Source organism: Ahaetulla prasina, chromosome 1, assembly GCF_028640845.1.
Source record: "Ahaetulla prasina isolate Xishuangbanna chromosome 1, ASM2864084v1, whole genome shotgun sequence".
Taxonomy (NCBI): domain Eukaryota; kingdom Metazoa; phylum Chordata; class Lepidosauria; order Squamata; family Colubridae; genus Ahaetulla; species Ahaetulla prasina.
Window position 1 is genome coordinate 140,711,909 of NC_080539.1, and position 109,363 is coordinate 140,821,271.

General features: G+C 38.3%; 1 protein-coding gene across 1 annotated transcript; it reads right to left on the bottom strand.

Moving 5' to 3' along the window:
- Positions 1-6,214: 6,214 nt before the first annotated feature.
- Positions 6,215-102,094, bottom strand: PRIM2 (DNA primase subunit 2). Its single transcript, XM_058176669.1, has 15 exons — positions 101,884-102,094; positions 99,807-99,972; positions 99,407-99,510; positions 98,611-98,690; positions 94,556-94,819; positions 92,889-93,009; positions 81,884-81,979; positions 78,061-78,198; positions 51,271-51,338; positions 49,894-49,966; positions 47,419-47,604; positions 23,226-23,352; positions 21,444-21,526; positions 14,464-14,532; positions 6,215-8,263 (listed from the first exon to the last, which is right to left on the bottom strand). Exons 2-15 carry the CDS (start codon positions 99,955-99,957, stop codon positions 8,039-8,041), a joined length of 1,785 nt encoding a protein of 594 aa, XP_058032652.1. The 5' UTR covers positions 99,958-99,972; positions 101,884-102,094; the 3' UTR covers positions 6,215-8,038.
- Positions 102,095-109,363: the final 7,269 nt, after the last annotated feature.

Genomic DNA, 109,363 nt, shown 5'->3' on the forward strand with positions numbered 1-109,363 from the left:
CAATAAAACTTAATAATGTAGTAAAAGAATTGCAGTCTAATGTATAAATGTAGATATTACAGTGCTTTGTTTACAGCTGTAACAGCAGCAGGCAGAAAGTCTATTGAGATCTACTAGTAAATTGTCTAAAAACAGCAGCTGTAATATGATTCTGTCTCCAAATTACAGTCCTGAAATGAAAAAGGTATGAGAACCATTAATTAGTTTTGGGATTAGAAACAAAACTCCTGGCTTCAAAATTCTCTAATTCTAAATTGGATCTTAGGTGTACAGGGAACAAAAGTATATAAGTCCTAGAAATATGGCGATACTTACCTGAATAAAAATATATTATTAAAAAATAGTATGATATTTTATAACCCACCAAAAGTATTATTAATGCAGGAACTAAGCAGCTACACAGCATCACTAGGCTGACCTTGGGTGATCTTGAAAAGTGAAGCAGGATCGGAACTGATTATAATTTAGATGGGGACAGCCAGGGTGGAATCCTGGAAATTGAAAAGATACTGAAGAACAGGGGTGTCAGACTGGATTTCTTCAAGGGATGGATCAGCATAGTAGTTCTCCTCCGCGGACCAGGGAGGTGTGGAGGAGGGCGTTTTTGGCCGACAGTGTTGTAGGAGGCCATGGAGGGTGAAAACAAGGCATGGGGGGCTGCATGCAGCCCGTTTTAGCTGCCAAAGGCACCGCAGGCCAGTCCTTTGATATTTCCAGGCCAGTCCTGAGTGTCGGATTTAAGCACCCCGCAGTCCAAATCTGGCCCGCAGGCCTTGAGTTTGACACCCATGCTATAAAAGAAGATCGAGATACAGTGAATACTTACATATGGTTGCCATGATAAATTCATGAACATACCTGTGAAGCCACCAGGAGCTGAACTCAGCCCTATGTTAAGAGATTATATATGATAGTCACTTCACTCTGCCTGTCTGAGTGAGAATTAAAATAAAATTTTAGTATAGATCCGTGATGGCAAACCTATGGCATGCATACCAGAGGTGGCACGCAGCACCCTCTCTGATGGCATGTGAGCTGTCACCCCAGTTCAGCTCCGCTGCGCATGTGCGCACACCTCCTGCCGGCCAGCTGGTCTTCAGGTGTCTGTCACCCATGCACGGGGGGGTGGGGCACGTGCAGGGGACGCATTGCATGTGGGGGTGGGGTGCATGCAGGGGTGGGGAGTATATGCGGGGGTGGGGCACATGCAGGGGGCCACATGCATGCAGGTGCATTGCATTTTGGGGGTTCGCGTGCACGCACACTTTGGGCACTCAGTCTGGAAAACGTTAGCCATCGTTGGTATAGCTAGTTCTCGACTTATCACCACAATTGAGCCCAAAATTTCCATTGCTAAGCAAGAGTTACTAAGTGAGTTTTGCCCCATTTTACAATCTTTCTTGCCACAGCTCTTAAGTGGATTCACAGCAGCTGTTAAGTGACATTCAGTCATTAACTGAGCCTAGCTTTCCCCATTGTCTTTGCTTGTCGGAAGCCGGCTGGGAAGGTTATAAATGATGATCACATTATCCCGGGACAGTTCAACTGTCATAAATACATGCCAGTTGTTAAGTATCTGAATTTTGATCATGTGACCCTGGGGATGCTGCTGTAGTCGTGAAGTATGAAAAAACTGGTCAAAAGTCATTATGATCAGTAAAAGAATCATCATAAGTCGGACTAGAAAATAATTCTATTATTTTCAGTTTCTAAAATCTCTCTGCTATAAATCCCAGCAGTGTTCTCATTATCAGATCGAGGGAATAGCTACATGAGTGGTAACACCAAAATTAGTGGAACACGTGCATCAAAAGCTACTTCAGGTCCCATTGCAAAAAGAGTATTTTTTTTCCTGATTTAACCGTTTGATCTAATTGCTTTATCCCTTTACATTTCAGGTTGTTCTTTTACAGCATAGTTGTTTTTCTACGTTGTCTGTAAGATTTAACTTTTTTTTTTCCCCAAAAAAATTTGTTTTTACATGACAGGCACTTGCTTAAAGGGCAAGAATGACATTTCTGTAATGGATCGATCGATTCTTGTTTTGAAATTATTGGCATTTTCAAAATGTTGAATCAATGAAAATAGCAAACACGACTATTAATGTCCTGACCATCTTTTTCTTTCTTTTTTTAATCTGGTGTCATAGCAGCTAGGAATTTATTCCAGACAGTATTTTACCTTGGGCCAGAGTGAGGCACACAAGCATTATTTCTTTGTTCCAAATTTGTCCCGAAGCAGCCTAGCATTACTCACCAACCACTCCATATTTGTTGTAAGAAAGATGTGTCAAACTTGTCTGCTCTTGAGAGCAATAGATCCTGGGCTGTCCTGTTCTAGGACGTCACCTTCAGGTAAAAGTGCACAGGCATGAAATATTAAGAGCCCCAATAAAAGGTTACACCGATTCCATTAGCAGCAGCTTTCCTATTGAGATGCTTATGAGGGGCACAGCCAATGCCAAAAGGTTTTTCTAAACCGAGGCAATTTGCCAACAGCAAAGCTGAAAATATGACAGCCTTTATCATTTCACCTCTTTCCATTCCCGTTCAGTAGTTCAAGCAACAAGCCTTTCTAAGAAATGGTCAGCCATCAGGAACCTTAAAAAAAAAATCTTTAAAAGGAAGGCTTTTTGTTTCACTCGGGGCGGAATAAGTGGAGAGAACCAGAAATAAAAAGTGATGTTTTGGAGAATTGGACTTTAATGGGGCACTGAGGTTTAGCAGGAACAAATGCAACATGAATTTTGTGCTGCAAAAAAAAAGAGTTTCTATGAAAAACTGAAATGGTAGAATTATGATATAATCTAGACCTGGGGTCTGCAACCTTAAACATTCGAAGAGCCATTTAGACCCATTTCCCACAGAAAACACCGGAAGCCAGAAAACCCTTCCTGTACCTGACTATTTCTTGAGCGGCCACAAAACTAGCACATGTAGTTGAATTAAATGTTCTGTTTTCTTCTGAAACTTTTCTTTTCTTGGATTTATCCATGGTTGGCCTATCAGGGGTTAGAAAGCTCAATAAATTGTGTGCCGACGGGTGTCACATATTGGCGGTTGTGACACATAGTTTGAGTGACAGGGAGCCACAGCAGAGGGGTGAAAGAGTCACATGTGGCTCCAGAGCCGCAGATTGCCGACTCCTGATCTAGACAAATGAAACAAAATTAATGCAGACATCAGGTGTTGCTATGCATATAATACAATCAGAGTTTATGCAAGAATAGAATAGAATAGAATAGAATAGAATAGAATAGAATAGAATAGAATAGGACTATTGACCAATTGTGATTGGACACACAAGGAAATGGATACTAAAGAATCATGTTCTTTAACAGCACTGTTGTTTTTCTACATTAAATCTGTAAGATTTAATTTAATGGCTCAACTGCCAACTACAGCTGCATTTGGTTCCATCTGTAACCACCCAATAATCTTCAAGGACATCCCTATGTATAATAAATTTCCTTAGTCCGAATATGAGAGGTTAAAGTCAGGAGTTATTGATGCTAGAATCCATTGCTCCAGTAAAGACTGCAGTTGTCCAGATTTTCCTGGTCAAGGCACCCAATTTAGAATTTTAGTTATTTATTTATATTCGACCTTTATTATTTTTATAAATAACTCAAAGTAATGAAGCACTGGTGGAACTAAATTGTACAGATTTAACAGCATTCAAACCCAGACAATCAATCTGGAGCCAGTTGCCCTCAGAAGAAGCACTTTCTGAGTGTCAGTGCCTAGATGCTCCAAAGAATTCAGTTCCTCATGGCCTTTAGGCACTGCATCAAGACTTGATCTGAGAAGGAGATTTACAACTGTGCAGTATCTGAATCCTAACTAATGTTGTTCCAAACTAACTGATGACTCCTCCTAGCCGTTTCTTAAAGAGAATAAGGAGGAATGCCAGCCTTATGATAAGATTCCAAAATTTGCTGATCTCGTGCAAGGGCTCAGCCTCTTCTGTTAGACAAGCAACTGGAATTGACAACTCAGGAAAATCTGGACATATAGTGCAAAACAGGGCCAGGACATTAATCTTTCTAGGTAGTCCAGATTACCTTAGTCAAAGGAAGTGAATGCTGTTGATTCAGCAGTCCTAGGACCAGAATCCCTCCCATGTATCACAAGACATCCACAAGAGAATTCTGTTTCATGCCCAGGTCCAAATGCAAACCAAAAGGGATCTGAATAATCTATGGTACATAAAAGTTACTATCCTACACCATCTCTACAGCACACCTCCCAGAAAAGGGTTGGAAATGGGGTAGAGATATTTTTTTTTGATGGCTAAACTGAGGAAGTCTTAAGGCACATTATCCCATCATTCAAAAAAGCATTATTAATTCATGAGCCCTGCATCTCTTCCCCTCCCAGGAAGCATAAACTGGACCGGTTTGGCTGAACCGGTAGGGATGGCAGCCAGTGATTTGGTGACCCAGTAGCGATGGCGACGCAAGACTCTGCCCACCCACCCGGTTGTGCAGAAGGGTTTGCGCATGCGCAGAGGGTCCAAGTGTGAATGCGATGTGCACATGTGAGTGAAGCGAGCGAGCATGCAGCATCTGCACTTCCAAACTGGTTGGGAAGGTAAGTAGATTTCACCCCGGCTCAAATCATTATTCTGCAAGAGGAGTACTGCTGGATGATAATTCCATCAACACAATAATGGCAAATAAGACGGAGTGGTAGGGTGTGAACCAAGGCTGTATTTGTTCTTTTTCTTTTTTTTGCCAGAATTGCTCTGGTTGTTTCTTCTATCATTTAATCTCCTGGAATTATGAAGCCATGGAGAAATTGTGAATTAACAGATGAGGCCATTCAGAAGCAACTTCATCCAAAACACTTTTTCCTCTTATATACTGTAATTCTGTTGAGCGGTTGAAAGAATAAGAAATGCAACTGTAACAGAAAGGGGGACCTCATTAAGCACCATGGCAGTTGCCTTTTGGGTGAACAACCCCAGTATCTCCTCCCCTGAAAACTTATTTCCTATCATGTGTATTTAAGATGAAAATGTTGATAAGAGAGAAATTTGCATTGAAGCAAGAGCAGAGGACAACAGCCACCTACTTTAACGCAACTTCCTTTCTCTTTCAATATGCAACTATAAAAGCACAACCTTGCTATTTAACCAGCACTATTCCTCCCATTATAATGGACACTTCATGCTTTTATTAGTCCTAGAAAACTCAGTGCTGTAGTTTTTGCTGCAATTTTTCAAAAGTGCTGCTCTATTATCTGAATTTTGGAAGGCACTCCAGTTTCCAAAGAAAAGGTATATGGCCCCTGCTTGGAAAAGGTTCCTTACAATGAAGGTTTCAGTGCTGCAAAGGAACATTTTATATTGCTTTAAATCTCTCCCAATTTATTCTGCATCTGGATATAGCTGCTCAATTATGTAGTAAGTTTCAGGGTGTAGTCATTTTAAATTTTATGAATGATATTAATGAGAGGGAGGGAGGGAGGGAGAGGGGGGGAGAGAGAGAGGGTGGGGGGGACACGGAGTTTTAATGTAGCGATTAAGGCACCAGGCTAGAAAGTGGGAGATGGCGAGTTCTGGTCCCGGTTTAGGTATGAAAGCCTCTGGGTGATAGGTATGCCAGGTGGAATGAATCTTGGATATGTTCACCGCCTTCACCATTGTTTGTAAAAATAATAAAGGCGGAATACAAACAAATAAATAAAAATAATACCAGAAGGTATAAAATTTTCTTTTTCCCTTTTTAAATAATATTACGTTTTGAGAAGCTGTAAGAAGCTCAACACATTACCAAACAAGATTCCCTAGGTTAAGCTTAGATCTCTAAACCAAACCTTGTAGGGAAGGCCCAAAAGAGACAGCATGCATCCATCACGGTCACACCATGTCCAGAGAAATCTTATTGATGGGGTTGGTAAAACCCACTAACTACAGACTATTTTGGTCTGTCTGGTTCACAGATGGCTACTTAGAAACCTAAAGAATATTTGTAGTGATGGTGGTATCATTTTTTTTTATACTCCTGTTGAGTTTTGATGCTCGGTTAAATAATTGGAACCATTAAACTCCATAAACCAAAATAAGGGAATTCTTTAAAGAAGCTAAAAATGATAGAAGCCCACAATTATGAAAGACATACCTGTGTAGCAGCCAGTGATTTGGAAGACAAAACTTTATAACTTCATATTCAATTGAGAATTCACTGCTTTCAAATTCTTAAAATGCCATGAATTGTGAAGAATATCAAATATATTGCTTTCTACAGCTTCTGAATATGTAACAAGGGCATAACCATTTCAGCATATAGGAGCCTGCACTAATGGCAATTCATTGAAGCATTACCTGAAAAGTAATAGGATTACAACTTATACAGCAATTGAGATAATATAATTACTGTAAATGCTAGAGCATCTCATTAATGGCTACAAGTCTACTGCATATATATATCAGTAGCAAAGATTTTTAAGTTCTTGCACACACAAAAAGAGCCCACCACCTAAGAAAGTTGCATACCTGAAATCTTACAGCTATCACAGACATACCTAATAAAAAAATTAATTCCATCAAGTTAATGCTGTTTCCTCCAATGTAAGTGGTTACAAGATTGAACCTTAGGCGGCATTTACTACTTTCCTTCAAGGTAATTTTAATGGGATTTCATTCATTCATTCATTTACTCTTGATTATGTAAAACTAATTTCATTTATTTGATTTGGTACTCTAATGTAAAATGCCAAAATTGATCAATCTTGAAATGGGAATTTGCATCGTAAATATGTAGTCTTTCACAGAGATGTAAAATACATTTTTAAAATGTCTGATTTTCATAATTATACCAGGTTTCCCAAACACCCTTAACACGCTCTATTTCTAATGTGTCCAGTTCATTGATGTTTTTGTCTTCATGTTTCACATAGACAACTTTCTTACAAAGAGGGATCATAAAGTTACTCTTTTTTAATTGTACAAACTTTATTACGTAAGTTTATGCCTTTAAATGCCTTTAAAATCTTGTTTCCTTTTGCAACAGGTTTTTTACCACTTGAAATCACAGCAAGAAGGTTTTGCATTTTAGGAGGAATTCATAAAAGTAATCATGAATTGTTTATGATACAATAGATCTTGCAGGAATGACCTAAACTGCAGAAAATATCTGCATTTTCTCTATATTTCAAAATCAGTTCTATCAAGGAATAAGACTTGGAGTGAAAAGAGAATGAAATAGAGCAGTGTTGGCAAACTTTTTTGGCATCAAGTGCCGAAATGGGAGCATGTGCACATGCACGCGCATGCCAGAAACCGGAACAGCAGCCCCCCAGTACACATGCATGCAGTGGGAAGATGGTCTTCCGGTTTCCAATGCACACATGCGCACTGGCCACCTGGTCTTCCGGTTTCTGGCATGCATGTGCACACGAAGACCAGCTGGCTGGTGCATTTGTTCACACTTGAAACTGGAAGAGCAGCCGCCTGGCATGCATGTGTTGCCGGGAAAATGATCTTCCGGTTTTCAGCACCGGCCATCTGGTCTTTCGGTTTCTGGCACATATGAGCATACACACAGACAACCTGGCGGGGCGCATGTGTGCGCCGGCAACCAGAAGATCATCTTCCCAGTGCGCATATGAGCATCGGGCGGCTGCTCTTCTGGTTTCCAGAGGTCCTGCACCAGCACACTGGAACCCGAAGAGCAACGGGCAACACCCTGCATGCCAGGAGAAATAGCTCTATACGCCACTTCTGGCCCGCGTGCCCTAGGTTTGCCATCACGGAAATAGGGCAACACTGTATAATAGAAAGTCTACAACTCTAGCATTTGCCCATGGAAACAGAAATGCGACTTGCACCATTTTATTGCTCAATCTTCCAACTGATTTTTGTGCTTACAAGAAAATGTCTGTTTTTCAAAACTTTTTATATCACAGTACTGTTTCACACTTTCTACGTAGAACACAACTTTGCATATTTACAATGTCTTTATACATCATTCACACAGCACCACTTTGCAATATAGGAAGATAACAGGAAGTAAACGGAAAAGTGATGGAATTGTTTAATCTTCAGCAAAGTAATCCTCAAGCCCCTCCAGTTCCATTTCTTCTGTTGTACTTAAAGAGGAAGTTGTAGGTATATCTGCCCTTGTCCGGCCGCTGGGTTTCAGCTGGGCGCTTTCAAGCTGCTTTTCATCTTTTTTTATTTCTTTGGTGCTGCCAAGTAGCTGCTGACTTTCTATAAAGTACTGATTGGGGTGGCTCAGAGAAAAACCAATTTCTTTGATCTGTACAGAAAAAGTGTGGGGGGTGGGGTGAGAGAAGCATGTTCAGTTATTATATTCTGTAAAGTTTTAGGGTAAAATTAAATTAGCTTGAATGAAAGAACAAAATTTTCAGCATCTTCTTTTCCTTGTGTCCTCCCTATAAATATTCTTTTTTTAAAAAAAGATAGCTAGAATCTAAAAACCCACTTATACACAGGTGCTACGAAAATCTAGGTGAAATTATTTCTTCTATTATTTTTAATGGTAATTTTTGCCAAACATCTATTTGTGAAAACCGTACTGCATGTAAGTTTTCTTGATAATGCACATTGACTTTACAACGTTGTTGAAATGTTGCGACAATTCCATTTCAAAGGATAGTTTGGCTAAATACTATAATTGGATTTAACCATGTCTTTCTACCAGTGGTATGGATGTAGTAGTAGACCAATCTGCGGTTTTAGGATTTTCCAAAGCTGTACTGGGGTACATATCAGGCAAAAAGAGAGAAAGAGTAAATTTTACTGCATTCATAAACTATTGTTTTTCTGGCCTCCTTGAAATAGTTATTTCTTAAAAAGTCACTATTTAAGAGAGGCTACTTAAGAGTCAAAGCATATTTTGAGACATGATTACCCGTGTTTTACTGCAGATCGGAACAAAACTAAAGATTAAAATGGCAGACAAACATATGAGCTGCACTGCAAAGGCAATTCATTTCTTGCTTTTCTGTTTTTATAGATTATTTGATCAGGTATGCAAGTAGCGGCAGCAACAAAGCTAAACCATATTCCCTGGTTGTATATTCAGTTTCTTGTGACTCTTGTTAAGAGACTTGTTTGCTGGTTCTTAATTTACAGTCCTGTATGATTTGGAGTGGGGGGTGGGAATGCCTTCTTTCTCCCTAGAAGAAACAGATGAAAAACAAGGTTCCTATAGCTGGTAAAAAGGATTTGAAAGGAGCAAATCCCTTGACTACTAAACAAATTGAAGATTTTTGTCAGTTCTTTTCCTGGTATTGCTCTTGGCAACTTTGTAAATTGTTGTGTATCGACTTTTTCCCCACTTTGGGACAAACCAAATCCTTTGGATTTATAATTTCCAGCTGATTCTGAATCCAACATAACAGGCAACCCACCGCATGGATGCACAATTAAATCCAAGATGCCCTCTCTGCTGCCTTAATGTCCAGCTGCCAATCTTTTACTTCTAGAGAGAAACAAGCAACTAGACTGGTCTTAGCTTAGAGCCTTCAAAGTCAGAGTCTGTTACTACCAAATCCTTACTGTATTGTTCACCATAAAGAAAACCTTAGATGTTTTAATTCAAGGACATGATTTTCAAAAATAAATCTAGCTATTACATGCTTGTAAATGAGAAGCAATTTTTAAATGGAAGAGAATGATCAGTCCAAGACTCATCTTAGTTCAGAATTGTGTTTTTCATAGTAGCTGACCAGATGCCTCTTGGTTATTCAGTTATCTTCAGTTTTTACCTGCCTTTATTTTTTATCAACTTAAGGCATCATATTGGTACATACCTAGTGCTCCTGCCTCCTTTCCCTTCTCCACTTGCTCCTTCAAGTTGAAAAAAAACTTGATGGTACATAATCAATCACTCAAACATGATTTTATATATCTTGTTCATATCTCCTCTCATTCACTCATTTTTTAAGCGAAGAGTCCCAAAGTTCTAACCTTTCTTTTATGAAAAGGGATTCAGGTCTTCTGATCATTTAGATAACCCCTTTCTGCATTTTTTTCCAATTCTTTTTTCAAATTTAGCAACCAAAATTACCAAGATGTAGATGTACAAGAGCTTTGTATAATGGCATTGGACTTGGTTTCCTAAACCTTTTCTAATAATCCCTAGCACAGACTCTGACTTTTTTGTGGCACCGTGAATAGAGGTTTTTCCATGGACCGGAGGGGGCGTGGTTTCGTATGCTGCCTGCATCCTGCGAATGGGGCTTTGCTTGTTTGTGCGGCCCAGTTTCTGGCATGCTGCGGATCAGTGCCGGTCCACAGACCGGGGGTTGGGGACCCCTGATTTATGGGATAGGCATATGTATATGAGATTTTTTAAAATTGCATTCTAAAAAAATCAACATTTATAGTACGTATGTCTGTTGGGGGGGGTGGGGTTGTAAAAAATCTAACTGTAATTCTTCTTTTTGGTTGAAATGGTAATTTATGCCTAAAGAGTCACTTAAATATAAATTAATCTTCTATTTCGGCCACAAAGTTCTGTTGCACAAGGAAACTAAAACCAAGCTCATTTATTGTCTATACTTAAAAAACAGAAAAAGCAAAGTAACCCCTCTCCCCCAAACCTTCTCATACAGACTGACACAGAAATAAAAGGACATTAGATTAAAAGCAGCTTCCTTTACCTCGCACACCTTTTCATCTTCTAAAGCTAAACATTTTTAAAGATTCTGTTCAATCTGAACTGTACCCTTCATGTAAAATTTGGCATTCTTTTGGTGTTATACCACAGGGCTTTAAAAAAAAAGAAAAGAAACCCATGATGAATCCATGATGTTGGACCTTTGTGATCTTACGTCTTTAATCAAGAAGCTGCAGAATGGCAGGTGATAATGAGACAAGCTGTTATTACACAAAGGCCGAATGGAATGATTTCTTATTCATACACTTTCTCAAGCTTATTATTTGATCCACCAAGAAGCTGAGGTTTGGCCACCAGAAAAACTGAAAAGCAAATCAGTCTTTCTTCTTTATAAATCATTAGAAAGGCAATAGTTAGCACAATATCAAATGCATTATGCTTGTGAAAGCTACATTACAACTGGCAGTTTCCTTATAATCATGAATATGTGCGTTGCCAAGTTTAATGGCAACTGCTCTAATTGTTACGGTTTATAACCTAATGGCTCTGACAGCTAACTAACATATTTCGACACACATTATATTTACTAAGAATATTGGCTCAGCCAAATCATTCATGATAGCAAAGCGTTTAAGAGGCATTCAAGCACAAGACTCCATTAGTGTGAGTGTAAAATGCACAGTTAAGGCAAACAAATAATTGAGACAAGAAAGAAGTGAAAACGTATCCATATCATACCTGAGGAAAACAATTATTTGTCTCAACTTGCAACACAGTCATCAGGCATTCAGTCTTCACCTTATGTTCTAACAGTAGTCTAGTCTTACAGGACTCCATATTTGATTCTTTCCTTTTTTAGCCTACTAGAATTAATGGCTCTGAGGAAGACAGGACACCACAGAGCTATAGAGCAGCCTTTCTCAAGCTTTTTACTCCAGAAGAAACTTTAAAATAATTTTCAGATGTCAGTCAATCACTGCATAAAAATTATCTCGTCTCCAACTAGCTTGGCACTATGTATGAAGGTTAAAAAAAAGATTGATTTGTAAGTATCTTTTGTGAAAATCCTAGCAAAAATGGGGACCAGCAGCTGAGCTAAAGCACATGAAAATACTAACTTTCCAAGTGCTAGAATTTTACAGAACGCAAAGGTTTTTAAAAAACAACAACACAACAATCTCTTGGGGAACCCCAGGGCTCCATACAAACTCATTTGGGAAATAATGCTCAGAGCCAACAATCATGATTAGGTCTCTACTGTAAATAAGCTGTTTAAGCTGCAATCCTTCATGTGCTGCTCGGGGAGGAAGTCTGACTGAATTCCACAGGAATTACATAGAAACACATTATTGAAAAATGCATGCCTTTCTGTTTTAATATTATTTTTTAATGTAATCAGCTATTCTGTGATCTCTGAAGGTCAAAAAGCACATTAGGTCAATAACCAATGACAAAGAACCCACACTGAAACTCCCCACTTACCGTATATACTCGAATATAAGCCGATCCGAGTATAAGCCGAGGTCCCCAATTTTACCCCAAAAACTGGGGTAAACTGGGGACTCGAGTATAAGCCGAGGGTGGGAAATGAGGCACCTACCGGTTGGGGAAACCCTCCCTCCCTCAGCTGAGAAGGCTGGCGGCTCCCCCGCCCCGCCCTCTCACTGCACCGGCAGGGCTTCAGTCCGGTAAAATGTGAAAAAAAGAAAAAAAAAAAAAACTCGAGTATAAGCCGTATATACTCGAGTATAAGCCGAGGGGCTTAAAAAAAAAAAACTCGAGTATAAGCCGTATAGACCCGAGTATAAGCCGAGGGGACGTTTTTCAGCACAAAAAATGTGCTGAAAAACTCGGCTTATACTCGAGTATATACGGTAACTAGAACTTTTTTCACTGATCTTGTTGCAACTGTGAATGTGTCTATGCTATAAGCAGATTATATCTTTATGTCATTGTTTTATCTCATTTTAATAATGTTGGGCTGTTATAATACCAATGGGAACACACACACACACACACACAATTACTGTTTCAAGCTTTTTTGCTTATAGTTTCATTGTTTTTGCATCTAAAACTGAATTTGAAGTTTGACACCTAAAAATAAATCCAATTTGAAGCTCATGCGTCTATAATCACTTCTCCTTCCTCAATATATTTTCAAATACTGTACCAATTTGCATTTTTAAAAAGAATACACATGCTTTATTCTTTTAATGCTTTGTTTAGAATTTAGCCTATTTTCAAAAATATTTTCATTCAACGTTGTTGGAAGAGAACTTTCATTTACTCCTATGAATAAGAATCAACCAAAGTTCAAATCCAGATGCAAATACCAGAATCAACAAGATGCTGACAATAGTCAAGAACAAGGCTAATACCGTAATACCCAAAAATGCTCATTACAAATAAGCAATGCAAAATATCAAGAGGGTGATTGTGTGAATAATAGCCATCTCCTTTTTTTCAGACAGGATCAAGCAGTTCAGGGCTACAATTCCTTTGCCCTGCTTGTGGTCTTCCCAATAAGCAAAATACTGAACTTTAGAATTTTTGCAACTGGATTCAGCACAGTTTTTAAGTTCTTATCATGTAGAACTTCCAAAAAGTAAAAATACCCGGCTGATCCTCTGTGCTCAAAAGGCCCCTTAATACATCTTGTGTACTATTGTTTGTGTTCATACTTTGAGAAGCAGAGTCCTAGGAAGGTCAAGCAAGCCTTCCTGTTACAATATTTTCCCTTTGTATGTGAGATTCTGGCACTATAATGCCCCAGGCCAAATGCCTATCCATTAGTAGCTGCTGACATGACTCCATCAGTGTTCTTCCCATAACTTGGCATTTTAGTACGCTAAAAGAATATTTCAATACAAGACAAGATTCTGAAGAAGGCTACAGAACAGTATTCCATAGGAGATGTGTCCAAACCATGAAAACAAAGCAATAATAACTAGAGTTAATCCTATGCAACAAAACTAAAGAGAAAACTAAAAACTGAAGGTTAGAATTCAAATTTAGATAATATATAGAATGTAAACAATTTGGCAATTAAAAATGCCCTTTGAAAATAATAAACTTGGCCTTTTGCATTATATATTCTAGGTATGTGATTGTATTAAAGTACTGTAATACAAATCAAAAGGTGAAATTTGCCTTCTAACGTGTTTGTGGAATAGAGTGAAAAGCAACATTTGAAGTACATCAAAGCATTATAAACTACTACCCAGAGAGTGGTTTTCTGTCTTCCGCTGCCATCTTTTATAGCTCCTTAGTATGATGGCAACGAGGCTATATTATGCACATGATGATTTGCTTTTATCCTGATTTAAAAGATGGATAAATTGTACACGAGGCACGAAGCATAGCAGTAGCTTTCCACTGGCCTAGAAGACATAATTTTATCATTGCCTTGGGTTGAATGCAAAGCTGCATTTGCTGGCTACATCATTCATCCAGGGTTCCCGTCCTTGTAAATTCTCAAATGACTAGGAAATTCTGGAAGTTGAAATCCACACCTCTTAAAATTGCTGAAGTTAAGAAACACTGGTCTAAGAGACTGTAGAACACAATCAGAGATTGGAGCGGAGATTAGATCTCTTTCAGATTTCAGTCTCCGAGCTTCAAAAACACTAGGATCCACACATCCATAGGATCCATACACCTTTCTCTAGGAGGAGAAAAGCAGGGAAGCTATAATAGTTTATAATTAACAAGTGTTAATTGTTACATGGAATCAAAGATATCTGCTATTTAAACATTTGTTCAGCGTAACTAATAACGGGTGGCACTGGCAATGACCGTGAACAGAATAGTTTCCTGGTTTTTCTAGAGGCTGTGGTGTGATTCCCAAACACAACAGTGAAATAAGTACTTACATCATGAGTCAGTTCGAAGTATTTTTGGCAGGCCAGCTGATAATGCATACCTTTCACCAAGTCCAAAATCTAAAAAAGAAATTGAACCGATTAAAATACACACACATACACACACGCTTACCCCAATTCCAGTCCGTAAAGAGAACACATCTTTAGAAAGCATGACAGAATTGACATATGTGCTTCAGTGCTTCTACAAAAGTTTCAAACTCAAACTCAAATCAAAATGTAGAAAAATTGTGGCTATTATATTTGGAATAATTATTTCCAGGATATCTATTTCAAAAATATTTCTATGGTTGCAAATAAATGTTTGCATTTGAGAAACTGAAACACAAATTACTCAACATGTGTGGTCACTCCTCACACATAGCTTTTTCATGCATGGGTAGCAAAATGGGACTGTGATACCAACTAAGAAATTGTAGTAATTTAGAAAAGAAGTAGCAGAAAGCCCCTTGAAAACATCAAAACATCAAAGTAAGTTGTTTATAAGCAGCAGTTCCCCGAACAAGAAAAGAAACTGTCAGTTTTGAACTCCTACTAGAAACATTTTTCTATCTCTTGTAAATACAATTTGCTTCCCAGTTCTACCTTGTAATCGCTTCTGTCCAGCAAAAGCACTCATTCTTATCAGCAAAATGCAATGGCATTTAAAAATTTAAGTTGCATGTCATTTTTTTTCCTCTGCTGATCTATAATTATTCTTTTTATATGTGCTGCTTATCAGCTATAGAAAACTGCTGTAACTGAGAGATAGCTTCAGTAGAAAGAACATTTTTGAGGAATGCAAATTTCTAACCCTTTTTCTGAGAGGCTGACCTTTTAAAGTCAAGAGTAGCAATAAACTCCAGCACAAATCCCTGCTGTCCTCATTATGGAGACTGCCTTATAGTTATTGACAGATGTACAAATAATATTTGCTGAATATATCAAACCACACTGCTGCCAAAGAAGTGCTTACTGGGTCTGTTTTGCTGTTACAAGCAAAACTGATTAAATATCTGCCTTTGCTGTCACCGCCTGTTAAGTACAATGTGAAAAACAAGTCAACCAGCCAAAAGAATCTCAAGCTTGGCAGGGTCTCTTTGATTTTGAACTGAAGCAGGTAGCAGTTTTGAAAAAAATATATAGTTACACATACTGCAAATAGAACCTCAAATTAATTTGCAATGATACCCAACCAAGAAGATATTATAATATTGTATCATAGAACTAACATATATAGAAAACTTCCTTGGCTTACAGTAAAAGATGGACAGTATTCTGGCAACTTTTTGGGTAGCCTACAGGCAGTTAAATCTGAATCACAGGACCCGGGGCGAATAGTAACAGAATGTTCTGATATTTACTAAAACACTTGATTTTTCTCTTGGAACTCTGCCTGTTTTCTCATTTTTTTCTAGAATGTACCAATTCTGAGGGTACTTTGTGTTCTAGAAATGAGCATTCCAGATCCTTTCGAGCACAAATATTCATATTTTTCTGTGTGGATCTTAGCAGAACTCAAATGAACCATAAATCTGGTATGGTGCTTATGGTGTAGACTGGGATTCATTCCAATGCCCTTGATGCTTATTTATTTTTTCACACAAACATGGTTTCATGTGATCTCTAAATCTTTACTAAAATCCATATAGAAAAATATGGATACTTCCGCTTTAAAAGGTCCCACTTTGTTGAAACTGCAGTGATGAACCTGGGAATTCTATAAAGTGTGCAGGTATTTATGCTGTTACGTTAAATGAACTAATCCTGTAATCGATGGAAAGATTTGGCAAATGACCTGTGAAAACAACATTTCAAGAAGCACTTTCTGGATCACGCTTTTACTCAATCACTGTGTGCAGCCACTCTCATATAAAGCTGCTGCATCTCTGAGGGCAAACATAGTTTCTACCCGATAGCTAAGTTAAAAACTTTGCAGACTAATTTTACTTTAATCTCCATATTGCCTTGGCTTCTGGAAGAAATATAATCAGCAAGGGAAGCCAAGAACTCTATATATCTTTAACAGCAATATAAAACAGGTTTTGTCAAATAAAAGGTGAGAAAAAAATAAGGGTAATCTAGTGGCCACAATTAGAACCAGCAACTCAGTTGTTAAGCAAAGTAATTGCTAGGTGGAAAATCATACCAGGCAACGGTGCTTATGATTTTACTTCAGTTTTCCTTTCTGCCCTACTCCCCTATATTTTGGAATACTTACCCTGGCACTGGGATAATTAACAAAGGAATTAATGTTTGCATTTGCATTCATTGGCGAGGAAAGGATTACAAGGGAGTAAGCAAGCATACAAAGGGGAATTAAAAGTAACATGCTGGAGCTAGCAGCTCTGAGTATGAAGTGCAAGTTGCTGGTGTTTTCTCCATTGTGTGCCTGCTTACTCTCTTGTAATCCCTTTCTCTCCAATCTACAAGAGGAGAAAAAAAAAATTAGTCAGGCATAGGACAATATGTATTGACACTGTGCGCATGTGTGGATACATTCGTGTGGCATTCCTTAACAATACAGCTGTATGGATTTTGACCCAAAAGATATTACACACACTTCCACTTTAGAAGCCCACTACTACCTGTTACTGAAAATGCTCTGACCTGAAGGACTGCTTTAGCCAGGCAATGGGTGTATGAGGCAGAAACACTTATTACTGATGGTGTATGAGGCAGGACGCTTATTACAGTTTATTGCTCACTCTTCTCTGGATCGTATCAATGAAATCAGATGATAGGCTATTCTGCTACATATAAGCTTAGCACGGTTAGCTTCCTTTAGCTTTACAATCACTGATCTCTTCATTTACTCAAGGTCAGTATGGAGCATTTTTCAAATAAAATAGTTACTTTTATTCCTAAAGTCTCAATCTTTCAATAAAGGCTTGCTGCATTTTATCTACTTCTAACCTTCATTTTTATTTGAAAGGTGACTTAAAATGTGATTGAAGTGCAGCAACTGTAACATATTTAGAGACATTTTTGTAGTTCCAGGTCAGTTTCTCACTACCCCAGTGTAACTCAGCTTGTTCTTTAAGGATTTTACAAAGACATTTATTTCTTTGCCTAGCCAAATCTGCCATCTGCTTTCTCTAGGCATTTTATTTTTAACATCCAACGCTGAAAATCATAGAAATATCTCTATTTATATCATTGAGGGATTTTACTTTATTTTTAAAGATTCTAATTTTTCATTTGGAAAGAAACCAAACAAAAACAATGCATTTCTGCCTTCACATTCTCAAGGTAATTAGAGGAAATGCCACAAAAGGTTAGAACTTCTCTTGCCCATTATCATAAAAAAATATATTATTCTATACTATAGAGAAGTTAACTATTAATAAATAAGTACATTCTCTCAACCTTCTTTACCATATAACACTGCAACTGATATGTTCAAAATAAGACAATAGAAATTAACTTTGTAAATGGAATTATTTAACACCATCCAGTTGGTGGGTTCAGGGGGTGCGCACTCGCTGTTTAAGAGCAATTGCGCGCTCCGGCCCCTCAGACTTCTCCCGTTCCCCGAGTGGTCAGCATCCCCAGGGCTTGGACCTGAGGCTGATGCTATGTAATGGAAGGTCTGTGGTGAACAAAGCCCCCCTGATTTATGATCTTATACGGGGGGAGGGGGGGCGCGGACCTTATGGGCATTTCGGAGACCTGGTTGGGCACTGAAGTGGGGGGTTCCCCTTGTAGATATGTGCCCACCAGGTTTCCGAGCATTTCATCAGCCGAGGGCCCAAGGTAGGGGTGGGGGGGTGGCAGTTGTTATTAGGGAGAGTCTAGAGCCGAGGGAGACCACTGTACCTCAGATAGCCGGCTGTGAATCCCTTTTCGTGAAGTGGGGGCGTAGGATGCAGGTGGGCTTGCTGATCACGTACCTGGCTCCTTGCTGCATGACAACAGCCCTGCCGAGCTGCTTGAGGTGATAGCCGGGGTGGCGGTTGATACCCCTAGGCTTATGGTCATGGGGGATCTCAACTTGCCATCGGCCGGCGTAGCATCAACGGCAGCCTGGGAGTTCATGGCCTCCATGACGGCCATGGACCTGACCCAATTATTTTAACGACCCCACGCACGTCGGGGGAAGCACGCTGGATCTGATTTTTGTCTCTGGACAGTGGTTGAATGATCTGGAATTAGGGGAATTAACCATTGAACCTTTGTCATGGTCAGATCATTCTCTTCTTCGCCTGGACTTTTGGACCGCCACTCACCACCGCAGGGAGACGGGGCCAATGCGTTGGTTCCGTCCCAGGCGCCTGATGGACCCGGAGAGGTTCCTGACGGAGCTTGGGCCGTTCCCTGGTGATCTGGCCCACAGTTTGGCCGAGGAGCTTGTTGCGGCCTGGGAACGGGCCGTGGCTGGTGCTTTGGACCGTGTCGTGCCTTTGCGGCCTCTGACCCGGCGTAAATCTCAATCGGCTCCTTGGTTCTCCGAGGAGCTGAGGGAGATGAAACGCCGGAAAAGACGCCTAGAGCGGGTCTGGAGGTCCAGCTGTTCAGAAGCTGACCGGACACTTGTTAGGTCTTATATTCAGACCTACCTAGTGGCACTGAGGGAGGCTAAGCGGGTTTACGTTGCCACCCTCATTGCGTCGGCAGATAACCGCCCGGCCTCCCTGTTTAGGGTGACCCGCTCTCTTCTACATCAGGAGGTGCGGGATGATTCCTTACAGGGGTGTGCTGAGGATTTTAGTAGGTATCTGTACGATAAAATCGCTCAGCTTTGGGACAGTTTGGACCAAAATTGGGTAGATTCAGGTGAGAGGACGGAGGCTAGTCTTGTTGAGACCATCTGGGATGAGTTCGATACTGTGACTCCTGAGGACATGGACAGGCTGATGAGACGGCTGAATGCCACCACATGTTTATTGGACCCGTGTCCCTCCTGGTTGGTGCTGGCCACACAGGAGGTTACACGAGGCTGGTTCCAGGGAATTGTTATCGCTTCCTTGATGGAGGGTGTTGTTCCCACCGCCTTGAAAGAGGCGGTCGTGAGACCCCTCCTCAAGAAGCCCTCCCTGGACCCAGCTGTTTTGGGAAACTATCGTCCAGTCTCCAACCTTCGCTTTGTAGCGAAGGTTGTTGAGAGTGTGGTGGCACATCAGTTACCCCAGTACCTGGATAAAACTGTCTATCTAGACCCGTTCCAGTCCGGTTTTCGGCCCAGGTACAGCATGGAGACAGCTTTGGTCGCATTGGTGGATGATCTCTGGAGGGCTCGGGACAGGGGTTATTCCTCTGCCCTGGTCCTCTTAGATCTCTCAGCGGCTTTTGATACCATCGACCATGGTATCCTGCTGCGACGGTTGGGAAGTTTAGGAGTGGGGGGCACCATTCTTCGGTGGTTCTCGTCCCATCTCTCCGACCGATCGCAGACGGTGTTGGCAGGGGGGCAGAGATTGACTGCAAGGCGCCTCATGTGTGGGGTGCCACAGGGGTCGGTTCTCTCGCCTCTCCTGTTCAACATCTATATGAAGCCGCTGGGCGAGGTCATCAGTGGTTTTGGGGTGAGATATCAGCTGTACGCTGATGACACTCAGCTGTATATTTCCACTCCTGACCACCCCAACGAAGCTGTCGAAGTGTTGTCCTGGTGTCTGGAGGCTGTGCGGGTCTGGATGGGGAGAAACAGGCTCAAACTCAACCCCTCCAAGACGGAGTGGCTGTGGATGCCGGCATCCCGGTACAGTCAGCTGCAACCGCTGCTGACTGTTGGGGGCGAGTCATTGGTCCCAATGGAGAGGGTGCGCAATTTAGACGTTCTCCTGGATGAGCGGTTGTCTTTTGAGGAACACCTGACGACCGTCTCCAGGAGAGCTTTTTACCAGGTACGCCTGGTTCGCCAGTTGCGCCCCTTCCTAGACCGGGATTCCCTATGCACAGTCACTCATGCCCTCATCACTTCTCGCCTGGACTACTGCTCTACATGGGGCTTCCATTGAAGAGCACCCGGAGGCTCCAGTTAGTCCAGAATGCGGCTGCGCGGGTGACAGAGGCTGCCTGTAGTCTTCCGGGTGCACTTCAAGGTGTTGGTTACCACCTTTAAAGCGCTCCATAGCTTAGGACCAGGATACTTACGGGACCGTCTTCTGCTACCACTTGCCTCCCACCGACCGGTGCGCTCCCATAGAGAGGGTCTCCTCAGGGTACCGTCAGCCAAACAATGTCGGCTGGCGACCCCCAGTGCGACAGCCTTCTCTGTGGGGGCACCTGCCCTCTGGAATGAGCTTCCCCCAGGACTTCGTCAACTTCCTGACCTCCGGACCTTCCGCCGCAAGCTGAAGACTTATTTATTCTTCCGCGCAGGACTGGCATAAAATGGGTTTTATTAGGATTTTAATGGGTTTTTTATGATGCTATGTATTTTATATTTGAATTATCAGCCAAATTGAATAAGTTTTTATAATTCTGATTTTATTGTATTGTATTTATGATTGTTATTTTTATCTGGCTGTAAACCGCCCTGAGTCCTTTGGGAGAAGGGCGGGATAGAAATTAAATTATTATTATTATTAAATTACAGCCTTTTGTTCAGTGACCATTCAAAGTTATGGTAGTGTTGAAAAAAAGGACATACAACCCATCCTCAAAGTTCCAGACATCACAGCATCCCTGCAGTCATGTGATCACGATCCACATACATCGGTATCCAGTTCGCTATTGTAAGTTGTAGGGAGCCACAGTCATGTGATTGTTATTGGCAACCTTCCCTGCTGACTTCCCCAAGTCAATGGGGGAGCCGGCAGGGAAGGTTGCAATTGGTTAGAGCAAATCACTCTCACTTTTTCTCCCACCTACAGCCGCCCCGACTGCATGCAGCCTCCCCTGAGCTTCCCAGTAGGTGAGAACATCGAAACAAGTTGTATGCTATGATTAAAAAGACAGTTGCATTTATTGTCCATAATTATGAAACAAAACTGAAAAGATATTTCTGATGCCTCTTTACCAAAGTATCAGAAGAATAGATTCTGTACCTGACCGATTCCAGAAGGAGATATTTTATACGACTGAAGCTTCTGCTTCAGCAGCTCTGGGTCACTGTGGCGAAAAGGGCATCCTAACAAAAAGAAAAAGGGGAATAAAAATTATTCATAAATTGGCATAGCAAAGCACCTGAGGATCTAGAAAACAGTGCTTATTATCTACCAGGTTATAAAATACAGAAAAATAACTACCCCCGTGTGCAAACTTTTCAACAAGATCTGTTTAACTTGAGTATTGTGGTTCTTTAGTAATCTTGGCTTATAACCTGACACAATTCTCAACCAATATGCTGGCACTGATATTTGAAAGTAGTTCTGGCCAAACTGAAGATGGTAAACATGTCCAAGGTTGATATGATTAACACCTTCATATTCCTTCTTTTACTTTCCTCACAACCACCACGTGAGATGGATTGGGCTGAGAGAAAGTGACTGGCCAAGGTCACCCAGCTGACTTTCATGGCTAAGGCGGAACTAGAATTCACAGTCTCCTAGTATCTAGTCTGGTGCTTTAATTACTAGACCAAAGTGGCTCTCCTTTAATAATTTAATATTATTAATTCCTGATGATTGCCTGGAAAGTCCCTGCAGTTTTCTTGGTAAGATTTTTCAGAAGTGGTTTACCATTGCTTGCTTCCTAAGACTGACAGAGAATGACTGGTGCAAAATCAACCCGCTGGTTCCATATCAAATGTGGGACTAGAACTCATGGTTTCCTAGTTTCTAATTTGGTACCTTAAGCATAAACTGGCTCTCTGTCTCTTTAGTCCTATAAATATATATCCTAAAAAGTATTAGTAGCATTCTAATTCTACAATCAAGCCTGAATGATTTCTGTGAGGAACATAGAAAAAATGAGGAATAAACTATATTATTGTTATTTACCCATTTTATAAAAGAAAAAAATACATTTATCAATATATCTTCTTCTTAATACAATTTTCTAACCATCTAGGTCTATACTCTAGGGCAGGGGTGTCAAACTCACAGCGTCACAGTGACGTCACATAATGTATCCAGACTTTTTTCCCCTTTGCTAAACTGGGCAGGGGCGGGGCCAGCACGTGATGCATCTGGCCCGCGAGCTTGACACTCCTGCTCTAGGGTATTGGATTTAAATGACTGGGAGGAAATAAAGGACAAAGTAAACAATTCCCTATAATTCCCTATAATTGGCAAGTGACTTCCCAGTGTTCAGAGGAAAAGGAGTCTCTGAAAGGAAAAACTAAACATTTAGAAGAAAACCTGATTGTATGTAATTTGTGGAAATGTTATTACAGTACTCCCCGTTTCATTCCAGAGTGTCTGGTTTCCGGGGGGGGGGGGATCAAATTATTTATATCAGGGGTCTCCAACCTTGGTCCCTTTAAGACTTATGGACTTCAACTCCCAGAGTCCCTCAGCCAGCAAAGCAAAGCTGGCTGAGGAACTCTGGGAATTGAAGTCCACAAGTCTTAAAGGGACCAAGGTTGGAGACCTCTGATTTATATAGCTCTTTGACAGTTTGCTGGCAAAGAAAAGGCACTTGTTGCTTTGAACATTATGGGGATGAAAACAAGCAAAAGAAGAAACACAGCAAGGCTCAACAGAGCACAGACCGAAAAAACCTCTTTTGTCTGACCTGGTTCAATAATAAGACAAATTGTCAGAAGAGAAACCGCACACTCGACTTGACAGTGAAGGTTGCCTTAAGCCACAAATCCAACTTCTGCCACTAATACAGCCAACCAATCCATTGGTTTCTAAAGCTGCCTGTCAGGAAGAAGCACTCACCGTGATGATCCCCTTGGCCTGGGAGATTGGACAGGATAATTTTCATGCAGCTATATGGAGTATAATCTGTTCTCTTGCCTTCTTTTCCATAGTTATGCCGGATGCTGTAAGCATATCCTTTATCAAACTGAAGAGTGAAAACAAACAATAAAAATAGCAGATGGTTTACAACTGAGAGAGGGTGTACAGTGTATGCGATTTTAGTTATCATGAACGATGAAATATTGATGCTTTGAGTCGTCATAACTGTTAAAAGTTTTACAAGTAGAAGAATTGGAAAGTACAACAAATATGAATCTATGTTATCGAGCACTTGGCAGAAAGGGAGTTTCACCGGATAATTTCTATAGGACTTTGCTTACAAAAAAAATAGAATTACAGGGTATTTCTCCCCCCCTCAATACTGTCTTTAAATGGAGTTATTAAAAAGAATCAAAGGAAACAGAAGGAAACCAGTTTAGTTGAAAACAGCTTTTCAAACTCTAAAAAGAAGCTCTTGTTATGAGTAACAAATGGCATATTTTTTTCAATTAGCTCATTTTGTAACTGTGGTGATTAAGATAAGTTCCTACATAATATAAAAAGCTTGTATTTATTTCAAAGTATTTTCTAGTAGATATTTATTGTTATAATTATGTTTAAGGCTTCCAATTCCAAAAGATTCTGAGTGGTTTACAACAACAAAATACGCAACTAAAAAATTACACAACAAAGCACAGATTAAAAAGCAACTAAAGCAATAAAAAACATGACAGAGGTTTTGCAAACGCACTACCCCCACGCCTAGGAAGAGCCATCTAGTAAGAAACTTCTGGAAGCCCCGGAGAGTGGACATTATATTCATGGGATCAAGAATAGAATAGAATAGAATAGAATAGAATAGAATAGAATAGAATAGAATAGAATAGAATAGAATAGTATAGTATAGTATAGTATAGTATAGTATAGTATAGTATAGTATAGTATAGTATAGTATAGTATAGTATAGTATAGAATAGAACAGTTTTTTTATTGGCCAAGTGTGACACATAAGGAATCTGTCTTGGTGCATATGCTCTCAGTGTACATAAAAGAAAAGAGACGTTCATCAAGAATCATAAGGTACAACACTTAATGATAGTCATAGGGTACAAATAAGCAATCAAGTAACAATCAATATCAATATACCTCGTAAGGATACAAACAACAAAGTTACAGTCATACAGTCAAAAGTGGAAGTAGATAGGTGATGGGAACGATAAGAAAATTAATAGTAGTGCAGACTTAATAAAGTTTGACGGTGTTGAGGGAATTATTTGTTTAGCAGAGTGATAGTGTTCGGAAAAAACTGTTCTTGTGTCTAGTTGTTCTGGTGTGCAGTGCTTTATAGCGTCATTTTAAGGGTAGAAGTTGAAACAGTTTATGTCCAGGATATGAGGGTTCTGTAAATATTTTCACAGCCCTCTTTTTGACTCGTGCAGTATATAGGTCCTCAATGGAAGGCAGGTTGGTAGTAATTGTTTTTTCTGCAGTTCTAATTATCCTCTGAAGTCTGTATTTGTCTTGTTGTGCTGCAGAACCAAACCAGACAGTTATAGAGGTGCAGATGACAGACTCAATAATTCCGCTGTAGAACTGGATCAGCAGCTCCTTGAGCAATTTACGCTTTCTGAGTTCGCGCAAAAAGAACATTCTTTGTTGTGCTTTTTTGATGACCTTTTTGATGTTAGGTGTCCATTTTAGGTCTTGAGAGATGGTAGAACCTAGAAATTTGAAGGTCTCTACTGTTGATACTGTGTTGTCTAGTATTGTAAGAGGTGGTAGTATGGGAGGGCTTCTCTTAAAGTCCACCACCATTTCTATGGTTTTGAGTGTGTTCAGTTCCAGATTGTTCCGGTCGCACCACAAGGCTAGTTGTTCAACCTCCCATCTGTATGCGATTTCATCATTGTCTCGAATGAGACCAATCACTGTTGTGTCATCTGCGAACTTCAGAAGTTTTAACAGATGGATTATTAGAGATGCAATCATTGGTATACAGAGAGAAGTGGGAAGAGCACATAGCCTGGGGGGGGGGGCTGTGTTAATTGTACAGGTATCTGATGTGATTCTGCTTAGCTTCACCTGCTGCTTCCTGTTTGTTAGGAAGCTTATGATCCACTTACAAGTGTGTTCAGGTACCTGTAGCTGATTTAGCTTAGTTAGAAGAGTGTCTGGAATGATGGTATAGAATGCTGAACTAAAGCCTATAAAAAGGAAATCGCATACAGATGGGAGGTTGAACAACCAGGTCTTTGGAGATGCAAGATGTTGTAGGATGTAGAGCAGAGCCATATTAATAGCATCATCTGTTGATCTATTTGCTTGGTATGCAAATTGCAAGGGGTCTAACAGCAGATCTGTGATGGTTTTCAAGTGGGACAGCAATAGCCTTTCAAAGGTTTTCATGACTACAGATGTTAGAGCAACTGACTTGTAGTCATTCAGTTCCTTGATGGTGGGCTTCTTCGGCACTGGAATGATAGTAGATCCTTAGAAAAGCATTAATGGCAGAGAAGATATCTTGGCCTTCCTCTCTTATTACAAAATTTAAGCACCTATGACTTTTTTTTAATTAAAAAGTTTTACAAAGTTTTTGCAAATTCTCCCTCCACCCCTCCCCCCTCTCCCCAATCCCCCCACCCCACCCCACCGGACTTCCCGGAGCAAAATACAGGGTATAACATTTAACAATCATAAGTTAGACTACACTAACTATCCATAGACTCTCCTCCCTCCCTTGGAACCTTAACTCCCTTTTTATATATAAAAAAAGAATACAAGGACAATTCTTACATTCTATTCATTCATAAGCTATTTGATACTTCTTAGTCTGATACTTATTTTGAATATAATCAATCCATCTTCTCCATTCCGATATGTATCTTTCTTGTGAATAGTCTTTCAAGTACGCTGAAATTTTTGCCATCTCTGCTAAGTTTGCTACTTTTAATGTCTATTCTTCAATAGTAAGCAATTGTTCCTTCTTCCAGTATTGCGCTACCAATAGTCTAGCTGCTGATATTAAATTTAAAATCAGTTTACTCTCTATTACTGTACAATCCGTAATTATACCCAGTAAAAACAACTGCGGAGTAAATTTTATCTTCTTTTTCAAAATATTTTGCATAATCCACCAAATTTTTATCTAAAATGATTTGATTTTTTTACAAGCACCTATGACTTTTAAAGACTCTTGTTCCATTAGGATTTAAACCAGGTGTGTCCAACTGTGGTCTGTGAACCACATGTGGCCCTGGACAGACAGTAATGTGGCCCATAAAACTGTACACTTTTAACATTGTTATGTAATTTATATACATTAACTATATTACATCTTTTCTATATGGCCCAAGACTATTCCTCTTCACTCCAGGTGACCCAGGCAAGCCAAAAGGCTCGAAAAACCTGGTTTAAAGCAACACTAGGAAGATTTCAGTCTTACAGTCTATTCTGATTTATGTTTTCCCAACAAGCACCTGATGCAAAAGGCACACATATTTAAATAAATACATTTAAAACCAAAACTGTACAAAAAGTCTGTTTCTGCCTGCCATTTCTCCCCACATCCATCTTTCAATCAAGTCAAAATCATTTCCATCATTTTTTCACTATTGGCTGAAAGAAAGTGGAAAAAGTTCTTTATAATGCTACTACTGCAATAACTAGAAAAGAGCTTAAATGGAAGGTAGGAGCTCTATTCAGTTGCATACACACTGAGGAGGGAGGGGACTCCAACCCAGGTCTCAGCAATGGACTATTTCCAAATGATTCTTTGCACATAGACAGGCCTCTGTGTCAATACACAGAGACTAAAAAAAACAAAACCCAATGAGGTGTGGCAATAATAATAATAATAATAATAATAATAATAATAATAATAATAATAATAATAATAATAATAATAATAATAATAATAATAATAATAATATTTTAATTTGTATACCGCCCTTCTCCTGAAGGACTCAGGGCGGTGAACAGGCAGATAAAATATACATACACACAATAATTAAAAACATCCCTTAAAAAACTAATTTAAATGCCCAAAATATAAAAAATTTTACGTACTTCCCCGTAAAATCACAGAATTTTAAAAACCCATCCAATAAAAATAAGAATCAGGCTAGTCCAGCCATACGGAATAAATAAGTTTTAAGTTCGCGGCGAAAGGTCCTAAGGTCAGGTAATTGTCGAAGTCCGAGGGGAAGTTCGTTCCACAGGGTCGGAGCCCCCACAGAGAAGGCCCTCCCCCTGGGGGCCGCCAGTCGACACTGTTTGGCTGACGGCACCCTGAGGAGTCCCTCTCTGTGGGAACGTACCGGACGATGGGAGATAGAAGCCGGCAGTAGACGGTCCCGTAGATAGCCCGGTCCTAAACCATGGAGCGCTTTAAAGGTGGTAACCAATACCTTGAAGCGCACCCGGAAAACAACAGGTAGCCAGTGCAGTCTGCGCAGGATAGGTGTTATATGGGAGCTCCGAGACGCTCCCTCAATAACCCGCGCAGCCGCATTCTGAACTAGCTGAAGTCTCCGGGTGCTCTTCAAGGGGAGCCCCATGTAGAGAGCATTGCAGTAGTCCAGGCGAGAGGTAACGAGAGCATGAGTGACTGTGCATAAGGCATCCCGGTCCAGGAAGGGACGCAACTGGCGGATCAGGCGAACCTGGTAAAATGCTCTCCTGGAGACGGTCGCCAAATGATCTTCAAAGGACAACCGACCATCCAGGAGCACGCCCAAGTTGCGTACCTTCTCCATCGGGGCCAATGATTCACCCCCGACAGACAGCCGCATCTGCAGCTGACTGTACCGAGGTGCCGGCATCCACAGCCACTCCGTCTTGGAGGGATTAAGTTTGAGCCTGTTCCTCCCCATCCAGACCCGTATGGCCTCCAGACACCGGGACAGCACTTCGACAGCTTCACTGGGGTGGCCCGGGGTGGAAAAGTACAGCTGGGTATCATCAGCGTACAGTTGGTATCTCACCCCAAAGCCACTGATGATCTCACCCAGCGGCTTCATATAGATGTTGAACAGGAGGGGTGAGAGAATCGACCCCTGTGGCACCCACACATGAGGCACCTTGAGTCGACCTCTGCCCCCCTGTCAACACCGTCTGCGTCCGATCAGAGAGGTAGGAGGAGAACCACCGATAAACGGTGCCTCCCACTCCCAACCACTCCAACCGGCGCAGCAGGATACCATGGTCGATGGTATCAAAAGCCGCTGAGAGGTCTAATAGGACCAGGGCAGAGGAATAACCCCTATCCCTGGCCCTCCAGAGATCATCCACCAGTGCGACCAAAGCTGTCTCCGTACTGTATCCGGGCCGAAGCCGGACTGGAACGGGTCTAGATAGACAGCTTCATCCAGGTACTGGGGTAGCTGACATGCCACCACACTCTCAACAACCTTCGCCCTGAAGCGAAGATTGGAGACTGGCCGGTTGTTCCCTAAAACAGCTGGGTCCAGGGAAGGCTTGAGGTGGGGTCTCACCACTGCCTCTTTCAAGGCCGCGGGAAAGACCCCCTCCCGCAAAGAAGCATTTGTAATCCCCTGGAGCCAGCCTCGCGTCACCTCCTGAGTAGCCAGTACTAACCAGGAGGGACACGGATCCAGTAAACATGTGGTGGCGTTCAGCCTACCCAGCAACCTGTCCATGTCCTCGGGAGTCACAGGATCAAAGTCATCCCAAACCACCTCAACAAGACGGGCCTCAGAACCCTCGCCTGGATCTACCCAATTTTGATCCAATCCGTCCAAGCTGAACGATTTTGTCGATAGATAATCAAGAACTCCTCGGCACGCCTTGTAGGTCCTCCCGCCTCCTGTGGAAGAAGAGGGCGGGCCACCCGAAACAGGGCGTCCGGGTGGTTATATGCCGACGCAATGAGGGAGGAACGAGGAACGCCAAGAACCCTCATTGCCACTAGGTAGGTCCTACTATAGGACCTAACTAGTGTCCGGTCAGCTTCAGAGCGGCTGGACCTCCAGGCACTCTCTAGGCGCCTTCTCCGGCGCTTCATCTCCCTCAGCTCCTTGGAGAACCAAGGAGCTGGTTGAGACCGACGCCGGGTCAGAGGCCGCAAAGGCACGACGCGGTCCAAAGCTCCCGCCGCGGCCGCTCCCAGGCCGCAACTAGCTCTTCAGTCGAGTCGTGGGCCAGGTGCTCGGAAATGGCCCAAGCCCCGCCAGGAACCTCTCCGGGTCCATCAGGCGCCTGGGACGGAACCAGCGCATTGGTTCCGTCTCCCTGCGGTGGTGGGTAGCGGTCAGAAAGTCTAGACGAAGGAGAAAATGATCTGACCATGACAAAGGTTCAACAACTAAATCATTTAAAACCAGATCATTAGACCACTGGCCAGAGATAAAAATCAGATCTAGGGTACCTCCCCCGACGTGGGTAGGGCCGTCAATTAACTGAATCAGGTCCATGGGCGTCATGGAAGTTATGAACTCCTGAGCTGCGGAAGATGCTACGCCGGCTGATGGCAAATTGAAATCCCCCATGACCAACAGTCTGGGGGTTTCAACTGCCAACCCGGCCAGCAACTCCAACAGCTCAGGCAGGGCTGTAGTCACGCAGCAAGGAGCCAGGTACGTGATCAACAAGCCCACCTGAGTTCTACGACCCCACTTCACGAAGAGGGATTCACACCCAGCTATCTGAGGCACAGTGGTTTCCCTCGGCTCGAGACTCTCCTTAATGATAACCGCCACCCCTCCACCCCTACCCTGGGCCCTCGGCTGATGGAATGCTCGGAAGCTTGGTGGGCACATCTCCACTAGGGGACCCCTTCGTGCCCAACCAGGTCTCCGTAATGCCCATAACGTCCGCGGTCCCTTCCTGAATAAGATCTGCAATCAGGGGGGCTTTATTAACCGCGGACCTGGCATTACATAACATCAGCCGGAGGCCCAGGTCCCGATTACTCTGGCCACTCGGGTCACGGGAAATTTCTGGGGGGCCGGAGCACGCAATCGTCAGAACAGCGAGGGCGAGCCCCCGAGACCTGATGTGGCCCCCCCCTTCTGTCATATCTGCCTCTCCCACTTACCGTAGTAATAACTCGACCCTGACAAACTGGAACGACACCCCTCGCCATAACCCCAGGACCTATTAAGTTACCGCCGCGAACACATGGTGGACCTAGACCCCTCCCTGACGGGTTTTCCCCCCCACCCATCCACCCCCCCCATTAAAATTCCCATTAAAACTCCCCTTAAAAAACGATTAAAACAATTAATTAAAAATCCCCTAAGTCTCCTGCAAGAAAAAAGTATTAGCATCTTGAATGTATCTTCCAACTTTTTTCTCAATTATTTTAGGAACTCCAAACAACTCTGAAAGGTAAAAATTCTCCATATATGGGCAAGAGAATTCGGACAACCAGGTTACTCAGGCTGAAAGCAGTTAACTTCTACCTCCAATTCTGGAAAGTATGATGGTCTTCAGAGATTCCATGTCTCTTGTAGCACAATCCTGAGAATGTTTACTCAGAAGCATACACACCAAACATACAACTTATTTCCAACAAGTATGCTTTTAACTATACTTTTGAATACAATTCAGCATAGTACTCTGATTTGATTCTTTCTTCATAGAGAGTGAGGAATCTTGAGGTGTAGTGCTGTAGCAATGGCCACACTGGTGAAGATCATCCCGCATCTTATGAGCCAATGTTAAATAATTCAGAGACTTTCACCAGATTTTAAAGAACAGTCTTCCCCCCAAAACAAAACAAAACAAAACAAAACAGGTTAACAGAGTTTGTCAGAGGAGTTCCATAAGAGAAAGAGAGGAGAGCAACCAAAGAAGCTGTGAGTTCTGAGGGGTTCTGTGCCGCGCTGTGAGAAAAAGACCACTACTGTTGATTATCCAGCGGAGTAAGGGCAGAAAGTCTGAATAGCGCTTCTCCATTAGCAGAGACTGAAACAGGGATATATAAAGCAAGTGGGTTCTAGATAGAAGCCAATAAGGTCAATCAATCAGAATAGAGCTGGAAGGGAGTTGGAGTTCTTCTAGTCCAATGCACACACACACCCGCCTCAAGCAGGAGACTGTATACCATTTTGGACAGGTGACTGTCCAGTCTTTTCTTAAAAATCTTCAGTGATGAAACACTCAAAACTTCTGACAGCAAGCTGTTCCACTGCTTAATTGTCCTCATTGTTAGGCAGTTAACAGAACTGAATTAGGAATGCTAATAGAATTGAAATGCCCTTAAGGGTGTCCTGCTTTCCCATCCAGCAAGTCAACCATGACATCAAACTGGCTCTAAGTGCGTACAAGTACAGGATTAAATGACTAATGCTCCAAAAACTACAATTAATTATACTATCACATTATAAAAAGGATATCCTAAATGAAAAGGCCTATGGCATGTAATAGGATAAACACCTGTACATTCACATTAATAGGCAAGAATATATTAAACAACTTCTCATATTCAAAGTGGCATGTGGTGATAAGGGACAGCAAAATGTAGTTACTTCTTTGCTCTTATCTTATTTCCCAACTGTTGTTCAGCAGCCCTATTTAGAATGATTTGCTAGGGAGAAACAAGCACAGGATCATCTGCAGGGAATATCATCTGCTCCAAGGAATATTTTAACTACTAGCCAGATAGTCATTCAGATCTGCTCAGAGCTGGACAGAAGTTAGTACAAACAGAAGAATCAAGTGAAGGCTCTTTCCACAAAGGACATAAATAAGCATGTTTCTAAGGGGTGAGGAGAATCAAAGGAGAAAGGCAATTATCTACCATCCCTGTAGCAAAGGGGTGGGAAAAAGTGAAGAGAGATGAATAAAGGAATGAGAGTAAAGGATCAGAAGGAAAGATAAAATCTCAGTAATTATTTTGCTACCACCTCTTATAAAACTGGAGAAAGAGAATGTTGGTACTATTTAATACAGTACAATTGGAACTATTGAATGAAGTAGCCTAGTGCTACTAATAAAACTTGAATCAACCAGTTGTTATTACAATTACCAAAATCACTAGTTATGACAAAAGTACAGGCTTCAGCAGCTATTGAGTTATCAAATTAGAAGTGATTGAAAAGCAACAAACAATTACTGAGGAAATTTCAGGTGCAGAGATATTATATTTTGAAAGTAACTCTATTTTGCCTGCTACAATAAACTAAAAATACTCCAAAAGTTTCCATTAGATTGTCACTTATCAGAAGAGTGTTTCCTGTAATCCCTCTCTAAATTATAGATTTAAATCCAAATCTTAGACATCTCTGGAGTTAAATAGAAATGCAGATTTCTTCTAGGAACAACTTTTTCTACTACTAGAGTTAAGAGATCTAATGATGTTCAAGTAGCCAAATGATAAGCTATTATCAATATCTCTGCAAAAAAAATTGTAAACTCATTGCCACCCGATTTTAACTTTCAGAAAAGTTGGACATTTGTTTGGCAGCTCATAATTTAAGAATCCTAGAGTGTAAATTTTTAAGATTGAAAATCGTGCCATGATTTAAATGTTTTGTAGAATTGGATTTTTGTTTCTATTAACACTAATCAATTCAACATCTAAAATATAACTCCCATCACAGTTCCTAGTAATTATTCAGAAGAGATGTGCCTCTGACTTTCACAAGCTGGAAGAATTCTACATGCACATGTAATTGATTCTGATAGAAAGGCTTTCTTTTTTAAATAACAGTTTCCATATGGTGCATTAGAAGACACATTTTGATATAGCATTTATTAGCAACAGATATTACTTAGTTTCATTATTCAAGTTAAGGAAAACTGATGGGTTTTAAATTTTCATACCAGACTCTTTCTTTAACATAATTAGAATAAAATTGCACCATTACAAGCTTGAAAAACATACATTAATAAAATTTCAAAGAAAATATGACTTTAGTCACTGGATAGCAATGAAATTTGGTACTATAATTTAGAATACACAAATATTTCACTTCAGGAAATTATGAATAACTTTCAACACATACAGTATACAAAGAATAGGGAAATTGTTTTCTTGTCATTAGATACCATTTCTTTGCTACTGAGTTTTCTGGTTGAGTTTTTTTTCAGAAGAAGCAGTTGGTGGAAACTTGACTTATTCTAATTCAGGAAGGGTATTAAAACTTGTCAAATGTTTAAATACTTCTCAGAGTAAATAGTTAAGCAATAACCTGGTGTTAAGGAAGTCTTAAAAAAAGATGGCAGAGAGTTAAATATAGTCAGCAGAAACAGACTACAGATGGTGTCACTAAAGAGGATTTGGATCAAATGAAAATGGCTTACACTTCATAAAGGACTCCTGGGAAGAGCTGGGCTACATCTTATAATGACGAGGAAGTTTCAGGCAGGCAGTACCCAGTCTCATCAGTAGAACCTCACAAGAGAACAAAAGAGCCAAGGTAGCAAAAACTCAGAGGGGAACATGCAACCAAGGATTAAATTCAGGTAATTCAAACATAAAGAGAGAACCTGGAAGTCAAGAGTTTCTCAGGAAATTACAACAGAAAAGTTTGTAGGTACTGCCACTCAAAGCCTCAAATAAATAAATAAATAAATAAATAAATAAATAAATAAATAAATAAATAAATAAATAAATAAATAAATAAATAAATAAATAAATAAATAAATAAATAAATAAATAAATAAATAAAAATATAAATAAATAAATAAATAAATAATATATATATATATATATATATATATATATATATATATATATATATATATATATATATATATATATATATATATATATAAATATATATATATAGGTCTTTGGTTGTTCGGGTTTTCTCCCGTGTAAAATTGGAAGTGTCTTGGCGACGTTTCGACGAAGTTCCAAAGGATTCAACTTTGCAGTCACTCCCAAATACATCCCCACCGAAACCATTATATGCGGAGTTGAAACCAGCCTGACCAAAATCAACCCCGATGACGCTAACAAAATCAGACTCGAGATCTCCAACATCCTCTGCACCAGCAAGCCACCCAAAAGCAACTTACCCAAAGAGGAACAGACAGCACTACTTAACCTGAAAAAAGATACCAGCATAATAATCCTACCAGCAGACAAGGGCAACGCCACGGTGGTTATGAACACATCTGACTACCAAACCAAATTAACCAACCTACTCCAAGACCCTGCATACAAGCCCCAAACACAGACCCCACCACCTACCTAGAAAAACCACTAGATCCAAAATAAAAGCCTCCCCATCAGCGAAGAAATCCAACAAAGAATCATTCCCAGAGAAATCATCCAGATGCCCTAAGCTCTATGGCCTCCCAAGATACACAAAGAAGGAACCCCCACTCAGACCCATAGTCAGCTCCATAGGCTCACCTCTACAAAACCTAGCCAAATTTCTCGCCAAACAACTACAGCCCTATGCAGAATCCATCACCTCACACGTAAAAACTCATTCCAGTTCATAGAGATCATAAAGAAACAAAACTTACAGCCCAGCGACCTACTCGTGAGCTTTGATGTCATATCCCTCTTCACCCAAGTGCCAATCAAAGAAGCCTTGACAGCTATCCAAAACAAATATAACCCCCCCAAGCACATCCTAGATCTGACCAACCACTGCCTATCCAACACATACTTCATCTATAATGGACAAAAATACAAACAAGAAGAAGGAGCACCCATGGGATCACCCCTCTCACCTGTCATTGCCAATCTCTACATGGAACACTTTGAAACCCAAGCTCTAGAAAAATCTGATCACAAACCCAAACTCTGGCTCAGATATGTAGACGACACCTTCATAATCTGGCCACACGGGAAAGAAAAACTTGACAACTTCCTCACACACCTCAATAGCCTACACCCCAAAATACAGTTCACCATGGAAACAGAAGTTAATAACCAACTTCCCTTCCTGGATGTCTTAGTCTACAGAAAACCCAATGGCTCCCTAGGACACACCATCTACCAGAAGAAAACACACACAAACCGCTATCTGCACGCACTCTCACACCACCACCCAGCACAGATCAACTCCGTAGCCAAGACACTCATCTCCAGAACAAAATGCTTAGCTGATGAACAACACCTAAAACCCGAACTAGACACTCTCACTAACGTACTAACATCCAATGGATTCCAAAACAAATAAGATTACCAAGCTAATCCAAAAGAACCCCCACTAACATCCAAGACAGAGAACAAGAAAACGGCACAGCCCTCCTCCCATATATAAAAGGCACCACAGACAGAATCAGCAAGATCCTCCACAAACACAACATCAAGACAGCATTCTGCACAAACAGAAAAATATCCACCATCCTAAGAAACCCCAAAGACAAAATTGAGTTAGAAAATCAAGGAGTATATGAAATCCCATGCACCGCCTGCCCCACCACATACATTGGACAAACCAACAGAAGAATAAGTGCACGATTGAAGAACACAAGAACTCATTCAAAAAGAGGAACCAACTTCTTCCTGGTCCAACACTTTAAAGTCACAGGACATGATATTGACTTTAAAAGACCAGAACTATCGCCAAAACTGAACACTTTAACAACAGAATAATCAGAGAAGCCATTGAGATAGAAAACGCCCACACAGCATGAACAAACGAGATGACACCTCCGCCTACCAGCCATTTGGAAACCCGCCCTTATTGACAAACGAGTCCCTAACACGAGGAATGACACCAGACCCACACTCACGAGGTCCACACAGGATGTCACCACCGCACATCCACCCAGAAAGCAGACCCAAACCCACACTGATCATGAAGCACGACCAAGGACCAGAAGCCAGACCGCAGCTGCAACATTAGCCATTTCAAACCCCTCCAATCCATACATGCAGCAGACTGACACCCACTATGAAGATGTAGCACGACCACAAAGCCAAACAACAGCTATGCAGCTCACCAGCTCAAATCCCCCTGCAACACAGACTAAACTGAGCACAACCAAGCCCCCACCAACACAGGACACACCCCCAGCCAATCAGAGCACAAAAACCCCATCCAATCAGAGCACAGCCAAGCTCCCACCCAATCAGTTCAAACCCCACAAGCAGTTAAAAGGAAGAAACAGCTGCGATCACACATTGCTCCCAGAAGCACGAAGCTGAAGCCTGAAGATGACGAATGAGACTTCGTCGAAACGTCGCCAAGACACTTCCAATTTTACACGGGAGAAAACCCGAACAACCAAAGACCTATATATATATATATATATATATATATATATATATAAATATAAATATAAATATAAATATAAATATAAATATAAATATAAATATAAATATATATAAAGTATTGGAAATAAGCAGGAAGAATGAGAGATTCTACGTCAGGAAGACCAATACAATTTGATAGCCATCCTTGAAATGGTAGGATAATATCTGTGATTGACTACAACTTGTACAACTTGTAAGCTACATGTTCCTTAAAAAACAGTCCCACTATAATAGTATGTGAGAATGACTTTGGGAGTCCAGAAGAAGAAGAGTCCGACATGCAAGTTTTTATTACTGTAACCTTACAATAATGGTAGGATTATTACTCATGGTTTGTATTTCTCGTGTAGACTATCTTGAAGGGCCAACAGCAGCCTTCCAAATCTGGAAGCACCTCTCCCCTCCTCTATTTTTATTTTCCAGAAAATTAGAGAAGTTCCTTTCCAAGATGCTTCCCATATCCCATTTTCCTCTGTGGGCCGAGATGCCTTTTGCATGACTATTATCTAGGCTAGAGTCCTTCCTCCTGTCTCCCAAGGTCATCTCCACATACCATTACAGCAGGGGTGTCAAACTAGATTTCTTCGCTGGCCGGATCAGTATTGTAGTTTTCCGTGGGCTGGCTGGGGGGGAGAGGGGGAGACGGGACGGACACCTCCTGCAGCACTTTGCCAGCCAAAACGGGCCACGGGGGCCACAAGTGGCTCATTTTTGTTTTAGACAGCCTCCTGCAACACTTTGGTGGCCAAAATGGGGTGTAGGGGAGCAGTGCCCTATTTTGGCCAGCAAAGTGTTGCAGGAGGCCATCCAGACCTAAAACAGGCTGCGTGGGGGCCGTGCATGGTCCCCCATGCCCCATTTTGGCTGCCAGAGGCATCATAGGCCAGTCCTTTGCTATTTCCAGGCCGGCTCCACAAGCCAGATTTAACCACCCTGTGGGTCAGATCTGGCCCGCGGGCCATGAATTTGACATCCCTGCTTTACAGCAACAGAAGACTGAAAATGTTTTACCATATAAAAAGAAAAATACGTACTTGCATAAACACCTAGGGCCAGGCTAGGGAAACCCCTTGAAAGTGTATGGGAAAGAATAAAAGGAAAGAAACAAAAGTGATATCATCATAGGAGTTTATTACGGACTACCTGGGCAGGCAGAAGACACAGATGAGGCTTTTCTATGTCAGACAACCAGTCTTTCAAAGAGGCACGCAATCCCGATAATTATTTCAATTATTCTGACATCTGAAGGGAATCCAATTCTGCCAAGTTAACTTTGTTAACTCCAAGAAATTCTTGTCCACTCTTGCTGTCAGTTTCAGTTGTCAGAAGATAGAAGAAAGAACAAGTCTGCTATCTGTGCCTAATTCTCACCAACAGGGAGCATTTCAAAGAAACAAAACCGACTGGTATGATAGAGGAAGGTGATTGTGTTATCCTTGAATTTATAATACCCATGGAGGAGAAACTGAGAAAAGTCAGATCTGCATATTGCATTTCAAAAGAGCAAATGTTGATAAACTTCAAGGGAAGATAGGCCAGATTCAATGGCTTGAAGTTCTTAAAGGAGAAAAATGTCTAGGAAGATTGGAAAATCCTACAAAGTGGTAGAGTAAGAGCATAATTATAAACAACTTTTACGAGAAGTTAACAGGACTCCAATACAACCAAAGCAGATACACTTGGAGCTCTCAAAGATGTCAGACAGAAAAAAGAAAGATCTGAATAGATAATAGAACCCTAACACAAAGCCGTCTCAGGAAACTACAGGAATCATATCAGAAAGGTTAAAACTCAGAAGGCGATGAAGTTTCTGATTGATAGCAAAAATATCAACAAAAATATTCTATGTTTATCTATCTTCTTCTCAATTTCGTTAATCACCACATCATAATTAAGTTTTTTCAATTCTTTAACCTTAAGTGAAAGCACTATACCCAAATATTTCAATGTGTTTTTAATCCTTATCCCAAATTGCTCTTGCATATTCTCAGACTCATTACCATTACTATCCATCAATAATTCTGACTTTGACCAATTTACTTTCAATCCTGTCATTTCTTCGAATTCTATCAAATGCTTATATATCTTTTTCAAATCTTTCTCTACATTTTTCAAAATAATTAAAGTATCATCCGCATACAAATTTATCTTATACCCCTTATATCCTTCTAATTCTTCATCTTTTTCTATCATTTTTGTCAATATTTCCATAGCCAATAAAAATAATGTTGGGGACAGGGGACATCCTTGTCTCGTACCAGCTTCTAATTTTATCTCTTCAGTTAATATTCCATTCACCTTCACTCTTGCACTGCTCTTTTGGTATAATTTTGAAATAACATGTATAAACTTATTGCCAAAGCCTAAAGCCTCCACAATTACTTTAATTGTTTCCCACTGTACAGAATCAAAAGCTTTAAAAATATCCAATGATACTATACCAATTTTATCACCATTATATTCAGCTACATCTATAATATTTAATACTCGTCTAACAATATCACTCATGTATCTACCCTTCACAAAGCCTACTTGATTATAACTTATATATCTATCTATAAATCTATTTAATCTATTACTTATAATAGCAGTAAATATCTTTGCATCCTGATTAATTAAAGAAATGGGCCGATAGGACTCAATCCTTTCTAAATCTTTATCTGGTTTAGGAATTAGGGATATCACCGTTCTATTCCATGACGAAGGTACTTCCCCACCATGTAATATTCCATTAAATAATTTTTGCAATCTTGGTATTATTAATTCTTTAAATTCTTTATAAAACTCAATAGGTAATCCATCCTCACCTGGAGCTTTCCCTAATTTTAATTTTTGTATTATTCCATTAATCTCATCTTGTGTTATATCTTCTTCCATCAATTCCTTATATGTTTGATCAATTTTCACCACATACTTTTCTAAATAGCTTTGCAATTTTCCCGATTAATTGGTTTCTTTGAATATAGTTTCTGAAAAAATTTCTAACCACTTCACATTTCTCTAATTTTTTATAACATCTTATACCTCTATCATCTATCAAAACTCCAATTTCTCTCTTCTCTCTTTTATCTTTCGCCATCTTTGCCAATAATTTAGAATTTCTATTACTAAATTCAAAAAAATTCCTATTTAAAAATCTCAAATTTCTTTTTACTAACTCTGTATCTTCTTCTATCATTTTATTTCTTAACATATTAAGCTCCTGAAGAATTTTTTTTTCTTTAGTAAGCAAAAATTGATTTTCCAATTCTTTAATCTGATTTTTATCTCTTTCCATTTTAATTTTATAATTTTTATATTTCCTACTTGATAATTTAATACTCTCCCCTCTAAACACCGCTTTCATCGCATCCCAAACAATTTCAAATTTAACCTCCCCGTTATCATTTAATCTCCAACTTTCCTCCAGTTTTTTAAATATCCATTTTTTATCCTTTTCATTTTTATACAATTTCTCGTCATATCTCCAATAGCTTCTTTTTTTCTCAAAATTAAAATCTAAGTCCACCATAACTTCTGCATGATCAGAATCTTTAAAAATTCCCACATCTACCTTATCCACATTATTCAACAAATCTTTAGAAAGAAAAATATAATCAATTCTAGAATATGTATTATATATCTTAGAAAAAAAAGTGTATACTCTCTCAATTCCTTTAACCTCTCTCCACACATCAACCACGCCATTTCGAAGCATCCACATATTTAAAATCCCCATTTTATTTGCTCCTCCACAGCGGGTGGGATTAGTACTATCTATTTTATCTCTGATTAATTAAAATCCCCAGCCACAATTACTTTCCTACACTTTCATTCTCCAAAATTTTGTTATTTTTCAAGAAATTCTCTTTGTTTTCATTCGGTAAATATAAATTAACAAGTGTCACTTTTTCCTCATTAAGATTTCCAACAATTATTACATATCTTCCATCTTCATCCAAAATTACCTTATATTTTTCAAAGTACACCCTATCTGATATCAGTGTTGCAACTCCTCTAGCTTTTGAAGTTCCAAATGCTTTTTCATATATTTGCATACCTTTTATATACATTCTATTTGAATCTTCAGATTTCTGATGGGTTTCTTGTAAAAATAAAATGTCTGGCAAATCCCTTTTAATCTTAAGCTCCAATCTTCTTCTTTTAATCTGGTTCCCTGTACCCTTCACATTCCATGACATTATTTTTATAACTCCCATTTAAAATATAAATTTTTTAATCCTATCCCCGCATCTTCCTTTCTGTGCCCACCACCCAACATTAAACTACCATATTTAACATATAAACAACAATAAGAAAACAGAAAAAAAACAAAAAACAAAACAGACAATAAAGTACAAACAATCTTCTTCCCCCACATCCTCATCGATTTCGCCTCTATAAAGAGAATGGGGAGAGGGGACGTGCCAATGCCCGGGCCACTTCTTTCGGGCTGTCTATTTAAATTCGTATGGTATCCGGATAGTGGTAAAAATACTTAAAGGTGAAGATAATAATTATTGGAGAGATTTAGAGTTAAGGGATATAGAGAAATTTGGATCAAGGTGGTTTTTAGATAAAGCAAATTTAAAATGTGTAAGTAGAAGTTATTGGTTAAAGGGATTAAGTAAAATGTGGAACAAATTTGTTAAAATTTTAATTCCGGATATAATCTTTTTGGGGGAGACAACTGGAATTTGGCCAATTAAAAATAATATAAAACGTAATGAAGTGATTAAAGAGGAAAATATAGAAATTATTAGAGATTGGATAAAAGTTATGGGAAATGAAAGGAGGAATAAAGAAATTATTGAAAAATTAGGGTTAAGTTGGTTTGAAAAAATACAGATAGAAAAATGGACAAAAAAACTAAAGGAAAGTTATTCAATAAATAGATGTGAAACTGAATTTGAATATTTAGTATCTCGGATTATGAAAGATGAAATTGGGCTAAAGAGACTCGTTAGTAGGGTTTATAAGATTATAAATTCTGATGAAAAATTACAAAGAGTGATGAGGACAAATTGGGAAAAAGATCTTAATATTGAAATATCAGAATCAGATTGGAATGTGAATTGGAAGAGTAGAATTATGAGAACTTTATCTATAAGGATTAAAGAGCACAATTATAAAGTTGTTTGGAAATGGTATTTGACTCCAGTAAGATTGTCACAAATGGATAAAAAACCTAGTAAAAAATGTTGGAGATGTGAGATGGAATTGGGGACTTATGAACATATGTGGTATAATTGTGATAAGGTTAAAAAGTTTTGGCAACAATTGGAGAAAATGATATTTGAAATGATGGGGAAAGTAATAACATTGAGAGTGGAAACTATATTATTGTTGGTAATTAAGGAAATAGAATTAACAAAATATGAAAAAGAATTGATTAGAATTATGATTATAATAGGTAGAATTATAATAGCTAGATATTGGAAACTAGATGTGATTTTTAGAATAGAAGAGTGGAATTCTGAAATGTGGAAATTAGCTTTAAATGATAAAATGACATGTGATATTAAAATTAGAAGTGGTGTGTATAAAGAAGATATTTTCTGGAAGACTTGGAAACCATTTGTGGACTTTGCGCTTGGAACATTGGACGCTTCAGTACCTGTACCTCGAGAACGTGGATTTTGGCAATCATGAGGATATATCCGAAGACCCAAATCTTCCTTTTATGTATAGCACAAGGGTGTAATAATGTATTTTTTTTGTTTGTTTGTTGTAAAAAAAGTAATAAAAAAAAAAAATATTCTATGAATATCTTGGAAATGAAGGTCAAAGAGAACACAGATTCACTGCAAAGACAAAATGGTAAATTGTTAATGGGAGCAGAGTTAATGTTATCCTCAAAATGGCATGAAAAAATAAAAAAACTGCATGAAGGGCTATATTGGCCTAGTTAAACTAAATTGTTTTAAAAAATGTATATGTGAATGGTATTAGTCTAATCTCTTTTAGCTATGTTAGTGTAAAACTTTTAATGTTTTCTTTTTCTCCTCTCATACTTTTACTTTGATTGGCTTACTAATTTTACTTCATTTCTGCTCTCTGTATAACAGTTCTTATTCCGGCAGACAATAGCTTAGCACGTGGTTTTGTAACAAAATCACATCAGAAATCAACACAACATGCACCCCAAATTTACATTTATTACTTCTGTTATTAATTTACAGTTTTAAGTATCTATTCATATAGACTCTAGCTGGTTTACAAAATCAAAACAGCAACGTAAAATAAAAGCAGTCCTAAAGTATAAGTCTGACCTCCTATTTAAATAACAACAAAACAATTCTAATGGACACCTAATCATCAGTGGATCAATAACTGAATGCCCTCTGAAAAAGAAGTGCTCTTTTTCAGCACCTTTCAGAATGTCAAGAGCTAAACGTTATTTCTACAACAGATAGATTTCTTTACAATGAAAACTAAACTGACTGGATATTTAAATAGAACTGGATTAAATATCATCTGGCAGTTTCCTTGTGGTTTATTTAACCATGAGGTTAAGTAACCACATCGATTACGTGCAAAAAAAATGTTTTTGTGGGGGGGGAGGAAGCCAGGTATAATTTAACATGAATCCACATTAGCTACTGGGCTTAATTAAAAGTACATCACTCTTTTAAATCCACATAATTATAGTCTTCTGACAGCCAGGTTGGTGTAGTAGTTAAGGCATCAGGCTGGAAACCTGGATACAAGTTTCTATAATAAAATACAATATAATAGAAATCTAGAATAGATTTTCTATAATAACCCTGATCTAAATGCACCACTGAGAGCTAGTATATAGGGTAAAGTGATCAAGGTACCAGACTAGAGACTGAGAGACCGTGAGTTCTAGTCCTGCCTTGAGCACAAAGCCAGTTGGGCCAGTCACTCTCTCTTAGCCCTAGGAAGGAGGCAAGGGCAAAGCACTTCTGAAAAAAACTTGCCAAGAAAAATGCAGGGACTCATTCAGGCAGTCTTCAGAAGTCAAGACAAACTGAAAGGCAAACCCTGATAAAGCATAGCACAAAAGGCATTCTTATTAATGTATTTTACTCTTTAGCCATAACAGAAGTCTTTTAAGGGCCACAGTGTCGGCTTTCTTCAAGAACATGTGTACATACATTTATGCATACAGTATGCATATTTGTGTGCATGTATATGCAGAAATTAAAATAGCAGGATTTATATGAATTGTCCTGAAGACTTAAGCACTCATTAAAATTTACCAAAGATCCTCAAAAGTAACCTTTTAAAAATCTATCAATCACAGATTAACAGCACTAATACGGGAAAAAATGACATGCATTAATCTCTGGCAAGAGGACTAGAAGAATATTCAAAATAATGTTTTTCAAATAGCAATTTGGCTCATAGTTCAGTTAACAGATGAAATGTAGTTCTTTCAAGAGCACCTGACAGCCCTTCCTGTTAATTACTGCATTACTGGAAGCAGAAGTTCAAAGAGAAATTTGGAGAAACTAGACAGAGAGAAATCTCGTTTAAAGAATCTGTTGTGGGCGGGGAGATGTGTGGCATTCTATGATCTGGAAAAAACAGAGTTCTCCCATATTATCCATATCTCCAGAATCTTGACCGCAGAATAATGAAAAACCTCATAGCTGGCTGAACCAAGCCTGGAATCATTTGAAATTCCTTATGTGAAACATTTTATTTTGCTCACTTGAACAGTCATAACGTTCTCCAGATGTATAGTTGGGATCAATACAGGTAGTTCTCGATTTACAACCATATGTTTAGTTACAATGGCACTGAAAAAAGTGACATGACTTTTCACACTTATGACCGTTGCAGCATCCCCATGATCACATGATCAAAATTCAGAGGCTTGGCAACTGGGATGTATTTATGATAGTTGCAGAATCCTAGGATCATGTGATCGCCTTCTGCAACCTTCTGACAAGCAAAGTCAATGGGGAATCCAGATTCACTTTACAACCATGTTTCTGACTTGACCACTGCAGTGGTTCAATTGACAACTGTGGCAAGAAAGGTCCCAAAATGAAGCAAAACTCACTTAACAATTGTCTCGCTTAGCAACAGAAATTTGGGGCTAAATTTGGTTGTAAGTTGAGGACTACCTGTATTATTTTGTACAGTATTCTCAATTTTTAATTGTTCACTTAATGTTTATAACCTACATTGGATAAAGAATCCTTTTGAATAGAGGGAAGATAATCTGATTCATGAAGTACAGTATGTGAACCTTAAGGCACACAGGAACTCTTTATAGAAGAATGTATCTGGAAGACAATATGCCTTGTGTGAAATACTTATTTCAGAATAATGGTAATGCCTGAAAAAGGTGCTGGGCCATGTATCGAGCAGTATTAAGTATATATTTAACTGATGGCTACTAACAGCTGAACAAACAAACAAAACATTATTTTGATTAGAGTTATACATTGCTTCAGATTAAAGGGCAAAATAAGGCAACGTGAATAGTCCACAACATAAAGCAATTATATCATTTTCTAGAATTATCTGATTGCCTACTCTGATTTTAATTGTTCATTATTTTATGGATACTGGCTTTACAGGTATGTTTTATGTTTTGTATATTTTTTTATTAAAAAAGTCCTACATTTGTATTATACCAATAGGAAGGTGGGGTATAACTTCAAGAAAATTTAAGTTAATCTGGAGCTGAAAGCTTGCAAATGCTTCATGCCAACCGAGGAACTAAAAGAATACTTGAATTGAGAATGTTCTCTCTTGGTTTGCCATGTATGAAATTCCTGGCAGATGTGGCACCCTAAGGAAGACATTTCCACTAGATTTTAAATGACAATCAGAAACATGCGGGAGCAAGTACTTTGCTAGACAGCGATGACTTAAGTTAAAAAGAACTCTGTATGTCATCACAACTGAATTTATTTGGGCAGTAAACCTGCAGCCAGGGCACTGCTTTTGAAAAAGGTCTAACTATTCATTGTAAGATGTTCCTTTTAGCATTTTATACTAATTAGAACTTCTAAGCCTGGAGATTATTTGAGTTTACTTGTCAAATGTTACCTCAAAGACTTGATTTTTTAAAATTTCAAATCTTTTAACCACTGAACAGCTTGAAATCGTAGTTTACTAGAGAAGCCTGAAATTGCTAAGCTTCAAACATATTGTATTCTCCAAAACTGGCAAACAATTCTTATCTCCTGTAAAGTTAGAGAACCGAAGACAGTGTGTGATGATAACAATCAAATCCAACCATATTTATCTGCCAGCAGAGTGGACAGCTTTAGCAGGACAGATTCTCCATCAGGACTCCCCTGCAGTCCATCTAAGGCAGGGGTGTCAAACTCAAGGCCCAGGGGCCGGATCTGGCCCGTGGGGTATTTAGATCTGGGGACGCCCTGGAAACAACAAATGACTTTCCTGCAGTGCTTCTGCCAGCGAAAACGCGCTCTCTAGCTCCATTTTGGGCTGCCATGGCCTCCTGCCACCCTCTGCCAGTGAAAATGGAGCTCAGGAGCCCGTTTTCGCTGGCAGAGCACTCGGGCCTCCACAGGCGCCCCTGACAGGAGTGAAGTTGAGCTGGCCACTCCCACCCTGGTCCCTCCATCTCAGTCCCCCAAGGTCAAACACAACCCTGATGCAGCCCTCAATGAAACCGACTTTGACACCCCTAATCTAAAGTTTCTTAAAAACTGTTTTGAAAAACCATCACATAGGATGAAATGTTCTTTCTTTGTTGTAGCATTTCCAATTTTTAGAAAGAATAATTATTTTTAATTGTGTTACCGGAATGTTTGAGTCCAGTATGGTTGGTTTATAATGAATAATTTCAGTTTTACTGAAATATATTTATTTTAACCCAAATTAGACTTGGGGAATTTGTATGTAAGAATCAATTCATTAGTGTGGCCTATAAACTCTGTAAATAGGAGGGAGGGAGGGAGGGAGGGAGGGAGGTCAGAGACTTGCTTGTTGAAGATTTCTTCTCTGGGGGACTATCACCTACACCAGGGGTATGAAACTCATGGTCAGCAGGCCGGATGCGTCACATGCTGGCCATGCCCATGCCCGGTTTAGTGAAGGGGGGAAAAGTTGTGGTATGTCACGTGATGATGCCGTGACAACGCGAGTTTGAAAACCCTGACCTACACAGATGCCAGCAAAAGAACCTTCTTGACAATTATTATCTTTGAAATAGATGACTCCTTGATATCCAGTCATCTTCCAGCTTATTTGTCTTTTAAAGGGACCTGAAAGGACTTGCCACAAAGAGGGGGTCAACCTGTTTTCCAAAGCACCTGAGGGCAGGACAAGAAGCAATGGATGGAAACTAGTCAAGGAGAGAACCAACCTAGAACTAAGGAGAATTTTCTTGACAGTAAGAACTATTAACCAATGGAACAGCTTGCCTCCAAAAGCTGTGGATGCTCCATCACTGGATATTTTTAAGAGATACTGGATAGCCATTTGTCCCGAACGGTATAGGCTCTCCTACTTGTGCATAGGGTTGGACTAAGGTCCCTTCCAACTCTGTTATTCTGTATTCTAAAGACTCAGCTGCTTAAGAAGCCATTTGAGGATATAGACATTTGGCCCAACACAACCAAAGGGTTCTGCCCTGTTATGGTTTGTGGAAAGTCAATGTTTTAGATTTTTTTTTATTTTAATATTTACTGTAGCGTTCTGTAAGCCACTTAGAGTCTCTGGATATCAAGCAGTCCACAAGCATTAGTAAATAAATAAAATAAATATTGGCATCACTACATCATTGCTTTTCAACATGATAAATAATTCCTATTTTCTTTTTGTAATCTTTGTAAACATAAAGTAAACTAACCATACCAACTTATAATGAGAAAAGAATCCTGATGAGATCCAACTGTGCAGAGAGGATGTGAAAGCAACTGCTGCTTTTGTCTTTAGTGTTTATGTAAACTAAACAGATGTTTTAGTGTGCACGGACATTGCTTGTGGACGCTAGAAGTGTTCCAAAGAGAACTGTTAAGAACTGAGCATTGTTCTCACCAACCCATTTACCTTGTCTGCGTCTACTTTTCCTCTGATGAATTCAGACTTCCAGAACTGCAGAGCTTGCTCTAGTGTTAAGCCAATGCCCTTGAGAAATAAGCCATATTGCATACGGCCTCCATGACGGAGATGATGGTTATCACGCAGAGCTTTGTGGAGCTGGCGCATGCAGAGAGGAAATGATTTAACTGAAAGCTGTAACAAGAAAACTTGGATTAATGATCTGCTGACTACATTAACTTAAAGGCTGTATTTTGATCACCAATCAGAAAGGTGAAGCATTAGAGAAGAGAATATTTGCATACAGTAGACTACGGGGACATAGGAAAAACTCTATTTCACAATTTCAATATACTGTCAACATTTAGTTCTAATTTTTTGGGGCAAACGCAAGAATAAATGGAAAACAGATGTTAAAACATATTAAAATTGTATTAATTACAGTAAAAGGCATACATCAATAGAAGTAATTAATCTAGAGTCTCATTCTATTTTGATAGCATCTTTACTATCCCTCCCTCTAATATATTCTAAATTAATGTCACAGATGTCAGTTATCTGGAACTATTTTTCTGTTCATTTAAAGCTGTTTACCATATTTATTTAAAAGGAAGACAAGGCTAAATTTGATTGCCTACCATTAATACTAGGAAGCACTCATAGGAAAAAAAAAAGATCAATACAGATAAACATTTCTGTGTACTTCTATGTCTGGCTTTCCTACTTTGTAAACTTTGATATCACCGTCAGCCAAACCAACTCCTGGCCTTCAGATCAGGGGAGAAATGCTCCCGGTTCGGACCGGATCACGCAATCCGGTAGGGATGGGGGTGGGTAGTTCGCAGAACCGGGTGCACAAATCCCTTCCCCCCCCCCGGCCATGCCCATCCAATCACCCTTTCCCCACTTGCCTACTTGGCAGCTTGCTGCTTCTTTCGGGCTCGCTCTGCCTTGCTTCGGCTGCTGCAATCAATTGCATCAGCTAGCAACTCAATCTGCCTGCCTGTAATCCATCTCATCGGTGAGCAACTCAATCTGCCTGCCTTGTCCCTTGAATTGGGTAAGTAACTGGGAGGAGGGCTTTAAAAAAATAGTTAATTGGGGGTTTTTTAGGAGTTTTTTTTTTTAGACATAGCAATTTAAAGTTAAGGAAGTTTTAAATTTAGCTGCTTTAATCTAAAAATATAAATAAAATAAAATAAACTGAAATAAAATAATAAAATAAAATATTTGTGAGATTTGGTGTGTTTCTGTAGTTTTCTAACTACACAAACACACAAAATCTCACAAAGCTGTATGTGGCATTTTGTGTGTGTGTGTGTGTGTGTGTGTGAGTTGTGTTCTGTTGTGTTGTGTGTGTGTAAAGTGTGAAAGTTGGTTTTTGAGCTTTTTGTGGCTGTGTGAGGTTCCTGCTTGTTGCAGGGGCCATTTTGGGTGAGGTGCAGCTGCTTTTACATTGTGTGTGAGTCAGTTGTGTGCGTGTAAAGTGTGAAAGTTGGGTTTTATTACCTCTTACTGTTTTGTGTACTTTGTTTATTATTTTTATTATTTATTGTTATTGGCCATGCCCACCCGGTCACCTGACCACCAAGCCATGCCCATCAATTAAGCCATGCCCACAGAACCAGTAGGGAAAATTTTTAGATTTCACTCCTGCTCCACATATATATGCATACAACATACTTATATTTGTACATATATCCATTCCAGAAAAGGGAAGGGCCAACACAAAAATATACATTTTTCTTAACTGAACTAGCAACCGCTAAATAAAATTGATTTCTTGTAAAATAACACCCCATCACCTGCAAATACTAACCATTTTGTCCCATAGAAATGCATGCTACAATATACACACACACTCCTTCCTCCTTCCAGAAAAACAACAAGACAATAACAAATATTGGCTGATAAGAAATATAAAGTATTAGCTTTGAAACCAGATATAGTACGTCCAAGAGATAATTTTTTTCAGGCAGCCAATTAGGGCCAGGTCCTCTGGCTACTGTGGAAATTGCAGGAAATTGAACTGCAGGAAATTGAACAAGAGAGAGGAAGGGATGCTTGGGTGATTGAAGAGGCAAGTGGATAACTTTGCTGGTCTGTTACTATACAGCAGCAACTGAGGAAAGGTGCCCCAGTGATGATATTCTGGTTTCCTCTTATTAGCTGTTGCCAGGGATTAGGGTTCGATGCCTGAACTCGTCACAAATGGGCATGGGCTCATGTGAAAGGTTTGCTTTACTTATGCTCCTGAGTATTACTCATATTCTCTTCTTGTTTCATGTATTTTAAACCAACTTATGTTCATTTAACAATACATTGTTCTATGAGTTAGTTTTATTCTTCAATTCTTTATATATAGACCACTGAAATCTCTATATGAATGTTGCCATCAGTACGTTTGAGGTACCATGAATACACTGCAATGGATAAGCAAAATTATTCAGTTTAACTATAGTAAATTGGAGGCAATATACTTACAGCATCAATTTGTTCCAATGAAATTTTGCCTGTTGCTTTTTCAATATTATAATCTGGACCAACATATGCATGGCTATGATGTGGAAAAAGAAGAAAAGAAATAAATGTTATTTGTGGAATTAAAAAGGGCATTTTTATTGTTACCATGAGAACAAAAGGCCAAGTATTTTTGTTTACATACATTTTAAAAATAATTCAAAACTAGTGTTCAAGAAATAAATATAAATTTAAAATAATTATCTTACCTTCGAGAACTTAAGACTTTTTCTTTATATAAAACATTTCTGATTACCAGAATAATTTATTTAGAAATATTTCTACAGTTAGAAGATCATTACAGTTCAAGTAGAAGCAGATTATTTGAACTCTAATGAATCATATGAAAACAGTTGTTGAATACTTTTTTTGTAAAATTCAGGTATAACCTCTCAGATGTTTCTAATTAAGGGAGCCATAAAATAATAATACTTTGTTGAATTTTTTTTATTATTAAAAAGTTTTAGATGAAAATTTCCACAAATGCCTCCCCTCTCCCTCTCTCCCCCCACCCCCTCCCCCCCTTTCTTGAATTTTTAAATTGATTACATTACTTAGCAATGTGAGGAACTAAAACACAAAGATAAATAATATGCAGCTATAGTTCCATTATTATGTTTTTCAAAAGGTTTTGAGTAAAGGGGAACAGAACCCCCCTTTTTCAAGGGCAAAATATAATTTTACAAATGTGAGCCAACAATTACCTAAGGGAGAAGTCTGAAGTGTTGACTGGAAACAGATGTTGTATGTCAACAATATTGCTAATTATCTGCCATGGTGTGTTCATTATGTAAAAACACTCAAATTACTTCCTCATTATGGATACAAGTATTGAAATAGTATCTTTGAAGATAAAGTTGCAATGAATCCATTGCCAAGTTAACCATTCGTAAATAAAAAGCTTATTAATATCTGATTTATTCTTTTTTTCATTTAAAACACTTTTATTGCCTTCCCTTATAAATTCCATGGTTTGCATAGTCTAAAGAACAGGAGAGTGCTCTTCTGTATATGAGCTCCTCACGCACCGTGTCTCCAGGATTAGATTATTCTGCAGGCAGAGCAGATGGACCCAGTTATGGGAAGAAGTAAAACAATCCCATTCTGCCTTTGGGCCACAACACAGGACCGATCGATCCATTAGGCGCAACTCCTAGACCCTAAAAAAATTCACATTTTTTTCAATCCCAAAAAATAAAAATAAAATTCCCTCAGCTACTCAAACCAGACCTGATTTGTACAAATTTAACTCATTTAAAACTGAAGGCCAGACTGTGGGCCTTCAGCAGCAATAAGCCCTAAAAGGTCCACTAAATTGAGGTTCCATTGTGTTTTCATTACCTGAGGTGATTGAGCAGGGGTTGAAGTCTCTCGTCAGTTTGTACCATAGGCAGGGATCGTGCTGCTAGCTAAAAATGAACAAACACAAAAAGTCACAGAGGAGCAATAATGTGTCCGTGCATGCACACACACAGAACAGACACGTACAGTGTTATTCGTGAGACAGAGATCTTATTTCCTAACTCATCAACCTGATACAGAGCATCAGCTTTTCACTATGCCTTTTATCTTCACTGTCTTTCCTGCTGATCTTGCCCTCAAGAAACAATAGACAGTATTGCTTTTCTGTCATTGTTACCATAACTCCCTTGTGAAAGTCAGCCTGGGACTGGAATAAATAATTTGTCCATTACATCCCATATAAGCATCTTTGTTTACCATTGATGCAAACAACAATATACATTGTTATTACTCAATAATTTATGATGGACCATAAGGTAAAGGTAAAGGTTCCCCTCGCACATACGTGCTAGTCGTTGCTGATTCTAGGGGGCGGTGCTCATCTCCGTTTCAAAGCCGAAGAGCCAGCGCTGTCCAAAGACGTCTCCGTGGTCATGTGGCCGGCATGACTCAACGCCAAAGGCGCACAGAACGCTGTTACCTTCCCACTAAAGGTGGTCCCTATTTTTTCTACTTGCATTTTTACGTGCTTTCGAAACTGCTAGGTTGGCAGAAGCTGGGACAAGTAAAGGGACCTCACCCTGTTACACGGCAGCACTAGGGATTCGAACCGCTGAGCTGCCGACCTTTCGATCGACAAGCTCAACGTTCTATTTATTAATTTACTTTATTATTTTTTATTTACTTTATTATTATTATTTATATATAATAAATAATTAATATATTATATAAATATATATAAATATAATATATATTATATTATATATATAAAAATATAATATATAAATATATTAAATAAATAATAAATATATTATTTATTTAAATTATTATTATTATTATTATTTAATTTATTATTTAATTAATTTATTAAGCATGGACCATACCGATGCTTAATAAATTGGATTTGGACTACATATTAGTACAAATCCTTACCAGTCACATTAGTAAAGATAGATATAAGAGATGCATCTGGTTGATTGGTTTTCAATACAAGTATGTTGAGCTTTTCAGTGTTGATCGGGATTATCTGATTAATAACAAGACAAGCAAAGGACAAGCTTGACCATTAACCATTTTCTTCGATAACTGACAATCCCACATTTTATTATGCATTCAGTTCCAAAAAAGAACAAAAATGCAGTGTCCTGGAACAATATTCCTGCATTTCACACTGATCATGTCAATCTAATATAAGCACCACCATGACTGCTAAAAAGTCAGAGATTCACAAATCACAAGAGATACTACAATATCAGCACCAAATCCTGTTAAGCAGCAATTATGATAATGAGCTATCATGTTTCAGTGTGATAATTTCTTTTTTTGTTAAATGCAAAGAAAAAAATACATAAAAATGCAGTTGAATTATTTGCATTCAGTTATTTCAAATCTTTCTTCACTCGAGAGATAAGAAATGTATGATGCTAGTATTGGGAGAAATATCCATCTGGTTCAGTTCCAAGCCGGGAGAAAGACACTGGAAACATGGAGGCTGATTGGAAAGATAGTTTAACGATGAAGCAGAACCACATGAATGGTCCTGGGCATCTGACCACATGGAGTTGAAAGTGAAGGGTATATATACCTTCTCTTGGGCTTTGCACTTGAGCTTCCTGTTCCTGTGCAAGAACATGTATTCTATTGGCTGTTGTCAGACTCCCATGGTGTCATGTGGGGTCCTGTTTGTCTGAGTCAAGTTTGGTTGAAGTTTGCTGGGTGATGCAATGTCCTTAGGAGAATGTAGTGAGCTCTGCTGCTAGATAATCCTATTATGTCCTGGAGGGTCATGCCTTAATCCCATCACCCTGGAGTTGAAGGTCTTTTCTCTTGTAGATAGGCTGGCACAGTCCTGCTGGGGCTATTAAGAAAGACTCGGGGGCTGCTTTCTGTCTTTAAAAACATGCTTCTCCTTTAGGAAAATATAATATTCTGGCTTTTTAATATTTCCCAAAATATTTCATTCTTCTAGAAGAGGGGAGGGTGCTAACTTTGTACACTAGGAAATTGTGGATTTCCCCCATTCCTAAAAATATAAAGCATAGGGTTGGGGTGGGAGAAGTGGATTTTAAAGCATTTCCTCTTCTAGTTGTTCTTTCAGATTCTGTTGTTGTTCTTGTTGTTGAAATCATTTTTATTTCTGGCATCAGACACAGAATGAGAATGGTCTCAGAAATTTACCCTCAGATACTTTTAGATGTTTCATGTCACATACTTTCTTCTGCTTTATTCAAACTGGAGCAAAGAAGACTCTGCCAAACTCACACCCACCTACAAATCATGCTGGTTTGTAATGTTCAGCATTTTAGCTGGCACAAGTGGCTTGGGGCAATTGGAGTTGAGGTAAATCACATTTGCAAGATTCTATGCTGGAGCCAACTCATATCCAAGTATGTCTCACACAAGGGTTACTTCAGCATACACCACTCTTCAGCTTTCCGCTCTTGCAAAAAATTCCATTGCTGACTTTATCACATAGATTTCTTAAGTCAACAATATGTGATAAACTTTCTTTCTCACATGCATATTTTTTTAATGACCTGCTGGAGAACAAATATTTGGTTTGCACATTGCCTGCCTGGCAAAACCCCACATTGTACCTAATTTTTTCTTCTTATTTTCACTTCTCGTGCCCTTTCAATCAAAATGCTGCCAAATATTTCCCCAGGGATAGTAACTAAGCCTCTTGTAGTTTTTGCATTCCCTTGCTACCTTTTCTTTTGTATAAAAGAATAATGGCATTTTTTCTATCATTAGGCGTATAGTCTTCAAATATATATTTCTATATAGGTATATATTTAACAAGTCTTACAACCACCTCAGAAATATATTTAACATTTCTCTGGTTTCATCATCTATGCCTGCAGTCTTACTATTTATCTATCTTCTCACAACACTTATGATTTCTTTTCCTGCTTGTCAAGAACAGTTTAGCCTTTGGGCCAGTTGCTTTTTTTCTATAAAGTTTGCTATTACAATAAAATGTTAGGGCTGGGAAAATGCAAGCCCCTCTGAATTTTTGGGAAGGATGGTAGTATCTCCCAATCAGAAAGCATTAAAGAAAAAAAACCACAGATAAATTTAATTGTACAGAAAACCTAGAAAGAAATGCAGAATTTGTGATAGGAATATGTTACTCAAGTCTGTGTCTGTGTGTGAGTGTGTGAGAGAGAGCACATGTGCACAGACACATGCATAATTTATATATGTGATTGCACTGTTGAAACTAATTTGCCTGCATGTAATGTTTGATTTAAAAATATACAATTTTCTATCTGTGTTTACAAATTACATCTTCTTCACAATTCATGCTCCAGGCTTAAAATAAATTTAAAAAAAAAAACCATACAGTACTTTTGCCCAACAGTTAATACGCAATTTGAAATAGGTCACACTGAGTGATTGTTTGGCATGTAATACCAAAAAATGATTGATCAAGAAACAACTACTTTGTTAATGTTGAAGCCAAATGTCACAATGCAAATGTTATGTAACCAGGGAAATCAATATTAGACCACGGTTTTGAATGCTGGTGTGCTGCTACAACTAGATAGTTGACATTTCAATGCTGATCCATTTTTTTGAATTTGATTCCAACCTTTTAATACCTTTTTGTTTTTGACTGAAAATTAACCACTAGAAAAAACGCTATATTTAAGGCTGTGCATTTCTAATACTGTTGCTCAACTTCCAAACATACTAATAAAAGTAATATTGATTACTTTGGATTATTGTAATGCTCTCTACATGGGGCTCCCCTTGAGGTGCACCCGGAGGCTTCAGCTAGTCCAGAATGCAGTTGCGCGGGTGATAGAGGGAGCTCCACGTAGCTCCCATGTAACACCACTCCTGCGCAGACTGCACTGGCTGCCTGTGGTCTTTCGGGTGCACTTCAAGGTTCTGGTTACTACCTTTAAAGCGCTCCATGGCTTAGGGCCTGGGTACTTACGAGACCACCTGCTGTTACCTCATGCCTCCCACCGACCCGTACGCTCACACAGAGAGGGACTTCTCAGGGTGCCGTCCGCCAAACAATGTCGGCTGGCGGCCCCCAGGGGAAGATCCTTCTCTGTGGGGGCTCCTACCCTCTGGAACGAACTTCCCCCTGGTTTGCGCCAAATATCTGACCTTCGGACCTTCCGCCGCGAACTGAAAACACATTTATTTATTTGCGCGGGGCTGGCTTAAATTTTGTTGGTTTTTAAATTTATATTATAAATTTTATGGGTTTTTAGAATTTTAAACGTTTTTAAAGTCTTAGGCCAATTGTGTAATAAGTTTTTTTAATTCTTGTTTTAATTGTATATTGTATTGTTTGTTTTTATTTTGGCTGTACACCGCCCTGAGTCCTTCGGGAGAAGGGCAGTATAGAAATCTAATAAATAATAATAATAATAATAATAATAATAATAATAATAATAATAATAATAATAATAATAATAATAATAGTAGTAGTAGTAGTAGTAGTAGTAGTAGTAGTAGTAGTAGTAGTATTCACCTTTAAAGAATTGGCTTGGGTTTTCTTAAAGGAAAACCAGAACCTTTTATTATGAAGATAAATCGGATGGTTGAATAAGCAGCTTTAGTACAAAGTTAAGAAGTATTCAAGCTTTGGTTTCTGCTGTCAATTCACAAAAAATATCAGCTGTCTGCAGTGCATGAGTGTAATCTCAAAATCTCTCTTTAATACAGAGAGAATTTTCAGCAGCCTGGATCCCAAATCCAACTGCCTCCAATTGTGAGCCTGGTGTCAGTTTGTCATTCCCTCCCAATTCCCTTAATCTCCTGATGAGTGGCTGACTTCTCTATTAACAAAGAAAAGAAAATCAATGCATTCAAACTTTCTAAAAATGCAAATCAGAACAGAAGCATAAGTACTGAGACAGAATTACTAATAATATTCTTTACAAGATTATTACCATTTAGAATTTAATGACTGAGTATTTCAAAATAAAGGCTCAATTCCTAGTGGAGTTGATATTTGAGCCTAAGTAAATCAGCAAAAAGTTCCTCCTTGTCCTGCATTAATAGATTTGGAACACAATGATTACTTCACAGAGCCAATATAAACTTGCAATATCAGACCCACCCACAGAACAACCTACAGGAGAAATCTCATTATGAACAAAAATTGCATTCCATTATTATATTTCCGTGCCACTCTTTAACGTGCTGCAGAACAATTTACGAATTAACATTCTGGACTATACCTATTTTTTTAATCTTCCAATCTGAAAACACTTACAAAGTTTGCTGTTTTATAACTCTATTTAATCTTAATAAAATTATTCTTTTGGGTTTTTTATTTTAAAGTAGCTGTAAACACATCTCCTTAGAGCTTTAAAAAAAATCATTGCAAAATCTTTTTTTTCCTTTTATAACTGGGTATATGATTATTCTTGACCTGTTTTCATGACTGCAGGCTTGCTGTAGCTTACAGTTGCTAAAATTTCATTTCATTTCACAAACCACAGAGGGAGGGAAGGAGGGAGGAAGGATTAGCTATATACATGTAAGATTAATTGCAATTTTCTAAAAATTATATTAAATAAAGTAAATGTATGTAACTCAGCTCCAGATTATTTTTTTCTGATGAAGGATTTGGTAAGAGAAATTCTTAGAAATATTGTAAAAATATTTATAAACCATAAATTCACACAGTTTAGCCTTGAAATTCTATTAGTGGCACTGTCTCTGATTGTACTTGATTCATGGTTTTCGCCACATTCTCTGGGTAGCTGTCCCTTCATCCTATTAATTAATGTTGAGGCAACCTGTATTCTAAATCTGCAACAGAAGCCCAAGCTTAACTACATACTAAGCATATGGGTCATTCCATGTCAAGTGGTTTGGAGCTCCCAAGGTAACCATCACGGATTTTGATGAAATTTGGTGTGAACCTGCACACATGTCCCCAATGAACATTGGTAGTGTTATGTTTGCTGATGCAATACTTGCAGAGTATACTTGCGGTAAACAACAGTTTACCAATGTACATTGGGACATGTGTGCATGTTCGCACCAAATTTCATCAAAATCCATGATGGTCAACCTGGGCACTTTCCTGAAAGTAGACCACTTGACATGGAATGACCCCTACATTTTGGACTCATTCAGGTGGTTATATGAACACGTGGACAACTCATAAGTGAAGAGAGAAGGGTGCTCTCTACAATGATCAGTCTTTTTTATTTATTTATTTATTTACATTTATATCCCGCCCTTCTCTGAAGACTCAGGGCGGCTTACAGTTGTAAGGCAATTTATCCCTCACCCTCAATGTTTAGTTCAGGAGCTGACTAAAGGGAGCTGTACTTGAATTAGCTTGAACAAGTGCAGTTACCAGCAATGTAAGGTCCCTAATGAGGATGAAAATGGCAATCCACATTCAAGCATATAGAAGTATAGCTTTCCTTTTAAGGCAACCTGCCAGAGAGAGAGAGAGAGAGAGAGAGAGAGAGAGAGAGAGAGAGTGAGTGTATTTATAAAAATGGATGGAGGATGGAGAGTAGGAGCATATACAAAGCAAGACAGGCAAGACACAACAAAAAAATATTATAGAAGACCCAAAATGGACTAGAGTAAATTCACATAAAATATCAAATAAGCAACAGCAAAGTAAATCTTATATCTTAGATATTTTAAAAGCCAAAGAACACAAAAAAATGTGAAAAATAGCAAAACAAACAAACTAAAAACCCAATGCCATGAGTATCATGCAGAAAAATAAAGCAGGGAGGTCACCCGGAGAAAAACTCTGAAATAAACTCTAATTGTCAGGCTATGGGAATACATACGTTACACTCATGGCAAAAATATCTTTGTCTCCTGGTTTGGTAAGCCAAAATAGTCTCTATTTAAATATCAACCCAGTCTGAACCTGCTTTGTTTTCTTGAGACCATCTATGTGCTGTTGATGGAAACATATATATCTAAAATTCTGCAAGGGCAATATCATTTATTTGTTTTATTTTTGTTTCTTTTTTTAAAAAAAAAACCTTCAAATATTTGATAAGTAGAATTTTTAAGCCAAGAAAAAAGTTTTAAATGTTCAAAATACATTGATGCAAAACGTATTTTATTTTATTTTATTTTAAGAAGCAAGGATAAATGGGAAGATATTTGCTATGCCAAGATCACAAGTTGTCATTTCAAAGAAAGTAAATAGTTACTAATGCATATTGTCTTATTTTGAAATTTAACAATTTTGCCTGGTTGTTTCTAGCCAAGTACCAAAACTAATGATTATTTTAAGCATGACAGAATACATAGTTCATATGTATTCTTCATATGTAGTAAATGTAAGTAGGTTTAGAAAACTAAGCAATCTTTAGATACAGATTCAGTATGTTCTATTCCACAAATGTCTTTACCATAGTCTTTTTTTTTTAAAGCTTCCATCTAGAGAGCTGGAAATGGCAAGTATAATAATTAAAATAGGTTCAGGAATTTCTTGTATGCTGTTTGTCACAACGAACACATTTTGTTCTGAAACTGCCTGTGTAAATGCCTGGACAGTGAAATAACACAATTTGCATTTAATAGATTTAAATAAGGCTGAATAAATCTTCACCTTTATGTGACAAGCAGTCAAGACTGACAAGTAATGGTAGGCAGGTAAAAGTAAATGAATAGAAATTTGAATTGCCCTTGCCACTTATCTTGGTCTTGTATGTCGTGAATCCAGCTCAAGAAGGAGGCATCCTGAATTTCACTATTCAGCGACTAAATGAAAATGTCTCCCTCAAAATGATAGTTCCACTACAGCAGTGATACGTATCCTCATTTTAATTAACCTAATGGTCTATTCACCCACAATACTTGGAGGTCTTTTTCATTACCCTGAATTAACATTTTCTTTCCATTAAATATCAGATAAAAGATACCAATTGCATGCCTGGTTTATAATTCATTTAATCAGCACCATTTTCTAAAACTCAGCAATAGCAACATACTTAAAGAATTCAAGGACCGGAGTATATAATGGCCAGATTACTAATAAACCAAAAAGAACACAAAAGGAAAGAGACAGGCGCTGAATCTTATTACAGAATATTTTTTCATTAAACATGCTATAATTCTAAATCCATTGTCATTTTAAAGTATACAATGGTGGTGTTATTTTAGTAAATAAACTATTATTGCAGTAGATGTGACGTTCAAAAAAACTCTCAGTTTTTGAATACTTTTAATCATTTCCCCCTCAAAGGATATGGAATGAGTGTTTAGATTTTTCAAATATGATGTCAATCTCAGATTCATTATTATCTAAAAATAATACTGTATTTTTCATCTTTACCTCACTTGAGTTGTCATCCTGCTTTTCAACATTCCTTAGCATTATTTGCGCCATACTTTAAATATAAAGTAATATGTAACAATATATTTTAAATTTGGGCTCATATGATTCAGAAGAATCAAGACAGTGCATTGAAAAATACATTCGATACACCATATCTATCTTTTCCCTAACAGCATCTAATGCTCTTCTCCCAGAACTGATAGGTTCCCATGCAACAGAGTTTTCCAACCTGGGCAGATAACAGATCTATTAAATTAAAATCCCAGAATTCCAAAGCCAGAACAACCAGAAGGCTGGAAATTGCTCATCTTAGGAAACGTTGCTATGAAAATTTTCATTAGAGATGTGATCGATACGTATCAGACACATTTCTCTTTTAGATAGCTCAGACTTCCCAGGGATCCATCATAATTTGCCATATCTGATTATGGTCAAGGAAAGACACCAAACTTTATGAGTAACTTCATATTCACATTATTGTGCACATTATTATAAAAATATCTTGAGAGGCATAAAGGAGAAGGATTATGAAAAAAAAAAACCAATCAAGTTTTCTTTGCTGGAATACTCTGGTTCTGAGGAACCAAAAAGACCAAGTGGCACAAAGATGAAATCGTTGCTTCAAATTTTTGAAAAGCTAGTTGAATTCCTTACTCAGGAACTTCAGTGAAATAATGCTATAGCTACAAATTAAGGAGACATGTACTTGGAAATCAGAGATGTAATTCTGTCTTTCTCTGCAACTTATGAGGCTGGCTGAAGTGGTAACTCACTTGATATAGTTCAAGAAATAATTATTATGAGCCAGCAAGCAATTTGTCTCATGTGCAAGGATACATTAAGGCCATTTCTATCATCAAAAAAGCAAGAGTGGTAGTCCAGCCAAGATAGGAATTGCCTCTTAATTTCATTGCTTCAGTACAGATATTTTAAATTAAACTTCAAAAGAGTGATAATTTAAAATAGATATCAAAGTAATATAGTGTGACAAATATTAATACATTTTTGTTTGTTTCACAATTTTTATACCATTGGTGCAAAAATTAAGTCATTCATTATAACGTTCATTGATATGCTGTGCATCTCAGGGCCGCAAAATATAAAGGAGAGGAGGGTTACAGGGGGTGGGATGGACTAGATAGGCTTTGGGGACTGCATCCAGTAGTATCCACCAGAGGTCCCCTGGAATGCAAGAATGAACTTACTGTATTTTAAATTTAAAATAGTATTTAACAATATACATGTTTTCCAGTCCCAGGAACACCAGCTAGGGTTGGACGATAGTCTGGATGTCAAAGTGATTTGCTTGTATATACGTGTTGGGGAAATTTCCAGTAATTTGTTTGTGTAATGTATATATAAAGCCCTTGGTCTGATCCAGCCTATTGTCTTTATGTTCTGATGTTATTGCAGATGAAGGGGAATGCTGCATAAATAAAGTTTTTGTTGAAAACCGGTGACAATCTATTTCCTGTTCGTTCAAGTTCTCCAGCATATTCTTGCACATATTTATTCAGAAAGAAACTATTATACACCATAGCATGTTCTAGACAGGTTCATAAAGCTGCGGGTTTAAATATATATTTTATATCCTTGAGCGCTGCTTCATCCACTCCATTTGGCCCAGTGAGTTTTTAATACCTCAAGATATTAAATCTTAAGGTAATAACCACAAGTTTCATTTATTTTTATGATAGGTTCAATAACCAGACTCGCAAAAGATGTTCTGTCACAGAGTAACGTTTCCAAACTGTGCTGTGGTGCTCCAGGGTGCTGCAGCAAGCTCACTGGGGCACTGTGGGATATTTTACATTTTTGAAAGAAACGCAGCAATACCCAACATCTGTGGGACAATGCACAAAATATTTGCTTGAGGGGGTTCACAGTTTTAGCCTTAGGGCCCTACGAAAAAAAATACTGAGACACTACGTGTGCTGTAAACCGAGAAGATTTGCCATAGAGCATAATTTAGAAACCATAATAGCTGAATTCATACATCAAGCTAAATCAAAATTAAACCAATCACTTTATATGCAAATGAAGCCACTAGCAATAATAATTGAATGCTATAAACACAATTTTGATTAATATTTTTTTTTGATAAAACAGTTAAAATCACATCAACTAAATGAAACTGAAAAGATCTGGTTAAAAAGCAGGTTTTAAATCCTTTCCTAAAAGCAGAAATGTCACTCATTCCATATTTTTCCATAAAAGGCTCTCTCCTGTGTGCTGGACAAATAGAACTTGGAAAGTGAGTGCATTTTTAAGAGGATTTAATATCCAGACAAGCTCATACTGAAATACACTCTGCCTAACATAATTAAATATCAGCCACTTTTGCCTTTAAGGTCAAAAACAGAAACTTAAATTGTGCCAGGAAAATAAGTGACATCCGGGGTACAACTTTCTAATGTGTATATAATACACTACAATATTTGTACCAATCAGCAAAAAAACCACTTCTATTAGCTGAAGCTTGCAGCCCCTCCTAAAAAGATACCCCTCACAAATTTGCAGTCAGGAATATATGTCAGGCATGGGTGACTCTGGTGAATACCATCCTGCTTAGGAATGATATCAGCTAATAATTATAATTATGCAAAGCAAGCTGAACTCCAAACCAAGAACCTAGTTTCCTACTAAGCAATGTTAGCTCTTCCATGTGTATTCCAACATTAAGCGTGAAACATTTATTTTTGTTAATAAAGACCTTTGCCTTCAACTGTAACCATCATGGCAGGATAAAGCCCACCGTGTGAAGACCTCCTCTCTCAGAAACCTTTTGGTTTACATTTCCTGCGAATTTGAAATTACAGCGGCACTGAAAAAAATGATTTATAACCGTTTTTCACATTTACAACCATTGCAGCCTCTCCATGGTCATGTGATCAAAATTCAGATGCTTGGTAATTGGCTCATATTGATGACGGTTGCAGTGTGCTGGTGTCATGTGATCTTCTGACAATGGGAATGCCAAATTCAGGCAACAATTGTGTTACTAATTTAACTGCAGTGATCCACTTAACTGATATGTGATAAGAAAGGTTGAAAAATGGGGCACAACTCACTTAACAACTGCCTTCCTTAGCAACAGAAACTTTGGGCTCAATTGTGATCATAAATTGAGGACTATCTGCATAGTCATTTGGTACTTAGTATAATCATCTATGTTCCAGGAGAATGCCTTTATCCAGTGCCCTCCCTGCTAACCCCAGCATGTGAGAGGGACAAGAATCTTATAATCTGTGTGCTTTACTGGCAAGAAGAAAGTGAGAAGGGAGTAAATATGGAATTAAAATTTAGCTCTTGTAGTTTATGTGCACATAACTAGATCAATTAGCCCCTTTCCTTTTAAAGGGGTGGGGGGTAGAGTTAGACCAGAATTACAAATTTAAAATCAATTGTGTAAGGAATTACAAATTTAAAATCAATTGTGTAAGGCAAATCATTGCCTTACACAATGTAAGCCGCCCTGAGTCTTCGGAGAAGGGTGGGATATAAATTAAAAAAATATATATTAAGAAAAAGAGAATGTGAGAATTCCTTTATAGCAGGGGTGTCAAGCTCACAGCCCAGGTGTGTCACACTAGCCATGCCCATCCCTGGTTTAGCGAAGGGGGGGAGTTGCAATGTGTCATGTGATGATCTGTCGTTGCAAGTTTGACACCCCTGCTTTATAGCTTCAGGTAATGATAAATGAAATAAAAACACAATACACTAAAATCAGGAGTAGCACCTTAAAGGAGTCTCACCAAAAAGTCATAAAGCTTGAGGGATCATAAGGGTATCTGTTGCTCAAAGATTCCAAGAGACATCAACTATACAATCAATGAGCTTACATAGATCAATACCACGGAGAAATAGAAAATAATATTACACAATATAGCCAGCTAGATGATTTTAGGTACTAGGTACTTTAGGCGCTTTTAATGTTGTTTTTCATCCATTTAAATAAATTCTGTATGCCAAAAGCACATTACTAACTGAACCTAAGAAACATAAATCAAAAGATTAAGGAAATAGTAAGGAGAGGCCTCTTTTGTATATTTTAATCAACACACATGCTGCATAGATGCAATTGGTAATCATTGTAACAGTGAGAAAATGGAAATTAAATCCGCACATACTACAGATTAAACAAAGATTGTAAATTAAATGGGAAAAGGGAGCATCACTAACATATCAGTATCAATCTTTAATATCAGTTGATATTGAAACAACTGTATAAATCTGGTATGAAATATTCTAATAAACTGTTACAATGATCATCATCACCTCTAAAAAAATCTCTAGGTGCCAGCTAAGTTCAAAGAACTTAAGTAAGTTCAAAGAACCTGTAATCCTTCAATAATGGTCTTTTTTGCAAAATATTTATACAATGATTTGGAGTAAGCCTGACTTCTATTATTCAGAGCAATTGAAAAATGGAAACAGAGAATTATATATGATACCATACAAGTGTACTTCTGCTTAGCCAATAAAATTTCCTATCACCTCTGCCAAAATATCCAGATCCTGCCCTGGAAAGTATCCTACTTCCAAAACTGAATTAGGTGGAAGGAAAGTGACACCATTGGATGCAATCCTTAGATCTCAAAATTCAGATAATTATTTCTAAGTGAAATACTACTAAAAAGCAAAGAATCAATATGATGGTGATAATGTTATCCATTCAGTCATGATGTCCAACTCTTGGTGGTTCTATGAACTGGCTCTCTCCATATCTTCCAATCTTACACTAAAAGAATCAAGGTCATAATATGAAAGAGCAACACTTTAAGAAATTGAAATTTTATATAAAATTGTGGTATACTGTTCTATTCTGAGCAAAAATATTTGATATTAACCTTGTCATACAGGTCTTGTTTATTTATTTTGTCAATTATTTTTGCAAGACCATATATCTTGTTGATTTGTGGTTCCCAATGACTTCTTAGTATGCACTATGTATTTTTAATTACAAAACAAAATCTAAACCATGGTATAAAAATAGCTAAACAATGAGTTATTATTTTCATGTTTATCAGGTAAAAACAAGCAAACCAAATGTGGGCTGGTTTTCTTTTCTTTTCTTTTGGTAAAAAGATTCTCAACTCTTTATAAACATACTACCACGCCAGCACATTCTGTGTACTATTTTTAGCTTGATTATCTTTCTTAAATTGGTTTCATAGAATTTCCAAATCATATTTAAATAATATCAAAATGAAGATTCTTCAGAAATATTCTAAAATAGTATTTTATTTTCACCTGCCTTGGTATGGGAAATAGCCAAGTAATCGCTATAATTTCTTCAGTTGTTTCATGCGAGTTAAAGAAGTTTTGAAGTCTCTAGTTTATTAGAATTGCTGTTGCATCATGATCAACCAGCCTACAGACTACAACATGCTAAACTCATTTTCAGTGATTTTACTTCAGAAAGTCATTAGAAGCTTAATGTTAAGCTCAGTTTTTGAAATGGAACCAATGTAATGTTATAGCTAAATCAATGATAGCCCTTCCAAAAAGAATTGTGTGGTAAATCTAAGCACTTTGTTCTTTAACAGCTTGCCATCTGTGAACATTTCTACCAGTTAAAAATAGATGGTTGACTGAAATGAAACCATTAGAATTACTATAGATTGTAAGCGACAGATGGCTTGTTTATGTAACAGTTCCAAGGAACATATTTGTTAACAACTTCTTTTAAGTTACTGCTGTTATCTGCAGCCTAACAAAATATCTAAACCACCCTATCGTATTTATTTCTCCTTTAACTATAAATGAGGGGAATACCTAAAGGCAATAAGAATCTTTGACAAAGCTTGAGGAACTCGAATATATAGGTAGTCCCCATTTATGACAATCGCTGAGCCCAAAATTTCTGCTGTTAAACGAGACATTTGTTAAGTGAGTTTTGCCCAATTTTGTGACTTTTCTTGCTACAATTGTTAAGTGAATCATTGCAGTTGTTAAATTAGTAACACGTTTGTTAAGTGAATATGGCCTCCTCATTTGCTTCTCAGAAGGACACTGCAATTGTTATAAATACATAGGTAAAGGTAAAGGTTCCCCTCGCACATACGTGCTAGTCGTTGCTGACTCTAGGGGGCGGTGCTCATCTCCATTTCAAAGCCAAAACTTTGAAACTGTCCGAAGATGTCTCCGTGGTCATGTGGTCGGCATGACTCAACGCCAAAGGCGCACGGAACGCTGTTACCTTCCCACCAAAGGTGGTCCCTATTTTTGCTACTTGCATTTTTACATGCTTTCAAAACTGCTAGGTTGGCAGAAGCTGGGACAAGTAACGGGAGCTCACCCCGTTACACGGCAGCACTAGGGATTCGAACCGCTGAGCTGCCGACCTTTCGATCAACAAAATCAACGTCCTAGCCCCTGAGCCACCACGTCCCCCATATCAGTTACCAATTTTGATCATGTGACCATGGCATGCTGCAACAATCATAAATGTGAAAAACGGTTGTAAGCCACTTTTTTCAGTGCCATTTTCAGTGCCATTTGAATGGTCACTAAGCAAACTGTTGTATGTTGAGGATTTCCTGCATATTTTATCTGATACATTAAAAAATTCACTTTTAGAATTACAGAATCCATTTAACATCTTTGCATTCTGGAAAAAATAGACAAATAGGAAGCTAATTCTACCTTGTTACCATCCATCTTGCATTTGTTAAACATGAGAATTTACTGGCAATTCCAGAAGTAAGCAAAATTGAGTTGCCATCAAGCAATGCAAATAGTTCAGTGCTGGCAATTTCCAAAATGTCAGTGATCAAAACAGGTATTTCACTTGCTTAATCAGAAAGATACTCTTCCACTTCAGAACATGCATGGTAGCTTCCATCCTAACGTTACAGTGTTTATGCCACAATGGACAAGCTTAAATCAAATTCATATCAGGGATAAAAATTGATGATTTTTTAAAAAAATAAAATAAAAAAATCAGATTTTTAAAATTTAAATTGGACTTTTTTATTTAAATTGGATTTTTTTTATTTTTATCAAATTAATTTTAATAAAATGCTTTTGGAGTAAAACTCTATCCAAATATAGCTTTCTATTTAAGATACATTAATAATTTAGTTTATTAAGCATGAAATAGAGCTTAATTATGTAGCATGAGGCTGTATATTCTGCAATATTGGGACTGTTGGTGAGTTAACAGCAAGTCAGAGGAGAAGCTGCTGCAGGACAGAGATGACAATTGCTCTTTGAAAATTATGATTTAAATTGAGTTGATTTAAATCAAGCCTTTTTACTAGTGATTTAATCATGATTTAAATCTTGATTTAAATCAACTCCACCCTCATAATGATTTGATAATATTTGATAATATATTAATTATAATTAAAATAATTAAAATAATAATTAAATAATTAAATGATTAATATATTAATTAATTAATAATTAAAATAATAATTAAAAATATTTGATAATGATACCATTATCAAATAGATAATGTACTCAATTCTCAAATAGCTACCTTACAATTGTATACACAATCATAGGTTAGTATTTTCACAAAAAAATATTTGTATTTCTGAATGCCATATACAGCTATACCTGCTGCTACAATTTCTGTTCCTAAAATTTAAAACCGTCTCACTCAAAATTCTTATTGAGCATGTGGACAAAATAGTTTGCAAACTAAGCATATGTAAGAAGTTTTCACTTGGGTTACTTTATTGATTTCAGAATGTCATCTACAAGCCTTAAATTTCCTGGTGGTCTTCTATCCAACTATTCAAGTGCAGTATTGCTTAGTTCTTTATTTTAAATTTCTGAGGTCTGGCTGGGTGCGGCTACTGGCTGTTGACTACCTGAAGTAATTTGAATAATAACACTGTACACTTAATTCAGAATCAACACGGAATTCCAAATCATCAGAGGGACCGATCAGTTCCAATTCTGTCAGAATGTACTGTAAATATCCTACCTGAACCATTCTCTGTGTATAGGAGAAAGCTAGAAGGAAGGAAGGAAGATATCCACAAAGCAAGATCTTAATCTGAAACCTTGGCAAAGAATTCCAAACTGAAAGGAAAATCTTTAAGGAAGCAGAAATTACCAGTTCTGTATTCCTCATGTATAGTTCATTTCAATTGTCTGCTCAATGGCTCCATTGTATCTAGTTTGACTTTGTTTTAGCATGGGCACTTAGCGCATTGTATCTCATACAATGGCCTTGCAAGGAATAATATTGATGTACTTTATTGCACAGTGACTGAAATTGTTTAGAAATTTTAAAAAACACTGCAAGTGCCTTGAACTTCCACTATGGCCTAAGAAATTCTAACTGCTGTTTACTACCAGAAATGGAGAGAAAAATAATAATAAATGGCACCACAATAATAGGAAGACATTAAATGAAATTAGACTAAAATGAAAGCACTTCTCTATTGCACTTCAGCATGAAGCATCCAGAGGACAAAGTCATTTTAATCATGTTTTATATTGCAGTGTCAAAGTTATTACCTTATAACCTTGTATATGCATATTATAAAAATCATCCATTTATGTTACAGTGAATTACTTTGGGTTAACACTCAGAATTCAGTACCTGAAACAAATCTCAAGTGACAAGACCCTCATTAATCATAATTTTCAGATATTAAAGCCAAAACACAAAGCCTTCTTCTTCACAGTTTGAAACTTCAGGTGATCAAATATTATTGAACACCATCTGCACAAAATTGCATACCCCTACTCTCAATTACAAATAGAATTTACTGGCAAAAGCTACAATGATAGATGGTGTTTACAGAGCTAAATAGTGTGTGGGGGGAGTGCAAATCCTTGACAAAAAGCATGAAAGTATTATTCCATGAGGAAAAAAAATATTAAGCCTTTCAACTTTGAAGCTCTAAGACCAGAGACTGTTTTATCTGAGATTTTTGAAATGAAATAGAATTTCCTAATAGCAATTTATCTTCCTCACTCCTCTCTGAGATCATCATTAAAAAAAATCTTCTTCTTCAAGTTGTGTTTGAAAATACCTTGTGGTTCCCAGCACAAGAAGTGTTCTCTAAACGAGAGATAATGGGAAATACAAATAGTTAACATATCATGAGATGCTAGAATTTAGTCAAGGGGTGTACAAAATGCAATCAAGAGTATTTTGTTGGGTGGTGGAAGGATGTGGCTGCCAATGGCTTTCTTATTTACTGTTATCAAAAAGTTTTCAAGTAGACAAAAGGGTTTTTGTAAAGTAGACAAAGGACATATTTTGAAACAGAATTATGTACAAATGATGAACGTGTGATTGCCAAACACTATCAACTTTTATTGAAATTTGAAACAGAAGAAAAACAAGCAAAAGATAAACATATGTTGGTTATAAAACACAGTTAGAACAAAGAAAAATATATGGTTGAAAGAATTAAAAATTATACTATGTTATAACCTTAAAGAGAACGTTTATAATGTTGGTATATGACACAAAAGTAATTTTTTAGAATGCATAAAGACACTTCACATTTCTGTTGGAACTATGAAGAAGAAGAGTTGTGATCCACAGCTTTTTTGAACATCTACCAAGCATCATATAGATGTTATGATGCTTGGTGGATGTGCAAAAAAGCTGGAACTTTTGGATTTAAATCCATATAGTGATTCAGAGGTTTTAAAGATTAATATACAACTGACACTAGAATTCTTCTGCTTGGGACTTATGGACAAACAATTGGAAAAAAGACATGAAACTTAGTTGTTGTATATAACCGCAGTGACATTATTGAACAAAGTTGGAAAGATTTGTCAATACCTTCAATGAAGGAATGCTTAAAGATGATAGTACTTGCTAACATGACCCTATTGACTTGTCTGATTAGAGAAAGAACAAAATCTGTTTATTGCTGACTGAAAACCCCAATATTTTTTGCATAAAACAAAAAAATGAACTTATGATTTATGATTTTAAAAGTTAGATAGGATAAATTATAGAAGAAGAGCCACAATGTGATTTTAAAGTAAGAGATAAATTTATATTTGTACTTAAAGCTGCTATAGAGAAGATTGGAAGCCACATCTTTTTATCATTTTCTTTCTTGCTCTCTCTCCTCAATTTCTTTTCCTTTTTTTCTATCTTACTTTACATTAGTTTGTATGAGCTTTTATCTTTGTTTTTAAGATTTTCAATAAAATTATATTTTGAAAAATCTCTTCCTCCTGGAACTTTCCCTGACAGGGAAGAAGAAAGCAAAAAAGGAAGATCAAATTTAAGGTTTCTAGAAAATGATAACTATTTTCAGTTGACTTAAGAAAAATACACTTTAAGGCAGGGGTGTCAAACTCAAGGCCCCTGCGCCAAATCCAGCCCATGGAGTGCTTGGATCTGGCCCGCAGGGCCGCCCTGGAAATAGCAAAGGACACGCCTGTGGGGCTTCTGCCAGCGAAAACAGAGCTCGGGAGGGCCTCACGAGGCCCTCCTGAGCTCTGTTTTCATTGGCAGAGTGCTTGGGCCATCACAGGCACCACCGACACGAGTGAGGCCAAGCTGGCCACGCCCCCCCCAGGTCAAACACAACCTTGATGTAGCTCACAATGAAATCAAGTTTGACAGCCCTGCTTTAAGGTAAAATTTCACTGCAGATTGCTGCAGTAATAAAGATACCAATCAGAAGAGCTACCAAGTCATTTTCTGAAATATTAGGGTATGCTGCTCATGCAAAGCTGCTATTACTATATATTTCAGCACATAAAATCTATGAATAACAAATCTTGATGCTGCTGATAGCAAACAATGTCTGTTTAGCAAAATTATGATAGCATATCTGTATTCCATTCATTAGCAAATTGCTTGGAGTCTGGTATGTGTTGAAGTATTAAAAAATAAAGTGATCCTGACTGCTGTATGGATTAGTAAACATAATAATGGATACAGATATACACTACCAGATAATAAAAAGACATTAGAAACAGATCTAGCTCCTCTGGTAGATATCTGGATTATTTACAATAGATTAATTCAATTTCCAAGTATTTGACAACAGTGGCAATAAAATGACCTACCTCCTGCTAAGCAGCCCCAAATGATACTGTTGAAATGTAGAAATCAGTTTTGATAAGCAGTCAATTTCTGACTAAGAAGACTATGAGAGCTGTTCAGTTCTGCACTCAGAACAAATCCCAAGCTTTAGAATCTCTTAATTCTAATTGTATATTTTGTACCCGTGGATTTTAGGATTTGTTGGAATACTTAGCACACCAGCCCCACTCTGATTTTAAGGTATTATATCTAATGTTGTAGGATTTTTCCTTATAACATTTGTTTGCTGGGTGTGTGTGTGTGTGTGTGTGAGTGAGTGTTGTGGTGTTTTTTTTTTAATTATGTTTTCTGATGTGTGCAATGTCTGCTCTTCCTTGGGTCTGCCCTGGTTTTTTGGAAGGGAGAAGCAACATACATATTTCTTTTGGCTTTCCTCCAAAAAGTCAAGAAGTCGACAAAGAGGACTTGACAACATGGTTTAATGATTGTTTTAGTTCAAAAACACCTACAAAGTTCTGGATAATACTTTATTATGAGGTCAAGCAATGGGATAATATTTCTCTTGCCCTGCTATGACTTTTGGCCAGGTAGGGAAAGAAAAAGCTTCTTACTTTTAAAGCTTTTATTTCTATTTGAGAGATAAAAGACATATGCATCCTCAATCTTACAGCTTGACAATAAATGGTTGGCCATTGTCATATTTATTTGGGCCCCGATTTATTCTTTCTCTATTATCTCTCTAATGCATGGGTGTCAATTCAAAGCATCACGTTGCTGCTACGTTATTGTGATGCTTTTCCCCTTTCCTGGAGCTGAAGTGGGCGTGGTCTGCACATGACGCATCCGGCCCACGGGCCACCAGTTTGACACTCCTGCTCTAATATATCATCTTCAACATGATACAATTGCAGACTGGATCATCAGAACACAAACTGTGCCCTGACCTCACTTTGAAAAGAAGTTCTATGAATTTAGCTGCCTTTAGTAAAATCCAACTTCAGATCCATTTATCGAAATATGTAAAACTGTATTTTATACTTTAGCAACTATAGATTGCAAGAGATATATCATACTAAATGCTTTTTGCATTTGGACACCATATTAAAAAAAAAATTGAAGTGAAAATGCGTGAAAGTTTCCTACAATTTTCAAGTACAAAGTTGATGAATCAAACTGTCAAAGGTTTTGCAAGAACCCAAGAAACTATTTCAATGTTTCCTAGCAACAAATATCTTCTTCATCAGAACAAGACGATTTTGTAAACAATCTGTTCGTATTTGGGGGCAACTGTATGTCAAGCAAAGCAATGTGGACAAAGTGACTTTCTGAACAGAAATAATAGACATGTGCAAAATGTTTCAACATCAATATAGTAACTTCATAGAAGACATGCTGAGTTTTCTAAGCATGGAATAAAGTGTGATTTAAAACATCAAACAAAGTTTTCGTTTTGAGGGGTGCTGGTTTAAGTGCTTCAACTGTTCCGAAAACAGCAGTTTGGCTATAGTTTTGTAACTATACTGACTAAACTGACTTTGCTGCTGTTAATTTAGGCTGGATGCATAATAGGAGTGGGGAATGTTAAGAGGAAAGCAGTTAAGACGGACAGTAGATGGCTCACAATTGTACAACGGCAGCCTATCAGGTAAATTACTTTTTTGTTTAAAACAAAAAAAAAAGGCTTTATTAAGTCAAGAATTTTAAGAGTCGGTGACTTCTAGCAACTTGTTCCGTAATATACCTCTTCTTAAACTCTTGCTTTGTTTCATTTTACTGGGCATGTCCACCCTAAGCAAGATTTCAGCTCTTCTACTGTTAATACTATTCATGCAATCAAGAACCGGTAGCCTCCTTTTCACTACCCGCCCTGCCCAATTTCTTCTTGTAGACAAAGCCACTCCAATCTGCAAGGAAAAACATCAGCAAGAACGATATAGAAGCTCTTAGGCTTGGCAGGCAAATTGTACAAAAAACGCAGAGCCTATATGAAACTAGCCAGGGACATTTTTTAAAAAATCAGGAAGCTGCACTGAGATGATGTACTAACTGAAAATAAAATTCAGAAGCACGTTCATTGAATATTCTCTTTTGTTATCCAGAGAATATTCTGCAGTGACCCAGAAGGTTTATATTACGAAACTGAAAAGACCTCTGTTTTTTCTATTATGGCAGACAGGGCTGGGTTGTTGTTTTTTTTCATTACAGATAATGAAATTATGATTTAGATTATTTAGATCATGGGTAGTCAACCTGGTCCCTACCGCCCACTAGTGGGCGTTCCAGCTTTCATGGTGGGCGGTATCGGTTTTGTCCGATACTGAAGTACTTTCCTTTTTTTTAATTTAATTGACTTTTTAAAAAAAATTTGATAGCATTATTTAAAAACATTTTCATTAGGTTCTCATAAAATTCCCTGTGACAATTTAAATTTCTGAAAATATACTATTTGTATTGCCTGCACATAAGTTTAGTTCATATTACATAAGTGAAACTAAATGGCGTTATAGTGCGACTGCAAACAAAAGAGCCTTGTCCCAGAATAGCTCACACATTTCCCCCCGAACTGGTGGGCGGTTAGAAAATTTTACTACTAACAAAGATACAAAAGTGGGCGGTAGGTATAAAAAGGTTGACTACCCCTGATTTAGATAATAATCTAAATCAGGCCTGTCAAACTGGAGGCCCGCAGGCCACAAAGGCCACGCCCACCTGGCTCCGCAAAGGGAAAAAAACATCATGATATGTAACAATACGTCACGTGACGCGATCAGGTTTGACACCCTTGATCTAAATTATCTAAAATAATGTCAAAATATTTTTTGGTGAGGGATTTCCCATTGTTTCCTATGGAGATTTATTTTAATGTTTGTTTGTTTTTTAAATGTTGTCTAAGCCATATCCTTAGGTGAATTTTTGTAATTTACAAACAAATACCATTTGGTGTATGCCAAAACCTCACCTATTCTTACAGCCCTGTGATGATAAACAGAGGGCAGTGTTAAATGGTCATAATTCAAGGACTACTTGTAATAAATTGAATGCAATAGGAAGGAGCTTCTTAAGCAGTAGTGTGTTAAAACAAGAGAAAGAGTCAGGAATTAACAGGTGCTAAATAAATGTGGATTGAATAGAAAAGCAAGTGGCCAATATGAAAGGATTACACTGAAGTGATTTGTTCATATAGCCAGAAGGAATGAGAATAAAATTATAAAACAAATATATAAAAGACGACTAAATGGGCTGAAAGGGGGGTAGAGATTTTTTGCTCATGCCTATTTCACAGGAATCTTCCCAAACTGGCAATTTGCACTTGGGCCAGCTTAAATAAGGTTCAATGGCATTCAAGGGGAGGGGGAGTTGAACCTTATCCTCTCCTGCCTACATAACAATTCCAGACTAATTCCCCACTTGACTCCTCCTTCTGGCTCACCCAGTCTGTGATATGATCTTTTCTTCTTTTACCGAGATAAACTAAGAAATTAGAACATAGCATAAAGTCTGATTTCTTCTACTTGTAATCCTAGATTATTTCTGTGATTCAATGACATCAAGTCTAATCTATTTTAGTATTATGCAACTTAGAATAAAATTAAAAACAAAAACTTTAATTAATAATTTTTGAATCCCATACAAAATGTCATTTGTTTCCTGAATAAATGGCACAATATTAAATTGTTTAATTTATTTAATTGTGGAAATCAGGGTTTTATTTGATTTCTTTCCTTTTCCCCAAAATCTCCTTAGTGAGAAAATATGCAGCTTGTAAAATTCATACCTAACAGGCCTCAAAGATCTGCATCAGGTAAGAGACAAAGCCTCCTTAAAAATTTTAACTTTAGCTAACAGTTATTTCTATTTATATGTATGTTATAATTGGACATTATCAGAGATGGCATAACTGAATTTCTGCTTTGGGGGGGAAACCTTTTGCCATTTCTGGTTCCATCTGTTTAATAAAATCCTTATCACTTAGCAAACACCAAGTCTTTAAGTGGTTCTTGACTATATTCACATTTGAATCACATAAAGCAATAAGCTTCACAGAAACATGAATTGTATTGGCATTCATATGACACATTTTAATTTTAGAATATCAAATGGTATCAGGAAATAATCTAGCCAAAAAGAATTCCTATGTGCAAAGAAAAAGAAAGTATATCCCAACTGGATTAACAGAAGATTAAACAGCACTAAATTAAATTGAGACATGTAACATACTTAATATACAGATGTTAGGGGGAAAATGCATATTTTTTCTCAGGAATATGAGATGAATCCAAGAAAGTTACTTGTCAGCTACTCTGACAAGGGTTAAAATGTAGCCTCTTCTACGGTTTTCAATAAACAGCTTGGAAGATCTGTTAATTAAAATCATAACCCCTTTTGAATCAGAGCCAATTTGGTGTAGTGGTTAAGGTGCTGGTCTAGAAATCAGAACACAATGAATTCTACTAGTCCTCCTTTAGGCAAGAAAGCTGCTTTTGTGTGACTTTGGACCACTTACTCGCTCACAACCCAAGCCACTTCCCAGAGTTGTTGTGCGGAAAATAGGGAGCGTTACGTATGCTGCCTTGAAGTGACAAATAAAGACAAGATAAAATAATAATAATTCTCAACAAAGGAATGGTACTTCCTCTCCCAGAAGTCCTGTACACATCTTGGATCTATTTCTGCAATCTATCTCCAGATGTGTAGATCTATCTTCACATCCTGGATCTATCTCATATCCTAGTGAGGCATTTTGGTAATTCTCTGTCGTACCACCCATTTTCTAGAAAAATCTCCTGGACTTGTAACCTAGAATTTGATTAGGGGTTTCAGGGGTTTCTCTCCCAGTAGGGGACAAATAAATCTGACAAGAGATAAAAATCAAACTATTTTTTAAAAAAGGAACTGAAGAAATATAATATAGGAAACCCAATTTACAAAAATCAATACAATGCTCCCAGTAGAGCATAAGACACTGTTCCTCCACTATAATTAATGACCATGGGAGAATGATGGCTTTCATCTTAAATATCAGCTCCCAAGAAATTAAAAAGCAGAAAAATAAACCTTGAACTCAATCTAAAATTACACATAATGCCCTACTTGTACAGGGAAGAAAAGAATAAGAGAGAATAAGGCTTCTAAAGTATAAAGACAAAAGATATTAAAACAACACAATGTCTAACTAGAGCAGTTATCTCTTCCTTAAAAGTTACTTCAATATAGTACTATAACAAAGTTCTCTGGGTTTTGTTTTTTTTTAATTTGCATTTTTTTGCCATGACCTTTCATGGCTTTGTGGTATACAGTTATCTCAGCCACTTATCAGAACAATTGGGCTGAAGATATTCTCCACTTTTTTTCTTACCTCAGCACAAAAACCTCTTGCTTCATACCTCCTTCTGCCTCTAGTTTTAAAAGAACACAGTTTTGTCCCATTCAAAGGGGAGGGGGAGAGAAATCTCCTGAATATATGCCATAAACCCTATGACCGAGAAAAGATGCAACTTGATAGTGCCTGGCATTTAACTGACAGGGTGGTTGTAGAATTGTGCATGATGAGTGCCCTATTCACATCATTCTTCATCTCATTAATAATACAAATTTAACGAACTTGCTCTCGCATTCCATAATTCTGGCCACCTAAAGCTTATTACAGTATAAAGATGTTAATTAAGAGTTTAGGAAGGATAGATCATTTCCCAATGACAAAGATTTATTCCATCAGCAAGAATAATAGGGTGCTTCATAATAATACTTCAAGTTCAAGATACCACCACCATTTTTATACTTTCATTTCAAAGTTTTACAAAGTTGGCTGGAACAAAAATGAACCAGTTGGCATTTAAAAGTTATCATAAAAAATGACCGTTAATATTAAGGCTACTATTCACAGAAGGGCTGTTATAATTATATATAATTATAGAGTGTACAGTAAAATGGAAGTGGGGTATAACAAGAATAAAGGGTTTATTATAAGTGTTCAGAAAAATGTTTTGTCTTCAACTTGGAACAAACCATTCTGTTCCAGAAGTTCTTCTAAATCAGGGGTCTCCAACCTTGGTCCCTTTAAGACTTGTGGACTTTAACTCCCAGAGTTCCTCAGCCAGCAAAGCTGGCTGAGGAACTTTAGGAGTTGAAGTCCACAAGTCTTAAAGGGACCAAGGTTGGAGACCCCTGTTCTAAATCAGTGTTTTGCTGCTGGGGGCTCTTTCACGGTTTGCAACAACTGAGACCTGGAATGCTTGGAATGCCCCAGGATTTGGATGAAATAAGATCCGGAGAGTGAGTAAAGCGAAACCAGTCTCTTGGTGCCCTTTCTTCCCTCAGCAGCTCCCAGTCCAGTCTATTCCCATGAACCGCCATCTCCCCAGCACCTTCCTTTCCCATTTCCACTCCAATGGCTTTCCCCCTGTTCTCCTCTCTTCCACACCCTCACTCCTACCTGGATGAAAACTCTCTCACAACCCACTTTGTATCGTTAAAAATAGCAACTGGGCACAGATCATCCTCGTTGTCAGAAGTTATGATCAGTAAAGATAGTCCTCAACTTACGACCACAATTGATCCAAAAATTTCTGCTGCTAAGCGAGAGATTTGTTAAGTTAGTTTTGCCCTATTTTACGACCTGTCTTGGCACAGTCGTTAAGTGAATCACTACAGTTGTTAAGTTAGTCGCTTGGTTGTTAAGTGAATTTGACTTCCTCATTGACTTTGCTTGTCAGGAGGTCACAAAAGGGGATCACATGACCCCAGGACACTGTAACCATCATAAATATGAGTCAGTTGCTAAGTGTCTGAATTTTTATCAATGACCATGGGGATGCTGCAATGGTCGTAAGTGTGAAAAATGGTCATAGGTCACTTTTTTCAATGCCGTTATAACTCGAATTGTCACTAAAGGAACTGTTGTAAGTCAAGAACTACCTGTACTTCTTAATTGCACAACACACATACAGACTTAACCTTAATTTCAACTGGGAAACTGTGAGCATCCTAGACCCAGCTAAGTCCAAAAATGCTAAAGAACCCTAGCACTCAGACAAATCAGCCATCCACAGGTACACAGAGATAAGCAACATTAGCCTACCATTCAAAAGAGACAATTAAAAAGCTAAAAAAGAAAACAAAAAGACCAAAACTGCTCCTTGCCAGCAATTGATATCCAGATAAGCAGAAAATATTACAGGATTAACAACAGACATTAAGGATCCCACAATATAGTAAAACTTTTTCACACGACTATAATTTCTAAGCTTAAAATACTTCAATGCTGTAAGCTAAATCTACCCAACCAAAACCAGTCTTTTCCTGACTGGATACAAAGCTGATACCTGTTAAAAAAAAGAACAAGTCAGAGAACACAATAAATTAGTAGGAAAAAAATACATACTGCCAGAGCTTTTGATAATTTGGTTCTGTAACTGTTGAGGACAATGGTAACAAAATCCTGTTGAGGAACATAGGCATATCCACCAAGCAAGTAAACTTTTCTTACACGAACTAAATCCACCGCATCACAGAAAGGGACCTGTTTAAAAAAAAAAGTATGATCTATAAAAGAATAGACTACAATTTTATTTCAATTAATTATACAAAATGCTAATTAAAACTACAATAAATCACTTTTATCCAGCCTAGTTTTGGATAATCACCTAGCACCAGCCAGCCAGTATATCATTTGACTTTTTTGGGTATGAATGATGGGGTCCTGCAGTCCAAAACATCTGGAGATTTAAAACAAATCAGTTTTAAAAACCCAGGAAAGAAAATTTTGATTTCAAGCCATGTGATGTGAAACCGGTCTAGTTTCCATTGGATATGTTGAAACTAACTTTATCAGCCATGCTGGCTGGAAATTCTAGGTACACCAGTACTGAATTTTTTTGTAAACTGACATGATTGCAAACTGCTGATCAGATACTTTCATTTCACAAAAAATATATGTGACTCCTGAAGACATGGACAGGATACTCGGGAGGTTGAATGCTACCACATGTTTATTGGACCCGTGTCCCTCCTGGCTGGTGCTGGCCACTCAGGAGGTTACACGAGGCTGGCTCCAGGGAATCATCATGCTTCTTTGATGGAGGGAGTCTTCCCATCCGCCTTGAAAGAGGCGGTGGTGAGGCCCCTCCTTAAGAAGCCTTCCCTAGACCTGGCTATTTTGGCTAATTACTGTCCTGTCTCCAACCTTCGCTTTGTGGCGAAGGTTGTTGAGAGTGTGGTGGCATGGCAACTTCCCCGGTACCTGGATGAAACCGTCTATCTAGACCCGTGCCAGTCCGGCTTCAGGCCTGGGTACAGCACTGAGACGGCTTTGGTTGCGTTGGTTGATGATCTCTGGAGGGCACGGGACAGGGGTTGTTCCTCTGTTCTTGTCCTGTTAGACCTGTCAGCGGCATTTGATACCATCGACCATGGTATCTTGCTGCGATGGTTGGAGGGTTTTGGGGGGGGGGCACCGTTTTTCGGTGGTTCTCCTCCTACCTCTCCGACCGTTCACAGACGGTGTTGACAGGGGGGCAGAGGTCAACTGCTAGGCAACTCACTTGTGGGGTGCCGCAGGGGTCGATCCTCTCGCCTCTCCTGTTCAACATCTACATGAAGCCGTTGAGGGAGATCATCCGTGGATTCGGGGTGAGTTGTCAACTGTACGCTGACGACATTCAGCTGTACATCTCGAACAGACTTCGGCTCAACCCATCCAAGACAGAGTGGCTGTGGATACCAGCATCCCGGCACAGTCAGCTAATTCCATCGCTGACTGTGCGGGGTAAATCGTTGACCCCCAGGGAATCGGTGCGTAATTTAGGCGTTCTCCTGGATGCAAGGCTGTCTTTAGAAAACCATTTGACGGCCGTCGCCAGGGGAGCTTTTTATCAGGTTCGCCTGATTCGCCAATTGCGCCCTTTCCTTGACCAGGACTCGTTATGCACAGTCACTCATGCCCTCGTTACTTCCCGTCTGGATTACTGCAATGCTCTCTACATGGGGCTCACCTTGAAGAGCACCAGGAGGCTCCAACTGGTACAGAATGCGGCCGCGCGGGGGATTGAGGGAGCGCCTCGCAGCTCCCATGTAACACCTCTCCAGCGCAGGCTGCACTGGTTACCAGTGGTCTTCCGGGTGTCAAGGTTCCAGAAAAACCTCTTTTGCATAAAAAAAACTCAGAAGCCATTGTCGTTCAGAGTTCTTTACTAGCATAAGGAAACTGGCACACGATGAGTGACATTCCAAAACTGAACTTCCGGATTCTTTTCCCAGTTATACAAACCCCAAGAGTCCCACCCCCCTAACCCCTTTGCTGGTCACATGGTCCCACGTTCTCCCAGTTCATTCGAATATCTTCCCGCCACTCCTCCTGCAGATGTGAACACCATCCGACCTTGACCGCTTGAAGAATGTTACCATACCCCTCAACCCCCCTTCTTCCCCTCAGGGGAAAAATGTGGCAGCGTCTGGAACCCTAAAGCCTAGTATGGGTTCCAGGCCTGACAGGCGTCCCCCCTTGGAAAAGAAGCTATATCCTAGGAAAGAAAACAAAGAATTAATAAAGAAGAGTGTCGGTGGTTCACACTTCCATTCTACCCCCCTCTCCCCCCTCCAAGCCTAGTATGGGTTCCAGGCCTGACACCAGGTGCGATTCAAGGTTTTGGTCATCACCTTTAAAGCGCTCCATGGCATGGGACCGGGATATCTACGGGACCACCTGCTGCCGCTAGTTACCTCCCATCGACCAGTGCGCTCTCACAGGGAGGGCCTCCTTAGGGTGCCGTCGGCCACCCAATGTCGGCTGGCGGCCCCCAGAGGAAGAGTGTTCTCTGTGGGGGCTCCGGCCCTATGGAACGATCTACCTGTGGGACTACGTCTTCTCCCTAATCTTCGGACCTTCAAGCGTGAGCTCAAAACTTTTTTCTTTCATCAAGCGGGGCTGGCCTAATGATTAATGATTAATTTTAATATTGAAGGTTTTTAGTGGGTTTTTAAGGGGTTTTAATTTATTTATTAATTTTTATCCAGCAATTTTAACATACAGCTTATTGAATTAGATTTTTAATTGAATATTGTATTTTAAAATTTTTCGATATTTATGTTTTATTTGTGCTGTACACCGCCCTGAGTCCTCGGAGAAGGGCGGTATAAAAATATGAAAAATAAATAAATAAATAAATAAATAAATAAATTTAAAACTAAATGTGGATTAACATGCAAATGCATCAAAATGGACCCCATTGTTTTAGTACACATTACCTCTGACAGTCTCACCTGAGACAAATAGAGACCAATGAAGTTTGCTACATGACTGGTTGGGAGATTACACACAATGTCTAGGCGGGTAGGATCATATCACAAGAGCACATTATCAGTAAATCTATATATGGGAGCTGAAGTATAACCAAGGAAGGGTTTCTGTTATTTTCAGATATTAAAATTATTTCTAAATTATTTCTAGAACTAATTATTTCTAGAAATAGCAATCAAGAGTGCTTCCTGAAGTAGGTGACATGGCCTTGTTGAATATATTAATTAGCTCTGTGAAACAGATCTGAAGTAGTACTTATAAGTTCAAGTTTCAGCAAATGCTTCTTCAGACAAACTGCAGCTCTTTCTTAAATGTAACTTAACATTTCAATAGCCCAACATTCTACTTTCACCCTGGAAACGTATTCCTCCACTTATTTGCATAGATATTGGTAGTGTACTGTAGTATTAGGATATAGATCAAAAAAAGGTAGTCTTTGACTTATGACCATTTATGTAGAAGGGAAGGTTGGAGGGCAGAGTTAAATGTGTCATCACTTTGGAATTGTTATATTCTCACAAAGAATCCAAGCAAGTGGGGTAGGTTCTCGGCTAATGACTGGTGGAATTTGGTTAATGACAGCAATAAAGACTACAGGGATTTTTTGTTGTTGTTGTTTACATTTATATCCCGCCCTTCTCCGAAGACTCAGGGCGGCTTACAGTGTGTAAGGCTGATGTTGCTGATGTTGAGCTTTTCAACATCCTTGCTTAGCCATGGAAATTCTAGTTTCATTTGCTGTTATAACTTGAGGACTACCTGTAAATCAATCACTCATATTTTACACGAAAAGAAAAAAACTGGTATATGAAATAACAACACTGCTCTTTTGAATAGAAAAACAGTAAAACCAGGAAGAGAACGATGGAGAATCGTAACCTAGCATCACGGCTGCCATCTACTCCCTTACCTTATAGATGACATTGTTTTTCATTTCGTTGATACCAATTGCAGGAGTTGCATTGATTAGCTTGTCTGCCATGTTCAGCTTTTCAGTTTCTGGAAGCTAAAACAATTGTTTTATTTTTAATATTCATTGACAATTCTTTTAAGGCAACTGTACCTGAATAGATAACTCCAGATTAACTCTATAGAAGTGTGAAAATTATATGATTAAAAAAGATATTAAGGGTTAAAAAGGAAGACATACATGAAAATGATAAAAAGTAGCACACAGTTTAATATAATTGAGCAACAGCAAGCTTCACATACACACTTTCACTTACTGAGGCTTTTATTTAGTTATACTTAGCACAGCACCATCTTGTGTCATGCTGAACAATGAATGGCAATTATTTAGATCAAATAAACTAACCAAATCCTATTTTATGAACCATCCCAGTTCATGTTGATCGCAGCTCCAAAGATTGCTTGTCATGTAGAAACTATGACTTATCACTTTATTGGAATGCAGTTGTGGGTGAGCATCAGGGGTGAAGTGCTCCTGGTTCGGACTGGATCACGTGATCCGGTAGCGATGGTGGCAGGTGGTTCGGAGAACCGGTAGCAAAAATCCCTTACACACACACACAACCATGTCCAGCTGAGCCGCGCAATCATCAGAGGATTTTTTTTTTACTTTTAAAAGCATTTTTCCTTCGGCCGAAAAAATGCTTTTAAAAGTAAAAAAAAAAAAAGTTGGCCATGCCAATGTCACATTATCCCATCACCAAGCCATGCCCACAGAACTGGTAGTAACAAATTTTACATTTTACCCCGGTGAGTATGACATGTAAAGTATATTTGGCTCAAACAAAATCTGAACGGACCCCAGAATGATCATTTGGATCAAGCAGAACGATGAAATGTGTCACTCTGTGTCTCTTCCATCTCCCCATGACCTGGATATCCACCCCATCTTCACAGCATTCTCCCCTCCTTCCCTCCATCTCATCAACTACTGCTACCATTGGCTTGTACAACGATTTCTTACAATGGTCTCAGCAGTAAGGAAGAGGCTTCCAACATGACATTTCCAACAGGCCTTCTAGTCAAAACATTTTTTTTTATTTTATTTTTTTATTTGCATTTATATCCCGCCGTTCTCCGAAGACTCAGGGCAGCTTACATTGTGTTAAGCAATAGTCTTCATCCATTTGTATATTATATACAAAGTCAACTTATTGCCCCCAACAATCTGGGTCCTCATTTTACCTACCTTATAAAGGATGGAAGGCTGAGTCAACCTTGGGCCTAGTGGGGCTTGAACCTGTAGTAATTGCAGGCAGCTGCTGTTAATAACAGACTGACTTACAAGTCTGAGCCACAGAGGCCAGTTAATATTCAGAACAAATAACCAAATTTCACTCTGGACCAAAACATCTAAAATAATATTTCAGTGTAAATACTAACCATCCTGAAACCAGTGTTAAGTACAGACTTTTTCATATGTGGAAATATTGCAGTTGTTATTTCTTTGGATGTAGAGTATTTTAAAGCCATAAAATATTCGCCTCGTAACTTCTCCAAATATCAGACTGATGTATACAATAAAGCTTCAGAATGAAGATCCAAACCATTAAATTCATCCCATCAACTGTACAGAATCATAAAAACACGTGTAGAAGTACATGTTTTGTAATAGTGTAATTCCACACACAAAGGCAAAAGTTTATAAAGGGAGACCACAATGTTGTAATAAACCCTTTTGAACATCTTTAGAGGTAGTTCTCTCATTGTTCCAGCTCATGCAACAAATCTGATGAAAGGTTAAGTGCAATGAGTTAGAAAACCCCAAGTGGTATCAGATTAGAAAACAGAATGTCAGTTCTAACAACTGGCATCCACATATGCACATATTAACCATGCATTCAGCAATGAAGTTCGCATATTCTCCAGTTTTGTTACAGTGAGGCAATTTTTTGAGTTCCAAAGTGATTAGTATGATTGCTACCTTTCAATCCACTAATACTACAGCACATAGCTCAAAACACGTACAAGGTATTGAACTGCATGAGAAAAGAGGAGTTGTTCCTTTCCAAAACTAAAATGAGCCTGCATTATTAAAGCTATTTTATTCTTTGTATTAGTCTGATTTTTCCAGGGTTTTGTATGTTAGCATTGTGAACATAAAAATAAACAAAGCAATTTATTTTATTCAGACAGCAATTTGCGGAGCACTTCATTCAAAGGCTATACTATTAGAACAGCAGACGACATTTGGCATAATATACAAATAAGCCGAATTCTACAGACTTCTGCACCAATGTTTTCAGCTTCATTCAGAACCAACTGTATCTTGCTGAACATCATAAACAGAAGTCTGCAAAAATTGTTGCATTTATACTTAAAAGCTTCATATAGTTCCATCCTTCTTGCTTTATTCTTCTTCTGAGCATACTGTGCATTTGTATTGTTGTTTTTAGTCCTTAAATTTGTATTTAAAACTTTTTTACTAAGGATTGAAGGAAACTCACCTGTTGCTGTCTAACTTGCTGATTCAATAGCTATTCCTAATGGCTAAAAAGCACTTAATATTTATTAGAGTTAATCTATTGTGGGACCCCGAAAAAGGAAGAAGCTGCCTGTTGGTGGCTTCTTCTCTATGGTGAATATCATTTCCACCAACTGGCCACTACTTTGTTGCTTTTCTAAAAGATGTAGCTTTGTCAGTGGACCCGGGGACCACAAATGGGAATAGAGCTGATCAAGTGGTTGGTTTAACTGTGTTGCTGCTACCATGGAGGCAGGGGAGAGAGGGTGTGAATTTTTAATGCTGTAAACAGTAACTTGTAGATAAGTTTGGTTGCCATATAAATTTTTAATAAATACATAAATAATAAACAAGCAATTTCCTAAAGCGATCAGAAAAGGAAATGTGCAAAATGAGTGTTCTTTCAAAGGTGCAACTGCAGGTTGAGCGAGATGGCTATTCTTTCATCTCTGAGAGCTCTCAACCCACAACAGACCACTGTCGTGCTATCTCCTCACAAGGTGCAACTGTCTGGAGCACTTGTGGATAATCTCAAGTCCTCTCCTTGTCCAGGAAGGAATTATCAAGGAGCAGGTCTATTCACCACCTCTTTATTCTGCTGCGTTCAACGGCTCCACTTTGCATGGAGCCATCATCCATCTGCCATTTCTTCCCTGGAAGTCAGCACACCATGTATTTGTGCCATGTGAATCTTCCATTATGAACCCAATTTTATCAAGTAGCCTATTTAAAAAAAATTTAAAAAATATTTTTAAAAATGTATCTTTGTAAAAACATGTCTTGGCATTTAAGATTGAATGTGTATAGTTAAGTTTTGGTTCATTCTGAACTATTTTTACAATTTACAACTCTGACTATAAAAGCACTCTTAGGAGGATCTATTTAGTTATCTCTTGAAAATCAGCATCTGTTTCTCATCAAACACAGAAAATTAACAAATTGAAACTCTTAATGAGCATGGTGTTTTTCCACCCTAGTTGCTTCCATTATGTTTATGGAAGTAAGAGGAGGCAGCTGTCCAGTTCGGCTTCAAACACATTTTGCTTTTACCAAAACTGTTGAAACTATACCATATGCCCATAACAAGCCCAGCCAAAGACAATATTCTCAGAGCCCACTTCATTAAACTTCTCCATTGTCAACACAGATATCTCTGAACATTATAGAACTAAGATAATAAAAAGCCTAAGCATGAGTATTACATGCAAAATGTGTAGAGAAGACCTACGGCTACATGTTGGAATAGCAGAAACATAAGAGTTAGGAACAAAGCAACTTTGCTGGCACTATGCTTTCAGAGGTGGAAAAGGGGATGATATTTTAGTGGTTTTTCTCTCTTCTCCAGCTTTTCTATGCATTTTTTCCCCTTTCCCTTCCACCTTACCAAGGCAACCTGCAATTTTCATCAGCCACAAGAAAACCCTGGCCTGCCACTGTCTCTGGTTTTCCCATCCATGGTTCCCTCTTTCCTGCCATGCTACCCATTCCTCTTTCCTATTTTTCTCAACTGCAATTCCCCAAACTTAGTGCATCTATGCCACCACACATCCCACTGATCTTTGTTGCCCAACTTTGCTTTGATTAATATCAAAGTCTCCCATACTGACTTTTCTAGCACCTGCCTGGTCTTCCATGACATTGCCAACAATTTACTTGCTTTCAGGTGCTATATATAGCTGCAATTAGCAATCCCCAACTGTTTCTCCAGACTCTACCTTTCCTCGGTTACAGGACACACTTCACATTAAAGGCCTGCCTTGTAGAAACCTACCAGTTTCCCTCATTAATGCATCTCTGGGGCCCAGCATGCAAATTTAAGTGTGAAAAGCTAAACAAAGGCCAAGACCTTGGCGTCAAGCATTTGAGGTTACTGCCAAGGTAACTGCTGCTTCTGTCTTTTTCCTTTTTGTAGGAATGAGAAAGAAATGTAGCGACAAGCTGGCAGCATGGTAGTATAGGTGCCAAAAGTTGGAACAGAAGATATGCTTGAAAAAATAACATCTAACAGAAAGACAAGAACTGTGTTTTAATAAAAGCAAGCCAGCCAGTGACACATTCCCTGGAAGTAATAGATCTTCTATCTAAACCGTTTGGTTATTAAACAAGATTTATATAGTAAATAAAGCCATGTGCCTTCTGCTTTCTGTCTACCTACATCTGGCCTTTCCAACACTATGATTCTGTGACTGGGCAAATTTTAATGTATTTCTAAGATTTACATCATGTCGCAATGCAAAGATTATAGGCAATGTACCCAAAATGCTCCACAATATAACAACAACAAAATGGAAAAGAATTCAGAATAAAACCATAACACAAAACCAAGATCACATCTCACAACAATAACAAGCAACATCTTCACATCTGGCATGGATTTTACTTCAGTCTCTTTAACCTCCAGGTCTTAGCAAATCTACGGATGGCCATGAAAGCAAGACCATTCTTGCCTAGGTTGTTCTAAAAGAGGAGAACTAACACTCAAAATGCCTGCCTCTGTGTGCCCTTTGTTGGACCTCCCGATAGGAAGGGACTTTCAGGAGGCAATCTTTATTTTTATCCAAGTTATACAGGCAGAATTTGGAGGGAAAGAAGGTTTCTGGTGCTTCCTGCCAACTTCACTCCTTCCTTTCTACCATTTCTTCCTCCCTTTTCCTCTCCTTCCTATCATCCTTTTCCTCCCCCTTCCTTCCTACTTACCTTCCTACAAAACTGAAGACTTAACTTATAAACATTTTATGGTATCTTGAAATGAAACTCATAATTCACCATCTAACCCAATTTCAATTTCTGCAGGCCTGCAACTTTAAAGCAAAATCTTTTATAGATCTGCTCAAAAATGCTACCAAGTTCAAAGAAGCTATCTACCAGAAGAGTACGGCACATAGAATTACAGACAAAATCAACTGATTTACAGAAGTCACAGAAACATGAATGTAGTATTTTTTTTTAAAAGCCTTCATTCGGCAGATCTGTTAGTTGGAGGTATTCAAAATCTAGAACTTCCAATATTGCTTAAGCTACCCAGAATTAAGAGTATTTTTCTATTCTCTATTCACTGCGCCAGTTCTGGGAATTGATGTACAGTGATTACCCTTGATGAGCTTAGTTAATGGACAGCTGATACCATTATTTTTCAGTACTGCTCTTGCTTTTAATTGGCATCTGTCTTCCCCTCATTCAAAATCGACAGCAGACTAAACAACATTCATGGAGGAAATTTTCCAAAAAGACAGGAGATGGGCAGTGATTACATTTGGTAAGTTTCATTAAATGGAAGTCTGCCAAAAAAAAATAGGCACCAAATTGCCTATGTATGATTGTAGCAGATTCGAGTGCTATGGTGACAACATAAGCACAATTCAAGTCCTTACTTATAGATATAATTGTTGAGAAGCTGGACTGAAATGAGATTCATCCATAACGGTGAGGGCCTCAGGCAACTACACATCCCTTATGAGAAATAAAAAATACAATGATCTATAATTAATCTAATAGCCCTTACTTAGAATCACATTAGACCCAGAGATAATAGTGTTTAACAAGATTCAGAAGTTAATTTCTGAAATACAACACTCTATTTATGTAGCCATTCATCTCACACATACGTGATCTGGGCAGCACACATCCTTAAAAACCGTACACAATAAATAGTCCCAAATAAACAACTAAAATTAAAACCATTAAATACCAATGAAAATAATTAACAATTTTAGTTTGCAGGGAAGTATCATCCATGTAATAACAATATAACCCAGGTAACAGCTCCAAACCACCCGCCAGGCCCAATGACAAAACCATGTTTTAAGAGCCTTCCAAAGCGCCAGTAGATCAAGGTCAGTTTAATCTCGGGGTGGTTGCTGGTGCAGAAAATGTTCTTCTCCTGGGTCTACCAGATGACATTCCCTGGTCCTGATGGGACCCATAAAAGCCTCTCCTGCCAGCTCTGATGAGACAAGTAGATGTAACCAGGGAAAGAAAGTCCCTCAACTTGGCTTCATGCTATGTAGGGCTTTATAGGTCATTGCCAGCATCTTGAATTAAACTTAGAAGCAAACTTAGAAGCAATCGATGCAACTTATGGAGCAGTGGTGTAATATGCACTGATCACAGAGCGCACAATATAACTGTCCACACTACTGCATTTTGTATGAAGTGCAGCTTCCAGGTAGTCTTCAGGGTAGCCCCATGTACAGCATGTTACAGTAATCCATTCTAAAAGTGACCAGGACTTGAGTAGCTAAGAGTAGAGCCTCCCAATCCAAGAATGCTTAAATATATTTGAGTATTTCTCTGACTTTGAAAACCTTTCATTAGAAATATATAGGAATGAAGTGTGATTGTTCAGTGATAACAGATGCATTAACATAAGCACATTAAGCTATGGTTTGTACTGGTTATTTATTTTTTTTAAAATAAATCAGAAACAAGCTAGTCAGATACCACAGGAAACAAAAACTGAGAATAATACAGGAAATCAAAACAATTGGACCCTCATGGAAATGTTTTGGTGTTTTTTTTTCCAGCAAAGAAACTGTTCTTCAGAGTTTTGAACTGACTAAAACATTTTTGGTAGGACAGTTTTCCAAAAGAAGATTTTTATAGGCTAATTTTTGCATTATTGATGGATCAGTAACTATTAGCAGCTGCCTTTTGTTGTTGTTATTACTTTTATATGCTGCTTGGGAATTTCTCACTAGGGGAATATGGATGGATTAGACATGCTGAGCCTGATCCAGCCTTAGTTGTCTAATTATTTGCAGATAATAATCACCTGAATCCAAAATGAGCAATGCAATGTTGATTGATTTCACATGATTAGGAAACTATATTGCAAAGTCCAAAGCAAAGCAGATTATCAAGCACTTCAAGGCTTTAAATTAACTATTGTCAGAAACTCCTTATCAGACTGGAACTTGCAAAAAAATTCAAAACTGTCAACAAATTGAGAAACTGAAGTACCAGTACTCAGGTACACTGCTCTACTATTTTGTCAATTAAAATAGATATAAAATTAAGGGAAAAAGGCCAGAGCAATTCATTGATGAATAGCAAACTGCAGAAATGCCATTTACATTGCCTAACCAAACTCTCTAAAAAGATTCTTTAAAAAACTGACAGCAACAAAATCAAAGAGCAGCTACCTGGAGAAAAATCAAATTTCACTAACATCTGCATTTCCCCCTCCACCCTGTTTATTCTTCCTCCTTCCTTATCCACTTTGTCAGTAACGGAAATGCAGAGCATTAGCTCCTCCAACTGACTATTCAGGACACTGTCTTCCTCCTTTGATATAACTAAGGTACTCTGAACAGCATTAGAGGCATCTAAACTGAACCCTATGTCTGTATGTACTGAAAAATTTGTGTACAAATCTGAAAAACTAAGATGCTAGTACAGTTTAAAGAAGAGCCAACCTAAAGAAGAAGAAAAAATACACTTCAGGAAAGATAAGTAGCAGTATCACAAAATTCACTTTCATTTTTGCTTATATTGTACCTTATCCTTTAATTTGCTGCGAACATGAGGAGGGCATTTTAAAAAATTGTTCCATTTAAATTAAGGGCCGTAATAGCTCAGGCTGTTAGAGCCTGTTATTAGAACACAGTAGCCTGCAATTACTGCAGGTTCAAGCCCGGCCCAAGGCTGACTCAGCCTTCCATCTTTATAAGGTAGGTAAAATGAGGACCCAGATTGTTGGGGGGGCAATAAGTTGACTTTGTAAAATATTTATTTATTTATTTATTTATTCATTCATATTTTTATACCGCCCTATCTCCCTAGGGACTCAGGGCGGTGTACAGCCATATAAAAACACATAAATATACAAAGTAAAACATTCATCTAAAAAACTTATTATATCGGCCAAATAATTAAAATAGACATATAAATAATAAAACCCAGTTTAAAACCAAATCTAAAATTTAAGCATTTAAAAATTTAAAAAACTTAAAAATCTAGTCCAGCCCTGCGCAAATGAATAAGTGTGTCTTAAGCTCGCGGCGGAAGGTCCGAAGGTCAGGAAGTTGACGAAGTCCTGGGGGGAGCTCGTTCCAGAGGGTGGGAGCCCCCACAGAAAAGGCCCTTCCCCTGGGTGTCGCCAGTCGGCACTGCCTGGCCGACGGCACCCTGAGGAGTCCCTCCCTGTGAGAGCGCACGGGCCGGTGGGAGGCATTCGGTGGCAGTAGACGGTCCCGTAAGTAACCCGGCCCTATGCCATGGAGCGCTTTGAAGATCATTACCAAAACCTTGAAGCGCACCCGGAAAACCACAGGCAGCCAGTGCAGTCTGCGCAGGAGAGGTGTTACATGGGAGCCACGAGGGGCTCCCTCTATCACCCGCGCAGCTGCATTCTGAACTACCTGGAGTCTCCGGGTGCTCCTCAAGGGGAGCCCCATGTAGAGAGCATTGCAGTAGTCCAGGCGAGATGTCACGAGAGCATGAGTGACCGTGCATAAGGCGTCCCGGTCTAGAAAGGGGCGCAACTGGCGAACCAGGCGAACCTGGTAAAAAGCTCTCCTGGAGACGGCCGTCAAGTGGTCTTCAAAAGACAGCCGTCCATCCAGGAGAACGCCCAAGTTGCGTACCCTCTCCATTGGGGCCAATGACTCGCCCCCAACAGTCAGCCGAGGCTGCAGCTGACTGTACCGGGATGCCGGCATCCACAGCCACTCCGTCTTGGAGGGATTGAGCTTGAGCCTGTTTCTCCCCATCCAGACCCGTACGGCTTCCAGACACCGGGACAACACCTCAATAGCTTCGTTGGGGTGGTCCGGTGTGGAAAAGTACAGCTGAGTGTCGTCAGCGTACAGCTGGTACCTCACACCGAAACCACTGATGATCTCACCCAGCGGCTTCATATAGATGTTGAACAAGAGGGGCGAGAGAATCGACCCCTGAGGCACCCCACAAGTGAGGCTTCTTGGGGCCGATCTCTGCCCCCCCGTCAACACCGTCTGCAACCGATCGGAGAGATAGGAGGAGAACACCGATAAACGGTGCCTCCCACTCCCAATCCCTCCAACCGGCGCAGCAGGATACCATGGTCGATGGTATCAAAAGCCGCTGAGAGGTCTAATAGGACCAAGGCAGAGGAATAACCCCTATCCCTGGCCCTCCAGAGATCATCCACCAGCGCGACCAAAGCCGTCTCAGTGCTGTAACCAGGCCGGAAACCGGACTGGAACGGGTCTAGATATACAAATAGAATATACAAATAGAATGAGACTATTGCCTTATACACTGTAAGCCGCCCTGAGTCTTCGGAGAAGGGCGGGATATAAATGTAAACAAAAAAAAATTAGTTTTTAAAAAAGAACTTGTTTCTTCCCTCTAGTTAAATACAGGGTAATTTACCATTATTCTCTTTCTCTCTCCCTCTCCCTCTCCCTCTCCCCCTTCTCTCTCTCTCATACACACATAGACTCTGTATGTGTGTGTAAATTATAATTGTTCAATACAATAAATATATATAAAACAGAAAAAAGGGAATGAAAACATATAGATATACCTTCTACTCTTTTTTCTATAAATAATCATCTTATTCTTTTCCTCATCATTCTTGTCAATTTTTAATCCCTAAATCCTGAAATATTTCAGTTCAATTTTTCTTCTTTCAACAAAAAGTCCAGATAAAGTTTCCAGTCTTTTTTTTTTTTAATTGTCATGTTTTTTGTGACCAGACTAGTCAGCTTCTCCATTTCTGAAAGTTCAGTTTATTTTATAATTCTTTTTTTTTTTGAAAAAGTTTTATAAAAACAAATAAATTTTTTCCCCAAAAAATTATTTTATAATTCGATCTTCCACTGCAGGAATTTCATTGCTTTTCCAACTTTTTGCACACAATAATCTTGCCACAGATTATACAATATTAATTTACCATATTTATTTTCTAATTCCTGTTCTATAATACCCAATAAGAATAGTAATAATTGTAACTCACAATTATTCTCAAAAATAACAGAACAGAAATCGAATCTATATGCCATATTATGGCAGTGGTGAAATCCAATTTTTTTTACTACTGGTTCTGTGGGCGTGGCTTGGTGGGCATGGCAGGGGAAGGATACTGCAAAATCTCCATTCCCTCCCCAACCCTGGGGGAAGGATATTGCAAAATCTCCATTCCCACCCCACTCTGGGGCCAGCCAGAGGTTGCATTGCCGGTTCTCTGAACTACTCAAAATTTCCACTACCGGCTCTCCAGAACATGTCAGAACCTGCTGGATTTCACCCCTGTTTTATAGCCATAATCTATAATACACAGTTCCATCACAATTCAACACTCAGGGAAGATGACAATACACTTATGTCTAGGTCAATCAGAATCTCAGTTTCACTACGTCACTAAATATGATGAAAAATAGCAGATCAAAATGAACAGGAGCCCAACGACAGCAATTATTTTTGCATTCTCATATATACTTTTTGTAAGAGTTTTGAAACTAAAACCTATTATGGAGTTATTCAAATATACAGTACTTACAATATCATATCCCAGGTTAGCATACCGAAGAAACTTTTCAACTAACGGACGAGATAGCTGATTAAATCTATAACGGAAGAGGTCCATTTCTTGTTGGATAAACCATCTCTTAAGTTCCTCCCTATAATCAAACAATGAACGCATAATGAAATGCAGTTGATTTAGACACATGCAATAAATCAGTGTTTCTAGAGCCTTAATTTCAATGAGATAGAAAAAGTTTAATCACTACATTTAATTTTCTATCTTTACAGACAGAATTTAAAATTGGAACAAAGTACAGTTTCTAAGTCCTATAAGACAATAATGAGCTGGAGACTGATATTTTATGAATACAGGATATAATTTTAAAATGATTATTTTGTTCAACCATGCAAGAAATTGTACAAAAGCAGAATGTACTTAGAAAAGCAGAATTCAAATGTTTATTTCTACTGTTTGGCCCTGATGCCCTTCCACTCTCTAAAAGATCATTAGGTATTAAGCCTTCTATAAAAATGGCAATCTACTATTACCATTTTTAGATATACAAATAGAATATACAAATAGAATGAGACTATTGCCTTACACAATGTAAGCCGCCCCGAGTCTTCGGAGAAGGGCGGGATATAAATGTAAACAAAAAAAAATTAGTTTTTAAAAAAGAACTTGTTTCTTCCCTCTAGTTAAATACAGGGTAATTTACCATTATTCTCTTTCTCTCTCCCTCTCCCTCTCCCTCTCCCCCTTCTCTCTCTCATACACACATAGACTCTGTATGTGTGTGTAAATTATAATTGTTCAATACAATAAATATATATAAAACAGAAAAAAGGGAATGAAAACATATAGATATACCTTCTACTCTTTTTTCTATAAATAATCATCTTATTCTTTTCCTCATCATTCTTGTCAATTTTTAATTCCTAAATCCTGAAATAATTCAGTTCAATTTTTCTTCTTTCAACAAAAAGTCCAGATAAAGTTTCCAGTCTTTTTTTTTTTTAATTGTCATGTTTTTTGTGACCAGACTGGTCAGCTTCTCCATTTCTGAAAGTTCAGTTTATTTTATAATTCTTTTTTTTTTGAAAAAGTTTTATAAAAACAAATAAATTTTTTCCCCAAAAAATTATTTTATAATTCGATCTTCCACTGCAGGAATTTCATTGCTTTTCCAACTTTTTGCACACAATAATCTTGCCACAGATTATACAATATTAATTTACCATATTTATTTTCTAATTCCTGTTCTATAATACCCAATAAGAATAGTAATAATTGTAACTCACAATTATTCTCAAAAATAACAGAACAGAAATCGAATCTATATGCCATATTATGAAAGTGGTGAAATCCAATTTTTTTTACTACTGGTTCTGTGGGCGTGGCTTGGTGGGCATGGCAGGGGAAGGATACTGCAAAATCCCCATTCCCTCCCCACTCCTGGAGGAAGGATATTGCAAAATCTCCATTCCCGCCCCACTCTGGGGCCAGCCAGAGGTTGCATTGCCGGTTCTCTGAACTACTCAAAATTTCCACTACCGGCTCTCCAGAACATGTCAGAACCTGCTGGATTTCACCCCTGTTTTATAGCCATAATCTATAATACACAGTTCCATCACAATTCAACACTCAGGAAGATGACAATACACTTATGTCTAGGTCAATCAGAATCTCAGTTTCACTACGTCACTAAATATGATGAAAAATAGCAGATCAAAATGAACAGGAGTCCAACGACAGCAATTATTTTTGCATTCTCATATATACTTTTTGTAAGAGTTTTGAAACTAAAACCTATTATGGAGTTATTCAAATATACAGTACTTACAATATCATATCCCAGGTTAGCATACCGAAGAAACTTTTCAACTAACGGACGAGATAGCTGATTAAATCTATAACGGAAGAGGTCCATTTCTTGTTGGATAAACCATCTCTTAAGTTCCTCCCTATAATCAAACAATGAACGCATAATGAAATGCAGTTGATTTAGACACATGCAATAAATCAGTGTTTCTCTAGAGCCTTAATTTCAATGAGATAGAAAAAGTTTATTCACTACATTTAATTTTCTATCTTTACAGACAGAATTTAAAATTGGAACAAAGTACAGTTTCTAAGTCCTATAAGACAATAATGAGCTGGAGACTGATATTTTATGAATACAGGATATAATTTTAAAATGATTATTTTGTTCAACCATGCAAGAAATTGTACAAAAGCAGAATGTACTTAGAAAAGCAGAATTCAAATGTTTATTTCTACTGTTTGGCCCTGATGCCCTTCCACTCTCTAAAAGATCATTAGGTATTAAGCCTTCTATAAAAATGGCAATCTACTATTACCATTTTTTAAAAAATAAAAAATAAATTTGGACATACCCAAGAAATTGAATTACAGAATCAAAATATCCTATATTACCCAAATAATATCTTTAGGCTTTATGGAATATTAGATATGTGTCTTATGATAAAAATAGAGAAGGAAATATTAATATTTTGTTAAATTATATTTCTCAAATATCGAATCTTTCAAACTATGAAAACCTTTGAATATATTATACTTGGATAATTGACCCATGTTATCATGTACTCATAGAAGTTCGGCTATACAGTATCCCAGTCTGTAAAGACCACCCTTTGTACTGTATGAACTCTGTACTTTCCGACAAGCAAGACTGGACCATATGCTTCTATATAATCTAGGTTTAAATTTTTGTTTAAAATAAAGTCACAATATAGAAAAAAAGGAATAATAGAGGAGTTTGTTTTTTTCCTATTTCCTTGGGTTATTTTTCCTCTTTCCATTGTTTTTTCAGATAATTTAATTTTTTCTCCATCTTGATAACTTAAGATTTTTTTTTTAAAGTAGTTTATATAATACCAATATAGTTATATATAACTATATTATATATAGTTATATATATAAAACAAATTATTTTTAAAATCAATTGTAATATTTTTACAGTCAATAAAAATCTGTGAAATAACACATAGAAAAAAACTTTTTATAGCAACATTTTGTTTAAACTTACATATTGAATATGCCAAATATATAGTCAGCAATAGTGTTCTATTTTGTTCACAGACAAAAAAATGAAGAACAAATAATTGTGAAAGCAAAGTACAGTATCAAATAGTTATAAATAAAAACAGTGACAATGTAAAGTTTTGCCTCTTGGTGGCACTGCTGAACTACTAAAATCTCTAACAGACCACATTCTCACATATATTATAAAATTATGCCTGTTTCGACTTGTTGTGAACCAATTTAAAATTAGGAAACCACATGATACAAAAAGGTTATCTGAAGAATTAAACATTTATTATAAGCATCTGATGCTAAATCCTAAAGGCAACAACATAATGCTTATTATTATTATTATTATTATTATTATTATTATTATTATTATTATTATTATTATTATACCTTTGATGGAGGTATTTTTTTCTTTTTCTTTTCTTTTATGTACACTGAGAGCATATGCACCAAAACAAATTCCTTGTGTGTCCACTTGGCCAATAAATTCTATTCTATTCTATTCTATTCTATTCTATTCTATTCTATTCTATTCTATTGCTTATTAAAATGTTGCCGAAACTCCTGGTGTTGTGAAAAACCAGGATTCTTCTGATAACTTGTAGAACTATAACAATTTTTTCAATTTGAGCTATCTAACTTTTAAGCCATAACTTTCCCCAATATAGGCTTAAACACAGATTCTACCTACAGCTTCCGAAAGAAAGAGAGAAAAAAAGTCGTAAAACAGTGCTTATTTGCCTGTGAAAATTGTTTCAAGATGCTTATTGAAGTGTGCATCCATATAAAGATGGTCCTCAATTTACAACCATTTGTTTAGTGACCATTTAAAATTACAACAGCACTGAATAGTGACTTATAACCCTTTTTCACACTTACAACCGTTGCAGCATCCCCATAGTCACATGATCAAAATTTGGACTCTTGACAACTGGCTTATACTTATGTCGGTTGCAGTCTCCCTGGGTCATGTGATCCCCTTTCGCAGCCTTCTGACAAAATCAATTAGGGAAACCAGATTCACTTAACAACTGTGCCACTAACTTAACAACTGCAGTGATTCACTTAACAACTGTGGCAAGAAAAGTCATAAAACGGGACAAAACTCACTTAACAACTGTCTTACTTAACAATAAAAAATTTGGGTTCAATTGTAGTCATAAGTTGAGGACTATGTGTATTTAAAAGAGCATGCGGGATTATCTCTTGGACAATTAAATATTACTTATAGGGTTTTATTGATCTTTTGACAAAGAAAAACAACTTTCCCCTCACAACAATAAATGATTTCCATTTTTTTCAGAAATCATGCATTATAACAGCAACAACTTAAGAGGTATTATATTTAAGGAAGACTACACCTATAGCCAAAGTGCTGGCTGTTACTTATAAAGCTGTATGTAGCATAAAGCAAGGGTGTCAAACTCAAGGCCCGTGGGCCGGATCCAGTCCACAGGGTGCTTAGATCTGGCTTGCGGGGCTGGCCCTGAAACAGCAAAGGACCGGCCTGCAGTGCCTTTGCAAGTGAAAATGGAGCGGGGGGGGGGGGGGGCTGGCTGCAGGAGGCCAAAAATGGGGCGCATTCACTGGCAGAGGGCTAGCAAAACAAACTAAAAGCAAAACAAAAGGAGAAATGTTTTCCCCTTTACATTTGAATATACAAGAAGGGACAGGAAAGGAGAAAGGGAAAGAGAAAGAGAAAGAAAAAGGGAAGATAGGAAAAGAGCAAGGAAGGAAAAATAGGAAAGAGGGGAAGGAAGAAGAAAGGAGAATGAAGAGGGAAGGAAAAAGAAAAGGAAGAATGGAGGGAGATTATGATGAGTGAGGGAGGACTTCTCAGGGAAGTTCTGCCTTAGCACTTGGCCACCACAGGTGCCCCTGACACAAGTGATGTCAGCCTGGCCATGCCCGCCATGGTCACACCTATGCCTGGCCAAACTGCCACCCCCGGCCCTCTGAGGTTAAACACAACCCTGATATGTCCCTCAATGAAATAGAGTTTGACACCCCTGGCATAGGGCTTTATTATTTGAGACTCTACCACCTGTAACTTCTGCTAGAAGGGTATTAAAATCTGGCTTTGCTGGTTGGCCTGGGCCCCCAGGGGAAGCTCATCACTGAAGGTGGTTAATGGGGCAAGAAGACCTAATCCCTATCCTGTCCATCTCTTGCGTCTTTTAGCTTCCAGTTTAGTAGTTTTTAATGATAATTTAATCTCAGTAGTTTTAATATTTTAATTATCTTTTAGTTGTTTTATAACTTGTAAGGTACCTGGTGTCACCTTCTAGGGAAGATGGGTGCATAAAAATTTAATAAATAAATAAAAAATAAATAAATAAAACTTCTGGATGAAAGACCTGGCTTTTCACCCAGACTTTGAGGTAGGTAAGTGAAGTTCCTATATCTTTATTTCTGCCCAATTTTGGCACGTTTCTTTGTCTTAATGATGTTTTTTTCCTGTGTTTTTAATTTGTGAATCACCCAGAATTGCTGGGATTCAGGCCATATAACACAGCGTTTTAATAATATTATCTGCAAATAAAACACTTACTTTCTTTCTCCTGCCATATCCACTTACAGAGATTTTTCTAGCCATTTTGGAAACCACAAAATATATACAATATCAAATACATCTGAAAATCATAATACACTATAGGTTTTAACAACCAGATCGTATAATCACTAGACAAATAGTACCTACGATTGGCAGTAGGCAAGGCGCAGTATAAAATGAGAAATATGATCTTTTCTTCTTGCATCATAATCATCTTCAATCAAAGCCTAGTTAGAAAAGAATATAGCAGTAAAACAAAACCTGCATCACATCCAGCGTAGCATACGATATATTAATAGTAACATCACCATGTAAACAGAAGGCAAGCTCAGATATTTACATTTTCCTCTTCCCTCATATATTTCCAATCTCCTGCAACTTCCTCCCTTCAAAACATTATTTAGAGAATCAAGGTATAAGACAGCTCAAGTTGTATTTTATTAATTGCAATTGGGGAAAAAACTTTTATAAGACACTTTTGTCTAATGTGGGCCAATAACACCAACCACCGTATTGTACACCTAACACACAGAGATTGTCCTGTTCGACTATCACCTGAACTCTCTGGAAAAGTATTTTGGGTAGTTCAGGAGTCTACCAGGCAAGGATGTAATGGATGAAGGGAAAAGGAAAGCATAATTCTAATCTACATTTTCTTTTCTACAATTCTGCATTCTACTGATCCAACACTTTGCTACATGAAATGTTAAAAAGCCAGTCATTGATGCAGGCAACAACAGGGCTAACTGCAGGTTTTATTACAAGGGCCATCAATTGGAACCAGGTACACAATAATCATTTGAAAGTACAGGAGGAAACGCCAAATTCAAAGGTAAAAATCACATTATATCCAAGACCCATTTAAATTGGTTCTCTCGTCAAATGGTATTTTATTTTATTCTGGGTGACAAGCATCAAGGGCATATTATTCACTTCTACTTACATAATATGGAAATTTAAGGTGTCGAAGTTCCGACTGTAGTTTTTCTTGGTAAGAATCACTACCTTTCACATAACTCACACCCAAGTTTTCAACTGCTTTGAGTACTGCAAAAACCAGAAAGGAGTGTTGAAATATGACAATGGAGAAGTGATTAAAACATACAGTATCTGAAAATACTACTTTCATGCAACGAATATATTCTAGCACTAAGAACCAGATTATAGTAATCACATGTATTGTGAATGCTATCGTATCAAACAGAATTCAAAATGTATTAGTTCTGTAACTACGAAAAAGATGAAGAAATATGCAATTCCACCAAAATATGAACTTGGATCCTTCTGAAAAACTACATATAATTTTAAAAAACTATTTTGTGTTATATACTCTATATACTCACATTTTAATCTATCAACTGCAAAACTTTCGAACTCCATCAGAGAAATATTTTCAGTAGGGGGCTGCAGATAGAACTGGACACTAAGAGGATATGACTCTTGTTTATCCCCCAATTTCAAAGTTCCCCGTTTGACATTTGAAGAAAACTGCATTTTTTCCACATAAACCTATAAAGAATATTGCAAAACTTTTTAATAAAATATGAAATGAACAATCAAGACAGAAAAAGATAAACATGAACCAGAATATTCATTACATATATTATATAAGAATACAAGTTTTATTCTGGGATTAAGTTGCTTCTAGGCTTGGTTACATGTATTTGACGTTATGATTTTCTCCCCAACCACAGCTACAGAATTATAAAAGCAATTCAAATTTTACATTTTGTAAAAATCAGGACACTGGCAAGGAAATGGCATGAGACAGTCACCAGGAATTGAACTCAACTTGAGGACATCTTTATTGTACAGTAAAATGAACAGCCTCCATTCAAAATCTCTTTGCTGCCCTCAAAGGGAAAATATAGTCAAGAGGAAGTTAGATTCCTGCCCACAAATACTTTAATAAAAGTAGATTGAGGCCAGGGGTGAAATGCACCCGATTCGGACCGGATCGCCTGATCCAGTAGCAATGGCGGCGGGTGGTTCGGAGAACCAGTAGCAAAAATCCCTGCCCACCCCCACCCCGCCCATGCCCAGCTGAGCCGTGTGATCATCAGGTTTTTTTTAACTTCTAAAAACATTTTTTCTTCAGCCGAAAAAATGCTTTTAAAAGTTAAAAAAAAAAGTTGATCATGCCCACCCAGTCACATCACCATGCCCACCAAGCCACACCCACAGAACCATTAGTAACAAATTTTACATTTCACCCCGAATTGAGACTAAGTTCCTCCTATATTGTTACAGCAAAAACCCTAATTTCTTTTATTCCTTGGCTAGCAACTAAATACTAGTATAAAAGAAGCAACAAGAATGAAGCCTGTAAACCACATCTGACCCTAAATGCCTAGACACTTATGACTAAAAGAAATATGATTTGCTAAATTAATACAGTCACCTTTATTACTATATTATCTGTATTGGCCAAATATGCCCAGACAAGGACAAATAATCCATAGCTTCGCACTTAATCCAACCACATGATTCCATACAATATATTGAACCACAATGGATGAATTCAGCTCAGCTAATAGATTTGGCAGATGCATTTTAGTAGAGCATTGTTTGAATTGCCAACATGATCGCCAACATCCGATGATGGATAAGACACAAGAAGAAGAAGAATTGTGTGAATACTCCCTGCCTCACTTCAGAAGGAGGAGGAATCATGTTATCAAAGTTAGTACTTTTTGTATCTGTTGGAAGGAGGTCTTATGGTCACAACACCTCTGAAGAGAGGCAAATAGCCGACAGAGGAGAATACAAGTACTCCTCGAATTACTACCACAATTGAGTCCAAACTTTTTGTTGCTAAGCGAGACATTTGTTAAGTGAGATTTGCCCCATTTTATAACCTTTTTTTTTGTTTTTGTTTACATTTATATCCCGCCCTTCTCCGAAGACTCAGGCCGGCTTACAATGTATAAGGCAATAGTCTCATTCTATTTGTATATTTTTTTACAAAGTCAACTTATTGCCCACCCAACAATCTGGGTCCTCATTTTACCTACCTTATAAAGGTTGGAAGGCTGAGTCAACCTTGGGCCGGGCTTGAACCTGCAGTAATTGCAGGCTACTGTGTTCTTAATAACAGGCTTCTTAACAGCCTGAGCTATTCCGGCCCCTTTTTTGCCACAGTTGCTAAGTGAATCACTGCAGTTGTTAAGTTAGTGACCTGATTGTTAAGTGAATATGGCTTCCTCGTTGAGTTTGCTTGTCCGAGAAAACTAGGGACCCCGGAGGCAGATTAAAGAGGCAGAAATGGACCACCACAGGATTTGGGTGCTTTACTTGTATAAAAGAAAACACTCTAGAATTCAGTCAAACTAACTAATAAATAAAGCGCGTGTAGAATCACAAACGGTGTGACATCATCACCTAAACAAGAGGGGAATCCATTCAAAAAAAACTACTCACCGACCAGCCACAGTCCGTGTAATAAAGCCGACTAAATCTCCCGCGCGAAATCAGTATACGCCGAGTCCTCCTCGTGACGTCATCTCCTCTCCTCCGTTAAAACGTCCATCCGATTGGCTCTTCCGCCTGCTTCTAGGGAGTTGCCATGACAATGCCCTCGCCTTTTTCCCCCATCTGTCATTTCAAGGGGGGAGGGGGGCAAATCGAAGGAACTGCGCGTGACAAGAGAGATGTAGCCGGAAGTAATGTCCCTCCAGTGCGGGAGGCGGGAGAGGGGGCACTCCCTGTGTTTTAAGAGAAGTCTCTCGTTTTCGAGCCATCAGTTTGAGGCGCTTGTAAATACCATAGAGATAAATATGTGAGCGTCATACGCAGCCTGCACTTCCGGTTTCTAACTTTAAAGCGGCTATCGGAGGACTAAGGGAGGAAATCATACGTTGAAATCAAACAGTCCCCACCGGCACCCCCCAAATAATTCTGAAAATTGTGGAAAGCGATCAGAGGCTTTGGATGTTGCAATTTTCCTCCTTTTTGGTTCACGTTTTGGTCTTTCTTGGTTAGGCATTAGGACAATCGTAATCATCATCAGAGTTGAAAGGAATCTTGGAGGTCTTCTAGTCCAGGGGTCTCCAACCTTGGTCTCTTTAAGACTTGTGGACTTCAACTCCCAGAGTCCCTCAGCCAGCAAGTCTTAAAGGGACCAAGGTTGGAGACCCCCGTTCTAGTCCAGGGGTCTCCAACCTTGGCAACTTTAAGCCTGGTGGACTTCAACTCCCAGGATCCCCCAGCCAGCAAAGCTTAAATTTGCTAAGGTTGGAGACCCCTGTTCTAGTCCGACCCTATGCCATTTCAAACAAATTGATGTTCAGACCTTTTAAAAAGCCTCCAGTGATGGGAGCACCCACAACCTATGAAGGCACACTTTTCTACTGGTTTGATATATGTTTGTTGTGGTTTTAGATAATTCTAACTCTTATCTGCAACTACTGTTACAAAAGTAGATGGAGGCCAGTGTTGCCAGCACGCCATTTCACCAGGATTTTACAATTCAATAACTCTTTCCTTGAGTCACTGTAAACTGATACATATGTTATTGTGGGTTGTATGAACCCAGTTTTGTTGACCTTTATTTGGTTGCCTTCTTTTCTGCCAGGCATCAAGGGTGTCGCCAGTGAGGCTTGTCTAGGCACTGTGTCCAAAATATCAAAAAATTTAGCCTCGTATTTAGTGCTTATGGGGAGCTGTCTGACCTTGTTTTATCTAATTTTATCAGTCCCGAGCAGTGGTGGGATTCAAGTAATTTAACAACCGGTTCTCTGCCCTAATGATTTCTTCCAACAACCAGTTCGCCAAACTGCTCTGAAAGTTAACAACCGGTTCTCCCGAAGTGGTGCGAACTGGCTGAATCCCACCACTGGTCCCAAGTGAGGTTTCCTGCTTGAGCAGGTTAGACTTCCAAATTTATATCCCTTCAAATTTATTTTGTGATCCAAGGCATCTCTCAACATAATTTAAAGACATTAATTCTGTCATCCCTTCTAATGATCCAACTTTCACTTCTATCTGTTGCAGCTGGGAAAGTTGTAGTTCTACTTATGGTCAATGTAATATTGCTGCATTTTAATATTTTGCTGGATCTGTCAGTTTTTCTCCCAAGTTCCAGATACAAACACCTCTGTGAATGTTTGAGTCAAAGTTGTGTAGGAAGCTAGCACCCATCCCTCTCCTAGAAAAATGAAATATTCTAGGAAATATTAAAAAGGCAGAATATTATACCTCCCTGGATGAGAAATGGACAAACATGTCCATTTGAGGCAGGAAGCAGACTCACTCTTAATAGTCCCCACACTCTCAATAGCCTACAGTAGATGTCAGCACTTAAGAGATAGAGATAGATAGGTCTATTCATAAGCAAAAGCCCTCACCCAAGATCCAACAAAGGTAGGATTAGCCCTCAGCCATAATATGAATTGCCCCAAACCCTCTTCAAGCATCACTCAGCAAGATTCAACCAGGCCTGGGACTCAAAAGACAACCTACAAAGTTAACCCTGTATGGCCCCATGGGAGTCTGACAACAGAATAGAATAGAATAGAATAGAATAGAATAGAATAGAATAGAATAGAATAGAATAGAATAGAATAGAATAGATTTTTTTATTGGCCAAGTGTAATTGGACACATAAGGAATTTGTCTGGTGTATATGCTCTCAGTGCATATAAGGAGAATAAAATACATTCATCAAGAATAAAAATACAACACTTAGTGAACCATCTTTTCAAGCAGTCTCCATGTTTCCAGTGCCTTTCTCCCCACTTGGAACTGAACCTAGATGGTTTAATGGTGGACAGGACCATATGGTTTTGAGGTCCTGGGCAAAAAAGCACATGTGTGAGATAGATAGATTTATACCCTCTGTTGGGCTTTGAATTTGAGCTTGTATTCTGATTGGTCTGGTTCTGACTGATTATATTTATTGATAGATTGCATTCTGATTGATCTGATTGATCCATTGATCTTTGGCATTTAGTCATGCTGGCTACATGACCAAGGAGATGTCTTTGGACAGTGCTGGCTCTTCGGCTTTGAAACAGAGATGAGCACTGCCCCTCGAATCGGGAACGACTAGCACATATGTGCGAGGGGAACCTTTACCTTTACCTATTCTGATTCATTATCAGACTCCCATGGGGCCATGCAGGGGTAACTAATAATAATAATAATAAATAATAATAAATAAATAAATAATAATAATAATAATAATAATAATAATAATAATAATAATAATAAATAATAATAATTAATTAATAACTTTGTAGGTTGTCTTTTGAGTCCCAGACCTGGTTGAATTTTGCTGGATAATGTTGTAATGAAGACAGTTTGGGGCAATTCCTATTAGGGCTAAGGGCTAATTCTATCTTTGTTGAATCTTGGGTGACGGCATTTGCTTATGAATAGACCTATCTCTCTCTTTATATATTATATATATTTATATATATTGACCATCAATTGTGTTGTAAATGTTGTACCTTGATGAACGTATCTTTTCTTTTATGTACACTGAGAGCATATGCACCAAGACAAATTCCTTGTGTGTCCAATCACACTTGGCCAATAAATAAATAAATTCTATTCATTCATTCATTCATTCATTAATTCTTTATCTCTTAAGTGCTGACATCTGCTATGGGCTATTGAGAGTGCCTAAAAACATGTTTTTCCATTTCTCATCCAAGGAGGTATAATATTGTGCCTTTTTAATATTTCCTAGAATATTTCATTTTTTGGAGGGGGGTGGGTGCTAACTTCCTACAGTAGATAAAAGGCTGTTACTTCTTTTCAACTTATTTACACTGAGTTGGTATTGTCTATTGACATATTACGGTTTTTTAAAATTTATTTAAATAGCAAATCAACTTCTGCACTTTGTTCTTTCAGTTTCACCAAGCAATGGGCTTTTCTTCACTTCCAGCCATCTGAGGATACAACAGGGTAAAGTTATAGGGAAATATAGTTTCTTTTTAATCACATGTTCTGGAGACCTTGGGATAAAGAACATGAGATATATTTTACTCTTTGAATTCTTTACGAATATTGAGGCACTATATAAGAATTGGAACAAACCAAGGAGCATAACTGCCCACACACACACACACACACATGAGAAGTACATAATTATTACCCATTCCAATCTAAGAATCATCTAAATTCCTACAAATATGTACGATCAATGTTTTAGAGTTGTCATCAATCCGTGTGGCATTAAACTTAGGTGCTGTAGATTCTAACAATGAGGAAATGAAATGGATCTATCCAAAAGTAAGATGATACAGTATTGTAACAATCTGCTGTGTACTGGAGCCTTCCTTTGGTTGTGATTAAACAAACCATTATGATGTTTAAACTGAGTTGAAATGATTTCCAACTACTGCAATTATAAATATAAGAAATTAAGCATGTTGTCTGATGTTTTGTTTGGGATTAATCTGTTGTTATCATCTTGGTTTTGGTGATTCTCTTGCATGTTTATTTAAACTCCCAGTTCAGTTTCAGTGGGATATCTCAAGTACGTGTGTATAAGATCATAGAAAATTGTGTTTAGGCTTTATCAGATTGAAAGCAAATTCCTCCTGAATTCAGTGGCTCATGATGACTAACAATTGAATAGCATTATCTATGTTCCTTTCCCTGTTATTTGTCATGTCCCCTGAAGCAACTGGAGATTCATGCTAATAATGATTAAAGCAAAACTTATGAGCCTTTTGTTTTATTTTTGAACAATCTGTACCTAGTAACATAGAAAAATTGGCTGACAATTATGATGTTAATGATAATTTATTAAATTTGCATAGGTAGTCCTCAACTTATTACCATCATTGAGCCTGGCAATTATGTTCATAAATTGTGATCACGATATGAAACCAATGTCCCCTATTGGGCATATTTTTTCAGGAACTGAAAGCATATGCTAATTTCTGGGGGGAAATCGTCACCGACTGCAGTCATCCAACCATAGGTGCTGCAAATAGCTGCAAATGCAGACTGGTTGGACTGTATCCAAAATGCAGCCATGTAACTGTGGGGTGTGTGTGTGTGCGAGGTCGGTAATAAGTTCAGTCGTTAAATGACTGGTTGAAAATTGAGGATTACCTGTATGCCGCCAAACTCCCAATGACTTTGGGCAGCTGGCAACAATTAAACAAAGAAACTAAAAATGAAATAAATAAAAGAAATAAGATGGCAAATGTGATGAAGGGAGAGCTCTCCCTCACCAAAGATCTGGGTGAAGAGGCTCTTCTGAACCAGTGGTGGTGGTGGGTGAGGCATCCAGATCTTAGGGGATACTGAGAGCTGCTCCAGAGAGTGGACTTTTTGAGAGTCCTAAGAATAGCATTATCTAATAGAAGAAAACCAGAGTGGCGCCTAACTGGTCAGACAGATCTTATGGGAGACATATGAAAAACAAAATTATCTTTAGTTTTGCTTTCCAATTTTGCAAGGTCATTGCTGAGGAAACAAATTCAAGGATGAAGTACAGAATGCTGCCTCACATGTGTTAACCTCATTTCTTTTGTGGTTTCCAAATTATTTTTCAGCTGAATTGTTTACATAAACTACAGTCTGAAGCTATACAAAAGTTTCCTCTGATACAGGGGAGTATTCATTTATTTATGATACGTTCCTATTTTATCAGGATATTTGTACATTCATTCTGATTTATTTCTATCACGGCTACATGTGTGTATATATTGATATAGATAAATAGATAGGTAGGTAGGTAGATATGTATGCATATATGTGTACCTATAGTAGTGGCCAAAACTATGGAAACCTTTTGGAAAAGTGTATTTTCTACAACTAGCTAAATAGCACCACTTTTTTTGGAGTAGTACCATAAAATTATACATCAATGGAAAGATAATTTAATCAAGAATGTAATGCAGTAACTTTTATGAAGGATTTGCTATTAGAATAGCAGTTACAGTATAAAGAAGAAAAGTGAAACGTAGAAAAAATGAGATATAAAAAAATGATCACCATAAAAAAAATGAGATATACAAAAATTATCACGTCAGTCAATACTTAGTTGGGTAACCTTTAGCATGAATTACAGCCTTACAACATCTTCCCATGGAGTAAACCAAGTCTTTTAATTCTGCAGCTGTTATAATGTGCAACCAAGATTGAATGATTGCTTCTATTAACTGGGTTTTATTGCTGGGTCACTTCTGACTAACTAATTTCTTTAGTTGGTTCCATAAATTTTCAATTGGGTTAAGGTCTGGGCTATTCCCAGGCCATTCCAGCAGTGGAATATGATTATCTTGAAATTCCCCCCCAAAAAAGTGGTGTTATTATCCATCAAACCTCAAAAATATATTTTTCCCAAAAGGTTTCCAGAATTTTGGCCACTACTGTATATGTATATATACATATATACACATAACATACAGGTAGTCCTTGACTTAAAACAGTTCATTTAATGACTGTTTGAAGTTACAACAGCACTGAAAAGTTACCTATGATCATTTGTTACACTTATGACATTTGAATCATCTCCGTGGTCACATGATCAAAATTCAGATGCTTAGCAACTGACTAATATTTATGACGGTTGCAGTGTCATATGATCAATCCCCTTTTGCAACCTTCTGACAAGCAATGTGGAAGCCAGATTCACTTTACGACCGTATTACTACCTTAACTGCAGCGACTCACTTAACAACTGTGGCAAGAAAAGTCATAAGAAGGGACCAAGCTCACTTAACAACGGTCTTGTTTAGCAAGAGAAATTTTGGGCTCAATTGTGGCTGTAAATCAAGGACTAGGTACATAAAGATATATACATACACATATATACAAGCGGTGAAATCCAGCTGGATCTATCCGGCTGGTGCAAACCAGTGGCACCGGCAGTGGGAGGCTCCGCCCACCCACCGGCATGTCATTACATCCCTTTTTGACCCTCTGTGCTGTGCAGAAGGCTCTGTGCATACGCAGAAGAGGCGTGCATGCTCCCATTCCCAAACCAGTAGCGAAGGCAATTCCCAAACCGGTAGCGAAGGCAATTTCACCACTGATATACCTACATATATATGTAGGGATGGGGTGGCTCAGTGGCTAAGTCGCTGAGCTTGTTGATCGGAAGGTCGGCAGTTCAGCGGTTCGAATCCCTAGTGCCACGTAACGGGGTGAGCTCCCGTTACTTGTCCCAGCTTCTGCCAACCTAGCAGTTTGAAAGCACATAAAAAAAAATGCAAGTAGAAAAATAGGGACCACCTTTGGTGGGAAGGTAACAGTGTTCCGTGCGCCTTTGGCGTTGAGTCATGCCGGCCACATGACCATGGAGACATCTTCAGACAGTGCTGGCTCTTTGGCTTTGAAATGGAGATGAGCACTGCCCCTAGAGTCGGGAATGACTAGCGCATATGTGCTAGGGAAACCTTTACCTTTTTATACACATATATACAAGCGGTGAAATCCAGCTGGATCTATCCGGCTGGTGCAAACCAGTGGCACCGGCAGCGGGAGGCTCCGCCCACCCACCAGCATGTCATTACGTCCCTTTTTGACCCTCTGTGCGTGTGCAGAAGGCTCTGTGCATACGCAGAAGAGGCGTGCAGGCTCCCATTCCCAAACCAGTAGCGATGGCAATTGCCAAACCAGTAGCGAAGGCAATTTCACCACTGATATACCTACATATATATGTAGGGATGGGGTGGCTCAGTGGCTAAGTTGCTGAGCTTGTTGATTGGAAGGTCGGCAGTTCAGCGGTTCGAATCCCTAGTGCCGCGTAACGGGGTGAGCTCCCGTTACTTGTCCCAGCTTCTGCCAACCTAGCAGTTTGAAAGCACATAAAAAAAAATGCAAGTAGAAAAATAGGGACCACCTTTGGTGGGAAGGTAACAGTGTTCTGTGCGCCTTTGGCGTTGAGTCATGCCGGCCACATGACCATGGAGACATCTTCAGACAGTGCTGG

Coding starts and splice junctions, on each gene's coding strand:
- PRIM2 (XM_058176669.1), bottom strand. CDS start 99,957: ATGCAGTTTTCTTCAAATGTCAAACGGGGAACTTTGAAATTGGGGGAT. Junction 98,691..99,406: donor ACCTTAAATTTCCATATTAT/GTAAGTAGAAGT, acceptor TTTTCTAACTAG/GCTTTGATTGAAGATGATTA. Junction 51,339..78,060: donor AATTATCAAAAGCTCTGGCA/GTATGTATTTTT, acceptor GTTCATTTTTAG/CTAGCAGCACGATCCCTGCC.